Source organism: Suncus etruscus, chromosome 1 (assembly GCF_024139225.1).
Source record: "Suncus etruscus isolate mSunEtr1 chromosome 1, mSunEtr1.pri.cur, whole genome shotgun sequence".
Classification (NCBI taxonomy): domain Eukaryota; kingdom Metazoa; phylum Chordata; class Mammalia; order Eulipotyphla; family Soricidae; genus Suncus; species Suncus etruscus.
In genome coordinates this window covers 146,497,834-146,623,516 of record NC_064848.1, presented here as the reverse complement: position 1 = coordinate 146,623,516, position 125,683 = coordinate 146,497,834, and the positions used below count along the sequence as shown (strand labels likewise).

General features: G+C 36.2%; 1 protein-coding gene across 2 annotated transcripts; it reads left to right on the top strand.

Moving 5' to 3' along the window:
* The first annotated feature begins 4,035 nt into the window (after positions 1-4,035).
* Positions 4,036-108,729, top strand: PTN (pleiotrophin). Of its 2 annotated transcripts, none has more exons than XM_049775676.1 (5): positions 4,036-4,392; positions 80,247-80,362; positions 81,572-81,745; positions 83,436-83,597; positions 108,015-108,729. In XM_049775676.1, exons 2-5 carry the CDS (start codon positions 80,248-80,250, stop codon positions 108,065-108,067), a joined length of 504 nt encoding a protein of 167 aa, XP_049631633.1. In that variant the 5' UTR covers positions 4,036-4,392; position 80,247; the 3' UTR covers positions 108,068-108,729. The 2 variants fall into 2 exon arrangements, with proteins under 2 accessions (XP_049631633.1, XP_049631627.1); XM_049775670.1 differs by having other exon boundaries at positions 4,247-4,392; positions 108,012-108,729.
* Positions 108,730-125,683: the final 16,954 nt, after the last annotated feature.

Sequence of the window (125,683 nt, the reverse complement as noted above, 5' to 3'; positions counted from 1 at the left end):
TTCTAACAGTCCATCTCATTCTAAAGTAGAATACCTATAGTGGCACAAGGATGCTAATGCCTGATTATGATACTTACTTCTCTGATTTCTAAGTTCCCTCTGCCTTTGAATTTCTGCCACTAGAAACTCAAGTTTCTCTACTGTCTAGTAACCAGAGGACCTTTGCACTTACTAAATCTTTTGCCTGGAGTTTCCTTCCCAAATATCCATGATTCATGAAATGTGTGTGTGTGTGTGTGTGTGTGTGTGTGTGTGTGTGTGTGTGTGTATGTGTGTGTGTGTAACTTTTAAATTCAAATTTTATATTAGGGAGTCTTTTCCTCTCCAAATGACAATTTTTTCTTTCCTCACTTTTTTTGGGTACTTAACACATTTTATGAAAATGTAATTACTTTCTTCTCTTGTTTTCTTACATAGATTTAAAATCGATGAGAGTAGGAATTTTCATGCTTTCATTCACAACTCTATTCTCAAAAAATTAAGTGCTTGAAAAACGTTGGTTAAATAAATAAAAATAATTTGCAATTTAAACCAAAGATTCATGTCGATTCTGAAGAATGAAGTTTGAACCTAAAGTTGAGTATTTCACAGAGTATTGAAAAATATCTTCCTCTTAAATTTTGTTGTAAGTTTATTTGCATTTATTTATGACTAACTTCCATTCTGAATAATTTCATTTAAAATATAATTAATTTCTACTTCTCAATACTATACTCTTCTTAATATATATGTAAATATATATTTGTTTTGGACCTATACCTAATTATTCTCAGGACACTTGTTTCTGTACTCAGAATCACTTCTGGCAGAGTTCAGTGAACCATATGGATGCCAGGGATCAAGGCTGGGTTGGTTGCATGCAAGGCAGGTGCTCCAGTCACTATATTTTAAAATACAAAGGTCAGTTTTGTTGGTTAAAGGTTTCCAGTATGATTTGTTCTATTACAATTCATAGCAAATAATTTTTTTTGTGAGAGTGGGGATTTTCCTTGGCACTATAGAATGGTCAGCAATATCCATGGTCTCTTTTGACTTCTCATTATAGATGCCTATAATAGCTGCCTCCTCAAGCTATCTCTACTAAAATTATCTTCATCATTGACAAATGTTCACTTAATAGCAAAATTGCTTTTGGGAATCATTGATATAATTCTCACACATTCTTGTATGAACAAAAGCTTTTATTTTTGTTACAACTCATCTGAGAGAGGCGATATAGAGGATCTCATGCTTATTCTCTCAAGAACATAGGTAAGTATTAAAATAAAGTCAACTCTATTATCTAAACTGTCAGGCATGCATTACATATGTAGATGCAAGGATGCATTACATTTTTCAAAAGAACCAAAATTAATAACTTTTTGCTCGATGGACTGAAAATTCTATGGAATGCAATGACTGTAGGGAAATCTCTTTCAGTAAAGCACCAAAGAAAATTAATAATGATAATGATTTATGCTTTCTTCTGTAACTTATACAAGTGAAATCAGATTAAAGCCAGCATTGTTGGCTTTTCCTGGGACAATAGAATCCAGAAGGGAGCCAGGCAACTTTAAGTCTATGGGAAGACTTCCTCTGACTATTTGCAAATAGTAAGAAATTGTATCTATAGAAAGTGTTTGGTTACGCAGGCAGGTAAATTTCTACTTTTAAGAAAATGGATTAAGGGTATGGAGAGATGGTTACAGGGATTAATATTTATGTCTTGCATGTGATCAACCGCATTTTATTCTCTGATGGCACTCTGTATGATTCTTCAAGTACTGGGAGGTGTGGTTTTGGAGATCCCTGGCCCTCATACTCCAACTATTGATGGATGATGACCAAAAAGAAGTTGAGAACTACTGAGCTCCACTTAAGAGGCCTACCCTAATTTAAAAAAGCTTGGCTCACTCATTAATGTTGAAATAGCTCTCATTCCTCATTTGTCCCCAATTCACACTTTCACAGAACATTCATCTGGAATGTTATCAATGAAAAGGCCCAGGATCCTTAAGAAATACTCATACAGGGACTGGAGATATATTACTATGGATAGAGGTTCTTGCCTTGCACATAGTTGACCCAGATTTTATCGTTGACAGCTCATAATGTCCCCAGAGCCCCACCAGTAGTAATTTCTAAATTGAGAACCAGGTGTGGCTCCCAAACAGACAAAAGAAATACTTGTACAAAGTCTTACTTCTAATCTGAGGTCTTCAGTAGAATTCTAAATAAGTGTACATTTTAAGAGTCTTATATAAAACACAACATAAAGTAAAGGGAGTTATATTATATAGTCATATTTGAGGTGGGCACCATCAAATGATGAGTTGAAAGAAAGTCAAAGGAGAAGCAGAAAAATAGGAGAGGGCTGAGGAAGCATAGAAAACCTTTAGAACTTCAGTCATTCATCTGTTGTTGGGCATGTGAGTTGTTTCCAGATTCTGGATACACAATGGAATACTATGCAGCTGTCAGGCAAAATGTAGCCAGAAAACTTTCCTGTACATGGATGAACATGGAAACTATTATGCTGAGTGAAATGAGTCAGAGGGAGAGAGATAGAAGCAGAATAATCTTACTCATCTGTGAAATTTAAGAAAAATAAAAGATAGTATGGTAATAATACCTAGAGACAATAGACCTGAGGGCTGGAAGGACTGGCCTCTCACAGATTGGTGAGTGCAGTTAGAGAAATAACTACACCAACAACTATCATGATAATGTTAGTGAGTGAGAGAAATAGAATGCCTGTTTCAAACACAGGCAGGAGTGGGAGGGGGGAGAAGAAGGGAGATGGAGGCCATTGGTGGCTGGAAGGTTTTACTGGTAAAGGGGGGGAGGTTGTACTTTTTATGACTGAAACCCAACTTCGAACATGTTTATAATAATGGTGTTTAAGTAAATATATTAATTAAAAATTAAAATAAGAGAATTTCAGAACTGACTGCTTCAAAACACTCTAGTCTAGTTGATCTGTTTCACACTTTCATTTTTTCAAACATCCTAAAATGTTTAAGTAAAAAATAAAAGGAGGAGGAAGCAGGAAAGGGGGGTTTTCAGATAGAACAAGATCCTCATATTTTATCCAATGTTTAATCCTGGCTAGTGTGTACTAAATGGAAGCCAGATTCCTAGAAGACAAAATGTCCGCTATATTGTATTACACACACCTGTATGCTAACCCCATACCCAACCTATTGTTCCAAATACAAAACTTTTCTGGTCTATAGGGAATGTGGATGAAACATGTAGATCCTCTCTTTAATCTTGTATTTGATTCATGCTTCCTATTTTTTAATTAACTCAACACCTTTATGTAAAGTACCACATAAATAATCAACTATGTGTTATTCAAGGAAGTCTATAAAGCAATTAACCTGAGCCTCTCTGGTCCTTCACTGGCCAAAATGAAAGTTCCAGAAAACCAGGAAATCCAGCCTCTGAGTTCTGAAAATACCCCAGAGTTTAAGCTACTTGCTTATTCCCCTGAATTTTTGGGTGTCGCAGAATTGATTTACATATCACTAAGTAGGTCACTGAAAGTCCCAAAGACCGTTAAAAAAATAAGAAGGAAAAGAAAACCCTAAAGCAGAGTGATATTTAATTGGGAACTTCCAGACATCTGCCACTATTCATGACAAGTACAGGACCATTCTGCTTCGGTGTGACAGCTTCTAGCAGGGTGGGGGTGACAGTTGATGTGATTGCAGGAGTTGGGAGAGTGAATTTGGGAGGGGCAGGGGGTGACAAGGCAGATTTGGGTGTCTGGAATGTGTCATCTCCAATATAGTTTTTAGAAAAAAATTCTCCAGATGACAAGTACAACTGAGATGGACTTGCACCGGGGGTTTCCAATGTCTTGCTTGATGAAGAAAAAAAGGTCATGCGTAAAGTTGAGAACCAAAAAGGTTGCCTTGGGCCAGTGTCCGAGCTGCAAAGAAAAAAAAGTGTGAGGCCATTCAGGGCCTCTAGGTTGAAACCCGGGTGCAGGCTTTAGCGGGGAGAGACGCCCCTCGAGTATTCTGCTTTTAATAATCTTCCCAATCAGCTCGCAGGGAAAGGCGCGCTCAGCCTGCGTCTGCTGCCTGCCCTGCTCCCCTCATCCCTCCCTTTCTCCTCTTCCCTTCCGATCCCTCCCAGCCAGCGCGTAATTGAGACGAAGGCAGGACCAGGTTCCCCGCCTTCCAGTCCGAAAATCCCGCCAAGGGAACCGCAGAGCAGGAGGACCAGCCAAAGTGGAGAGAGGGGGAGAAAGGGACTGCCGGTGAATCACAATCCAGGAGAGCGGGCGCAGCCGCCGCAGCTCCATCAGCCAGCAGCTACTCGCGTACCTGGACCCGGAGACGCAAACCTTGTCCCTTGGCCACCAAGGCAGCCCGTGCGCAACGACCACCTTTGCAACTCCAAGTAAGTGCCAAGGGAACGCGCCTTTGGCTAGGTGTTTTCCCGCGCCGTCTCCTGGCTTGCGCTGCCACTTTCAGGGTGCCTAGCTGCTGCTGATGGTGGGAAGAGTGGGAGAGTCTAGCGAGGTGCCCTTTGCAGAGCCCGAGGCTTTTTGAAGCGACTTTGCTCAACAGGCACCAAGGTAGATCTGGGGGGAGTCAGTTTTGGAGGGAGTGAAGGTGCCCAGAGATGGGTGTGAGAGGATGGAAGGAATCTTTTGTGATGGCAGTCGAGCCAGCATTTTGACTGTACACTGTTTTACCTGGAGAACATGCTCTTTGTGAAAATCTGATTTAGCCAAGGAAATGTGTGTGTGTGTGTGTGTGTGTGTGTGTGTGTGTGTGTGTGTGTGTATTAAGGCACCCCCCCCGCCCCCAGCCAACAATGCTCTTTCCCATCCTTTATCTGCTTCTCCCGTGGCCTCAGGGCTTGCCAACACATGATTCTTTGCAGGCATTTTTAGGTGAGACTTCGTGGGAGCTTCCCCCCCAATGCCAGCCAGCACTCACAGCATCTTTCAGAGCGCAGCCCCAGAAAGGTGCTAAGAATGATTGCTGCAAAGTTTTAAAGACACACCTTGAACTCCAGCTCTCTTTTGCAGGCAGATTTGAGCTACTCTGCTCATCACATTTGAACTTTTTTTTTCCAACCACTTCAGACAAATTTATTACTAATTTTCCAGATTCTTCTTCTTCTTTTCTTTTTTTGGTTTTTGGGCCACACCCGGCGGTGCTCAGGGGTTACTCCTGGCTGTCTGCTCAGAAACAGCTCCTGGCAGGCACAGGGGACCATATGGGACACTGGGATTCGAACCAACCACCTTAGGTCCTGGATCGGCTGCTTGCAAGGCAAACACCGCTGTGCTATCTCTCCAGCCCCACAGATTCTTCATTTTTGAGGTCACACGAGACAGGACTTGAACATGGATGGGTTGGTGTTAGACAAGATTCTTGGTTTCTAAGTGGATGTTTCTAGTAAGTTACCAGAATAGTTTTTAAAGAGAGGTGTGTATTCAAAAGTGCCCCTCTTTAACTCAAAAAACAATATACTTCCTCTTTCCTTAGCAAACTGGTTTTGTGTGTGTGTGTGTGTGTATGCATGTACAAACACCTAAATCCTAAATTGCACTGCTGCTTTCCCTGAGCACACACAGAAACACAAGATGATCACACTTTTCTATCTTTTCTTTTATTACTTCTACCCTGCTTCTGTTAACAACTGCTTTGTAAGTTTAGGGATACATTAAAAACAAAAAAACAAACAAACAAAAAACAAGTGTGGGAGAAAATACTGAGGAGAGTGGAGAAGAAACAATGTCACAGATTTTTAAGCATCTTTAATTTTAGAAGGCATCTTGTGAACAGCTTGAGAAAGGGATGTGTGTGTGTGTGTGTGTGTGTGTGTGTGTGTGTGTGTGTGTGTGTGTTGGTATTAGAGGAAGGATCAGAGAGGAGATTCAGCAACTACCGAGAGTGCTTTTGGACTACTAACACAATGAAGTAATTTTATGATTCTATGTTAACGTGGACTTGATGAAACAGCAGTGCTCCTCTAGCCCCTTCATCATTCATGCCTGAATTGTTAGGTGTGTGCATTAAAAGGTACATTCATGCCTGAATTGGTAGGTGCGTGCATTAAAAGGTATTAGCAGTGGAACAAAAGGGAAGTCTCCCAGCACAGAAAAGAAAGCTTTTATTTTCCACTTTTAGAATGTTCTTTTTTTTTTTTAAAGTATATTGTGCATTTTAAGGGGCAAATTATTTAGAGCACATACACACATTTAAATCCAGTTAAATTCAAGGGAAATCAGGCTGAGAATAGATATTATCTTTCTTTTCCCTTTTGGGACATGAGTTATTTCAGAATTCAAATATTTGTATTTTTTTTGTTTAAACTAAAGGTTGGGGAATGAAAAATTATTTTACTTAAAACAAACCTGATGTCATTCCTCTGCTTAAAAAAAATACTTCAGTGTATCTGTACTGAAATTGCACTTTAGTTTTTTAGAAGGTGATCGTTCATCTCCTATGGTTCCCTAGACCTTTTTAAGGTTCCCCCTAATTTAGTGAATGGCCTCTGTAAGAAACGCCCACCTGCAGCTATATATAACTGCACTAGAGGCTGAATTCCAGCTGCCTCTTGGAAACACAAATGGATTCTATTCTCAATGCTCAAGCTGTGAGAAGAACAGAACTAGTGCTGATATGTGACTTTTTATCTTCTGAATTTTAAATGATATTCTCTAAAAGAATAGTAGATTTATAGTATATATATATTACCATATAATGCTATGTCCTATGTTTCATATAGTTTCCTAATCATCTTCCCTAATTTTGGAGTCAAAATTTTACTAATTTGTTGAAATTGCTGGACTTCATGTGAAAATATCTTTTGGGGGACATCAAGAACTACTCAAGTGAGTAGAGTGCCTGTAACCAACCTGGGTTTAATTTGCAGTGCGCCATATGTTCCCCTGAGCTCTGCTAAGATCTCTGAGTTCAGAGCCAGGAGTTAAAGTCCTGAGCACCACTGGGTGTGGTTTAAAACTCAAAAGCAAACAACATATGTTGCTGAGGCTGGGGTAGAGGGTTTGGGTTGAGGGAAGGTGAGAGATGATAAATAATTTAGGACAGAGATGGGGGATTTTTGGCATTTTGGTGGTGGCCATCTTGTACAACAAAAGCACAAATGCTAACAATATGGTAACCGTGTTACTTCAACTACAATAAAATAAAATTATATAAAAGTATGTTGAGTACTCACGTTTTTAGTGGACTTTAAAAAACACTCCAGTAAATGTAAATTGGTTTGAATTTTCACAGAATCTGCTTATTGAAAAAAAAAAATCCTAGAGAAATAAGATTTCTGGGGTCGGGAAGGTGGCGCTAGAGGTAAGGTGTCTGCCTTACAAGCGCTAGCATAGGACAGATCGCGGTTCGATCCCCCGGCGTCCCATATGGTCTCCCCAAGCCAGGGGCGATTTCTGAGCTCATAGCCAGGAGTAACCCCTGAGCGTCAAACGGGTGTGGCCCAAAAACCAAAAAAAAAAAAAAAAAAAAAAAAAAGAAATAAGATTTCTTACCTAGCTTCATACTTTTCTAATTACAAAAAGAAGTCTAGAAATTGTTTTTAAATTAACTTTTTTCTTTGAAGAAACTCTAGGATTGCCTATAAATTATGTGCTCCAGAAAATTCTGATTATATCCTCTGTTCCTATTTCTACTGATTCCTATTCAAAATTTTCTCAGGAGGCTGGATTATTAATTGTTTAAAATAAGACAGTAAGCATCAAAAAGATAGTATGACGGGTAGAGCACTTGCCTTGCATGTGCTTAACTTAGGTTTAATCCCCATGACCACATATGATTCTCCTCCCAGACCCACCTGGAGTGATACAGAGCTGGGATAAGCTCTGACCACAGTGGGGATGGAATCCCAAGTAAATATCTACTTGAAAAAGTGGTATGACCTAATGGTAGACCAAAGGTAGACATCGGACATTAGAATGTAAGTTCCAGTGGGTCAAACTCTTATGCTTTTAAATATGGTGGAACAGTGATGGGGGCTTGTCGTCATGTCTCTCCTGAAGGTAGTCTCCAAATGAAGAGCATCTACATTGATCAGAGTGCATAGATATTCTACTTCCAAGAGCATTACAGCTCAGTTAAAATTTAGTCTGCCCTCTCAGGTAGAGCCAGAGCACTTTAGCTACCCTGTTCCATTGCTTGGATACAGTTGGTCTCTACACAAAATTGTTTCTGCTGCTGTTCAAATGAACAATTAGAAGAACTTTTGTCTTTTTACACAAGACTCTTCTAGTGTCCTGGGGTAAATTCTCTTCAGACATGGTTCTTCTCTTTATGAGCTGGGCCAGCTGTGTCCACACAGAGTTAATTGGCTTGAGTGGAAAAGTTGTTCCCTGCTCTTGATATTTACAGCCAATCCAAGTTTCCATCCTCTGAGCCATTTTTCCAGACACCTCCTACTGGGGTCTTGTTTGTGAAATAGTTTGCCACGTGTCAAATTATCTTTCTAAATTGCCAAATGCATCAAGCCTATGTCCCTCCTAATTTGTTTATTTGGTAAATAAGTAGTTAATATTTTTATGGTAATGTTATATCATAAGTGGGCATTATGATTTGGTAATATGGTGGAGATCAGATATGACCCCCAATCATTATTTTAAAATCATACATCTTAAAGCATGTAGTTGATAATTCACACTTGAACTATTTTGAGAAATAAATTTATTCTTTACACTATGTTTTATTTTGGATCAGTTCTTCACAGTTGGTTTAGATTAAGGCTCATTAAAAAAAATAAAAGTCAGCATGTGAGTTTCCTAAAAAAAAAAAAAAAAATTCTTCGATTTTTATGCTTCACACTTAGAATGTCCCCCCCCATTAATCTTGAAAGAAGTGAGTCATTGTAAATGACACAGATTCTTAATTCTAAGAATCTGTCTCAGCAAAATCCAAAACATCTTGTTAAATCACATTCGGGACTGTGTCTTTAATCATTTGTTTCACTTCTTCCAACTTTGTAATACTGTGTAAGTGTAACTGACCCATTGTTCTCCTCTGGCTCTCCTTTCTTTCTTTGCCTTCACTTTCTGTTCAGCAAGTTTGGTTCCTTGTCCTTCCTCAAATCTGTGATAGTATGTATGTGCACTAACATACATATGTATCAGGAATGGTTGCATGTATCTTGAAAAACTTAAAAGAGTTGCCTTGTTAGCTGAACATAGACATTTTTCTGGTTCACTCAGTGTATTTCTAGGATTAATGTGCTATCAACTCTATTATACTTTTTCTCCCCCTTAGAGAGCTGAGTTTCCTTATAGCTACATTTCATTTAACCTTTTGTCTTTGACTAATAATGTTGACTTTTTTTCTCCTCTCAGCTTAAACTTCAGTATAAGAGTAGGGCTAGGATTATTCTTCTTCATCATTCCTGGATGGAATCTCAGAGTGCAGTATTTCTTCTGATGGGGAGGTCTAGCAAGATCATATGAGCAATACTTACTAAATATATAAACTAGATTTCTAAGTCTGTATTAGACAAGGTCATATAGTGACGAACATAACAGAGGCTCCAAACAGTAGCTTCTATCTCAGTTTTACAACTTCAGTTTCTGCATAGAAAGGGGTGATATTGGAAATATATTTACAGAAGATCTTAAACAATGGAAATCTATTAAACCTTCACAAATCTTTAAAAAAGGGGAGGCACTTTAAAAATCATGGTCATGTCCTCAAACTTATGTTTTCTTTTGCACTTCATCCTTCTCATTAACAGAGGTATTTCCTATTAACACCAATTTTTATTATTATTTTATTGATATTACTGCATATTTTTTTCAATTTCCTTGGCTACTCTCAACTTTTTATTCTTTTCCATCTAAATTTTGAGATGTAAATATTTACTCCCAGATACTTTATTTTCTTTCTCTCTCCATTATTTTTTACACCTTCTCCCTCTCTTCTTTCTCAAAGGCAATAGTATTTGCCATGAACTTCTTTTAATTCTAGTTTATGGAGCAAATTCTCAACTCCATCTTCTACCAAATTAATTTCACATTTAATTAATTGAATACTAAGCACAATCTTGTATGTGGGAAGAGACTGAAGTAAAAGACTACATGTTTTAGTCTTATCTTGAACAGTTTATTTTAATTTAATATCAAGTGTTGTGATCGGGAATGCCAGTATATCTTCACACAACAAGTCTTTTCAATGTCTGTGAGATTAATAGTTAATACAATATAATTGTCATACAAAGTAGAGTAAGATATACAAATATAAGTTTATTCCAAAAGAGTTCCAGTCCAATAGCATTTTAAAAAATATTTAATTTAAACACTATGGTTACAAAGTTTTTCAAGATTAAGTTTCTGTCATACAATATACACACCCTTCTCCAGTACCCATTTTCCACCACCAATGTCCTCAGTTTTCATACACCCACTCCACTGCCTGCCTCTGGGGCAGATGTATTTCTTCCCTTTCTTTCCCTTTCTTTTTTAAAATTTGTAGGCACTACTTTGAACACTGGTTTGTACTACTGTTAATGAAGGGGTACTAAAGGCATATCACTTTATCTCTATTCACTACCCAGTTCCTGTCCAGAGTGATAAATAGCATTTTTAATGAGAGAATCAGAAAGTGTAACTCAGCAAGTTTATTTTACATGTTAATAATATTTACTTCAAAAGTCTTACTATTTTTCATACTTATAGTGTTTTATTTTTTTTTTTGGGCCACATCCGGGGACGCTCAGGGGTTACTCCTGGCTATGAGCTCAGAAGTCGCTCCTGGCTTGGGGGACCATATGGGACGCCGGGGGATTGAACCGCGGTCCGTCCTAGGCTAGCACAGGCAAGGCAGGCACCTTACCTCTAGTGCCACCGCCTGGCCCATATAGTGTTTTATTTGGAAACAAATGAAATTCTTTTTTGGGGGGGGGAGGGGGCACACCTGGTGTCGCTCAGGGGTTACTCCTGGCTCTGTATTCAGAAATTGCTCCTGGCAGAGTCAGGGCAGAGGACCATATGGGATGCTGGGAATCAAACCCAGGTCTGTCCTGGATCAGCTGCGTGCCAAGCCCCAAAACCAACAGATATTATTCCTCTAGACAGTGTTAAAATGAAACTTGCTATCACTTTTCAATGGCTTTCTATTTTACAAGACATCAGCATTAAACCTAAACAGTAAACTTTTACTATTGTGATTCTTTAGCATTACTATCCACTTTTACACTGTCCATGGAGTATATTTTATTTCTTTTTTTTGGTGGGGGTCACACCTGGCACTCAGAAATCACTCCTGCAATGCCAGGAATTGAACCAAGGTCCATCCTGTGTTGGCCACATGCAAGGTAAATGTCCTACCACTGAGCTATTGCTCTGGCGCCATAGAGTATATTTTAAAGACAGAGACTCTCTCAATTAATCTCTCATTCATCTAGACTACCCCAGATAGGACCATGGATATTGTCACTGAATTTAAATTCAATGAATTAAAATTTAACTAACGAACTCTGTTTGCCATATGCTCTGCCTCTCCAACTTCAGGACATCTTGATCATATTCTTTCTACTCTGTCCTCCTAAGCATCATAAATTTTTGATTTATTCCCATGTATCACTTCCCAGATTTTGAGCCTCTAAAATAAACTCTCCATTTCTTTCTTCTTTACCTCTTTTCCTCCCAGTATTTGGGGTGTTTTTCTAACCACTGTATACCTTGTACATTTTAAATCCTCAAATATGATTCATAACTACCTTCACAAAGAAAAAGAAAACACTAATTTGCTTGCCTAATAAGTCATCTGACATCACTAATCATAAATTTTCATAATTTCAATTAGTAATATTTTTATATTTTACTCATATTTTCATTACAGTTCTACTTAAACTTAGCCAATTTCTTTTGTTAAATTTACATGGAAACTTAAGTTTGGAATTAAGATAGCCCCAAAATGTCAAATAGATACTAAGGCAATAGTTCTAAAATTTCTAGTTGTGGTACTTTTTTATTTAAAATATATTACCTCTTTTTTTTTTGACTATTGAATTTTATGCTCAGTTACCTTTCACATCAGAACTAAGCTCTAACATGTAAGACTATAAAAATCTAGGGCAGTAGTTCCCTGTCTACAATTTTCTCAGAACAAGTAAAGTTATATCTTAATATCCATATGCCTGCAGTTCATACTCCGAGATGCTGGTTTTAAAAATCAGAGTCAAGGAACTTGGATATATAGCAGTCTATCTGGATTAGGTGATGCATTAAAAACATTCACTCTTGCACTGTATTATTGAGGTTTAAGTCAAAGAAATTGATGTATAAATCATAGCTACATTTCTTGCAATCTCTGTGACACCACAAAATTTCATGTTATTCAATTTCCAGTTCTCTAAAGGAAGGAATCTGGCAGTTACCTAAAATTAATATGAATGTTAATTAAGAGATTGAACATGATGAACAGAATCCAGATTCTGATTGTTCTTAGAAACAGATGAGTATGAGAAGATGTAGATCACAATGATAGCTCAGTCTATAAAAAATATCCCTGACCTGGGGCTGGAGAGATAACATGGAGGCAAGGTGTTTGCCTTGCCTACAAAAGGATTGTGGTTCGAATCGCAGCATCCCTAATGGTCCCCCGAGCGCTGCTGGGTGTGAACCAAACAAAACAAAACAAAACAAAACAAAACCCCCCAAAAACAAAAATAGCCCTGACCTGCCCTCACTACTTTTATTTTTCATGCAAATAGTAATCATGGGGAGTGTATCTTTCTTGAAATGCTTCTCCCCTCCACAGTCTTGTTTCTAGATAAAAATCAATAGCTCTATTCTTCTGATGAGAAACACACAAAACATGTGATCAATGATCAAAGTCTGGGAGGCTTGACAACACAGGTTTCCAAGTCACCAAGCTTATTCTGGCCTTGGCCCTTTTTCTAGTGTCTAGAATGTTTTGCACATGGATAGACATTCCTATCCAAGGTATGGATTGCTAACATTGCTGATGCCCTAACTATTCCCTTCCTCATCTTTACTACAACCATGGAGACATCAGCTCAGAAGAAGTCAAGTTTGGATTCTCAAACTCACATTCATTTCATTTCTGTCTTTCTGTTGAATTGTTAAGTATGTCATTGAATCTTCTGGAATCTCAGGTGTTTTAGTTGTAAAGGTGGTGATAATAATGAGGGTGATGATGATGATGATGATGATGATGATGATGATGATGATGATAATTGATTTGTTTATTTCACAGGCTGGTGACAAAAATTGTACCAATATATCATTTATGATGATACAGTGTTAGACTACACAGGATCTATTAATAATACATAAGTCAGTTTTGGTTTTGTTTGTCCTCAGTTCTGTGCTTATCATTGTTATTTTCTTAGGACATCTAGAGATTGACTAAGATGACTGAAGGTAAGTTGAACTCAAGAGATGTGTGGGAGGCGTGATGGTCAGGAAATCTGAGTCACAGTGGTGTCAAAGATGGCTAGAAAGATTTAAGAACTTAGGGGCCACAGAGGTAGCGCAAGTGGTAAGGCGTCTGCCTTGCGTGTGCTAGTTTAGGATGAATCGTCGTTCGATCCCCTGGTGTCCCATATGGTCCCCCAAGTCAGAAGAGATTTCTGAGTGCATAGCCAGGAGTAACCACTGAGGGTCACCAGGTGTGCCGAAAAACCAAAACCAAACAAAAACAAAACAAAAAACAAAAAAAACTCAACTAATGAATTACTGTAGCAAATATATTATCAATCATTCCAAGTTAGAATGGTTATGTGCTATTAGAAAGGCTAGGAGCCAATTTTTAAAATTGGCTTCTTTCTTATTAAGTAACTTTAGCTTTTTATCATGCACTAGTAACAATTCATTAACTTTAGACATCTACTATACTTACAAGTCACTAGAAATATTGCGAAAATGTAGATTCTGATTGCGTATAAGTAGGCAGCAGACTCTCAGAATAGACATTTATATGATAACATATATCATATATGTTATTTACATATGTCTTACTTGGTGGAGCCAAGTCATTTTAGCAAACTTGAGAGAGCATGAGAGAAATCAGAACTTTCTAGTTATGACATCCTCAATCAAAATTGTGAGAAACAGTGGAAATAATGCTTTTTACTTTATGTAAAAGCTCTCCGCACCCACATTTTCATGTCCAAATACTATTTACCATGTTTATTTGTCAGAGAAATATTCAGACCTTTCCTGATTTGCTAATGATTTTCTATGTAGTTCCTTAAGATTAAATAATTTCTGGGGCCTTTGAGGTAGCGCTAGAGGTAAGGTGTCTGCCTTGCAAGTGCTAGCCAAGGAAGGACCACCGTTTGATCCCCCGGCGTCCCATATGGTCCCCCCCAAGCCAGGGGCAATTTCTGAGCATTTAGCCAGGAATAACCCCCGAGCATCAAACGGGTGTGGCCCCCCAAAACAAAAAAACAAAAAAATAAAAAATAATTACTAGGTGTGTGTGTGCGTGCGTGTGTGTGTGTGTGTGTGTGTGTGTGTGTGTGTGTGTGTGTGCACGCGTGCGTGCGTGCATGCTCTGGGGGCCAGATCAATAATACATCAGATAGGGCATTTATTTTCCTCATATGCAGCCAACCCAGGTTCTATCCCTGATATTTCATATGGTCTCCTGAGCCTTCCAGGAGTAATTTCTAAGCACAGATCCAGGAACAACCTCCAAAACAAATAAAGAGTAAATTAGTGTATCTACAGGCCTTTGACTAGAAGGGGTGTAAATTATTAAAATATTAACTTAAGATTAGTTTAAAATATTTATTCTTAATGTGTTATGTTACTTTTTCTGTATATTGCTATAGTTTTTTTCTTTTGGGGGGAACACCCTGCTAAGTACTCAATAGTTACTCCTAGTTCTGCACTCAGGAATTACTCCTGGCAAGATCAAGGACCATAAAGAATTTCTGGGGTTCAAACCCAGGTTGGCCACATGCAATGCAAATGTCCTACCTACTGTATGTACTATTGTTCTGGTCCATGTACTCTCTTTTTTAGGGTTTAATATCTAAGAAGTCACCCATAGTCCATACTACATACTCTCACACTATAATGGAAAGAGATCGGGTGTTATGTAACTGTAGTCCTTTATTGGGCTGCCCAGAATAGTCAAGAATTTTTGCTTCAGTGTCTAGATTTAGGTAAAAAAAAAAAAGATCTTCCCTTGGATCAGAACAATTATTTTAATAATGGACTTCATTATTTGCTGACAATATGACAATTCTAACTGAACCATGAGAATATTTCTCTCAAGGTCAGAGAATTGTATTTGAAGTTATAACAAATAGTGACCTTCATTTATGAGCATAAGAATATCAGGGCAATTGCATTAAGCCTATGTCTCCTGACCAAACAGAGCTAGTATAAAACAAGTATTGGATCGTTAGCTTTAATTTAAAAATACCCCACAGTTTTGAAGAATATGATAAAAAACCAATTCATTTTTATAAAACTGCTTTAGAATTTTATATTTTTGAGTCAAACCTAGATATGATCAGGGACATTTTTTATCAGGGGTCACTCCTGGCAGTTCTCAGGAGACCATATGATTCCAGGTATCATATCGTAAGCTCCAAACCATCAAATTATTTTTCCATCCTGAATCAATTTAATTAAAAAATATTACCAAAAAAGTATTTTTATTTGTAAAGCATTTCTTTAGATATGATTCAGTGTATTTAAATGAGAAGGCATAAACCTAATTTTTTTATATTAGGTTTTATACAAAAACAGTCATATTTTGGCTTTTGCATTTAAATCTACTTGATTCTTCAATCTCGAAATAATAAAATAAAACTTTTTTTTTCTCTTTTTTTGGGGGGGGAGATGAGGAGATTTAAACTACATCTAATTGTATTCAGAACTCTATTAGGACTCTGTCCTCAGAGATCATTAATGGTCTCTATCATTAATTGGGGGACCAGAAGTTGTGTCTGGGATCAATTCCTGGTCAGCTATATGTAAGGCAAGAACCCTACTTGCTGTACTAGCTCTCCAGCCTGCTGTTTATTTTCTTGTTCATAGATACATTAAGGCATGCAATTAATGATTCTACTAATACACAGAATCTTAAGTATACCACAATATTTGTCAGATCTTTTGAATAGTTGATTTTTATTTATTATGCAAAACAGTATTTGAATATACTTGTTATTATGAAAACATCAATTACAAATGAAGAAACACATTCTTTTTCTCCTTCTAGAAAAATATAGAAAAATCTAGTAGAAGATGCGCAAATTTTTTAAGATGATATTTAGTATAATACTCTCCAGATCCATCCACCTGGCAGTAATGACATGACTTTGACTTATAACCAAGTAGTATTCCATTATGTATATACACCTGTGTATATTTATTCACTCTGTTATTGGAAATTTGGATGGTTTCCTGATTTTAGCTATTCTGAAGAGTGCTACAGTGAACATAGGATTACAAATATCTTATAAACAGAGTTGTGGGTCTCTTGAGGTAAATGACAAGAAGTGGAAATGGTGGATCTTATAGAAACTTAATTCCTAGATTTTAAATGAGTGTCCATGTTGTTTTCCAAGAATATTGAACCAGTTAACATTCCCACCACAAAGTAATTAGGATCCCTTTCCCTTCACTTCTATGTCATCACTGGTTGTTTTTGCTGTTTGTGATGTGTGCCAGTCACACTGGTATAACATGATATCTCATTGTTGTTTTGAATTGCATTTCCCTAATAAGTGGAACAGAGATTTTTTTTCTTATATGTTCGTTTTGTCCATCTGAATGTCTTTTTTGAAAACATTTTTGTTCATCTCTTCTCCCTATTTTTCTCTGAGGCTAGAAGTGATTTTTATTGTAAAATTCAATCAGTGCTTTATATATCCTGGATGTTAACCTTTTTTTAGATGAGAGATAGACAAATATTTTCTCTCGTTCCATTAGATGTCTTTGTATTCTGTTCATTGTTTCCTTTGCAATCCAAGAAGTTTCTTAGTTTGATGCAATTCATAAGTTTATTTTTGCTTCTGTTTGCTTGGTCAATGGCAAGGAATCATTAACGATTCCTCATGAAGGGTTTAAGTGGCAATACAAATGTTTTTTTTAAGTCAACATTATGATAGGTGCCATATAATTTGTAATAGCTTTATGTAGGTTGACATATGCATTTGATCTTAAGAATTGGGCCTTTTGGACTGGAAACCCAATTAATTTAGCTTGATGTGAGTGTCTGTGCCTCATAAAATAGCTTTGTAAATAAATATTATGGTCTATTATAAAGAAGTTGGAGATTAAAAAGTACAAGCAAATATAATGCTAAGAAACAAGTGAAAACCCTTTGTTCCAGCAAAGGATGTACTGTTTAGATGGGAACAAATAATCATGTGGAATTTTGTGTGGCAATGGATGGTCAAGCTGAATAAACATTGTTTTTCATTCTTACCCTGAGGATACTTACATATGCATATCTAGTGGTAAAAGTCTCCCCAGGGATGGGACAGCTGCCTGATCCTACCCAAGTTACAACCTGACTCATTTAGCAGATGCCAGGAGCCTCAGGGTCCCTCTGAATGGCTCTAGGGTTTCGAGAAGTGGACCTTCAACACTGCAGGTGGAACAACTGCTGACACAGCAAACCCTTTTGAAGCTGGACACTCCAGGACTTGGAGTCCATTGGGGAATTATTTATTTGCTGTGTTGTTACTTGGAAAGTCTCAGAGTGTACAAATTGGCCCCACTTTAAAGTAAAGCAGATCAAATTCGGTTTTGACAAATACATTTCTGATTAAAGAGGAGGAAGAAAGTCAAATGCTTTTCCTATCGGTGCTGTTCCCACCAACCTGAGCTTGAAGGGGTTTTTAACCTATTTAAATAGTGGTTTTAATGTGATGGTTGGTGATCACAGAGTTTGCCTTCTGATATGTGCTTGTGGGAGATTTAAAGATGGACTTCAAGGCACTGTTAAATGAATTTGGTTTGGAGAAAGAGATCAAAAGCAATTCAGCAGGAATAAGTGGGTAGGGATGGATTTTGATCAATTTCTCTTTAACTAAATCCATGTTTCCTAAAGCAGGTTAAATGGGTAGGTTTATAATATATCTTGTAATGAGGTCTTCTTGCAAGAGGTTAAAATGAAAGCCATTAACTTCAAAAGCAGCAGAATGCAAAAGGAAAAGAAAAAGAAGTGGCCTTAAACCAAAGTTGTGGGAAAATGTAAAAAAAAAAAAAAAAAAAAAAAAATCAAGAGACAGAGCTCCACTCTGGGGGAAAGGGATTTTGGAAAGAAAAATAAAGTGTTGCAAAGTTTCACTGGGAAACTACCTACTTTCAGTCTTTTGAGGGTTTTTTTTTTTTTGGCTCGTGTGGAATTTATTAAGGGAGTTCTACAAGGATGGGTTTGTCTTGTTTGTTTTCCAAATTTCCTGGGATTCTACTGATATAATAAAGAAAGCCATGGAATCAATGTAACTCTAGGAACCCAACTCAGTCCCTTCTTTTTTTTTTTTTCTCAAAAGTAATTGAAGACAAAGCAGTAGCAATTCTTCCAGGGCATGTTCTGAGCAATCCTGAATGTTGATTTGCTAGATAGATAATCTTGTCTTGGGGGCCTATTGTTCATCTAGCTCTCCACCTCTACTGCTTTGTCATCATCCTTATATTGCCTACCATTGGTTGGAGAGCAAGCAAGACACAATGACTTAGAAGCAAAGCTTTACAGATCTAAGCCCCACAAAATAGCCTTTAGGCCCAAGACTAAGTATCACACATCCCAATTGGCTTCCTAGTTTATTTTTCAAATTTAATATTTTTTGGCAGGTGATTTTTGGAATGTTTAAATTCAGAAAGAAGGGACTGGATGTATGGTACAAAGGTTAAGATGGTTGCTTAGCATGCAATCAATACTGGGTCAACTCCTAGAATTACATATAGTCATCCCCACTTCTGCGTCTAACACATTGCCAAGAATAAATATTGAATACAGAGCAGAAGTAGCTCCTGACCACCTCTGGGTACAGCTCAAACTTCCAACCCTTATCCCACCGCCTAAATCTGAAACAGCCCAAATTTCTACTAGCTTCTTCACCATCCCAGGTGAGATTTGCCTCTGGCTGACATCAGTGGGCCTATTCTCAACCAGGAAGTAGATCCCCTCCCTAGTGGGTGGGTCCCAGCAATCTAAGCACAAGTAAAGATCAATATCCTAGCTCCTTCCTGACCTTCTCCATCATCCCAGGACCAGGAGATAAAAAAATAACAAGAGAGAGCAATCTCCAGCTTAATCCCTCAGCATTTTCTGGGAGTGGGGGTTGGCAGGGGGTGACTCACCCCTCCAGCACATAAAGCTCAATGAATGAAAACAATATCATGGAAGACATAAACAACACCAGTAAGTATCCAATGATTTTAGTGACATTATGATAAAGATTTAATTAATTAAAAATATGAGAGATGTGATAAAAAGTAACTATTAGTCAGAAATTGACAGAAATGAAGAACATGGTAGATGATATTAAAAAGTCAATAGAAACTCTGAATGACAGAATAACAGAAGCTGAACAAAGGGTAAAGGAGCCCCAAGATGAGAAGGAAACTACTAGGAAATAGCAGAAGGTGGAAAATAGTCTGAAAAGAAATAAACAATCATCAGAAAAATATGGAACGAAATAAAAGGATCAATATAAGAACAATAAAAGTCCCTGAAGAGCAGGAAGATAAATGTGATGAGTAAACAATAGTTCAATCATTGATAAGAACTTGCCAGAGTTGAGAATTACAGACACCAAAATTCAGAGGCTAAACTGTTCCATTGAAAAATAGACCCTATTAGGACACATTTTAGATAATAATATATACCACCAAAATGACAAAATTCAAAGATATAGATAGAATATTGAAATCTGTAAGATCAAAATAGAAACTTTCATACAAATGAAATTTCATAAGATGTACATCAGATCTATCAAGTGAGACTTTACTAGTCAGAGGATATGGACAAATATAGTACAAAAATTCAATGAAATGAACACCTCACCAAGAATGCTCTGACTATACAGAACTTCATGGACAAGAATCAGCTCAGGAAATTCATGGCTTTGAAACCAGTTTTGCAAGAAATATGAAAGAGCTCCTTTCAAGAACAGGAGAAACCCTCCAATTAGATGACACTGAGTATGATACTAATGGTACATGTGGTTGTCTTGTACTAAATTAAGAAAGGTTAAAAACACATGACAATTAATCATCACAAATGGACTTTTTTTGTTTGTTTGTTTGTTTGTTTTTGGGCCACACCTGGTGTTGCTCAGGGGTTACTCCTGGCTGTCTGCTCAGAAATAGCTCCTGGCAGGCATGGGGGACCATATGGGACACCAGGATTCGAACCAACCACCTTTGGTCCTGGATCGGCTGCTTGCAAGGCAAACACCGCTGTGCTATCTCTCCGGGCCCCACAAATGGACTTTTACTGTTTTATTTTTTGATGATTCTACTTGTTATTCCTTTAAATTTTATTGCAAAGTAATATAAGATAAATTTGTTATATGCCTGCCAATGGTCAAATTTGGGCTTGGGAGGAAAGGGAACATTAATGGTTGGATTGAATTGGAATATTGTATGCCTGAAATCAATAAATATTTTTGTAAATCACAGTGACCTAATAAACATTCCAGAAGAAAAATCTGAAACAATTTAGGAATGGGCATCCTGATTTAAAAATGTAAATTATTTTTTAAAATAAAAATTGTCTTCCTTGTCTTCCTCCTAGCATAAATTCACCCTTCTCTTAGATGATTTCCAAATTCATACCTAGGTTTATCATTACCCATTGGGAACAAACTGAAAACAAGTTCTCAACCAGAGAAGGTTAACCCACTTCTTCTCAGGTGATTTCAAGGTTTCTTTGAGAAGGAAGATCAGTATTAGAAGGTTCTTGTTGTCCAAATGAATGAATTTCTTTGCTAATCTAAGATGACAGAAATTGTTTATCTCCATTCTGACTGGAATATAAACAAAACCACCCCAACTTCCCCTTGAGCATGCTAATATATGTGTATGTTATTACCTTTCACTCTGCAGAGAGAGACTTGCATGTCCTTAAGACCTGAAGAGAGGCCAAGTATTGGAAGAGGTGAAATGATTGGTGGTGAAACACAGATAGATGAATAAGGCCTTAAGAACTTCAGTAACAACATATCCCCAGTTCTATCTCCTGCAGACCATATGGTCAGTCAGCACTGCAGGAATTATCCCTGAGTGTAGAGGTGGACTAAGCCTGAAGCATTTGCTAAAAACCAAAAAAGAAAAAGAATGATAAAAAGAAACATAGATACATTTACTCAGATATCCCCAAATCGTGGGAATGAAGAAATGGTGGGACTGAGATAAAGTTGGCTTTTATTAAAATGAAGATGAGGGAGTCTCTGGAAAGGAACATGCTGGTCAGTTGGAAGGATCATAAAAGAAAAGATAAGATATAGTTGAAATACTAGAAAGGATAAGATATACAATGTTTACTAGTATTCCTAGAAGTAACCTTGTAGATACAAGAATGCTTTAGCACATAACTACATGGAAGGACAATCTTCTCACATAGAAGTGTATCAATATCTGATTTTTATATTAAAATGAGGTCATCGTATCATATCTTGTCACACTGACATTCATATTTACTCCAATATTACTGGATAATTGTTTCTAATTCTTATGCCAGTTTGCCCATTAATAGCTAGCTCTTAGATGTTTAATTTATGTGCATTATTGCATAGACTTAGAACCACTTTTTTTTTACAGTTTCCACTCAATCCTCTCCTCCACTAGTCCTGGCAGATTTAAAATTAACTTGTTCCTTTAACCAAAATTGGTGATAAAACCAACTGTTTGGGTTTTTTTTTTTTGGTTATCTTTGAGATTTTTCTTTTATGCTCTAATCTTCAACCTTAAAGGATATTTCTCTTCTCATTGTTCAAACAGCAATTCTTAACTCTAACTGTTTCTATTGAAATTTCTTTGCATGCTTCATTCAGTGGTATTCCTAGTCCTGTTGATACCTGTTTTTCTGAGGAAAAGTGGTAAGAACTCACAATTTAAGATTTGCTATGTATTATTAGGTGTTGTTTCTAGAAATACTTGACTCAGTATTTATTAACAGCTATTCTTGGTGTTAAGGTTCTTGCTTTCTCTATAGTTTCCTTTCTTCTTTTCTGTTCACAATTTGTCAATATTAACAATTGAATCTAATATGTATTAAGATTTTTCTGTATGCTTTAAATTCAGAAGTATGTTAATTGTACCACATAACCCAATGAGATCATTGTAAAATGAGGAATATGGGTCTCTCACTGTTAAGTATCTTGTTCAAGGTCACAGGCAAGTAGATAGTAGAAATATAATTGTAATGCAAATATTTCAAACCATTAAAGTTCTTCAATCGTTTGCTCTTTATTTCTTTTTTCATCTCTCTGGTAGATAACAACTAAGATACTTTGGTTCTACATTTCATTATCCCCATGATTACAGGTATGGTCTAGTATTGTGCTTTTTATATCTGTCTCTTTAGAGTTAGGGAAATATACAATTTCAGGTAAAGAATCCTGTCATTGGACTTTTTATATTAAAAAAAAGCAATATATAAAAAAGCAATCTTTTGATTGCTTATTGTTGTATAGTTTTTGTTTCTCAGTTATTTTCTGGAGCATCATTTGACTGCCTGGTAGTTCAACTGTCCATTCTAGGCAGTTGGGTGAGGAGTGTGAAGGCAGAGGCATATCTGGGAGATTCTGTCGCTCTTTCCAGCCCCACCATCACCTGACTAAATTGTTTGTTGGATTGCTATGTTCCAGCCCTAAGGGAGGCCACAATGGTTTGTTTGTTTGTGTATGAGAGACTCTGGCTTTGATTAGCAGCTAGCTGCAGTGCAGCTGAACATACAATAGGGACCAAAGGATGGGAAAAAAATCCTGCTACAGTTTCCCATTGGAAAGCATTCACTCTCAAGCATGGGCATCCAACAGGGGGGCACAGAGGGACAGAGGCTGGGAAAGGTTAGGTGATGGATTCTCCATGCCCCACAGCAGTCACTCCTTTAACTAAAGTGTCAGGGACTCTGTCCCTGGAAGTGTCTTTATGATTATGGTTTATGGAGACTAATGTTGCTGTGATTTGAGAGTGGCAAAGCCTGGAAGTCTGAAAAGCATGAAGTGGCCCCACAATAGTAAGGGCGATTGGTAAAATAAAGAAAAGAAATGTGCTTACTTTAAAGGGCTAGTCACATACGTGCACACACAAAAGAAAGGTCATTTGATGGCATGAAAAACTTGTTGATCAATGAAGTGAAAGAAGTAGGGACATTTTAAGTCCTAATTTTGGCAAAGTTTATATTTGATAGTAATGATACATTGATAGTGAAGTTTTATTTCTTCTTGTGAAATTAGTAAATCTTTTATTTTTTTTTTGGAAATACCCATCTACTGGGAACTGAATAGCAGAATAAAAAAATTTGTTTGTCTGAGGTTGGAAGCCTTTATCAGGGGTTTTCAAACTATGGCCCGCGGGCCACATATTGTATTTATTCCCATTTTGTTTCTTCACTTCTAAATAAGATATATGTAGCGTGCATAGAAATTTGTTCATAATTTTTGTTTTTACTATAATCTGGCCCTCCAACAGTCTGAAGGACAGTAAACTGGCCCCCTGTTTAAAAAGTTTGAGGACCCCTGCAGGGACTCCGCCCATTTTCAACGTGTATTTGACTTCTTTTTTTTCCTCTTATTTTGTACCCCAATCTATTGCTTTTCTTTCCTTCAAACAAAACCACATACCTCGATATATCTAGCTTTGCCTCTTAAATAGAGGGGGAAACAAGGAAGGGGTCCAGGACCAAACAGATATATGATTACTAATAGTAAGCCAGACAAAGAGGGGTCCATGTACTCTAGCAGCCCAGGGGGTGATGGTGAGGTATATGGGTTGTAGAAAGGGAACTGAAATGAGGGGAGGACATATTTGGTGATGGGTATTCCCCTGATTCAATGTTAATATGTACCTAAAATACTACTGTGAAAGATATGTAAGCCATTATGAAAAAAAATTTGTGTTTTAATCAGAAACTTCGTTTGACTTACATGTATTATGAGATTATATTAATTCTATTTTATGTTATGTTACTATATTATGTTATGTTTACATCATTATGTTAATCAATTTTGTCTCTTGAATAAATTCTTACAATAAAAAAATTAAAAAAAATTCTGTTTGAAGTAAAGATTCTTCCTACTTTCTTAGATGACTATAGCTTAAATTATCAAGTGATTATTTTATTTTATTTTTATTTATTTTTTTGGTTTTCGGCCATACCTGGCAGCGCTCAGCGGTTACTCCTGTCTCTATGCTCAGAAATCTCTCCTAGCAGGCATGTGGGGGGGCTATATGGGATGCCAGAGATTGAACCCAGGTCCATCCCGGGTTGGGTGCGTGCAAGACAAAAGCCCTACCACTGTGCTATTGCTTTTGGCCCTGATTTAGGATTTTAATCAATAAAATATTTGTTTAAGGCACTCACTTTTGCAAAAATATGCTATCTACTATTCTAGTCTATAGGAACTCTATGTGAATCTTCCCAGAAAGAGAAATGGGGGCATTCAGCAGAGAAAAAGCAGTTCCATTAAATTACCTACAGAAGGAAAGACTTCTGGATCTGGTCTGAAGTGACACAAGTGACTACATGAAGGGTGTTGTATTTTTAAAGACTGATATTTCTTTTTTTTTAATAAATATTTTTATTTTGACCAAAGTGGATTACAAATCATTCACAGTAAAATTTTAGGTATATAGTGACATTGAATCAGGGGCATTCCCACCACCAATGTTGTCCTCGCCTCCCTAGTTCCCAGCATGCATCCTATATCATCCTCTTTTGCTCCAGGGCTGCTAGTGTAAGTGGTCCCCTTTGTGTGTCTAGCTTGTAGATTGGGCATTGATCCTGTTGTCGTTGGCTTTGGATTTGGTACCTAAGTCTGATCATTTTTTATTTCTTCTCAATGTTTATAAGATTGTTTGGTCTTGGTAACCTCCATTATTTCCCCCCTCAGTTTGAGAGGCAGAACAAGATGGTTCAAGTTATGTGGTTCTGTTTGAAGAAAAGAAGAAAAAAAAACAAAGAAAGAAAGAAAGAAAAAAAGGGGACAAAAATCAAACAAGAAAAAATGGAAGGAGTCCTTCTTGAGGCTATAAATATCTGTTTAAGAGAAGAAGGGAAAAAGGAAAAAAAAAAACCATAGCAACAATACTAAAAAACAAGAAAATCAAACTCAAACTCGAAAAGCACCACAGCAATAAATACAACAACCAAACAATAACCACGGTCCCGAAATAAAAACACATTTCTTAAGGCAGATAGTCAGGGGAATTGTTCCAGGAAGAATTGAAGAAAGAATTAAAGGGTGTTTTAAAAACAATATGGGGGCAAGTGGACCCAATTTGTTCAGAATAAGTCAGAGGGAAAAAAAAGAGTTATATCATTAGAGAAAGACCTTTAAAGTGAAGCTAACTTTCTTAAATTCTCTTCTTATGTAGTAGCAAAAGAGTTCTAAACACTAGAAATATGATACAACTTTGTCCTCAAGCAAGATAGTGGTTTTAGGGTAAGAAGTGATTATTTTCAGAGACATAACAAAGTAAAGGTGCAGAGAATCAATTAGATTTTAAAAGGCATATGTTTTTGCTTTTCGGGGTCATATCCAGCAGTGCTCAGGGATTACTTCCTGGGTCTGTGCTTAGGAATCAAACCTGGAGGTGCTTGGAGAATCATGTGGGATGCCCAGGATCAAACCCAGATAGACCAAGAGTAAGGCAAATGCCCTCATGCTTTGCTATTATAATGTCCCCTCTAAAAAGACAATTTTTTTTTGGAGGGGGGAGTCACACCTGGCAGCGCTCAGGAATTACTCCTGGCTCTACGCTCAAAAATTGCTCCTGGCAGGCTCCAGGGACCATATGGGATGCCAGGATTTGAACCACAGTCCTTCTGCATGCAAGGCAAATGCCGTACCTCCATGCTATCTCTTCGGCCCCCCCAAAAGACAATTCTTTTTAATTGTTTGTTTTTGGGTCACACCTGGTAGCGCTCAGGGGTTACTCCTGGCTCTATGCTCAGAAATCACTCCTGGCAGGCTCGGGGGACCATATGGGATGCCGGGATTCAAACCACTGACCTTCTGTATGCAAGGCAAACGCCTTACCTCCATGCTATCTCTCTGGTCCCCAAAAGGGCAATTTTTAATGTCCATCATACCTCCTGCCCCCTGCTCTTTTCAAATCTTAGAAATTCCTCTTCACTCTACAGCACTTTGCTTCCATTTTATATCCTCTGTGAAAGTCTTTATTTCTCTAGTTAAAACCAACGCTTACTTCGTTTTCTGTTTCACAGTTTTCTTTGTGTTTTCCTTAATAGTTTTTCCATCATTAAAAATATAGACCAATGGGGCCGGAGCTGTGGCACAGTGGTAGGACGTTTGCCTTGCATGCTGCTGACCTAGGACGAACCTCAGTTTGATCCTCTGGTGTCCCATTTGGTCCCCCAAACCAGGTACGATTTTTGAGTGCAAAACCAGAAGTAATCCCTGAGCATCACCAGGTGTGCGCACGTCCCAAAGAAAATAAAAGAAATAAAAATATAGACCAGGGACTGTACATCAGGCTCTGTGTTAAATAGCATGATGATAGAAGGGAATACAACCCAGCTTCTGTCCCCAAGTCTTACAGATTAGTTGTACACTACACCCCAAACTTAGAGTTAGTGCAATGATCTAGATTTGCACTTCAAAGAGAGAAATATAAGGAAGAAGAAAGGAATTCTAGGCAGTCAGTAATGTGAATTCTGGCAACTTACTTAGTGGAGAACAGTTACTTTAAATGACTCTCCCTGTAAGTACAGACTTTTAAGCAATGTTTTGCATCAAACAAATGAATTGATGACTATTGAAATAAGTAAAAACATACTTTTTGGTAAAAGAAGGTAGTTAAAAGGGATCTTTCTGGAGACATTGTATGGGGAAAAAAGCTATCTAATGTCTCGGTATTTGTATAGGTGAATATGTAAAGGTTGTGTTATTAAATACAAGAAAGATAGTACAGTGGGAAAGAACCTGGGTAATGTACTTGCCTTGTATACTGCCTACTCATGTTTAATTCCTGGCACTGCATATGCTCTCCCAAGCACTGGTAGAAGTGATCCTTGAGTAATAAAGCCAGAATTATGTCCTATACAACATGGATATGGGCCCAAACCACTGTTATTTTTTTAATGTTATAATTAAAAAAATAAAATGGGGATGTTTAAGTTGATCAGTTTGGTGAAATTCTAATGTCTTTGATAGAACTCTGGGGAAAGCTGAATCGAGGAATAAGGGAGTATTCTGGAATCGTAGAGAAAAAAATTTCCCATAAAAAGGCAGGGGCTGGAGCCAGGCCTTTCTAGTGAATCTCTGAACCTGCTGCTCAGGGAGACCATGGAATGTGCATGATCTCAAGCTAGTAGCACTTAATTACTGGTGACCAGCTACCAATTAAATTCCAAATTCCCAGACTCTTTATTGTACTTCCAGGAAAACTTGCAGCTTACTTTTGCTCCAATAAGGTAAGGCCATGTTAACAATTTTATTTTTTGAAGAACATTACTTATTACCTTTTACTTAAGGGTTCTTTGGAAACCTGGTATTCAACTTTTTTTTTTTTTATAAAACTGTCACAAGATGTCAACATTTCACAGAAATGCCTTTGAAGTGAAAGCTTCCAAATGCAGGCCACTAGCCTGTGCAACTATCTCTGTTGGTTTTAGATGAGCATGGATTCACCCACACTGAGATGTCTGCACTTTCCTTGAAATGACTTATTAGCCTCATGCAGATGAATGATCTTTGGCCATGCATATGTGAAGTCAAGGCTTCTGCAGAAGGGGTATAAGGACTTATTCATTAAAGTCAATACCAGAGTGACAGTGAAAATTGGATTGTGAGGGTTTCATAAATATGCACTGAACTATGTGGAGAAAAACAAAATGCTGGGACACTCACAAGGAGAAAGTGTTATTTTGTTGTGAGAGTATTTGGCAATTTGTTGTTTCACTGCTGTCTCTTTCTCCTTATATATCCACCCCTTGCTGGGATATGCAAGTGCTCCCTTTTCCAGTATTTTCTTTATGCAACTCCAGGGATCTTTCTTCATCGTGAGAGCAAAGTGAAGGAAAAATGGATCATTTTTATTTTCTTCTTCAAAAATTATTTGTTCAGCATTGCTAAAAGAAAACAAGTTTAGGAAGTCAAATGTTCAATCAACAATTCAATTGTGAATCAGAAGAGGCAGAAAGTACCCCGGGGATAAAGATGAGAAAATATTTCCATAGAAAGCCATTTAGCCCAAGATATATGATACTTAATATTGTCTAGGATTTTCTATAATAAAGCTAACAGCTCATATCCAGTTAATATTATTTGCAATTTACTTTCATATATATGATCTCACTTTATCTTCAAAACAATTGAATGAAGTCAGTTTTAATATTTTTACTCTGTATATCAAGAGTTGGAAAGGTTGGATGATAGTTGTTTTATCTATCTCATAGATTATTTGAGATAGTTTTCATAATTTCCAGTATTTTGTAAAACATTTAAAGATAGCATTTTGTAAGATAGTTAAAGAAAATAAATTTAGAACATTCGAAGTAGAGCCAGTAGTATGCACTCTCTTTTGTAGAAATTGTGTGATTTAAGACATTGGGTTACATAGCTATAGCATTGTTTCTCAAAGAATAGTACACCTGCATTAAATTGAATGGAGCTAGAGTCTTAAAGCATATCATTCTCCAGATATAGATTCAGAAACTGTAAATAAGAGTTTAGGAATATTACATTTTAATCTAGACACAGAACTAATTTAATATTAAAGGTTGAAACTGAACACACATGCATGCTTGTATGGATATGCATATGTGTACATATGTAACTTATTTATTTTGGTTTTTGGGTCTCACCAGGCGGTGCTCAGGGATTACTACTGGCTCAGTGCTCGGAAATTTCTCCTGGTAGGCTTGGGCACCATATGGGATGCTCGGATTAGAAACACCATCCATCTTGGGTTGGCTGCATGCAAGGCAAATGCCCTACCACTGTGCTATCTCTCTGGACCATATATGTAAAATTTTTACCATCTATCTACTAAGAATAATCTACTCTAACGCTAGTTTTCAGTTAGAAATGATTAGAAGGGGCCGGGCGGTGGCGCTGGAGGTAAGGTGCCTGCCTTGCCTGCGCTAGCCTAGGACGGACCGCGGTTCGATCCCCCGGCGTCCCATATGGTCCCCCAAGAAGCCAGGAGCAACTTCTGAGCGCATAGCCAGGAGTAACCCCTGAGCATCACAGGGTGTGGCCCAAAAACCAAAAAAAAAAAGAAATGATTAGAAATAGATTCTGGGTTCTAAAACAGACTCTCAAAATTGGGAATTTTTTAATAATATCACTTGAAAGTTGTAGACTTTGATATTTTTAACTGAAAATAAGATACAGGAACAGAAAGATTTCTTAATTAATGAATGATTTTGCTAACTTTTGGTGTCCCTAGTCTTTTCAAATTTCTCCCCAAAGAACACTTTCTTCTTGCGCTAAAATCAGTGGTTCTGACTATAACTCCCTTAAAATATATAATACCATGCCCTAAAAGTATAACAGAAATCTAAATTTTTAAGAACTAGCTGAAACATATTAAATGAGGATATTTTAATAGCATTTATAAATAGATGATTCTTACTCATGATAAAGTTTGGGAACTGTTGGTTTAGTTCTATATTATCATGGCAAGTAATGCAAATACATAACTTGCACAGCTATAATTTTTTGTTTTACTAAACCTATGCTATGATTGGAAATCCATTACTGTCAATTTTCAGAAAGAGATTAAGAATAGTATAATTTGTTTTTAATACATGCTGTCTAAGGGTAAAAAATCCAACTCTGCATGTTTATGAAGTAGCATCTTAAAATTAAAGGACATATGAAATGCATTTAGAGGTCATATGAAAACTTAGTAGAGAAACAAAATTTTCAATTACAGGCAGTTTTTGCTTTTTATGGCTCTTATAGACATGAATTTTGGTTACCGTGGTAGAGTTAATTAACACCAGTCCCCACATAACATGGTTCAAATTTAGTGTATACACTCCAAGTTATTGCATAAAGTACACACTTCACTGCCAGCTACTCAGTCCATAAATCCTTACATCAATAACAGATGTGCTTTCTAATCAGCGACCAATCATACCACTTCCTTGATATTCTGTCTGTAATTGTTCACCCTGCATCTGTTTTCCATTGTCTGCATAGACAGCAAGGCATGTAGTTTTCTTGTTTCCCAGTATGAACCTACAGGACGTTTTTCAAAACCAAGTAATTGAAAGAAGAAATTGGCCCACAGCAATTTAAAATTCAGGCAAGAAACGAGAAATAATTTAAGATTGGGAATGCAATGAACATACAGCCTAAATGGAGTTAGGAGAATTCAGGGAAGGTGGGACTATTGACACTATTACCACTGAAAGGTTCTGCTAAAGTAAACAAAGATGTTGATTAAGACCTTAACTTAGTGAACAGGTAATAAGAAGAGGGGGGAGATGTTCAGATGTTCCTGAGGGATTGATACAAATTTCTCTTCAATGAATTTGTAGGCTGTAAGATATAGAAAACGTGAATAAAATATGAATCTAGAAAGTTGGTTGACGACGTAAAAAAACATAGAAAAGGTGCTCCTAATTCCATACAATTAAAAGAAAGTTGCGGAGAGTATTTTTATTAATTAGCACACCTATAACTTAAAGAGTTTTAAAAATAGGTTTGAAATTTAAGGAGCCATTTTAGTTTGGCACTTGATTATTAAGTTGCTTTGTGTGTTTTAGCTTATATGATCATTTTGTGATTCTTGTGGAGCTGTGATAAGTGAGAACTCTAAGTATTTATCTACTTATCCTCTGATGATTAAGCATATGGGATACTACATTTTAGATTTTGAAAAGGAGAGGAATGACTATATGAAAGTATTTATTCATGTGTTTATTAATCAAATATAATAGAGGGCCATATGCTTTTTTCTAAAACCTGTTTTTTCTAAAACAGGTGAGAATACAAAAGATAACTGCTTTGATTTATATTTTAACTCAATAAATGAAGAACCAAGTATAACTAATTTCTATAAATAATAAGGTATGTTATAAAAGATAAAAGGGTAAATAGAATAATAAAAGAGAAAAAAGAGATTAACAAGAATATACTATGATTTGAGGGAAAGAGAAAGAATTTGGGAAAAGAGGGTATCAGGAAAGGTCTATTGAATTCTCACCAGATAGGTACAAGAATCACAGAGCTGCTTTGCTTGTTTCATGGGGTACCTGTGCTCAAATTCAGCATTTTCTTGAGCACAAAAACAATTCGAATGAGGAAAGCGTACTAGCTGCCAGATCATTGCTTTTACATTTCCTATAACAGAGCCAGGGTACTCTGAATGGGACAGCTATGGACACAAGTGCATGGTGGAATGCTCATTACAGAGCCCCACAACAGACAGATCACTTCAAATCAGATGTTCAGGTTGTAAAAGATGAAGTCAGAGTCCTTACACAGAAGGCTCGCCAATCCCTGCTGATTCTGCAAGATGAATGACTGCCACCTCAGGATGACTGTAGATCTAGGAATAGCAAAGGCCCCTGCAGGAATCATTAACAATGAGCTAACTGCAGGACCTGAGAACCCAGTGTGTTGCTTTGTGTAAGGCTATACAATGGACACATTGATGTTAGAAAAGTAAGAAAGTGGATAATGCGAACTTGGGAAGAAAAAAAAAGAACCCACAATGTTATAAGACTTTACCGATTTTTCATTATTTAGCTTCATATTTGAGCTTCATATTTCTTTCAGATTGTGGCCTTACATTTACTTCTCACAAGGCATTTAGGTATTTATATGGGATTGATCCTGGTTCCATAGAGCACCATAATGACCTCTGAGCACTGGTGGGAACAACCCCCAAACAGAGCTGTACGTAGCCCCTGAGCACTGAGTGTGATCTCAAAGGACTCCTGAATAAAATCATCAATCAATCAATCAATCAATCAATCAATCAATGCTTCCTAGAGACTTTTCTTCTTTATTATCCCTTCCTACCATAGTTTGAGATGAAGCAAAAGGGCCCATAAACTTTACAATGATATGTACATATTATGCATCATTGTGTATAGCAGCACAGTAGGTAAGGGAGTTAATAAACACTCCTAATTTTACATTAAAATATTCTGCTTTTGTATCCGTCTTCGAGCCAAAGTGATAGTACAGCAGGTAGGATGTTTTCCTTGTATGTAGCCAACCCAGCATTCTATATGGTCCCATACTAGGCATTCCTGAATGCAGAACAAAGCATCAATGGGTGTGGCCCCCAAACTAAAAAATTTCTGCTTTAAAGAAAGATTATTTTCCACATGTGGCTCTTATGCTTCCTGTCTGGTACATGGTGAGTGAATGTAAGCTGTGGGGGAAAGTATTAAGTATATTTGTGGATAAATCAGGTTAAAGATGAGTTGGAAAATAAAATACTTCTGTTCTTTCATGGTGTAACATCAACACCATCATCATCATTGTCATCAATATCCTCATTTATAAACTTAGGAACTCACTTGTCATCATTTAAAGATGTATGCATGTCTCATTCGAAAGAGTTTAAGATATTTTTGTATTTTGGTTGGGTTTTCTTTTGGGTCATACTTTCAATGCTCGAGGCTTACTCCTGGCTCTACAATCAGGGACCACTCTTGGTGGAGCTCAGAGGACCACATAGGGTTGCCTTGTTGCCAGGCAAGTATCCTGCCACTGTACTATCTCTTTGGCCACAGTTTAGGATCTTTTGAACATACCTATAGTATGTCAGGGAATTTCAGAATTTTAAAGAGGACGGAATTTATTTCTCGTTCTTTGTAAAATTGTGGAAACACTGTGATGAGCTGTGGACTTATATTAATAAAATACATATCTTGGAGACATTTCAAAGAGAGCAGTGGCATTGAATATAGACAAAAAATATTACCCAGGCCATCTTAATACTGACTTTAGCTTTGTGATATCAGTATACTCCTACCCTTCACTTAGAAAGATATCTCATTAGAAAGGGTCCCAACACAGCTGGTAAGAGATGGGAGGTAAACCACTCACCTACTTTTCACACAGGACCAAGTGCACTTCTACCACAGAACACTGTCTAGCACTCAGTCATGTTTTCTGAGGTCTTTGCAGTTTGTCCTGCTCCTAAGTGCTGGTTTGAATACATTTCAATGACTAGAGACTGTCTGAGATCTCATATTCTGATCAAATGAAAACCAAAACTCTACAGGGGGTGAAAATCTGAGTTTTCCATTTCAATTACTGCAAAGGAAGCTGAACTACACCTCCCCACCCCCAAAAGAACTGAACTCTGCTGGAGAATTGCTGCCTTGGCAAATGACAAAAGACCTCTTTGCCTTTAGTGCAGTATCCTGCTTTCCTGTTAGGTTTTAAGGAAATACTCTGAAAAGGCACTTTTAGATTACTGGCATCATAGTCCTGCATTCTGGGGGAGAGTTAAGCTTCCTGAGGAAAAAAATGAAAGGGAGTAAAAACTAATCTTTGTAGCCTCTAATTTTTTATAATCCAGGAATTCTGATAGATTATTTATGTTCAATAACTTTACTTAATCATCACGATATTTCCTGAAGGTATAGAAATTAATTAATCGCCTTTTACAAGTGGGAAAGTTGATGCTGAGCCATATTGAGTAAATATTGCAGGTTAGCAAGTGATATCTGAAAGCAAAGATGTGTCTTACTTCAGAACTCAAGTCAAGAGCCTTGATGCATTATTAGTGGAGAACCATAACTAATAAGAACCATAATTAATAACTAAATAACCATAACTAGCCATAACTAGTAAGGTGTAGGATAGAAGGTACCACAAAGAGAATTAAGGATCAGAGGATTGTTCCTTTAGTCATGTGAAAGGGAAAGATATGAATGTAGCCACTCCAAAGCTGGAGAACAAACATGAAAACTATGCTGCTGAGAATTAAATTGGGTAACTGATTGCACTTGAATCATTATTCTTCTTACAAAAATAGGAAGCTGAGTGTCATAGTGGGCTCAGACTCTTACTTTCTTGTTCTCAAGTGGTCAAGATGGAAAACAAGGGATAGAAAAATCATATGGCTTACTTCCTTCAGATTATTTATGAATTCCTTCTTTGAGAGGAAAATTACTTCTGAGGGAAGAAAAAGAAGGGGAATAAAGGCTAGGAATCTACCCAATTATCGGAAGGGTTCCCTAAAGAAGGATCCCAGAGAAAAGTGGAAGCCTTTCCCTTTTTATATATTTTTTAAAAGAGGAAAGTTGAGTGGGCAAGCATTTCTTGTTATGTTTCAAGAATGTGGGTCATTACAATGTGGGTTGTAGAGCAGATTCTAAGTTGATTCTTTTCTGCTGTTTTGCCCTTTACGTTATCTAGCAAGACTGCCATCCAAGTTACCAGGCGCCACCCAGGCTATCCTTGTGATATTCCATATCATTAATTTTCTTTCTTCCAGGCCTTATTCCTAATATCTCCCTGCCTGTTTTCTTTTGTCCCTATCAGTAGAAAGTGTTAAGATTTCTCGAGGGCCCGGAGAGATAGCACAGCGGCGTTTGCCTTGCAAGCAGCCGATCCAGGACCAAAGGTGGTTGGTTCGAATCCCAGTGTCCCATATGGTCCCCTGTGCCTGCCAGGAGCTATTTCTGAGTAGACAGCCAGGAGTAAGCCTGAGCACCGCCGGGTGTGACCCCCCAAGCAAAAAAAAAAGATTTCTCAAAATCATCAGTCAGAAATGAATAAAGTCTAGATTTAAATGTGAGTTGTCTGATTCTGAAATTCACATTTTCCCCTAACCCATAGGGCTGAGGCCACAAATTTATTCCTTACCCATTCAGCACACATTCATTTTTGTTTCTGCAACAACATTTAAACTCAGAGACCAACCAGATGTTGATTAAAAATTCAGAATGCATTTATTTCCCATGATCCATATAACTTAGCTTGGTCGAGGATGAAGGGGGGATGTTGGAGCCAAGGATGAAAGGGAGGTGGTACACTGGTAAAGAGTATGGTTTGGAATTATGTACATAATATGAAACCATCATTAATAGTATTTGATCCTAGGTGGCTTTGACTGGAAGTGGTTCTTTGCCATTCAATTTCTCCTTGTGAAGAAATGTTCAAGTCCATAGTACTCAATATATCTTCTTTACACCCTCCAGCTGACCTACCCATCATTCATCTCCCAGGCTACTTATTAATATCTTTTAATTAAACCACAGTGAAATAATCAAACTTGTTTATGATTGAATTTCAGCCCTACAATGTTGAATCACCTATCCTACTTATTCATCTTCACTGTGCTTTACATGCTTTGTGACACTCTTGATAAAAGATTGTGAATTATTTTAGGAAGCCTACTTATTTATTATTTTGGTTAGAATAGTGTTAATGTTTACACTTTTGGTGTAAAAACTTACATCATGGCTATCACCACCAAAGAGCCAAAGACCCCCCCATCACTGTCCTTATGTCATGTCTAATTCACTTTTTCTTTCTTTCTCTTCAACATGTTGGTTGTATGTCTCTCCACCACCCCCTCAGAAACCTAAATTCTGTTGTCAAAATTCAAGGGATTGTTTTTATTAGATAGTATCCATTTCAATATTTTGTTTCTTTACATACCATGCATCTATGAGTTCACTTGGTATTTGTCCTCTCATAGCAATTTAGTTCACTTACGTTAATGCCCTCCTGTTCTATCTAAGTTGTAGGGTAAAGGAAGATTTCATCTTTCTCCATAGTTGAGTAGTGTTCAATTGTTCTATTGTGTATATATATTATTACTGTCTGTCTTCTCATCTGTCATCGGATGCTTGGATTGTTTCCCAATTTTGGCATTTGTAAATAACATTGAATATGTATTTATTTTTAATATAGCAAATAGCCTATTTATGTATTGAATTATATTCACGTAATTATATTACTGTATGCAATTAAGATATTCTTAGGAATTCCCAATAAAATCCAGAAACATAATGGAGAAATACATGACCAAGCCTCAATGCATGTGGGAAGGGAACATTTAGATGATTCTATGATGGGTGAAAAGGAATTCAGAAGACCTCACCTTTATAATATTGCACCTTTATAATATTCTTGATACTCAAATTTAACTCCCAATAGCCACTTAAATAACAAGGGAAGAAATCAAAAAATTACCTTGATTCTACTGCCACCACCCTTCTGCCCCAAGGGGAGACTATCAAAGACAAAATGACAAAAAAAAAAAAATTCAAATCTCCAGGTCAGGGAAGAGGAAAGGGCCCAGAAACTGAATCTATTTTCCCAGCTCTGTGATCTGGGTTTGGCTGATTCTCCTGCCTCTCTTTTCATCAACCTGACATACTAAGTGATGGATTCACTTATCCAGCCTCAAAAAAGCCCTAGGTAACTAATGTGATTTCTGATTAAGATTGTCTTGCATGTGTGGAAATAAGAAAAAAAAAAGGTAGGAGGGAAAAGAGAAAGAGAGAGGGAAGATAGACCACCAACCTAAGTGGAATCCCATGTCCCACCGAGAGGCAGGCTTGGGGACAGACAAAGCAGTTAATTGTGAGCAGTTACACTGAGGGGCCTGGGAAAGTGCAGCACAGAGGGGTGACTGTGACCCATTTGGCACAGACATTTCTGGGCCTTGCATATTTCAACCTCCTCCATGATTCAACACCTGGGTTACCTCATGAGTGCAAACCCTGTTCTTGGAGATTTATGATGTTTACCCAATCTGGCAGCTGACTCATTTGTAGGAAAGGTAATGCTTTGGGAACCCTTTCTGCAACCCAATACTCTCAGGAGGTCCTGAGTACCCCCAGTTTATTGTTTTTGCTGAATTGCTCAGCTGGTTTAGACAGCTAAGAGAGAGCTTTCCACTCTCCTAGGTTGGGTGGTGGTGGGCTCTTGATCCTCTGGTATCTGACATTGATCATTTTTTGAAAGGAATCCCCTCTGCTGTGAAAGACAGAGAACCTTTTGTTAATGAGAGATGACTCGGGCCTGTCTTTATAAGTTTTTCTTCCATTGCATCACTTGACACATCGTCATGAAAAATGCCTCTGACTCTCCCCGGACTCCTAATTGGTTGTCCTTATGTGGTTTTTCTTGTTGTCCTTGGTTTTTCTTATGTGGTCTGTGCTAGCTCCTCAAAATGAAAATCCCAGGGATAAAAATAATAGCCACGGACTAGCATCTCATCCCAGTTGACAATAGCTAAAATGTTAATCAAATATAGGAGAACAGTGAGTTGAACATAAGCTCAAGCTTAGAGTCTCAAGATTTTCTTTCTAGCAAGCTTCCCAAGCACATCTGAGAACTCCTCTTTAAGAATAGGTATGTTAGTTATTAGGACAGCAGTTCAGAATCAGTTACCTTTTGAACAAGGGACTTAGAGTTTATTTTATTCAGAAGTTTAATTATGTCATTCAACAGGCTAGGAAAAAATCAGATAAATTATTGTATCTGTTTTATAGATTAGAATTGTGGACTTGGTTTTAATTGACAGAAAAATTATGATACCTCCAACAAATGAACCTACAATTCTAGAGTGGTATTTTCTTTGTCCTTTTGGGACAAACTTACCTCACTGTCTTTACAAACTATTCCTGACCCCGTGCCCAGGAGAAACCCTTGACTGTAATTAGGGGACAGTATGTAGTGCTGGGGATTGAATCAGAGTTGGTATCAAGGTTCTTAACTCCTGTATAATTTCTCCAGTCCCATTATATTTTATTTTAAATATAAAAATGCCAAAACAAAGACCTAGACTTGCTATAGATTATATAATAAGTTAGCTTATGTAGTTAGGTAACACAGATAGGGGTACTTTTATCTTCCAACACCAAACTTACCCTTCTCTATGCTGTCCTATGGTATGAGAACCAAGCTATAGAAACGGTTCTCTTTCATCAGCAGGTTTCAAGTTTGATTATTAGTAATAGTTGCTTGAGGAAAAGTTGGTATTTCCCTCAGAAAATGAAGAGAAGGGTTTTGTCTAACTTCAGTTCTATTACAAGTTTACAAATTTTAAAAACTCAGTTTTTCACTCCCTCACCGACACATGAGAAAACTGATGACTTCAAAATCAGCGGTCAAACATACAATTCCATGCTCTGCTTAGCTTCAATCCATGTCAGGCCATTACAGAGGCTGTGAGAGGTGAAAGACTCTTCTGAGATTGCCACGCAGTTTATGTCTTCTGAAAAGAATTTGAATAGGTCATTTCTTCTATAGTCACTCCATAGTACTCAAAATAATCTAGCCACACCACAGTCTTTTTATTATTGTGTTTTGGGGTCACATCTGGCAGTGTTTAGGGTTACTTCTGGCTTTGCATTCAGGCATCATTCCTGGCAGGGCTTTTGAGACCATATCAAGGGATAGAGATTGAAGCTGAGTCGACTTTATGCAGGGAAGTACACTTTACTATCCATCATAATTCTGTTTGTTTGTTTTGGGGGGTGGTCACACCCAGCAGGGCTCAGGGATTACTCCTGGATCTAAGCTCAGAAATCACTCCTAGCAGACTCGCAGGACCATATGGGGTGTCAGGATTCGAACCACCTTCCTTCTGCATGCAACGCAAATTCGCCTACCTTCATGCTATCTCCTGGCCCTCCATCATAATTCTTAATGGTCATCATCACTGCCATATTGGCTGGACTGATTTTGATATCACTGCAGTATATGAGATTATTATCCTGCTCTCTGTTGACCTGGCTATCATCACTATGTTCAAAATCAGGGACACAACCAAACCAAATTTAAATCCCATATCCCTGGGTCTGGATCCTAATCTCAAGCCTGCTCTCAATTTCTATGTTAATCAGAAACAGCCAAGAAATAAACCACAATGAGTATTTTACCAGAGTGAATGAATAGTAATTATCAGATAGTCATGTATTTTTATTAATTGGTTTATTGAACATAAAATACTAAGGAATCATGGAGCATCACATCAAGGATATTTTGAGTTAAGGAGTTGATGATCTAAGAACAAGTACGTGGGACTAGATTGATAGCCCAGTGGGTAGGGTGCTTGTTTTGGATAGACCAATCTGGATTCAATATTCCATATGGTTCCAAGAGCTCCACCAGTAACAACATCAGGTGTTGTCTGAGTGCAACACCAGGAATAATTCCTGAGAATTACTAGCTGTGGCTCAAAAACAATAACAAAACTAAAAAGGTCAGGTACAAAGTATTTTATATATTTGCATCTGTAATTTACTTGATTTTTTAAGTTACTAATTTCTTATAGTATATTTCCTTTTCACTTACATCTGCAATGCCCACTTAAATCTGCAATGCCCACTTAAATCTGCAATGCCCACTTATTATCATGCTGTATCTTATGCATATTTATTTCCAGTTAACAATATGTGTCACAACAGTGTGTGTGTAACTCTTTATCATGGTATCTTGGGGAAAAAGTTGATAAAAAAACACCAGCAATGAAGAATAATGAGCTATGAATGTTGCCTGCTTTGATTAATGGAGTATTCAGTATAGAATCTGCCTTAGGATTCTATCTTTGTGGGTGTTGTTCCATTTTCTAAAAACTTTGGCTTTGTTGTATGTTAAAGCACTTCTTCAGTAACTCCAAAATTGATGTTGTGAGTTTTCCTTCCAGTTCTCACTTGTCAACAGTAACTAATTTCAGAGGCTGAGTAATCAACCCATATTTAACTCCACCTGGTAAAACTGTACATCAGTAGTCCTCAAACTTTTTTAAACAGGGGACCAGTTCACTGTCCCTCAGACCATCGGTAAGCTGGACTATAGTTTAAAGAAAACTATGAACAATAGTGGACCACAGGCAGTGGTTTGAGGAACTCCGTCCAAGACTGAGAGAAGTTGAGAGACAGAGGAAAGGAGGGGAGTAGTATAATGTGGCACACATTCCATACACATGTACAGCTGGTTCTAGACGAGTTGACTACTAAGCAGGACAAGCACCAGTGACAAGCCAGATAAATGTACTTAATGGGCCATAGCTTGAGGACCCTGCTAGAAACCCAGTGCTGAGAAGATATCTTGAGACTGAGGGAATAGGTTCTAAAGCTAATTAAATGAAATTTCTCTACACAACAATGAGGGAATCTTAAAGGTCTTACTGGAGATAGGAAAGACCTTCCCTTATACTTTGTCAGAATAGTTACACATTTGTAAATTGAAGTTAAGAAACCTTAAGTGAAATTCATTTCAACCTTTGTCTTTATAAAAGTTGGCTAAAGGGGCGGGAGTGGTGGTGTAAGCCGTAAGGCGTATGCTTTGCTTGCGCCTGGGGTTCCCATATCGTCCCCCAAGCCAGGAGCGATTTCTGAGCGCATGGCCAGGAGTGGCCCCTGAGCATCACTGGATGTGACTGAAAAACCAAAAACAAACAAACAAAAAGTTGGCTAAAGATAGAATTTGGTCAAAAAAGTTCTGTGTCAGTAGTTACCTTCAGATCTCTAAATCTGGCTAGTTTTTTTTTTCTTCCTTTTTTCACTCAGGTGTTACTTCTGACTGCACCAGAAATCACTCCTGGCAGGCTTGAGGGACCATATGGAATGCCAGGGATTGAACCCAGTTGATTACATGCAAGGCAAACACCCTACTTGCTGTGTTATCCCATAGGTTCCAGTATCTAGTTAGTTTTAACAGTGAAGCTTAATTAGATATCAATGGGAGAGCTAAAGAGAGATATTCTGGACAAAACTTCTGGCGAAAAAAAAACTAAAGAAGCATCTAAAGAAGTTGCTATTGCCATAACCAGAAAATGTTAATTCTGGAAGCTGCTACTCCAAATGCTAAGGTCCACTTCATATATGTAACAATCATAAAAAGGAATCTTTATTCCTGCTGAATCATGAGACCATTCACAGAACTATCATTTCCAGTAAAGGAATTTGTTCTGACCCAGTTTTTACCCAAACACTGGATCTCCCACAATTGTCTTGATTCCCTCAAGTCTTCGATCCTCAAGTCTCTAGTAAGTGCAACTAAGTGAAAGTCCCTTACTTATCTGCAAAATACTTTTAAAATAGGCTAGGAAGTAAAGTTGAAATATTTTATTTTGTTGGGTTTTTCTTTTTGCTTTCTATGTTCTGCTTGCTTAAAGGAGTTGTCTGGATGTTGGGAAAAAAATCAAACATGGCACAGACTTGGATATAGGGAAGTCTGCTGATGCTGAAAGATATCATTGGGGGGGGGGCAGAGAGATAGCATGGAGGTAAGGCGTTTGCCTCTTATGCAGAAGGTTATCGGTTCGAATCCCGGCGCCCCATATGGTCCCCCGTGCCTGCCAGAAGCAATTTCTGAGCCTGGAGCCGGGAATAATCCCTGAGCACTGCCAGGTGTGACCCAAAAACCAAGATATCATTAGGGATACATCTTGGTGAGATGTGAGAACAATTGGGAGATTCTGGAGTTTAGCATGATGAACAATGGACAGGGAGCTATAGAAGAGAAGAAACATTTTGTAAATACATTATAATAAAATGACATATTACATTTTGTAATTAGTGATTTTTATTATGCTCAGTATTTTTCTCTTAATTCTTATAGAAATATGTTTTTATGTCAGTTAAATTCTTCATTTTGTAGTGCATGTTTTATACATTTGCTTTATAGTAAACTCTTTTGCTCTTGGGGGTATTTTGGGTCATACCATTAGTACTCAGTCACTGTTCCTGGCTCTGTTCTCAAAAACGACCTCTGGTAGTGTTCAGGGGACCAATCTGTGATGAAAGGATAACATACAAGGGTCATGGTTAACATAGCTGCATTCAAGGCAAGTGTCTCACCTCCTTCCTATCCTATCTCTAGCCTTTGAAATAAGCTATTTTAAGCTAAAGACTTACTCCATTTCAAATTCACCATTTAAAAAATCTTTAGATAGATAGATCATTCGATGTCTATCTCTCTCCCTCTGTATTATAAATAACTTCGTAAACAATGGCATTTAAAGTAATTTTTAAAAATATAATAAAAATAAATTAAAAAACAAAAACCTTTATTTGAAAAATTACTCCAGATCTCCCTTCATTGTTTTGATCTTTTCTTGAGTCTTTAAATGTTGAAAAATCTTATCAGCATGAATTATTTCTAAATTTCATGAAAAATGTCAGAGAAATTAGGGAGTGGTTAAAAACATGAGCAGGGGGCTAGAGAGATAGTACAATACATTTAGCATTTTTTGTAGGCAGGAATCTTGGGTTTGATTCCTAGTACCAAATAGTTCTTCAAGTATCAAGTGTGACTTTTAAGCACACAGAGACATGAGTAGCCCCCAAATACTACCAGATGTGATCCAAGAGTCAAAATAAAATGAATAGCAATACTACAAGGTAGGTGTGCTAACTGATTAAAAATAATTTTGTCTCAAAAATGTGAAGATTAAAATGAAACATACAGTGAAGGAAACAAATGACAGAATAAATTTTCCCCAACCACCCACAAAGTTTACCACCACAGAGCATTTTTTCATTTATAATTTCATTTCTCATTTCTAATTTGATTTGCTCTCATTTCTAATTTAATTCTAATCTAATTTCTCTCTCCTTAACCCTGGTTTCTGTGACTGGTAGCAGTGTAAGGAAAGTTCTACTGAACTGTTCTAACAAATATACACTGCACAGATGTTCCAAAAAGAAATAGATGGATGTGTTTGGTTGCCTCAATGCTGCATCCTTAATTACCATATCTTTCTCTCTGTAAGATGCACGTGACCATAGTTTTTAGATGCTCTCCTCCTCTGCACTCACATTTCAGCTCCAGGTGACATTCACTCCATAAGATGCACTTTTGAGGGAAAAAGTGCGTCTCATGATATGAAACTTACTGTAATATTCATTTTAACTGGAGACTACTTTTTACTATCTTATTTAAAAATTGTATCTTAAGAAAAAGATAATCATTAATATCCTTTCCTCCAAATCATATTGTTGCATATTGGCAACATCAAGTGGGCTTTATAAATTTCTTAGAGCTCTAGAATTGCACCTGTCTCTTCCAACTAGCTCTATTTACTTTAGCCTAATATGACTGATTCTATAAACAGACTTCCTAAAAGCACTTTATCCTGTTCCCAGAGAAATTGCATGTAACTTGCTCTTTCCTTAGATCTAGGATTCATTTCAGATGGGACTCTATCTTCTTTTTCTTCTTTCGTATGTTCATTTTAATCCCTAGAATCAGTCAACATCTCTAGTTTATACGTAACTTTTGATGGAGCCTACCTGGTGGTAAAATATTAATTGTAGACAATTAGTGCAATCCAGTAAAAACAGAGTTAGCTAATAGATTCAAACTTTCTCTAGACTTTCCTTACAAATCTTAGAATGAAATTGAACTTCTGAAGTATTTACAGAAAGTCAATATGCATGGGCCCGAAGAGATAGCACAGCGGTGTTTGCCTTGCAAGCAGCCGATCCAGGACCTAAGGTGGTTGGTTCGAATCCCGGTGTCCCATATGGTCCCCCATGCCTGCCAGGAGCTATTTCTGAGCAGACAGCCAGGAGTAACCCCTGAGCACCTCCGGGTGTAGCCCAAAAACCAAAAAAAGAAAAAAATAAGAAAGTCAATATGCTGGAGAAATATAGTGAGATAGATCTTAGAATAAAATCATCTTATGCTTAGTCATCTTCTAAGATTTTACTTCTCATTCATTTTACACTATAGACTGTGATCATGACCATATTTGATTGCTCTTGGGATATTTTATTGTGGTAACTTTAATACAAAATTGTATTAACAAGTTCTGAACCTCAAATTATAGAAAGATAATAATATAGATGACTGATCTTTTTAGAGATTTCAATTGTCCATAGTCAACTTATTTCAGAATCCAATTACTATTGTTAAGGTATATACGTGTATATAAATCAGGCCAAATTTAATACATATTTCTAAAATGTACTGATATAAATTTGCACTGATTTTCCCCTCCTTGTAAATCCAATTCTGCTATGCTCTTCTTTTGAGCTGTCAGACAAAATCATAATGTAACCCCCTAGAGAGAGTTATAGTAGACCATATGAAAAGTGAGAAAAATTTATGACTTTTGGGTAACAATCAATTTGGGAGCCTCTGTGTCACAAGGGATTTAGGCTTGCAAGTTATAACAAGAAACAATGAGTTGGTCTAGTAAGACACAGTTCCAACTCCTCTTAAAATAGATTTATTGACTCTAAGAAAAGCAAGTCAGAAGTAGCAAGATTGATAAGTTGGTGGGCCCTTTGGTAAGATCGTTCAAGGTAAACAATCTTGAGGTCAAATGAGACAGAAACTATGATAGTTTAGAGTTTAATGATTACATAAACAGATAAAGTAGTTTCTTACTTCTAAGGGATACAGTTAATTTTATAATGTTCTTTCATTATAGACCCTGACATCTTGCATGTACCATAGGTAGAAGTAGAAACAGAGATATTAAAAGTTTTTTGACCTCAACTCTTCTTTGATTTGGTGACTTTGGAAAAATGATACAACATCCCTTTCTCTTGGCCCACTGTCATGTGATTGTATCACCTAATAAATGATTTTATGTTGAAGCATATGATAAACTTTAATCTCCAAATTCTAAACTGGTTTAATTGCAGGAAAAGTTAAGCTCAATGACTTAAATGTTTATATACAAGTAACTATCCAAAAAGGAGAAACTTATACAAGAATCTGAAGAATATAGTATGACTAAAAGGTGAAATATAGGTCTGAATTTCAGGAGTACCATCAATCATGTGCATAATTGTATGATTTCAAATGAGATATGCCAACCTATCTTTTTTTTAGCTTCTGAACTCAGAGGTAGATCAAATAGTGTCTGTAATGTGTTTTGATTCTGTTTCACTAAGATTGTCATGTCTATGTATTTATATGAGGCAAGAATAAATTTTAATTAGAGATGATGGTCAGAAATAAGAATTTGCAAAAATGGACTTTAGGAAAGAAAATTCAAGTGAGTAAATTAACCCTTTGTTCAGTTTATTAGTTAACATGTAATTCAATTCAGAAATTGACCTTTTCATTTACATATTTATCTAATTTACTGTAAACATGCATTGAGAAGTCATGAGTTCTAAGTATGAGGTTTGAGAAGCCAATTAACTTTCCTTTCCTGTCCAAAAATGTAACAGGTGTTGTCAAGAATTAAATGGTTTTCAATGCTGTATCATAGTGACCCAACACAAGGAAATATCCATAAATTGGTACAAGAAGAGGTATTACATTATATGTGTACCTGTACTGGAGAGAGTACAAGTACTAGAAGGCTTGCCTTACATATTGCCCCAACTTGGGTTCAATCTCTGGCATCTCACATGGTCTTCCAAATGAGGAGTGGCTCCCCAAATTAAATGGATAAATTTCATGTATGCTGAATCTATCCACTCTGAAAATAAACGACCAACATCCCTCAAATGTAACTTAATAGTCAAAGTACTAACATTTATACCATTGATATTTGTATTAACCTTAGTTTTTAAAATAGGCATTGGCTGTACATGGCATATATAGAAAATCAGTATTATAGATTAAGAGGTACTAGACTTCTATAAAAAATTATTTCCATATGTAGACTTGAAGCACTTGGAAAGCCAAATGACTCCATGTTGGTAAGTGACAAATCCATAACTAAAGTTTTATAAATATGTTTCTTTTTTGTGCCATTTTTATTTATGGCTATCTATGAAAAAAATAAGTTTCTTATGATGATAACCTAACACAAATGTAATCTTTCTAAAACATAACTCAAATTTTATTTTGAGGATGTCTATACCTATCTGAACAACTCGGAAATTTTCATATTTAGTGGTGCAAAATAAAGATAAATTGATCCTGGCAAAGAGATACATTCATCGTCCATTTCCAAATCTGCCAGAAGATTGAAAACTCAGCATTTTTTGTTATTCTTGGTCCAAATTTTTCTTTTCTATAAAAAAGTTGTGAGTGAAGCTGTGTAACCATTGGCTTTGGCATTTATTCAAAGGGTTTCTTTCATTTTGCAGAAGACCTCATTTATTCCAAGCTCTCTCTACTCCCTGGGGGTTGGAAACTCAGCCAGGGCAAATGATTTATATAATTAGTCTTTCGTGAGTATAGATGGCCTCTTACTCCGGCATGAACTGAGATGAATTTGAGGAAAAACACCCTTTCTTTATCCTCCCTTTACCCACCCTTTAATATTAATTCTCATTTGTAATCTGATTTACCAAGGAAAGCAATGATTCCACAATCCAGTGTGATCTCACCCTGTCAGGACTTTCAGCTAGAGAGACTAGGAGCCCTTCAATTTCATAATAATGAAGATATAATGAGGGGATCTTTGGTATTACTCTCACCCAAATCCCCATTTAGACTCCTTGACTGCAAAAACAAAGGCTAGTGTTTCAGGAAGGGCAGATTTAGGCTAGATCAGCCAGAGAAATCAGCTTTGGCTCACAGGTCCAGGACCTAATGAGAATCTGGCAGAGACTCAAAAGGAATTGAATCCACTTTGCCTCTCCGTTCTAATCCCCACTTCAGAGCTTTTCATGAGAATCTATAGAATTGTAAGTGGAAGAAGTGAGGAACAGAGCAGGGAGAGAAGATGATGAGAGGATTTGCTCAGGTTAATTATCATCCTTCTAAATGTAGCAACCACAGGATCTCGAATGGTCTCTTCAAGAAGGGATTTTTCCATAGATATCTTTATGTCCTTTCTTCTAGTTCTCAGAGATGTTCAAGGTTCCAGTTTTGACCTTTATAAATATACAAACTTGGTGCTTGCCTGTAAGCTTTCTACTTGCTAATCATAGATCATGTAAATTTTACATGCTGCCTCTTACTTCTGAGTCACAATGACTCTGACAGTGTTAGAAAAATGTACAGAGTCAGCAAAGTGTCACTAGAGGTGGGAAAAAGGGGGATGTTGCTCACAGATACGTAGGGCCAATGCGATATTTTCTGGTAAAATCATTTTAAAATTTTATTTGATTCCATTTGAAAGTAGTTAGAATGTATCAGTGAGGAAGTAATTGGTTCCTGAAAAAATAATCCCTCTCCAACTCTGATGCAAGTGATAGTCTCTTGACCAAAAAAAGATGTGAAAGGTCATAAAACATCTTTTCCATTTCTTTGAAACTAATAATACAGCAATTGCTTTGATTCATCTCAAATAAAAACATTTGAAGAGCAAACATATATTATTATATACACATGATTAGAAAACAATGATTTCTTATGAAAAAAATATAATTATTATATAATATTGAACTCAAAATAATGAATTTTATTTTGAAAAGAGACAGAATTCAGTGCTGATGTTTGTTCTATATCTGAGTCTTATAATGAGAAGCACTTATAATGTAAATAACTCTTCTGAGTTATTTACAAGTAGGTTGAGTATGACTCTATTGGTCAGTCTGATTTGGTTCACTTTTTTATGCTGTGGTTTAGTTCTGGGCACATTAAATTGCTCAGAAAAACGTGTTAAAATAAAGATTGATTATGGAGCTGAAAGTCTAGAACACATGCTGTGAACCTTTTCTCTGGGAATTCTTAATGCTGCAGCAGCTCAAACAAAATAGAAAAGAATGCCTCTATGAATAATCTGGACCATACATCTCTTGCAACTTGCTTTTTGATACGGAAAAACTTTTCCACCAGATGTACATGGAATATCATGGGCGGTCTCTTAACAGGCTTCCTATTTCCTTATCTCTCAAATAGTGGTACCATCTCAGCAGGGAGATATGGAAAAGACAGAGACATGCACATTTCCAAGTAGCTTCTGTTAATTTTTCTTTTGGTGCATGCTTTTGTTTTAAAAAGCTTAGTACAAGCAACAGGCATTCTCTGTTAAAAATATGTGACCCCTGCTAGAAAGCTCAGTTTGAGGAAATATGCAAAACAACACAGTTTTCCATTTTCTGAGTTTTCTTTATTATTACTCACTGGTGCAAACCATACATATTGCCTTACTCCTTTCTCTTTCATTGCCTGGCATACCTCCCCTTTTGCACTCTCCATTTCTTAGCTAGCTTTCCAGCCAATAGAGCTTTCTTCTTTACCTCTTATTATTGATGAATGAGGTTCATTCATCATTTTCTCTTTTTGGGGGGTGGGGGTAGTGGGGTGGTCTTTGAATAGCTATAGACTCTGCCTGCTCCCATTTTTTCCACTTGGTTATGCAGTTCCTTGGAGACAGAAAATGGAGGAGAGCAGCATGGTTGGAGGCACCAGAGTCAAAGGTCAAGAGTGGCCACCTTTTGAGTGAAAGCCTCTAATTTCCACTGAGGATAACATATTATAACCCAAAGTAACAGTGCAAGTATTTGACTGTCAGAAGATTTGAAGAAAAGGGAGGGTGGAGAATAAAGGAGGGAAAGATCAGAAAGAAGGGGAGGAACACAAACTCTGGGGTCAGTTGACATTGTTGTACTGTTTTTAAAGATAATGTCTGGTGACTTCATAGGAGAGCTGTTATACTTTGAAGTATTCTGTATATCTTTTCAAGGAATGAACTTATAGCAGAAGATTACAGGCTTTCAACTTAGAGACAAACTTATGTAAAACCATTCAAGTACATTACAACTATTGTATAATATCAAAATAATGAGGAGAAGGATTGTATTTCATGCTTATTTTACTCACTTCTTAGAGAGCTTGCAAAGTTAGCACTCAAGAGGCATTTTGTGTCCCATTATGCCTGTATTGCATAAGCAGTTGCTTATTTTAGTATCTCAGTGATTTTATTTGTTATATATGCACTTAAAAGGTTTTAAAGTCTTATGAGTAAAATGTGATAACTTCTAGAGAAGTTGTTTGTTGAAATCTGCTTTTCTACCCTTTCATGTGTGTTGTTTTAATGCTATGAGTGTTAATGAGCAGTGGATTAACAATAAAGTTGTTTTCTCAATATTAAGGACTTTTTAAGAACTTGGTTTCTGTTCTATTCATCTTTTTAGCCATTATACAAATATCAACAGTATTAAATAATCATGTATAAAAATATCCAATAAAGGGTTTTTCAAAAATTTCAGCTATCTTAAACACAAAGATATCACTTGATTTATATAAAACAAGATTTTATGTTAATACAATATAAATAGTGTACAAAATTTGTATTAGCACAAATATCAATACAAATTGAAAATATAGTGAGAAAAGTTTTCACGCAGTTAAACATTAAGTTACCTTTGGTGAAATATAGCTTTCCAAATACTACAGTAATAATTGGAAGAAATACTCAAATTATGATTTCAGCTAAATATACATATACAAAAATATAAATATATAAATGATATATAACAGTATAAATATAACAATATAAAATATGTTCCATAGAGCAATTATTTTAAAATTCGGAAACTTATTAAAATCTAATGGGGAACTTAACAATTTTTTTGAGTTTTATAGCTGATGATTTTGATGTATCACTTGCTTCACAAACTAATGTCACTGAGAAGTGAAAGTCAAGAGACAAAGTAAAGTCTTGCAAATAATCTTTCCAATTCTGAAATACTTAGTACTCAGTTCCATATAGGACAACTTTTCATTATAATACACAGAGAGACACACACTGAGATAAAACTAAGCTATTTCCATGTCTGATGCAGCTGGCCCATAGAAACAAGTGCCTTATTGATATGGTTACAATAAAACTATGCAGCAAATAAACATGAACCTCAGTCCTTTCTGTTTGAGGTCATGCAAGTAATAGCTGTTGTTTCATGAATAAACCTAATTGCACAAGTTAACATTGAAAGTAGAGAGAAAAGAATTGGACTGATACATTTTTGGAGATATCTGCACAACCATGACAACCTTTATACATTGCATATTCAACCATTACCTGGAGAGTAAGAGGAGATAACTCTATTAAAATGTCTTGAAATAATAAAGGAATTAGATAAGTGCTGGTGATCACAACTACATTCCTTTTAACAAAATTTCATGATAATGACAGCAACCATAATAGTAGATACCCCCTTAGAAATTCAACAATGCCAATTTGGAGGTGGTAGTGAGACAGTACAGCATGTAGGGTACTTGCTTTGCAGGATGGCTGACCTACTTTTAATCCATAACACCCTCCTCCTCCATATTATCCTAAAGTAGCAATAATAGTGATTCCTGAATGCAAAGCCAGAAAAGGCCCAATCACAGACCTGTGCATCCCCCACAACATATCAAATGTCAAGTTTGGGTGACATTCCAAGAAGTGATTTGAGGAAGATGATATTGGTACAACTCTTTGTGATGTTGATTTTTGGTAGTGGTAAATGGAATTCCTTTGCATTCATCTCTGATTTTTATCCTTTATCTTATCAATTTTCCTTAATTTTTCCACTGAATTTCACCTTAATTTTTATAAAAAAAAATATAAGCCGATTCTTTCCATTTTGCCAATTGTTAGTCTCTATTTCAATGCTGATAGCATTAAAACGTTTTGTAACTAAGTGCCAATATTCTGTATTATTTTTTCTTTGTTTCCTAAAAACTGGGTCAACTGCTTCATGACATTTAGCTTCCCTGAGCATTAAGTTCTACCTCTGGGTGATGGAGTCAATACATATTACACTGCCTGCTTCACAAATGATCAGGGTCAAGGAAATATAAATCATATTTTTTAAACTATGATATAAATGTGTGAACATATTAGACTGCTTTTCTACATTTCATGTACTATTCTTAAATTTCTGGAGAAATTTAGTTTTATGTAGAATACTTCTTATAACATTTATTTCTGAAAATATATTCAGATATTATTTTTTACAATTAAGAATTAGCAAAAATCACAAATTACTAGATATTATAAGAGTAATATGTTAAGATTGACGTTATTAGCCTGGGTTTTTGACAATGAAAATATAAGCAGTTTTAGGTAGGTGGATTATCTCAACTTTGTTAGGTCTTTATCTTTAAAGGTTTTAGGTATGCATTTAAGCTACAAATTTAATGAAATGAATAAAATCAAACAACTATGTTATTGAGTTCAAAGAACAAGAGAATTGTTTTCACATTTTTGTTTTATTTACTTTTAATCTGTGATCCTAGAATTCTGTTTATTCTGCATCAGTCAGTGAATTCACTGGTATTTTTTGAGAATCCAAAATTTTAAGTTAGTTCCCATGGTATTCTGCACTGAGTAGGTTTCTTTTACAATTCCCTTGCCTTTATATGTTAAATTCTCAGGGCACTTCAAATCCTGGGGAGAAATACTAGAGACTTCTAATCTGATTTGACTAATACACTAATTAATTTATCTCTTTCATTATTATGTAAGCTACATCACCTTCAAGGAGTATGCCAGCTCCACAACTCTTTCTTTCTTGGTGGGTTTGTGGTGCATATGGTCTTTAAGAACCTTTAGTTAAGGTTTTTGAAGGGCCAAATTATTTCCTTATCTTTAGTGCTCCTTATACCACCAATGCCATCTCAGTTACTTAGGCTCCTTGCTTCTTATTCTCTCACCTTGTCAATCTTTATCTGTAGGAGCACTTTGATTTAACTGAAGTCCTTAAATTGCCCTGGTTCATTTCTTTCTCAGACATATACAGCAATTCTTCAGTTTTTGCTTAATAAGTGCACCACATATCAATGTTGATTTCAGAAGCCCCATTTCATACTCTACAATATCTGGTAGGTGTTTTCCTCTCATGTACCTGGTCCAAACACCTTGGTTGACTATTCTATAGCATCTTTGCGGAGACTATTTGCACAACATTGAATGTGAAGAATGAGTAAACATGCAGTTTAAAACAGAAGAAAATAGTAAATTATCACAAGGTTGGTAAGAAGAAATAAGACAAACTTGGAATTATATTGAGTTCAATCTTTAAGACTGAATGTCAGTAGGCATGGGGGTGCTATGCTTTAGGAATTCTATTCTTTAGCAAGACGAACTAGGATTAAGTCATGGAAAAATCAAGTTCTGGGATGATAATCTGAGACACAGAAGAGATATATTTATATTATTATTATTATAAAGCTTTCTCCCAAAGTCCTACCTATCATTCAGTAAGAGGAGATTGAATAAGTTTGTTAAGTAGGCTTTTTTAGTCTTTGTGTCTCTTTGTCTCTGTCATCAGGTTAGTAAATAATGCTATTATCTAAGTCTTATTATATCTGAGTCATTTTCCATACCCCATCTCTGACACTCATGAGTTATGTCTTTGCCCTTTCCTGTTTTCATTTGGGGGGGGGCACACCTAGTGACGCTCTGGGGTTACTCCTGGCTATGCGTTCAGAAATTGGTCCTGGCTGAGAGGACCATATGGGACACCGGGGGATCGAACCGCAGTCCGTTCTAGGCTAGCGCGGGCAAACGCCTTACCCCTTGGGCTACAGTACCAGCCCCCTCCTGTTTCCATTTGCCCTAGAATAAAGTGGTTTACTTTCTACTTTTCTCTACTGGGCTCTAATCATCTTTGGGCAGGCACTATGCCATGTTTTGCTATTAGTCTCCAGTCTCTAGCACTGTGGTAATATAGTGCAAAGTGATATTATTGTGATATTTATTCTGATAATTATTCATAATAACAAATCTGTGAAGAAACAAGAGAAAAAATGGTTATGCTCATTTGAAATAGCTGAGGTAATTTTTAACTCTTTAGATAACTTGTCTGGGATTAACCAGTTGTGTATAAGAAGCTAAGGTTATCTGATGATCCTTAAATTCTGTGTCAAGTGGGATAAAACATCTGATAATTTATATAATTTATATTTATATAACTTAACACAATATTAACAGTCTTTATATGTGTGTAAGGTCATGCAATATATGGGTTATGCAGGCATATTTATTTTTTTTGTATTCATCATCTACAAAGAGAATTCAAGTTTAAAGTGAAAAGTAGTAAATTCAAATTTTAATTAGAGAAGATTTTTTTTTGCTTACTTTTCTATTTTTTTGGTGGGGCACATCCCCTGGTCCTGAGGGGTTACTCTTGACTCCCTGCTCAGAAATCACTCCTGATAGGCTCGAAGAATCATATGGGATACTGGGGATTGAGCCAGTGCCAGCTGCATGCAAGGCAAACATCCTGCCCTTTGTGTCATGGATCCGGCATCCTGAGAAGACATTTTCTAAATCTTAATGCTAAACCTGCTGAAGGGGACTTTGAGGATTTAGCTCCTATGGTAGAAATTAAAGCGTCCCTTCCCTTTTAAAGTAGAATACCCTTTCACTTGAGACTGCTAGGAGACTCATATTCCCTATGGTAGAAATTAAAGCGTCCCTTCCCTTTTAAAGTAGAATACCCTTTCACTTGGAGACTGCTCTTATTCTAGGGCCAGGAGAGGGTCATTGGCAAGAGTGACTAGATGACTTCTTTAGGGATGGTTCTCAGGCAGAAAATAAAAATAAAAGTAAGGTAGAAATAGAAGATAATCTCTCTAAATTCAAAGGATGTTAGATCTTTCATAGCAGAACAAACTTGTCAGGAATATTAACACTTTCTGCTTCTTCTCTTGGGTGATAGCTAGCTACCCGGAAAAGTGGGTGGTTGCATCATGTGTGTTCATCACAATGTAGCTAGATGCCCTTCAGATGGAAGCCACTTGACCCTTAGCCACTTGGCACTGGATGGCACAGCTTCTCCTCTTTTGTTTCAAGCACTATTCCTTATAATATTTGTCAAAAACCTTTGATATTTTTAAACCTAAGAAATGAAGTAAATGGTCATCTGATGCAACTACCGTAAAGAATGAAGGAGGTAGGTGCATATAATAATTTAATATTAAAATAGAAGCTAAACAGAAAAACAATAACAATTGGGAATTGAATTTAGAGAAACGAAGTACTTTGCTCTTAGCACTTATGAGAATTTTACAGAGTTCCTCATAAGCTTGTCAATTTCTCCTGGCTCTTTTGGAATGGGTTATCAGCTTAAAACTGGCAAAAATAAAATAAAATAAAAATAAAATAAAGTAAAATAAAATAAAATAAAGCAAGAGTCTCAAAATTCTTGATTGAGCTCAGTGCAGTTAACCAGGCCTGAAATCATACCATTTCTTTAAATCCCTGGATATATTACAGCTCTTTCTTGATTTCTTTTTTTCACACACAAGCAAGGTTCTGGATAAGAAATCAAAACAGAGCTAGCTCTTTTGAAATTCCTGGCAGTGTACCTTAAACCCTGTGGAGAGGAGATGGCATGAGCAAAGTGGGTTGAAAGAGCTGGATTCTTCCTGCTATTTTAAGCAGAAAGGCAGGAAATAGTCCCACTTTACAATAATTATGAGCAAAAGGGTTAGGAAGTAAGCAGGGCTTCTATGAAAACAATATGTTTTCAATACAGTCTGCTGAGCCACCAAAGTGTACACAGAATTCTGACTTGATTTTACTGCCTCAGCAATCCCCCCTCCAATGGGCATACATTTATTAATATTAATTATAGCAAAAGGTGCACAATTCTTTAATTCCCAACATTTGCTGAGGAGTTGTTGGGTTATATTTACTCCTTACTCTTTTTTTTTTTTTTTTTTGGTTTTTGGGCCACACCCGGTGACGCTCAGGGGTTACTCCTGGCTATGTGCTCAGAAGTCGCTCCTGGCTTGGGGGACCATATGGGACGCCGGGGGATCGAACCGTGGTCCGTCCTAGGGTAGCGCAGGTAAGGCAGGCACCTTACCTTTAGCGCCACCGCCTGGCCCCTACTCCTTACTCTTAACTAATGAATTACTCCTGCTATGCTTGGGGGACCATATGTGTTGACTACATAAAAGTCAAATGCCCTACCTACTGTATTATCATTCCAGCCCCAAATCACCAACAGTTATGAACTGAAAATGTTGGGTGAAATCAAAAACTTTTAAAAATTGCATTAAAGAATACTATATTAAATGGCTGGGAAACTTCTTCCTTTGTAAGTACCTTCTCAGAGATTTGCTCAGCTTTTGGTAAGTTTAATATCTCGCTTAATTGAGAAAATGGAAATCTAAAGCAAATTTACCTAGCTAACAAATACAAATCTGAAATGCATTCAATCAAAACTTAATCAAAATTTGGATTAACACAAATCTCAGGATCCTAGAAAAGTCAAGGTTAGAAACAGTAATATTTTTATATCTAAGAATTATTTTTTATGTCTGTGGATTTATGGCTTATTTATTCTTCCTAATCTTTGACTTAGCAATTTCAGATTGGAAATTTTAATAGCTACTTGTAACTGTTCTTTTTGCTAACATTTCATGTGAGCTACCTCTGTTATAAGGTCAATAGGAAATGGATTCAAGTCTTGAGGACTTGTGATAGAATGAAGAAAGAACAGATAGGAAATGCCCTATATCCATGTCATCATTTCTGCCCATCACAAGAAATTGCATTTCCTGAATATCTTCTTGATTTAACTTACCAGCTCTTTGGGAAATTTGCTCCTTTAATGTCCCTATCTAATGTTCAATATTCTAATAATGTTTACAGAAAGTACATTCTTGGTGGCTGAAGTAATAATACAATGCCTTGAATGCAACTGGCCCTGATTCATTGTTCAGTACTCATATGGTCCCCCATGCACCACCAGGAGCGATGCCTGAGCAAAGAGCCAGGAGTAAGCCCTGAATACAGGCTGGATGTAGCTCAAAAGTCAAAAGAAAAAATAAAACTCAAACAAAATGGAAAACAAACAAAAACACAACCACAGAGCAGATTCCTTTAGCATCAGACTTTGGCCAATACAGACACTGTCAAGAGATAAGAGAGAGGGAAAAAATGGTCTAAACTATTGACTTCTCACTCTTTCTGGCTCATTTGTGAGTTTTTGGAGGTTGAGCCTCATGAAATTGTCCTCTAACAATGATCTCTTCTATTTTCTACCTCAGACCCAAAGGTGGCAAAATCCTGTTGTTTTTTGTTCACCTCAGTATGTTCCAACCTTCTTCCCTAGATTCACTGAGCTCTATTGTTATCATTTTAAATAATAAATCCATTAAACTCAAATTCAAGAAATCCATTTGATCATGTCATAGTGTTGAGCTAAAACTATCTTCTGCTGTCTTTTTGTAAATTTTACTCTATTCAGACAGATTTTTGTTTGTTTGTTTGTTTTTTATTTTGGGCCACTCCTGGTGACGCTCAGGGGTTGCTCTTGGTTATGTGCTCAGAAATTGCCCTCAGCTTGGGGAACAATATGGGCACCAGGGATCGAAGGGGATTGAACCGCAGTCCATCCTGGGTCAGCCGCATGCAAGGCAAATGTCCTACCACTGTGCCATCGCTCTAGCCATCTATTCAGACAGTGTGACTACAATCTTAAAATAATGCTTTTAATCCTTTTCTTACCATGGCCCCCATGGGATTTTGTTTCTTCCTGTGGTTTCCTTTATTACAGGCTGGCCTCCTACTCTTATATCATGTCTTTCTTATTGATTGCTCCCTTCATGTCATTTATCTAATTTTCACTGTTGCCCCCTTGGGCTATCTTGTGGGTCCTTAGGAGGCCAGATGTCCCCTAGTTGAGAAACAATGCTTTACATATACCCTGGGGCTTTCCCATTGTCACATGTGAAAGTGTCCATGTATTTCTACCACATGCTAAATCTATACCAAATATAACCATGTTCACCTCATCAGCCACTCCTGAGGAAATGATGTTACGGATTGATTATTGGAGGAAAAATGATGTCATATTTTATAATTATATTAAAAAGTTATTGCTTAACATTTAACAGTTCAGAACTTATGGGAATTCCTATGGGTAAAAGCCTCTTCTCAGTTTTTAATCATTTCCCCAAGCTGTTAACTTCTTGTCATGCAAGTTTGAAATGTATTTTCTGAATCTTTGATGCAGTCAGGTAAGCTCAAAACAGCTTGCTTTTCTGCACTAGGGCAAGCTTCTACAAAACTGCAACATGCACAACCTTAGAAGGACCTCTGTGGTCATCATATCTAACTGTGCAGAGTCTGATGAAGACCAGGAATGTTAAGATCAGCAAAGACAGCCTGGAAAATAATTATGACTCTCTCTCACACATGTAATTATAGGCTAAGTGGTGTGGTGCGTGATATTGCTAAGTCAGAAATTATACAAAGTGCCCTTTGTTTCAACAAGCTTATACTTATGTAGTGTGAAATCAGAACACTACTTCCCACCTTTAGCTACTTCAGGAACACTCAACAATATCAATAGAGTACTTTCAAAAAGTAGTAATCTTTTATATAAATAAATAAATAAATTGAATCACCATGAGATACATAGTTACAAAGTTGTTTATGATTGAATCTCAGTCAAAAAATATGCAACATCCTTCACCAGTGCATATTTCCGACCACAGGTTTCCCCAGTTTCTCTCCTGCCCACCCCACACCCTCTCCCCTGCTGACTTGGTGGCAGAGAGAAAAATAAGTAGCCTTTTAATATATACTAAAGACACTAGGGCTGAAGCAATAGCTCAGTGGTAGGGCATTTGCCTTGCAAGTGGCTGATCCAGAATGGATCCTTGTTTGATCCCTAGCATCCCATATGATCCCCTGAGCCTGCCAGGAGTGATTTCTGAGTGCACAGCCAGGAATAATCTCTTAGAGCTGCCCTGTGTGGCCCCTAAAAATAAATAAAATAAAGTCACTTCATTAAAAAGGCAAGTGTCAAAATGATTTTATGCCTGAAAATTGATACAGATTTGAGCTCCAACACCAGACTCTCTTGTTTTATATGTCTCCATCCTATTTCTTAACTTGTCTTCCTTCATCAACCTTACTATTTAAACATTAATACTTAAATATAACTCTTTAAGTTTTTATTATATTTAGGGTTTTCTAATTATTATGGTATATTACTCGTCTGTATTTTAAAATGTTTATAAATTGCTATGGAAGTTTTTATTATGGTTAATTATTGAAATAATGATAACAGTGCTTTAATTTATAGTTTATCTGGAGGTAGTTCACATCTGGAGGTATTTTTGGATCTGGAGAAGTAGGATGGTGGGTAGGATACTTGTCTTCTATGCAGCCAACCCAGGTTCAATCCTCCGCATCCTATATGAACCCCTAAGCATTGCCAGGAGTTACTCTTGAGTGTATCCCTGAGCACTACTGGATGTGGTCCCAACACCCCACCCCAATCTAGTTTCTTGCTCATTACATTTCAGATAGAAATTCTATCTGAAAGAGAGAAAACAGAGTATTTTTATGTTCATACTTAAAGAGAGAATTCTACAATATCTCATGATTGGTACTTGATTTTCTGTAAAAAGAACTCGGAGATTTTTAATAATAGCTTCTTTGCATAGTGCTTATTTGCATAGGACTGGAATCACATTAAACTGTTACAGAAGTTACAAGGGATCCTCAAACAGAAAGGAAAAGAGGAAGAATGAAAGTAGTTGATAGTTCAAATTACCTTGTTTGCTGTTGCCTTGCTTCCTGATGGACAAAGAAAGCTATACTTATGCTCATCTAATTTGCAAAGAATTAGAATGCAAAGCCTCTGTACAAAGAAGTGCAGGCCTGTCCTAACTCGATGTGACTTACACCTATACTTAATCTCTTATATGAAAAATATATAAGTGAAATAAAATTTAAGAATATATATTTTTCTTATTTTATTATTATAATAATAATTTTTGTTTTGACCAAAGTGAATTACAAATCTTTCACAGTTATATTTTAGGTACGTATTGACATTGAATCAGGGGAATTCCCACCACTGAAGCTGTTTTCCCTCCGCCACCGTTACCTGCATACATCCTATATCCCCCTCCCTTACCCCACCAAATTTTAAAGCTTAATTGGAACAAAATATTACCCTTTCACCATCTAGTGCACATAAAAACATGAAAAAGGAACTCCATGTTCTTTCCTTCAGCTCATGTGATTCACACATTAGTGCTCACCTGGGACTGGTGGCTGTCTTTTTGAATAACAAAGTTCTGGAGAACAAGAAAGGCACCTTTGCTAGATGTCATTGTTAGGGAGGGGCATTCTAGCCCATGCATCTGTCCTAGATACTAACAATAATATGGCCTCAGAGGTTAATGCTTTGGGACTTTCAAAGTATTAATGTGAAGAGCCAACCAAGAATGAAAGTAAAGATCCATTAGCACTGACTAGACTTGAAGAGCTATGAAATGAGGCACAAATGAGCTTGTTTTTACCTATTGCTCTATTTTTAATTATACAGTAATATGAACAACTTTTGAATAAATGTATAAAATAGAGTTAAATAAATGAGCCCTATTTGGTACATTTTTATGTTTGTTCATAAAACTGACTCAATTTCCAACCTAAATCATCAGATGGATGACAGAGGGCACATTATTTGTTTATTGGCCAAATTCTTTGGGAATCTGAGTTTCTTTTAAAAATTAGGAATCACTGAGTTGGAATGAAAACACAATGGTTTGGATAGCACTTGCCTTGTTTACCTTGCTGACCTAGGTTAGATTCCTGGAAGCCCATTAGTTTTCCTCAAGACTACTAATAATGATCCCTGAGTACAGAGCCAAGAGTAAGGTCTGAACACTGCTGGGAGTGGCCCTAAAACAAAACAAATGAACAAAAATATTAGAAATGACCTTAGTAAGAAACAGCAGAGATATTTGACATTCACACCTAATCTTAACCTTACTTAGCTTATAAAGCAATTGCTACTAATTTCATCACCAGTATAGACAATTTAGCTAATGCAAAAAAAGCATAGATTTCTGTTTACCCTCAGTCCTTCTCCCTAATGTACCACCAGGGCACATCTCTGAAGTCACTAAGAGGAAAAGTTAAAAACCCAGTAAAGAATGGGCTTTTCAGTAACAGCAATTTGGCCTGTTTTCTGGTGACTGGGGCAGATGGCAGAGAAACTTGTGAACAGGCCAACTCTGTTGATGGGGCTTGAGATGTCCTGGTGGGGAGCAAGTGATCCTAATTTGGCTTCTGACTAAATACTTGACTGCCAAATAAACCAGTCAAACTAAATTCAGAAAAGGAAACTTAAGTGGTTAGTTAGGACCAGGATTGTGTGATACACCGATGTAATGTGATGCAAAATTGAACCCTGCCCAAGGCCACTGGGGCCAGTCAAGCCTGGTGGGTAAAATATGCATTCAGGGTCCCTCCACCTTTGGCTTGTGTTCACAAGAGGTCATCATGAAAAGCAATTGTGCAAGATTAGCTTCCATGTCATCAGCAGTTCTCAGTAGGCCCTTTGCAGTCACACTCAACCTTCCAAAGGGAAAGCCTATTTGGCTAAATTCTAAAGTATAATAATGGTAATAAATTATTTTTTAAAATAAATTTCAGTTAAGGGCCAAAATATGAAAATCTATAGTAATAATATTGGTCTAAACGTGAGCAAGTATTATTTCTTTCTAGGAAGGAAAATGAAAGCTGACAAAATTTAAGGAAACTAGTTACATATACAAAAATAAATTAAGATTAAGATAAAATACTTTGTTAACATTCCTATTTCTTTTGGGCAACATACTAAAACTTTTGTGTAAGTTAAAAAAATAGACATTTTATCATTTCATCTGAAAATGCCAAGATAATATATATATATTTAAAATCGTAACCACTATTCTGTTGTCACATCTCATAAAAATAACATGTAAGATTGATTGCTCTGTCTTTTCTTAAATATGATCTTATCTATTTCCATGACAAATCATTCTATTTGAAAAGCAAGGTCAGCACAGCGATTTCTCAGCTTCTAGTGTGGTTCATGGAAGAATTGCTCAAAGATTCCCTTCCCAAGATGAAAGACTTTTATCTTCTCTGAGCACCCTACTCAACTAATACTACCATTGTTGGCTTACACCCCAATTTAGTCAATTGCACAATGAATGACTTGTGAAGAAATTTAAGGCACAAAACTTTGTCAGTTGCACAATGAATGACTTGTGTAGGAACTTAAGGGTCTTGATTGTTTTTGTTCTTTTTTCTGCAGCAAATAGTTTTACCTTTTGAGAGGTAGTAGAATGTTTATGCCATATCAACATAAATTCCAGTTTCTTGTTTTTAGTTTCATGATTTAGTTTCCTATTTTTAAAAAAAAATTTTTTTTTTTTTTGCAGGGGCATTAGAGATGGGGAAGGCTCCAAACAGTGTACAGGAGCCCAGGGATCCCAATGATTCTTAGCCAAGAAGGCAGGCAGTTCAGTGTGAAGCTATAAATTGTGGTGTTACTTTGACCCTACAGTGATAGTGTCAGATTCCAGGATGACACTGGGTGATGCTGGGGGTCAAATCAGGGTCAGCCACTTGCAAGGCTTGTGCCCTACCCATTGTACTATATCTCTAACTCCTCTTTGTTGGCTGTTTTTCTGTTTAAACAAGTTTTATTGGCTACCTTCATCACAAAACCTTGTTTATGCTAACTCATCAATAGGACCTGGAACTAATAGGATTTTTCTAAGTGGTGAGATGTGGAAGAGCTAGTTGAAGCTAATTGTTTACTTCATGGGACTTTGCTTCCTGAATACCTTTCTTTAATGTGTGGACAAGTTTTGCAAGTTGGTGGAAAAACGAAAAAAAAAAATTGATATCCAAACTATGGCTGAACTTGGTATGAATTACACAACCATTAAAAGCAGACTTTAAAATGCCAAAGAGGTTATAAGGTTATAAGGGTTAAAGTGTTTGCCTTGCATGTAGTCAATCCAGGTCTGAAAGCTAGCACTATATGCATGATCTCTTGAACACTGCTAGGACTGATCTCTAAGCGTAAATCCAATACCAAGTTTTGAACACCACTGGTTATAACTCCCAATCAAACAAAAATTCATAAAATAATGATATGAAATAATTTAATAAATAAATATTTGTATTTTTAGGATTTTTCGGCATTAATCACCTAAATGTGGATATCGAGGTGCAGATGGTTTACAAAGGCCTATGACCAGCTACATTACTGAAAATCAAGAGTGATCTATTAAAAATTCCACTGATTCAATGTTAATATGTATCTAAAATACTACTGTGAAAGATATGTAAGCCATTATGATCAAAATAAAAATTAAAAAAATGACAAACTTAATATTATGAGGTTTATTTAGATAATTTTTCCTCCATGTATTATAATTCCAAGATATTTATGAGTAATTCTTTCACTCTCCCTAAATTGTGTGATAGTTTTGATTAAGTTATTTCATGAAATAAAAATGACTTGAATGCTATTTTTGGTGATAAGAAGCGTAATATAAACAATATTCTAATGAGAATTTTAGAATTAAAAAATTTAAAAAAATTAAAATATCCAACATTCCCTTCTGTTGAAAGTTTGGAATATTCTGTGAATATGTACATTTCTAAATTTAAATTAAGCTTAAATTCATTTTTGAATTTTGGGCCACTTTAAGCAATGCTCAAGAATTATTCGTGCTTAGGGGTCCATATGCCAGCTCTGGGGATTGAACTATATGCTATATGCAAGGCAAGTGTCTTAATCTCTAAGGTAGCTATTCAGCCTATATGCAGTATTTTTTCTTTAAAAAATGGGGCCGGAGTGGTGGCGTAAACGGTGAGGTGTCTGCCTTGCCCGCGCTAGTTAGGATTTCCCAGCGTTCCATATGGTCCGTCAAGCCAGGAGTGATTTCTGAGCTCATAGCTCGGAGTAACCCCTGAGCATCACTGGGTATAACCTAAAAACAAATAAAAGGGGGGGAGGTATATGAGTGGAATCAGTGCCTTCTCATGTGATTAATATTTATCACAACTTTTCATGTGTCTAATAATAAATAAACTTTCAATAGATAAAAAATTTCTACTTTACAATGATTTAGTGAATTTCATTTGGATATTAAACAGTTTTCATTATTGGGGGCTGGAGACATAGTACAGTGGCTTGGGTGTTTACCTTGAATGTGACACACCGGGATCTATCACTGGCATTCCATATGGTCTCTGAGAACTTCCAGTAGTAATTCCTAAGTGCAGATCTTGGGAGTGACCCCTGAACATCACCAGGTATGACCCCAAAACAAGAACAAAAACAAGGTTTTTATTATTGGATCAGAAACATAAACCAATACAGGGTTTAATGCTTGCCTTGTATGATTTTTGAACCTGATTCAATTCCTGGCATCACTTTTGGACTACCCCACTCCCCAACCCCAAGCACTGCCCGAGTGAATTCTAAGCACAGAGCTACAAGTTCGCCCTGAGCACCTGTGAGTGTAGCCTGAAAATCCCTAAGCAAAATAAAACAAAAGTTTTCATTATCATAAAGTAAATCTCCCAAAATAACATAGCAAAAATGATGTTATTATCCTAATTATTCATTTTTAAGCAGGGTTTGAACTTTGGTAAAATCAACTTGAAATTTTTTTAGACATTAAATATTTTAAACACATATCTTATAAAGAAATGTTTACAAACTTTTATAAGTTAAAATGTCCACTTTGTGTGAAGGATAGAAAAGTTTAATGTGATGGTGGTGGTGGTGGTGGGGAAGACAATCACTCCAATACAAAATAGTTATTTTATTTTTGAGGTAAGGGAAACCTAGTTTTTTGGTTTTGTCAAAATATTTTGTTTACTCTCTCGCTCTCTTTCCTCTATGCTTCCAAATAAAACTTTATATATATATATATATATATATATATATATATATATATATATATATATATATATACATATATACAAATGTGATTTTGACCTAGGTCACATTTCCAAAATGATTTCTATTCATAAAATAAAAATGTGATTTTTGAGGGCTGAAGAGATTGAGGGTTGGGCACTTATCTTATATATGAAAACCCTGGTTTGATCCCTGGCATTATATGTGGTTGCCTAGAGTACCATCAGGAACGATCCCTAGGCTAGATAAAACTAGGTGTAAGCCTTCCCCTTAAAAAAAGAAAAAAAAAAGTAACTTTGATAAGACTTTAGCAATTTACCCCCTGTCCTTCCAGATTCCAGTGTTTGGTCTTGAGTCAGTCTTTAAACATTTATTTCTGGCATGGTCAAGAAGGATGGCAATTATTATCACTTGTCTATTCTAGTAAATGCTAATAAATGCAAAAATGAATGTAAAATGCATTTAATATTGTAAATCAATTCTCTTATTCTAATTTCTTTTTTTTTTTATACGTTTACATGATTAGATACCCAGAAGAATTTAATGGACCCATGATTTTCTTGTATATCTTTTTATTCTAAAAATGCTTTCTTGTAAACACGTTTGTAGAAAATTGATTATTTACAGACAAGTTCATTTCAGTTTAACCAGACCAATTACTGACAATTGCATCACAGATCAATCTTATTCTTGTTTTTTTTTTTTGGTGGGGGGGCACACCCAGCAGCTCTCAAGGGCTACTCCTGGCTCCATGCTCAGAAATCACTCCTGGCTGGCTCAGGGGACCATATGAGATGCCGGGATTTGAACCACTGTCCTTCTGCATTCGATGCAAACGCCTAACTTCCATGCTATCTATCCGCCCTCCAATCTTATTCTATAAACAAATATATTTCATTTCTTCTTTTCAATTGCCAGGTGACAAATTACTATGATTTGTGACTTACAATATCCATTGATTAGCTCTGGGTTATTAAGCAAAAACACTGAGCAAAGGGCAATGGGTTGGATATTTTTGTTCAGGATCTTAAAGGGAAAATATCAAGGTATAGATTGTTCAGCATTCTGTTCCCTGACCCTGCGGAGGCTTTGAGAAGAATCTCTTTCTTTCCCAATGTTTTGGGTTATGAGCCATCTTCATTTTGTTACATCTGTGGATGAACACCCTTATCTTGGAAGCCTGTCAGTTCCTAGAGGCCATCATTTTTCTTTTCACAAGTCCTCTTCATTTCAAAGGCATTTTGAGAATGTCCTGTGTGCTACATCTTTCTCACTCTTCATTTATCACTAGGTCAAATGAAGACCACAATTTAGTGGTTTCCTGTCATTAGGTCAGACCCACCCAGATAATCTCCCTATATTTAAGATGACCTGAAGGGTGACCTTAATTCCATCTGTAAAATCCCTTTACAAAGCTCAGGTTAGTACTTGCTTGAATAACTAGAAGAAATTATGTGTACTTTAGCATCTAGGAATTTTAGAGACCCCCATATCCTGGGAAGTCGAGGCTTTTCTCTTTTATTCATTTGTTTAGCTATTCACATTAAAAAAAAAGACAAAATAAAGTAAAACAAAAACAACCATACAAGGCAAAAAGCTTTGCTTAGTTCAATTTTTAATGAAATTTAAGTTACATTATTTTATTAAGACTAATAATAAACTCCTCTTGGTCAAGTTATAAGAGAAGATAAAAATCAGTTCAACAAAACATAAATCTTTTTTCCTGAGCCCTGTATGACTTGTGCTACATACTCAACGCTGCTTCATTCTGCTTTTTTCTTCATTCCTATAACATTGTGATCGTACTATTTGTTTTACAAGATCTTTGTAACTAGGACAGAGTTTGTGCAAATGCACACTAAATTTTAGTGCAATTTCTGCATATTGAGCTACAATAAATAGTGCTCCATTGCTGTTTCTGTGGGGAGAAAAAAAACGAAGAGTGCAGATTTATATACTTTTTCTTGTTTTGACAATTTTTATTAATCCACAATTCTGAAGAAGCACTGATTCTTCCTCTTTAAGATTTTTATTGAAATTGATATCTCATGATATAATTTACATATATGATATAGAGTCAAATATGTTTTTGTATGTATAAATATGGATTTATCTTGACGAATAATAAATAAAAACATTCTAAAATCTAATAAAACTCTTTTCTCGGGGCCGGGAAGGTGGCGCTAGAGGTAAGGTGTCTGCCTTGCAAGCGCTAGCGTAGGACGAACCGCGGTTCTATCCCCCTGCATCCCATATGGTCCCTCCAAGCCAGAGGCGATTTCTGAGCGCATAGCCAGGAGTAACCCTGAGCATCAAACAGGTGTGGCCCAAAAACCAAAGAAAAAAACTCTTTTCTCTCAACAAATGCTTCTTTTTATCAAAATAGATGGTAAATGTATGTGTGGTTTCCATTAGAGAACTCTGGCATGTGGGCAAATAACCTTCCTTAAAAGGTTAAACAATAATCACAAATCACATGTGACATTTAAAGAACAGGAAAGGAAGGAATAAAGATTAGAATGAAGCCAGTTGAGCAAAGTCCTGATTACTTTGTTCTAGAAAATATTTGGCCCAAAAAAATGAGTGTAAAACCAATTCATAATTCTTTCATTAATTTTTGAAAACCAATAAAACTCAACAGTTCAATCATTTGGGAAAATTGCTCTATTAGAACAATAGGTTGCTTCCTGAGTCAAGTTTGCTTATTAAACAAGATTCACTTTGTTATCAAGATTCACTTTGTGATTTTCATGTAACTAAACTATTGTGTTATGACTTTACTTAAACATAGTCGATTGCTTCCCTTGAAAGATTCAACTTTAATCACTTTTTAGCAGGCCTCGAAATTATCTAATACCTTCTGGATTTTATCTTTTTGAAATACTAAATCAAAGTTGTATTCTTTCTGTAGTAGACTGAGAAAATTAGCTTTGCTGAGACAAAAGTTTTCTAGTCTCCTGAAGTCTTCCCCTATTAACAATGCACTTTTTATAAGCGTGTGAAAATTTTCTGAAATAAATGAAGCCTTCGAATAAATTTCCTGGTACCTGTGGAAATCACTACAAACATACTAAAACTGCGCACAGACCAAATGGACCTTTTATAAGCATGTGAAAAAATTTTGAAACAAATGAAGTCTTCTAATAGATTTCTTGGTACCTGTGGAAGTCACTGCAAACATACTAAAAGTGCACACTGTGTAAGTTTTGGATTGACTGAGCCATTTTGTCTTGAGAGTAAAGTAGTTTTATTTATGATTTCATAAAAATCTTCAAGTTTTAGTTTAGGTGAGGGATGAATCATATATTGATTGTTTTTTTTTATCTCCAAGGAATGCTGTGTATTACAGTACTCAATACATTTTATTGCTAAAGTAGGTACTGATGGATCAATTTATTTATTTATTAAAAATCACTTTATTTTAATACCATGGTTTACAAGGTTATTCAAAATATAGTTTTTTCCCTACCCACAATTACGAAGTTGTTCATGTTTGGGTTTCAGTCATATAGTGCACAACCCTCTTCACTAGTACATATTTCATGCCACCAATGTCCCCAGTTTCTTTTCCTCTCCTTCCCCCACCACTTCCCTATTTGCTCTGTGGTAGAAAATTTTCATTTGGGGCTGGAGTGGTAGCACAGAGGTAGGGTGTTTGCCTTGCATGTGGCTAACCCAGGACGAACTCGAGTTTGATCCCTGGCATTCCATATGGTCTTCAGAGCCAGGAACGATGTCTGAGCCCAAAACCAGAAGTAACTCCCGAGTGCTGCTGAGTGTGGGTGAAAAAAAAAGAAAAGAAAAGAAAATTTCTTTTCTCTCCTTTTTTCCTTTTAAACTCTGTGGTTTGCACTATTGTTACTGAAGAAGTTTCGTGCATATCATTTGATCTCCTTTCAATACCCAGTTCTTGTTAAGAGTGATCATTTTCAACTATCATTGTATAAGCAGTCTTTAAGGATCAATTTAAAGTCACTCCCCTTTCTAAAACTCTGGGGAAAAAAAAGATGTATTTGGTTTGTATTTAGATCACATTCAAAATGGCTCTAAGCAGAAAGGTACTGCTTATCAACCACCCCTCCTCAGATACATCTGTTTTGATATTCTTTTAGACTTGATATAGAAACTAGGTTGGGAATTTATAAGTCTATTTTCACAAATCCTATGGAAACAACATTATTTAATAGATGTACTACAGAAACTAGACAGAGTACAGTGTGTGGGACACTTACGTAGAATGCTTCTCACCAAAGTTTGATCCTGGCACCTCACATGGTCCCCTGATCCCCATCAGGAGTGATCCCTGAGCACAGAGCCACCAATCTTCCCCTGAGCACAGCAGGCTTGAGTCTATCTATCCACTGCCACCAAAAAAAAAAAAAAAAAAAAAGAAAGAAAAAAGAAAAGAAAGGAAAGGAAAGACAAAACACACTAGAACAACCAACTACAAGTAGAATATACAGAATGAAAAGTGAATTTGTTCTTTAGTTATACTGTGAAATGCTGAGAGAGCAGATAGAAAATTTAATTGCAAAGCAGCAAATATTACACCATTTAAGAAACAAACCTCATTTATTCAGTATACTAACCACTTTGTGAGCAATCAGAGTTGGTATCTGATGATTTATTATCCCCAAAGAAAACTGAGACCTAGTATATATCAAGTGGAATAATTAATTAGGGTTTCATTCAAGTTATTTTTTCTTTTTTTATTTTTTATTTAACCAACTTTATTACATACATGATTGTATTTGGGTTTCAGTCATGTAGAGAACACCACCCATCACCAGTGCAACATTCCCATCACCAATGTCCCAAATCTCCCTCCTCCCCACCCAACCCCTGCCTGTACTCTAGACAGGCTTTCTATTTCCCTCGTACATTCTCATTATTTGGATAGTTCAAATCGTAGTTATTTCTCTAACTAAACTCATTCCTGTTTGTGGTGAGCTTCATGAGGTGAGCTGTAACTTCCAGTTATTTTCTCTTTTGTGTCTGAAAGTTATTGCAAGAATGTCTTTCATTTTTCTTAAAACCCAGAGATGAGTGAGACCATTCTGCGTCTTTCTTTCTCTCTCTGACTTATTTCACTCAGCATAATAGTTTCCATGTACATCCATGTATAGGAAAATTTCATGACTTCATCTCTCCTGACAGCTGCATAATATTTCATTGTGTATATGTACCACAGTTTCTTTAACCATTCATCTATTGAAGGGTATCTTGGCTGTTTCCAGAGTCTTGCTATGGCAAATAGTGCTGCAATGAATATAGGTGTAAAGAAGGGATTTTTATATTGTATTTTTGTGTTCCTCGGGTATATTCTTAGGAGTGGTATAGCTGGGTCGCATGGGAGCTCGATTTCCAGTTTTTGGAGGAATCTCCATATTGCTTTCCATAAAGGTTGAACTAGACGGCATTCCCACTAGCAGTTCCTTTCTTTCCACATCCCCTGTTTATTCTCATTCTTTGTGATGTGTGCCAATCTCTGGGGTGTGAGTTAGTACCTCATAGTTGTTTTGATTTGCATCTCCCTGATGATTAGTGGTGTGGAGCATTTTTTTCATGTGTCTTTTGGCCACTTGTATTTCTTCTTCGTCAAAGTATCTGACCATTTCTTCTCCCCATTTTTTTTTATGGGATTAGATGTTTTTTTCTTGTAAATTTCTGTCAGTGCCTTGTATATTTTGGAGATTAGCCCCTTATCTGATGGGTATTGGGTGAATAGTTTCTCCCACTCAGTGGGGGCCTCTTGTATCCTGGGCGCTGTTTCTTTTGAGGTGCAGAAGCTTCTCAGTTTAATATACCCCATCTGTTAATTTCTGCTTTCACTTGCTTGGAGAGAAGTTATTTTTTCTGATGTTGCTAGCTACTAGCTAGTGGTTTGGGATAAGTTTCATAATCAATTAAATCTTCAATTTCATAGCCTATTAACTGCAGATTAACTATGCCTATGCTTATTTCACAGTGATTTTAAGAAATTGAACAAGATAGAATCATCATTTGGGGGAGCTGAAAAGTAGTTAATGGTTAGTTAGTCTAATTAGTAATTCAAAAAGAACACTTTAAAGAAAATTATTGAGTAATATTCATATCTAGTATTTTAAAGATCAGATCTTTTAGTATTTAATGAATTCCAAACAATTGATACATATATTGTGGTCTATTTTCTTGATTTTTTTCTCATACACTGACATAATTTTGCCTGCTTATACTTAATCATAAATGTATTAAATCTAAATGAATGGTTAAAAAACAAAATCTGTATGGTTTTAAGAAAATTATACGGTCTTGCTTAGCAAGTAATTTAAATCTACTTAAAATGTTGCAAATTTTGCAACAAAGTAATCTCTAATCTGTGTGCTGTTTTTTGCTTTTATAGTCATCTGAGACATAATCAGAGTTAATATTTTTATGTTTTCTATCCTGTTTCCAGGAATTCAACCTAATTCCTCTCTGAGGAAAAAAGGTAAAATTGACAGTGACAAGATTCCAGTATAATATATGAAGAACTGTATATTAATTTTAACTTCTCATAAATGGGCTTCACTGATCTGCTCATTAGCCTTGTTTATTCACCCACATGTGTCTTTGTTCATTTTTGGAGGGGATCACACCCAGCGATGCTCAGGAATTACTCCTGGCTCTGATCTCAGAAATTACTCTTGGGGCCGGGAGAGATAGCACAGCGGTGTTTTCCTTGCAAGCAACCGATCCAGGACCAAACGTGTTTGGTTCGAATCCGGGTGTCCTATATGGTCCCCCGTGCCTGCCAGGAGCTATTTCTGAGCAGACAGCCAGGAGTAACCCGTGAGCACCGCCAGTGTGGCCCAAAAACCAAAAAAAAAAAAAAAAGAAAAAAATTACTTTTGACAGGCTTGGAGGACCATATGGGATGCCTGGGATAGAATCCAGGTCAGCCGCATGCAAGGCAAACACCCTACCTGCTGTGCTATCGCTCCCTCCCACCCCAGTATATATTAATTTTTGATTCAGTTCTTGAAATATGTGAATTTATGAGAATTAATTTATTACTTGTTAAATAAATGTTTCAGGTACATTCAAATGTAGAAATTTACAGTTATCTTCAACTTTATTTTATCTATTCTTTTACTTATTTTAGTTGTGGTAAAATTTAATTAATTTATAGTCAATGTACTCCACTGAGGCTGTTATTGTGCTTTTAAGATAATTCCTGATATACTGGAATTTTAAGTATCCTGTATCCTTAACTAGAAACCAATTTAATTGCAATTATTTTAATATTTTTAACCAAATGGAAAGAGTTAAGGAATGATCTCCTATGAATTTTTGTAAATACCTTTTTAGATTTATTTTTCAGGGATGTTGTTATCTAATAGAATATCTACCTTATAGTGTTGTCTGACTTGAAATTTTAGGTATGTTTATAGATATGTTTCAAACTTTTCTGAAAGTTTAAATATGCTAAGGTCATAAGATCACTCTTAGTCACTTTCTCACACAATGAAATGTTTATTGGTAATGACTAAACCAATTCAATCCATAGGTTAATTATTTCTGGAAAGAAGGGGTTCAATAAGCAAAGCTCAAATGCTTTGCTCCCAAAAGGGAAGAAAATGATTTGCCAAAGTTTCTTTTCTTTTCTTTTTTTTTTTTTTTTTTTTTGGTTTTTGGGCCACACCCGGCAGTGCTCAGGGGTTACTCCTGGCTGTCTGCTCAGAAATAGCTCCTGGCAGGCACGGGAGACCATATGGGACACCGGGATTTGAACCAACCACCTTTGGTCCTGGATCGGCTGCTTGCAAGGCAAACACCGCTGTGCTATCTCTCCGGGCCCTGCCAAAGTTTCTATTTTATTGGACCATGCAGAACTACCAAATATGAAGGGGAAAGCAGTGATTGAATCCCATATACCATGGAGACTTTTTTCCACATTGACCTACCAATACTGAGCATATTAAGTCACTAGGTAAATGTAGAGTGGAGTGGAATGCATGCTATGAGATTGATGATGGAAAATAAGTAAAACTAATCATAAAAGCAGAAAAGGACAGTGAACTGTACAGAGACTAGAAATAAACAGAATCATAATCCATGATATTATGTGCTTCTCACTTCCAATAAATTCTAGCTCCTTCTGCATGTATTTAACTAGTGGTCAACTTTTCATCATTGCTAAAAGTATGGAAAGAATGAAGCAGAAAGAATGAATGCTAATAGGGTACTGTTACCAAGATATAAGATCACTTGAAGATTTAAACTATAAGGCCATCTCATGTAATATTCTAGTTTTAGATGTCACTAGGTCCCTAATGAAGTGAGTTTGCCAGGTTTCTAACAAGATTTTTCCTTTACCCAAAGCAACACTCTGCATAGTCAATTAAGTCTTTCCTTGATTTCTTTTCTTGTCTTTTTTTCTCTTCTTTATTTTTGAGTCAATGAGCCCAGTTCTAAATGAAAGCTGGAGTTGTATGAACTGAATCAGCTGGAAATAGTAGCTGAAAGGCGTGCAAATGAAAGCTGGCAAGTTTCAGTTCTTCCGTTCTTGAAGGAGAGGCTAACTTCAATCCAAATGGCTTCCTGGGCAATTGTGTGATTATTGTAGGGTTTTGTTCCTGGGATGGAACCAGGCATTAATAATCTAGTTGTTGCAAGTTAAACCAAGAAATTGCACATCACATTTTTACCTTGCAGTGGCTTAGCAGCCGTTGGTACACTTTCTAATAGTGTGGGAACCATGGAAGAAGCTTTTACATCACATGGCAGGGCAGTGTGATGTGTAGAGGGTAGCCTTCAGCTTCTCTGAGCTTTTCAAACATAGCATAGGGTGGAAAACTACAGTCAGAGAACTCGGAAGTTCTGGAAGTCAGGCATCATGAACTACTTGGTTTATCTACATTAAGAGGGAGGACTTCTGATATCTTCACAGGCCATTCAATGTTGGGGGATATACAATTATTTGTAGTTTTGCTATGTAAAATTGCCTTCTGATAATTCATTTATAGTTTGGTGTGGAGTGTAATCAGGAATTTCTGATTACAAAGTAATCTCAAAGAGTAAGATATCAACTCTATCGATGAATTCTAAAAATGTTAGTTGTATTAGTGTGAAATATTGCATTTTATAAATCTGACTTAAAGTTTTGGTTTGCAACCATTATTAAAATTTTATTTCAAGTTCTTTTCTGTTTTCTTGTTTTAAACAACTTTTAATATCTCAAATTTATTTTAAGATATCCCACTAAAACCCTAAGGGTCAGGTTTATCAAAAACTCTATTGTGGATCTTGTAAAACAACTAAGAATTAGCAATATTAGTTCCTGACAGACGCTGTATTATTATTTTTCTGCTCAGATTCCTTCCATCATTAATCAGTAATTAAATGATCTCATTTCTCTTATTATGAGTTAAAGATCTTTCTCTCTTGTGTGTTGTGTATGTATGTGTGTGTTTCTCATTCTTGTTAATGAAAATTACCCCCCAAACCCCTAGGCTCTTATTTCTTGACATTAGCCATTGTCTTGTTCCCTTCCCAGTCTCACTGTCTCCCTCAGCAGCCATTGATCCTTAACTCTTAAGACAGTTGGTTCTCAAGGCCTTTCATTATGTCACAATGAATATTTATTAGGTTCTTAGGCTAACATAATAACTTGGCAAATAACACAGGATGTTGGCATGTTGACTGACCAAGAGACAATTCTTAAACTAATGTCTCCATGATTGTTTCTGAAACGATATTTCCCTTTTTTTTTTTTTTAGCTTACACTGATGTTATTAGGGTCTTTTCACTAATTTTTACTTTGATGTCTATGCAATTTAATCTTCATCAAATATTTTGAAGCATCTTATTTCCTAAGGTTCATGGTTTGACTCTTGCTTGTGGCTGATTTCTCTATTCAAATTCACTGGTACAAAAACATGAATTCTTACAACTTGCTTAGCTCTTCAATTCTTCATCTCTTGTGCTCTCCTGGAAATTCCAAGTCCTGTAACTTATGTAAACAGCCTGTGTTGACTCTGCTTTAACTTTTACCTTCAGATCAGAGATCTTTTTGGGTGCCTAACTAGTATTCAAGTTGAATGTCCTCTGGTACACACCTCAGATTTAAACAGAACTTTCTTGCCTTTCCTTAACTTTAGTTACTTAACTTTCTTAAAACTTCATGGCTGATCTGAAAAGTACAAATAGTAGAAGACTGGGAATAATCCCATGTATTGAGAATAAAATCACATTTAACATATACCAGAGACTTAGAATATGGTCTTTTGACTCTAACCTAGAATGAGTTATGTATGAAACTGTATTTGAATCTATATTTTGTACATTGCTACCTATCTTTGAATGAACATCAAAATCTGGGAGATACCTTAGTGTTTTCCTTTCATAAAATATTTCAGTTAACAGGATAATTCAATAAATAATCTTTCTTATTTCTTTTATTTTTCTCCCTTTTCTCTACCCCCTTTCCAATTGTTAGCTTTGCTCACTAGTTATGATTCATTTGGTTTTATATTATTTGTTGGAGTTGGTTAATTTTAAAAAGATTTTTCTGTATATATACATTAGGAAAATTAGGTTATAAGTTCCTTGTCAGTTTTTGGTATCAAGTCAAGTTCAATTTTCTGAATATTTTTCTACTTGTATCTCATTATTAGACTTTTTTTTTAATTTAGGGTCCTTTAATTCTATTAATGAGAAAATCATGTTTGGTGAAACTATATTATGTCATATACTTTACTCCCTGGCTGCTTTTAAGGTTTTTTTGTTTTGTTTGCTTATTTAGTTTTTATGGTTTAAATATGACTGCCTACATGAAACTTGCAATAAATCGTAGTTGGGAATGCAGGGTTTCTCTTTGTGAATTGACATTTCAATAGTTTTTAAAGATATTTAATTATTTTATTCAGTTTCTTTTTGTGTCACATTCTTTCTCTTGTCATCCAAGATCACTGGAAATAAAACAAAATGTTTATTACTGCCCCTCATGACACTGAAATATTGTTCTTTATTAAAAAATTTATTTCTTAGTCTAGATCATTTCTATTGATCTATTTCAAACTCAAAGGCTTTTTTTTTCTTTTTGTAGTTTTAATTTTTCTTCTCAGATTCCCATTTTTAGAAATAATTAAATATGTATCACTTCAAGTATTTCCTCATGCCTCTTAGCAATATTTTTCTTTTGCTTCCCTCTATACTATCCATATTTTATAACTAAAGAAACATAGTTAATTTTTTGTTGCTTTATATTGTGTTATATTCTAGGAGCCAGAGCAATAGCTCAATAGGCTGAATATATGCTTTACATAAAGAAGGCCCAGGATTTGATTTTGGTATTACATGATCCCCTGGATACCTTTAGGGATAATTTCTGTGCACTAAGCCGAGAATAATCCCTGAGCACTACCTAAGGATTCCCCAACAAACAAAAGTAGTGTTTAGTTCTCTTATCTATATTTTAATTGAGTTTTTGTTTTTATTAAGTTGATGTACCATTACTGTGCCATTACTAAAATTAGTTAGTACTTCTAGTAGCTTTTTGAGTGTGAGGAGCAGGCAGATGATTCCATTAAATTGAAATGGATACACAGTCCTTGAAATTTGGGTATGAAACCGAGGAAGCTAATAGCTGTCTGGTATAACGAAGATTTATTGGGTTAAAACTTTCTGCGACTTTTTTTTCTGTCAAAAGTAGCCATGAGACCTTTTCTGGATTTATGTACAGGTTGGATGTACATCAATCAACACAGAGGGCCTCAAAAATTCTCACTTTCAAGGTAAGCACTTCTATGAGGTGCTCATCCTTTGTGATAAATAAAGAAGATATACTTTTCTGATCTAGTGCTCAGTGTTGTTCTGAGATATATCTGCCTCTCTCAGCCACGCTATATTAATTTTTTGCAGTCATCCCCCACAAAGACATACTCATGAGGGGCAGTGTTCTCTTCGTTTACCTCATGGTATATCAGTGAACACTGAATTGTGCATGCAGTTTTGTTAATTACATTTTAATTGAATCACTTAATCTGAACAAAGTCATCAGTAATTAGAAATGTCAGTTGAACACAATAGTTAATAAAGATATACTGAGTTGTTTTGAAGAATATGAATGTTAGATAATCATCTTAATGGAAACACATTTTCATCTGAAGCTAGGACCTAGTATTTTATTTGTGTTTTGGGGGTAATACTTGGTGCTTGAGTTGGGGTGAACTACTCCCAGCTAAGAGCTGAGGGATTACTCTGTGCTTAGAGAACTATGTGACGCCAGGGTAAGCACAGAACTACAGCATGTAAACTCCAGCATGTACTCCAATCATTTGAGTCATCTCTCCAATTCTTAGATCCACCTATATGTAATGTGGTTTCTTAGCTAGCTAAACTGAAAGTATATGAATATATGTTTTCAATCAACATGAGCATCTATCCCTGGGATGCCGGGGATTGAACCCTGGGTTCACTGCTTGCAAGGCAAATGCCCTACCCACTGTTCTATCTCTTTGGCCCCTTGAGACATTTTTATTTTAAACAAAAAGTGATGTATACCTCACTATCTTAGTTTTAGTAACACATACATAATGGTATGAGTTTTAGAAGATCAAATATAATCTATGTTTCTTTATCTTGCATATAGTAGGTACTCACTAAATATTCATGGATAGTACTCACTAAATATTCATGGATAATAGTTTTTATTTCAAAGTGCTGCCTGCTATGGTGCCAGTTTATAGAATATTTTCTTTATTTTTGTGTGTGGGGTGTTGGGTCATATCTAGCAGTGCTCAGGGATTACTTCTGGCTCTGCACTCAAGATTCACTTCTGAATGTCTTGAGGAACCATATGGGATGCTGGGGACTGAACAAAGGTCAGCTGCATGTAAGGCAAGTGTCTTTATTTGCTCTATTATTACTCCAGCCCCATAGCTTATTTATACAATATTATCTTCTTTTACTATGAACTGGGTAGTTTCATCCAAATGGGTTTTTTGATGTCTCACTCGAAACTTTATTATATTCCATGTCTTCCGGTGGAAGTGATTTCTATTCCGAATTGGCTTATATAATCAAAATCAGTGTTTCCCAAAGTGGGGGATACAGGTCCCCAGCAGGAGACATTAGAACAATCTAGGGAGTGGTAGTAGCTCTGGTACAATGTGGTAATGGGGTGGGATTTCTGTTTGTATTATGGAATTCTTAAAGGTAGATTTCTAGGTTGGAGAGTGCTGAGTGAATGTTTTCTGAAAGAGGCCAAATAAATATGAGAATTCCTGATGAAAATGTCTTCAAGGTTGGTATGATTGATTGTCTTTGTAAAACTGCCTCTGAAGTGCTTTCTAGAAGACACTCAGCCATCATCTTCCTCTAAGAACTACACAAGCTCCCTTTAACAAAAAGCACTTACTATGTGTCTGAAAGGTTTTGGGTATGTAATATCATCATATTGGATCTTCAAGATAACTATGAGACTTCAAAAGCCCTTAGTTTTTATGATTTTAAATTAAAAAAATTGAGGGGATATATGTGCTCAGGGCTTACTTCTAACTAAAAATTCAGGAGTCATTCCTGGTGGGCTCTAGGGGGACCATTTGAAGTGGAGGGAATTAGCTCAGGTTGGTGGTCATAGCGCAAGTGCCTTGCCTATGGGACTACCATTCTGGTTTCAAGTGCTTAGTCTCCATGGGAGAAGGATACTGAGGAGAGCATACTGAGAATCACTATTCCTCCCAGATAGCAGAATCAGGAGTAACCCCTAATCTGACCAGTGTATCACCCCGAAAAAAATTATAATTAGTGTCAACTGACTGCTCCTCCTCAAACTATATTAAATCACTTATAATGATTAAGAATATTTGATTCTGTGATTAAAATATTTAGAAACATACCTACTAGTTATAGTTCCAAACAGAATTTCTAGCACTGAGTGATATTGTTTGCCTTACAGAGAACTTCAGGAAAATTAAACCTTTGGCCTGTTACTAAATCTGCATTTTAAGAAGTTGGCATACAATTAAAAAGGGGACTAAACATAGTTTATTTCCCTTATACTTAATGGCATATTATATTTCTTACAGAGCATGGAAAACTTTTATTCGTCAATGTTATACTTTATTAAGCACATGTATCTATCCTATCTGAGAATACAACTTAAAGCATACAAAGGTGTCTCAAACCATTTAACTAAATTAATGTGCTAATTTTTGGAGAAAGGAAGTTTAAGGATATTTTAGAATTATCTAAAATTATTTTTCTAAAACAAACTGGGAATCTTGATCTGTAACAAAACTATTACTCATGCAGAGAAATAGAATTCTAGCATGTAAACTAGGAGAGTGATAAATATGTTGTCCATAATATTCTATCAATTATCATTGAACACAATGCTTGTTGATATTAGGAAAAGTTCAAACCAAATACTATGGAATTCTGGAGAAAGAACAAATGTAACAGTCTGACTAAGCATCTATATCCAGCCACCAATTTTCTTCTGAATAGAGAAATGTTGACTTGCATTGTGAATTTGCAATCACCAACATCTAGATTCTACTAAGTAGATGATCTGATTTTTATAAAGCATGAAATTCAAGAAAAAGAAAGATATGGAGAACAGTGCTAAAAAACAAAAGTAATTTAAAAGATGTGTAAAAAAGACATGTTTTAAATTTTTGACATGTATAAGGAAGTATAAATAAATAAACTCCTCAAGAAATGCAAAGAGATGATTACTATAAAACTTAAATTTGGAGGACTGTGATTTGTATGGGAAACAGTCCTTTGGATGTAACTGGAAATGATACTTCACTAACCTGTAAAATTGTTTTGGGTAAATTTATTATCTTGCATTGTATCTTGTGACAAATAGGTAGAAAAGGAGTTTAGGCTAGAATGTTAAAATACATCTTTAAGGTCAAATACAAGATGCAGAAGCATTGCAAATCATTTACTGATTATTCTTGTAGGTATGATCGTCTATGATATGTAGGTATGATCTTGGTTGTTTTTATGCTGACTTTTTAGTGAATAATTTACTTTGTGATATAGACAAATGGTTGAAAATAAATCATTTTAACACAATTTCTAATATTTATAATAATCACATTTAGTGATATTTAACTGTAGCAAAATATGTACTGTGCAGTCACTATATTCTGGGTCTTATAGCAGGTGTTTCTTGTGGGGGTACAGAAGGTTAAATACATTTGGAAAGTAAGATTTTTCCTATTTTATACAATATACAACCTAAATGGTATCAATATATTTCATTATTTAAACTTCTACTAATCAATCAATATTAAACATAGCAGCAATGTCTAGCCAAGCCACATGGCTTTTGTTTGGTCACACTTGAATTTTTGTATAATTTTAAACATTACTTTCTAAATTTCTATTAATTTAAAAAAACTTGATACATTTTTTTTCTATCAGGAAGCATCTAAGTTATCAAAGTAATAGGGTTCAGAAAAGTTTCAAGCAAAGAGGAGAATAGAAATGGTGAAGAAAGATACCCCACCACCAATTCAAATTTGTTACTGATTCCTATTTGACAGGCGAATTTTTGTACATCATTGTGCATTTTCCTTTGAACCTTTAAAATATGTGAAATATGCCATTTACTTCAGATTCATGATTGTTCATAAATCAATTTTAGAGACAGAATATACAACCCTTCTACTGACTCTCCAACTTTTCATCACAATTTGACTCCTTGTTCTTCTACTACATTCACATCTTATAATGTAAGAGAGCTTGATTAATAGACAAATTTATACCCAATAAAAATCCAGTTTACAGATGTTTTAGAGCAGGGGTCTCAAACTCAATTTACCTGGAGGCCACAGGAGGCAAAGTCGGGGTGATCCTTGAGTGCAAAGTCAATAGTAAGCCTGAACATTGGGGGCTGTGACCCAAACAACAAAAACAAAACAAAACAAATAAAGATTCCTCTAGGGCAGGGCCACAAAATGTTGTATGGAGGGCTGCAAACAGCCCGCGGGCTGCGAGTTTGAGACCCCTGTTTTAGAGGGTGCTAAGATTCAAACTCCTGATCTCAGACATGTGAAGCACATGATCTTTCACTGAGTATACACACCCCTGGGTGCTCAAAAATGCCAGTGTCATAATTGGGAAATTCCTGGGTGGGAATTTTGCCCTTGAGAATAAATCTAAGTTAACATTTCTGAAATTAATTATTATAATATTATACATATGCTTAAATGGACAATCCATTAATTGTACCCATTTAAATAATTTATGGGCATTATAACACCATGCTTTTATTAGAAATTACCTGAATTTATAGGTGAAAGAGTTATTGACACGATGAGCAAAAGTATGTTTAAAATTTACTATAAAAATCTGCTTCTGTGTGCCATCCACAGTTTCTCACTTTTATAATCCATGACTTATCAAGTGTCTGCGAATGAATATTACATGGAAAGTTGTATTTTGCCTACAAATACAAGACTGGTTGCAGAATATTTCAAGTGGCAGCTGGAGAAAAAGCAGCTAGACTTCTGTACTTCAAAGTAATTGGAGAAACATTTCCTAAAATTTAATATTCTAGGAAAGGAAAATAGAGCTCCACATTAAGAAACTAATTGATTTCTCCTGTCCAACTTAGGTTGACACATATTTTGTTTTTCTGTTTATTTCTAGAATGCAGTACCAACAGTACCAACAGCAGCGTCGGAAATTTGCAGTTGCCTTTTTGGCATTCATTTTCATTTTGGCAGTTGTGGACACAGCAGAGGCAGGGAAAAAAGAGAAACCAGGTAAGGGATAGTTTTAAAGGGAAGATTAAAAATTTGTTTAATTTCCATCTGAGCAAACACCTGGTTTTTAATAAGCCTTCCCTCTCTCCCTCTCTCCTTCCCTTTCTTCCTTTCTCCCTCCTTCCTTCCCTTCCTTCCTTCCTTCCTTCCTTCCTTCCTTCCTTCCTTCCTTCCTTCCTTCCTTCCTTCCTTCCTTCCTCCCTCCTCCCTCCTCCCTCCCTCCCTCCCTCCCTCCTCCTCCCTCCCTCCTTCCCTTCCTCCGTTCCTTCCTTCCTTCCTTCCTTCCTTCCTTCCTTCCTTCCTTCCTTCTCCCTTCCCTCCTTCCCTCCCTTCCCTTCCCTTCCTTCCCTTCCTTCCCTCCCCCCTTCCCTCCCTCCCTCCCTTCCTTCCTTCCTTCCTCCCTCCTTCCCTCCCTCCCTCCCTTCCTTCCTTCCTCCCTCCCTCCCTCCTTACTTCCTTCCTTCCTTCCTTCCCTCCCCTCCTTCCTTCCTCCCTCCCTCCCTCCTTCCTCCCTTCCTTCCTTCCTTCCCTCCCTCCTCCCTCCCTCCCTCCTCCCTCCCTCCCTCCTTCCTCCCTTCCTTCCTCCTTCCTTCCTCCCTCCCTCCCTCCTCCCTCCCTCCCTCCTTCCTCCTTCCTTCCTTCCTTCCTCCTCCTTCCCTCCCTCCCTCCCTCCCTCCTTCCTCCCTTCCTTCCTTCCTTCCTCCCTCCCTCCCTCCTCCCTCCCTCCCTCCTTCCCCTTCCTCCTTCCTCCTTCCTTCCTCCTTCCCTCCTCCTCCTTCCCTTCCTTCCTTCCTTCCTTCCTCTTCCTTCCTTCCTTCCTCCTTCCCTCCTCCCTCCCTTCCTCCTCCCTCCCTCCCTTCCTTCCTTCCTTCCTTCCTTCCTTCCTTCCTTCCTTCCTTCCTTCCTTCCTTCCTTCCTTCCTTCCTTCCTTCCTTCCTCCCTTTCTTCCTCCCTTCTTTCCTTACTTTCTCCCTCCCTCCCTCTCTTTCTCGCTCCCACTCTCCCTCCTTTCCTCCCTTCCTCCCTCCTTTCCTACCTTTCTTCCTTCCTACCTACCTTCCTTTCTTCCTTCTTTCTTTCCTCTTTTGGTTATCCATTGATTTAATTATTTCTGATGACCTTTGCTATTTTCTTTCTGGACACCGAAAACAGATAAAAACTGCTATGAGGTCCTCAACAATAAACTAAAAAAAATGTCTTTCCTTCCAGAGAAGAAAGTGAAGAAGTCTGATTGTGGCGAATGGCAGTGGAGTGTATGTGTGCCTACCAGTGGAGATTGTGGACTGGGCACTCGAGAGGGTACCCGTACTGGAGCTGAGTGCAAGCAAACCATGAAGACTCAGAGATGTAAGATCCCATGCAACTGGAAAAAGCAGTTTGGAGGTAGGTTCAATCTCATTTTCCCTATTGATTTCACCTACAATGAAAGAAAAATGGGGCTCCTATATATAACCCCTTGAGTTATATTCCTTGCCTTATCATTTATTTGCTTATATGCATTTATTTTATTAAACACAGGATGGCAAGGTATCTTGCCAAGTAAATCCAGGGTTTCTTAGTTTCAGCACTATCTAAATTTTGGGTCAGGTAGATTTTATTTATTGAAGAATGTCCCTGTGTATTGTAAGTCACTTAAAAACTGTCCTGAATTTTCTACCTTGTTTTCAGTAGCTTTGCCCATATTCACCTCCCAAAGAAGTCTCCAGAGATTTCTTTGTATTCCCAGAGGTGAAAGCAGTTGCTGGTTGAGCACTGCTACCTTACAATTGGAACATGAACTATGCCTCTAGTCCTCCGTGTGGGCTCTTGGATCTGTCTTCTCTCTCTTTTTCTTCTTTGGTTTATATCTAAATACTTTTTTTGTTTGTTTGTTTTTGGGCCATGCCCGGCAGCCCTCAGGGATTATCTCTGGCTCTACTCTTAGAAATTACTCCTGGCAGGCTGGGGTGGGAGGTTTGTTATATGAGATGCCTACCCACTGTTATCTCTAAATTATTTTTAATTTTTTCTGATTTTCAATTTAGCCCTATCCTCCAGGTCTCATTTTGGTGCTTTTAGCTCTCTCTCTCTCTCTCTCTCTCTCTCTCTCTCTCTCTCTCTCTCTCTCTCTCTCTCTCTCTCTCTCTCTCTCTCTCTTCTCTCTCTCTCTTCTCTCCTCTCTCCTCCTCCTCCTCTCTCTCTCCTCTCTTTCTCTCTCTCATTACCTTCCTACCTGCCACAATGGCTTATAAATTTACCAGAACCCTAGGAAAAGCAGAGTCTTATTGCAGACTTTTCTTTACTCATTACTGCCAAGTCAAGCCTGACTTTTACCTTCTTTCTGTCATTGTTGTGGTTTTTATTTTTGTGTTTGTGTGGGCATAATTGGTGGCACTCAGGGATTACTCCTGGCTCTGCTCTCAGAAATCATTCTTGGCAGGCTCTGGTATCATATTGGATGCCAGAATCCAACCCAGGTCCATCCTGGGTCAGTTGTGTGCAAGGCAAATGCTTCACCTCTGTGCCATCTCTCTGGTCCTCTGTCATTCTTATTTTTTTATTTTTATTTTGGTCCACACCAAAATGCTCAGGGGTTACTACAGGCTTTGTACTCAGAAATCTCTCCTGGCTTGGGCGACTATATGGGATGCGGGGGGATTAAACCGAGTTTAGTCCTGGGTCAGCGATGTGCAAGGCAAACGCCCTACCACTGCGCCTTTGCTCTGGCCCCATTGTTATGTTTGAGCCACACTTAGTGATACTTAGGGCTTACTTCTGGTTTTGTGCTCAGTGTCATTTTTTGGTAGGCTGGAGTACCATATGGATTGCTGGTAATTGAACCCAGGTCAGTGGCATGCAAGACAATGTCTCTACCTGCTGTATTATCTCCCAGGCCCATACCTTATCTTTTAACAGGAGAAGATAACTTTTAGTATCTCCAACTTTAAATCCACTATAAAGTCATCTATCAACATATATGAACTCTGAGTTCAATTTTCTACTGTGTCAAAACAAAGCCCACAAAAATGTGTCTTTACTTATATGGCATTTGAAGTGATTCAAAGGTTTCTGTTTTGCCTTCCCTTTCCTTTAGCGGAGTGCAAATACCAGTTCCAGGCCTGGGGAGAATGTGATCTGAATACCGCCTTGAAGACCAGAACTGGGAATCTGAAGCGAGCTCTCCACAATGCCGACTGCCAGAAGACAGTTACTATCTCCAAGCCGTGTGGCAAGATGACTAAGCCCAAACCTCAAGGTAGCATCTTGTCCTCATACCAAATTTTCTATGCAAATTCTATTAGATCTGGACTGTAATTTATGTGTGATAGTTCAAATTTTGCTGTACTAAGTATTAGGTGAATGACCGCAAATGGGATTGAACAAGCAACTATCTAAAGCATCATTGCAAACCAGCAGTCCCTGAATTCAAATTCAAATCCTTTTGCAATAAAGCTTGATCTTTCCAGCATAAATAAACCACTTAGCAAAATAGGTCAGTTGAAACAATTTTTGTTGTTGATTTTTGTTTGTTTTTGGGCCACACCTGGCAGCGCTCCGGGGTTACTCCTGGCTCTGCATTCAGAAATCACACCTGGCAGGGCCTGAGCAGTGGCACAGGGCATAAGGCATCTGCCTTGCATGTGCTAGCCTAGGATGGGCTGTGGTTTGATCCCCCGGCATCTCGTATAGTACCCCAAGCCCGGAGCGATTTCTAAGTGCACAGCCAGGAGTAACCCCTGAGGGTCACCGGGTGTGGCCCAAAAACCAACCCCTCCACACACACACAAAAGAAAAAATCACTCCTGGCAAACTCGGGAGACCATATAGGATGCTGGGATCAAACCTGTATTGGCCACGTGCAAGGCCAACACCCTCTCCACTGTGCTCTCTCTCTGGCCCCAAAGCAGTTCTTGTATATTAGATTTAAACCTTCAACTGTAGCACATTCTGAAGATCCTGAGGTAGATAATTTTAAACCAAATCTGCCCAATTATTTGACATAAGCAGTTTCATTCAGTCAACTAAAATATTTTATATTTCCCCTTTCAATTCTACCATAAAATATTATAGTTCCTCATTTTTTACATTTGATTCAGAGACTTTTTTTAAAAGTTAATTTTAAAGCTTACCAGCTACATTTACAGCTTATAAACTGTAAAATATTTGGTAGAGCTATTTTTCTATTTCCAGAAATTCAGACTGCCTACATGCTAGAGAATGTGCATCAAAGGTGCAACAAGTATCATGTTGATGGTGATTTCATTCAAATAAAATCACAGCTGAATGAAGACGCAAAGCTATTCAACTCATATATTATGAATATATTATATTCCCCGAATAAAAATTTAATTATATCCACTCTAATTAATATGTTAAATTCCTAACTTCTAATTTCTCATTATATCACTATATTTGGAGAATTGATATTTTTAGAGAAATAAATAAAATTGAATGAAGCCACATATGTGGGCTTTAATTCATGTGACCGCTGTACTTATAAAAATGAGATCAGGGGACAGAGAAACAGTACAGTATGTAGCATTCGTGCCTCCCTTCGAGGAGTGATCTTTGAGCACAGAATCAGAAATAAGTCCCGAACCAGGAGCTATTTCTGAGTGCAGAGTCAGCAGTAACCCCTGAGCGCAGTCAGGTGTAGCCCAAAAAACAAAAAAAAAAAGTAAAATAAAAATAAGATGATGACACAGACACTAATGGATCCCCATGTGAAAAAGATGGAGAAAACATTGATGTGCAGTCCCAGGAGTAGGCCCCAGAAAAAACCAACCTTACCTACTTCTTGATTTGGACTTCAAGCCTCATAAACACTTATGCCAGGGACCAGCATTTAGTAAACAGGGTTGAAGCAGATGTGCTGCAGAGGATTAAGAGATGAGACTGAGTAAGAGAAAAATGTGGGGTCAGTGGGTTCACAGCCTCATGGGTTGAGAGTCCTGATTTTCCTTCACATTTGTTATTTATTGCTTTGAACCAGGAAAAATAGAAGAGGAGCAGTTATGTTGTTCAATAAAGAACATATTTATTGTAACCTAGGCACAGTACTCAGCATATATATACAAATATCTTTACTTTGGGCTTTTCTTGGGGCTCTGTCCTCAGACAAGGGAGGATAAAATAGAGGATTAACAGGACTTTTGTCTTAGTGGCATCCACGAACTACCAGGTCCCCAAATTTCTGTCCATTCTACCTGTTTCTTCATTCTGTCTAGTTTAACCCTTTGTTCTCAAACACATCTAGACTATAAATTTTTTTGGTTTGTTTAAACACCCACACAATGCTATTCTGAAATAAAATACTTTCCAGTCTTCTGCTTATTATGAATCCCAAATAGATCTTAAAGATGAATACTGGCTAGATTAACTACAAGGAGAAGTATAGAAAAATGAACACAAGACCATAGGTAATGAAAACAAACAAAAAATACTCAAATACCACAGAAATTGAGCATGATCGATTGATCTAATCTCACAGGTTAAAAATCCAGTGGAATTCTCTGTGGAAAGAGTTCCCCTAAATACAGGATGGCCGGATGCAGACTGATTGGTACTTGCAGATGAAAATTCTAGGATTTGGGCTGCTTTCTCCAGATTTTTGAAATCTCTGATGGCGGTTTTGTCATGTTTGCTTTGTTTTGTGGGCCATACCTGGTAGTGGTCAGGGCTTATTTCTGGCTTTGTGCTTAGTGATCATGCCTGGGTCTCAAGGAACCATTTAAGGTGTCAGATGAAATCTATTGCCCTCATACAAGGCACGTGCTCTCCCTATTGTATTATCTCTCAGCCCCCTCTGCTGGTGGCATTTGGGAGACATGATGTGGAACTGAGGTCAGTATACTGCGTGTACTAGCTCTACAAAAATTCCTTGTCCAGACACAACTGCACAGATCTAATGAAAACAAACGGCCACATCTAGGCAGTCAAACCTTTACCAAGCCAGAAGAGCACAGAGTTATATTTTTCAAATCAATTTGTTGCTAATCCAGCCAAAGAATAAAAACATTCAGCATAGAGAACGGATCAGAAATTCTGGGAATCTGCATTCTAGAGTAGTGGTTCTTCACTTGAGCTGCAAGTTAAAATTTTTATGGGAGAATTATCAACCCTGCTACCCATTCTTAACCATGTAAATCAGCACTGGCAGTTTAACTTCCCATTGCTGCTCTAGAATGAAATTTTTGAGAAAGAGTACACTGATAAATCTATCTATCCATCCATCTTTCTGTCTGCTTCTACCTATCCATCTATTATCCAGCCATCTATCTGTCTGCCTATCTATCATATATCTATCTATCCATCTATCCATTCATCATCCATCCATCCACCTGTCTGTCTGCCTATCTATAATCCATTCATCTGTCTGCTATCATCAATCCGTCCATCCATCTATCCATCCATCATCCATTTGTCTGTCTCCCTATCATTCATTCATATATCCATCATCCATCCACCTGCCTGTCTATCTGCCTATCTACCATCCATCCATCCATCCATCCATTCATCCATCCATCATCAATCCATCTATCTGTCTGTCTGCCTATCATCCATCCATCCAGCCATGCAGCCATTCATCTATCTGCCTCTTTATCATATATCAGTCTATCAAGCCATCCATCTGTTTGCCTATCTATCATCAATCCATCCATCCATCCATCCAATTATCCATCCATCCATTATTCATTCATCTATCTGTCTGTTTGCCTATCTATGATCTATCTGCACACACATATATACATATAAGCACATGTTCATTGTGAACATGCACACAACATGCACATACATTGCTCATTACTCTCGCTCTCTCCTGCAGGCCTGAGTCTATGTGCCTTAATGGATGTGGTGTAAAATTGGCAAAGTCAATGTGTGTGGGATGGGGGAAGTACTGGATAATTATGGAAAATATTGAAAAGTTTAAAATAAATAGGGCACAAAGAAAATACAGTTGAGAAAGATTCACATTGAATAGGAACTCTCTTATGGTTCAGACTTAGAAAACAGTGGCAAAATATTTCAAGTAGGCAGTCTGCAATTATTTAAAACTATGTTTTTATTGAAGTGACATCACTATAGAACATTATAAAGTTTCAGACAGGCATCATTATGTCAGCTTTATAAACCTAAGCATATAATTAACTTAAATGGTATTTTGATTAATTAAAATTATTTTACAAGTTCATAATAATTTAAATTATTTTTAGAATTTTATGCTAAAGCCAATCATCCCTTTTATAGACCATCAAATTGCAACTTTCCATGTTATTAGTCTATAGAATTCCTTTCTTAAAACCATCCAATTTTCCTCCTCTCAACAATGAAGGACTCTAAGAATGTCATTTAGCATCACTCACTTGTGAAAAGAAAATTTCTAGCTGTTCATATAAGGAGCTGCATCCGATTGAACATTTTCTTAGTATAACTCACATGATTTCAGTGTATTAATATTATAATTTTATAATATAGATATCTAAACTTAAGTTAGTCAGTTTTTATTATCAATAAGAAATAAATTGTTTTCTTTAGTGCTGTTTCTTTTTTCAGTCCTTAGGTGTTTTATTTTTATGTTTATTATCATATATAAGTTTTTTTTATATTCACAAGTAACTATTATTTTAAAGGAAACAAAGGCATACTGATTAATTTATTTGCCCATGATAAATAAATTGTCTCTGATAAATGACAGTCAATATTTGGGCAACTCTACATTCGAGTTCTTTTTTGTATCCTGTTGATACCTATGTGAGTCACATGTGACTCATGTGAGTACATTGTTAGCTTTTGAAATAAAGGATAACCTTTGTAAGGTATAGAAATGGCAGACAGGATAGTTTAATGGAAAATGATATTTTTTAGTGCATTATTTTTAAAATCTACAAGCCATCTACTACAGTGTGTTTCAAGAGGACTGACCCCACTCTTGTTCTTTAAGGTCTCCTTGTGCTTAGTACTTAATGAATATGCTTTTATGAGGTTAGGGCGTTTTAGCCACATCCAGCAGTGTATTATATGTATTAGATTAAATACATATAATCTTGATGTAACAAAGAAATGACTAATTCTGCTCTGTGTTCATCAGTGATCCCTGGTGATTCTCTGAGTTCCAAGGACAATATATGGTACTTGGATTTTGAAGAGGGGTCAGAGCTATGCTAGGTAAAACACCTTACCTCCTGTAGTACCTCTCTGGAAAAATACTTTAAAAGTTTTGCGCTTGGATGGGGTTTGGCAGGCCTCCGCCATGCCAAAGGTCTTCTTACCAGGCCTGGGGGGGGGGGGGTGCGCGACTTGGGTGATCCCAGCACCCCTCTACCGCCTTGCTCCAGAGCTCCAGGGCTTCCCCTGGGCCACATGCCTGGGCAAGCCAGCGAGGTGGGTCCCTTGGAGGAGCTTGAAGGTTCCCCTAGGCTTAACTTGTGGGTACTAAGAGCTGCTTGGTTGCACTGAAGCAGTCACTGGTAATTTTTTACCAGTCTATATGTTTAAAACCACGTGAGGGCTAGAGCCCCGCAAACACAATATTGATTAATAGTACTCCCTATCCTTGAATTATGTTTTTGTGTATGCAGAATGTCCATTTTGTTATCTGCCCTGTCACATACCCCTACAAAAGCTCATTTTTTCTTTAACTCTCTCACCCCTTACCATCATCACTCCACATTTACCCTTTTTACCTTCAGTACTGCAGAGTCCTCAGTCACAGACCAAAGTGGTCTACTGGAGTTAACACCACCCCCAACTAGTTAAAAAGGCATAAAATGAATATGTATGTCTTTTCAACATTTTATGTGTGTTTTCTTTGACAACTATAGCTCTTGCTGAATATTTTCTTATACAGTGACGATTTTCTTCATTTTTTATCTTTTTGTTTTGTTTTGCTTTGTTTTTGTTGTTTGCTTTTTGTTTTGCTTTGTTTTGGGGCCACACCTGGCGGTGCTCAGGAGTTACTCCTGGCTGTCTGCTCAGAAATAGCTCCTGGCAGGCACAGGGGACCATATGGGACACCGAGATTCGAACCAACCACCTTAGATCCTGGATCGGCTGCTTGCAAGGCAAACACCACTGTGCTATCTCTCCGGGCCCTCATTTTTTATCTTTTTCTGTCTTTGTGAACTGTTCGATAGGGATTTTGGTGAAAGAGTCCCTCAGTTTAATGCTTATGTTTGAACCAAGTCACGGGTATTGTTGGACGTGTTCTTATGCCCCCATTATCACCGATAACGCCATGTGACTTTATTTCTTGTTTGCATAGGCACATTAAAAAAGGAAAATACTATACATACAAATAAGTTCTTATCTAATAGAGGTGGGAACACACAAATTTTGTAGGCAATGGGACCTTACACCCTGAACATTGACATAATGACCTGGCACAGGCCTCAGAAGAATGGGCATTCTCCATTCACCCCTGATCTAGAGAAGCCATCTACAAAACATCCAAGATTGTCTATAACATCACCTGAAAGCAATCCTCTGCCAGGGAAGACCCTACCACTGCTCTGACATCAACCTACTCAAAAGAGACTTCCCTTAACACTGAGAAGACTTAACAATAACAACGACCTGCTTACTGAACAAGGCTTTCTGCATTGCCCTTTAATTGTGAGGTGAAACTAGAGGATGCTCCACACTAGCCTGATTTTAATGCAGGATATGCAGATTCCAGGATCGTTAATACAGAAACTTGATGCCAACAATTTGAGACTGTGTGGAAAATAAAACTGTATTGGCACTACAGACAATGACTTGAATTGAACAAACTAGTTTGCCTGGAGCCTAGAGTTGATCTTATGCCAGGAAACTTCAGGGATAGGGTCTCCTTGTATTTAGGCCAAGGCTTTTCCTTTCCATGTCCCCCATATTTTGGTGGGCCTATGCAAACAATATTTGCCACTCTACACCATTTTTACTGTGCTCCTTTGACTCTAAACTAAACTAAAAAAGATTTTTGGGGTGCTTAGCGTTATTGTTGGAACTCTTAATAGATATTTGACACTTCATTTCGTAGGGGTGGACTGTTTCACCTTCTTTTTCTCCTTCGTCTCTCAAACCGATGGCGAGAGCCTCTAAAAGAATTCTGCTTATTCCCGGCGTATTAGACTTTTACCCCAGTTTATTATTTTTCTCCTCTTCAAACAAAACCACATAACTTGAACTAGCTAGTCCTGCCCCCCAATTAGAGGGGGAAATAAAGGAGGCATCAGGACCAAACAGGTGTAAGACTACGAAGTAATAGGATAGGTACAGAGGGGACCATATATTCTAGCAGCCCTGGGGGTGAGGGAAGAGGATATGGAAGGTAGGACAAAAACGGAGGAGTAGGGAAGACAAACCGGTGATGGGAATCCCCCCCGATTTTATGTAAATATGTACCTAAAATATTATTGTCAACAATATGTAAGCCACTATGATCAAAATAAAAATTATGTTAAAAAACACTTAAACTTTTTATATTAACTTAAACTAATATGCATGTGCATGAAAATGTAAAAAAAAACTATGCCTTCAATGTTTAAAGAGTCACATAAATTTCATGGCTTTAGATTGCTTTGTGTACTGCTAAGAAATGTTATAATGTACTACAATCTGGGGACTTGTGGACAAAGTAATTATACATGAGTTCTGTTTTATTTTTCTTAATATTCTTTGACTGTAAGTTAAAAATTAAGGCATTAGCAAGGGGATTTCTTCTGAGAACTCTTTATAGATGATTGTCCTTCCACTGTAACTTTACCTTGTCCTCTTTCTTTGCATCATTGTTCTTATAATTAAAAATTAAAAAAAAAAGTTTTGTGCTTGGAGCCACATTGTATTCAGTTCATACTTCTGGCTCTATACTCAAGAATCACTCCTGGTAGTGCTCAGGAATTTGAATGAGGATCAGCAAGGCAAGCACCATTAACTCCTACCCTAACTCTCTGACTCTAAATGAAAATCCTTAAAATAAGTGGAAGAGAGGTTTCATCACCAAATCCTTCAAAAATCAGTGGAGGCTGTAGTAGAGCAATCATTTAAATTTTCATATATTACATAATTATACACTATTTCAGGAACAAGTAAGCCATTGGTGATGCCTTCTTTTTTAACTCAGGACCCTTACAATAGACATACATAGGAACTCATTGATTTGGAATCTGACACTCTGCTAAATTTAAACACTCTGCATAAATTTAATTTAATCTTCAAAGCAAATCCATTCAGTGCACTTTATTTATTGTGCTTTGTATATGAGAAAATACAGTTTTAGAGAAGTTAAGCAACTTGCCAAAAGTTTTACAGTTAGTAAATGACAGAACAAAGATCTTATTTCAAAGTCAGAATGATATTGAAGATCTCCTAGCTGCCTCTGACTTGTATAAACTCACAGGCTCTGACCTTAATAAATAAACTTCTGTGCTTAAAGTCATTAAATGGAAAAGCTTCAGAGAACCCAGCTTATCATCTGATATAATCTTTATATAACAAAGAAATAAAAATACAACTAGAGAAAACCAGTACTTAATCAAATCCATCTTGTTTACTAGCACAATTTCTTCCAGAATTAATTCTTTTTTTTTTTTTTTGCTTGATGCTCAGGGTTATTCCTGTGATACTCAGGGGTTTACTCATGGCTATACGCTCAGAAACAGAGTTTGAAGCATTTGATGAAAAGGATAATATTGGGTGCTGGTGTGTGCTAATCACTCTCACCTCTGTTTCTTGCCATTATTATCCTTTTCATCAAATGCTTCAAACTCTTCAAACTCAAATGCTTGATCTGTTTATTTCTGTTTTGTTATATTTTGAGTTTGCTTTAGAGAAGGTAATATTCCTCTTTATCTTGGTTTCTAGCCTCCTTTGTTTTGGGAAATGACAGTGGGTTAATTTTCACTATAAAACATTTCTTGGGCCCGGAGAGATAGCACAGTGGCGTTTGCCTTGCAAACGGCCGATCCAGGACCAAAGGTGGTTGGTTCGAATCCCGGTGTCCCATATGGTCCCCCGTGCCTGCCAGGAGCTATTTCTGAGCAGACAGCCAGGAGTAACCCCTGAGCAATGCCGGGTGTGACCCCAAAAAAAAAACCAAAAAAAAAAAAACATTTCTTATTTTTTACAATGAAGCAATGGATGTTGACAAGACTGTGACTGCTTGCCATCAAATTAATATATTGGGAAAATAATTGATACTTTATTATTATCACTGCTAATAATAGTAATATAAGGATTTATTTGTGGAGAATGAGCAATTAATTTTAGTGTTGCTATTTTGTTCTTGGAAATTCCTGAGTACCCCCCTTGCTTTGGTTAAAAATTGCTTAAAATTCATCATACTCTACTAATATTGCCCTCTTGATTTATAAAAGCTTTTGCATCGGAGCCTCCCTTAAACTGAAGCATTTAATTATCTTGTGATATATTATATATCCCAAAGAGACAATATGGGTATTCTTATGAACATCATAATAAATGTAATTATTTACTTATATTTTCACAAAATAAGAATGAAAAAGAATTAAATGAGAAAATTAATATTCCTGCGAATGAGGGTTAAGATCGTTTGGGTGAAGGTCATTCTTAATTAAAATATTGTAACTGGAATTTGTTTATTTTTCAGAATCTAGCAGAAATAAATTAGTGTAAAATTGTATAAAATTTTTAAAATGTCAATATCTTATGAAAACAGATTAAGTAGTTAAATTTTTTTTCTCTCATAAAGCTCTGTGTCAGGCAGGATTTTAAAGATGCCTCCAGATCTTCTCTAACTAGTTAACGAAAAAGGAATTTATTTAAGGATATTAAATAGTTTACAGAATCTCTAAGGGGACCAGAGACTGTCTTGGCAGCTACATTCTAAGAATAACGCTGTAATGTCTAATGATACCACACACAGCTGATGCAAAAGCAATCCTCCTGCTGAAATTATCCTTTTGCACAGTGTATATAATGCTAAGAATTAAAGACTGGGAATGACAACATTCTGTCTCCCCAGGCCCAGACACTTCCACCTCCTCTCTTGCTAGAATATTTAATCTCCCCAAATTTGGCCTACTCCCCCCTCCCCTGGTTGCTCACATCTAGATCCAATTCTAATTTAAACACGACTGCTTACTGGAAACAAGGTCACATATAAAATCCTGTTGCTAAGAAGTCTGGAAATGTGTTTTTAACTTTTCAAATGCACTGGGTTTTGTAGACATATATAGCAAGCCAAGTAGGCAGGGCCCATATGTGTGGTAGTCTTGGCCTACAGGCACTCTTCTGTAGATGAGTAATTATAACTAAAGTTTACTGCCCAAGCCAAGGTTTGGGTAGAAGGCCCTCCTATGAGTAGGCATTTTTCTTGCAGGCCTTGGTGATATGTCATAATGATCATCTGGGAGCATTTTCAAGTCTTGGGTGATTGTTCATATTAAGATAATTAATTTTTGAAATAAGAAGCAAATATGACACTGTAAGTTAATGTATTCAGGTCAGCCTCTGAGCTTGCTTGACAGAAGGACTTTTAAGTACAACAGGCAGAAATGAATGCCTGAGGACAAATGTTTACCAGTGACCCCGGGAACTGGTTTAATTCTTCCTCTTGTCTAGTCCCCACAACTGTCTCCCTCTACTGTTACCAAATACTTTTATACTTTTCCTGTTCATGATACCTTCAATTCTTCTTATTTCTTTGCAGGTATTCCTAAATGTTTTTGTTATCTTGCTGATGCTTCTTTTTACTTTTTCCTTTCTTTCTCTCTTCCTCTTTCTTTCTTTCTTTCTTTCTTTCTTTCTTTCTTTCTTTCTTTCTTTCTTTCTTTCTTTCTTTCTTTCTTTCTTTCTTTCTTTCTTTCTTTCTTTCTTTCTTTCTTTCTTTCTTTCTTCTTTCTTTCTTCTTCTTCTTTCTTTCTTTCTTTCTTTCTTTCTTTCTTTCTTTCTTTCTTTCTTTCTTTTCTTCTTTCTTTCTTTTCTTCTTTCTTTCTTCTCTTTCTTTCTTTCTTTCTTTCTTTTCTCTTTCTTTCTTTCTTCTTTCTTTCTTTTCTTTTTCTTTCTTTCTTTCTTCTTTCTTTCTTCTTTCTTCTTTCTTTCTTCTTTCTTTCTTCTTTCTTTCTTTCTTTCTTTCTTTCTTTCTTTTCTTTCTTTCTTTCTTTTCTTTCTTTCTTCTCTTTCTTTCTTTCTTTCTTCTTTCTTTCTTTCTTTCTTTCTTTCTTTCTTTCTTTCTTTCTTTCTTTCTTTCTTTCTTTCTTTTTCGCTTTCTTTCTTTCTCTCTTTCTCTCTTTTTTCTTTCTTTGTCTTTTCCTTGGTCTTTTCTTTCTCTCTTTCTCTCTTCTTTTTTATTCTTTCTTTTTCCCTTCTTTCTTTTTTCTTAAAATTATTAAACATCTCTCTTTTCTCTCATTTCTCTTTATTTTTAAATAATATCTGGATCTTTCTCTAGCTCTAAGGTTTGACAATCCATTTCTAAAGATCAAAAGAATAGTAACTTTTTAAGTGGAAGGCTCTACTGTGTGCAGAAGACAGCATTTGGCAGCTGATTATTAAATGAAAAAGGGGGTTCAAGAAAAGTGATATTCTCAGTATTTTCCATTCTCTCTCCACTAAATAGATTCTTTTGTTAGTTCTCCTAAGATATATTTCCAGCAGTTCTTTTTACTTTTGGGGTTCTGACATCCTTAGGAATGAGCTTGGAAGCATTCTATGGAGAGACTCTGGTAAACTGTGAGACATTTAACTGAGAGAGGTGAAGGGACAGATTCCCACTGTAGGTTAGTTCAGGATGGGTTTCCTTTCCTCTTCTCCCACCAGGGTGGGCATTGTTGTTACTTGCACCCTTGACCAGAAAATGGTAAAGCTGTGGGAATTCTTTTCATCATCAGAGAGAAACCTTTTTCTAATTAAGTCTCAAGGATTTTATTTCCTTTTCATTTTACTTTTATTTTCTTTTTCCTTTTTTTGTTTTTATTTCCTTTTTATTTTCCTATTTTATTTCCTTTTCATTCTATTTTTGGCAATTTTTCAGCCTCTGTATTTAATTTGCTATCCACAATACTATTCTTGAACTGAAGATATTTCATTCTGCTCCCTTTAGAATTATAAGTATTTTTCCAGGGAGGTGATAGCTCAAAGGACTCGGCTTGGCATGAATGCCCTGGTTCGATCCCCAGCAATGCAAGGTTTCCTGAACACCACAAATTAGATTGCTTGTAGCCTCCAGCAATGACTGGGTTTAAACAGATTGCATTATCTATAATCAAATCTGCTTTGGTTTTTGTAACTTATGGTTCATAATGAATATTTTATAGCAAGCTGTAGAAATGAAATGAAAGAATATATGTATACACTTGTTCAATAAATGTGCATTTAATTTTGAAGGTGGTGCATGTCAAACCTGGTGATGCCAAGGTTTCCTTCACCATTGCAACTTTCCCACCACCAATGCCTCCCATCACCCTCCTTCCCGTCCCCTGCCTGTATTCCAGACAGGCATTCTATTTCTCTCACTCACTACCATTGTCATGAGAGTTGTTAATGTAGTTATTTCTCTAACTGCATTCACCACTCTTTTTGGTAGACTTCATGTCATGGGCTGGTCCTTCCAGCCCTCACCTCTATTGTCTCTGGGTATTAGTACCATACTGTCTTTTGTTTTTCTTAAATCCTAGAGATAAGTGAGACTATTCTGTGTCTATCTCTCTCCTCTGACTTATTTCACTCAGCATAATATTTTCCATGTCTATTCATGTATAGGATAATTCATGACTTTATTTTTCCTGATGGTTGCATTTTAGATTTTTTTCTTCCAATAGTTTTTAAAAGGCTTATTCCCTCAGCCCATTATCAGGAAAAGAAATGTGGTGATTATAGTACAATAATAATAGTTATTATTTATTTAGAGCTTAGTATGTTTTGACTCTATTTGGTAAATTGCCTTTATATTGTGCACTGAATATTCATAAAATATCTTAAAAGAGTTACTGTGATCATCCACACAGTTGTTATGTGAGGAAACAAGTTAGATGTTTGGAATAAGGTCTGAAGACAATAACCAAAGGGGTCATGACTTAACTACAGAGCACTCTTACTTTATTTAGATCTGTGCCATAAAACATGGCTACATCCTCTGTGTCTATTCAGTGTAAGTAGATCAATAAAGTTCTGATTGAAGAAAACCAGTGAATGGCAAGCCATGTACATTTCCTAAAGTTTTATTTTTTAACTTCACTATGCACCAGCAATGGATCATACTTGAATAACTGACGTTAATGACATTAACTGAGTCTCCTTCCCTAAATATTACTTCTAGGGGTAATAGGGTAACCACTGGTAACATCAATAAGTAAATGATGTTGGACATGATATTGTTGGACATGCAATATACTGGTTAAATAGACTTAAAATAATACAGAACCAAACCAAATGTTGAGCCAACAGGGCTTATGTGACTTAGAGTATTTGGCCTTGAAGACTGAGAAAGAGTTAGCAAGATTAGTGTTCTAACTAAAACAAGGTGAAGATCAAAGTCCTGAAAGCCAAAACAAAAATCAACTTTGTTAAAATTAAAGTGTTCTAACTTGCCAGAATTTCTTTCACAAGCAAGAAATCTCTTTCTCTTCAAAAGCTTGTTCCACCACTAATACATATAATCCTTTATCTACTCTTAGTTTAGAGTAAACTCAAATAAACTCTATCACTAAACTCCTATTCCACTAAACTCCTTGAGGACAGAAACTTATCTAATATATTCTTTGAAGTGACAACTGCATCTCCAAAAGAGGATCTCAATGGATAGTAGTTTTTGAATGAATGATGAGTGGATGATATCTCCAAAAACTTATCCCAAACTAGCTAGCTAGGCACATCACATTTTTTTCTTTAGTTTCAATCTGAGCAAATAAGTTACTACTTAGGCATAATATGCTTATCTGGAAGGGGAGTTACCAGATCTTTTACAACCAAACTTAGTAACTGATTTGTTGTTCTAATTTCCTGGAAATGTATAAAAAAATAAGAACTATAAATATTTGTGGAGTTTACTTTTTTATCGCCTTTGTCCCTTGGTAAATTCCATTTACAGAAGCTCATTAGCTGTATACATACATAAAATACATACATACATACAAACATACATACATACATACATAAAAGAGCTATATAATAACTAGCAGTAAGGAAGGTTGAATAATAGAACAATGTTCATACTGATTAGTTACTGGGTTAAGGGACCTTCATTTTTCCCTAAGAAGCTTTCTAACCTCCCATGGTTTGAGAATTTCTTCTCCTCAGTAAAGCAACTGGGAGAGAGACTGAGGGGACCTGTTGCCTATGCCTGTTTCCCTTCTCTTCTGTTTCCTGAAACTCTCCTGAGAAGGCCAAGAAAAACCCAGCAGAAACTGTCTCCTAGAAGCACCCAAGCAAAAAGGCCAAGAAAGACCAAGTAAAAACCAGCTACCAGAGGCAAACCAGCAGAAAAGTAGCTCCTTTGGGAAGGCAGGAGGGGCCTGGTCCCTGCTGTGATCATAGCAACTGGAAGAGAAACTGAGGGGACCTGTCATGTTTGCCTTTTTCTCTTCTCTTCTGTCTTCTGAAACTCTCCTGAGAAGACTAAGAAAGACCCAGCAAAAACTGTCTACTAGAGGCTCCAGAAGAGCATGGCTGCTCTGCTTTGCGGCTGTGCGCTCTTTCTAACTAATGAACCCCACCATAATCTGCAGGGGAAAAAAATCACATTACAAGTGTGACAATGGGGAAACCTTTCAGGCTAACACCATGCACAGAGAATGAAGATGATAGCTCTGATGACTCCCCCCCAAAAAATACCAACCATATGATTAATCTCTCAGATAAGGAGTTTAGAATAGAAATATGGAGAATCCTCATAGAAATCAAAGAAAACATAGCTCTAGCTGAACAGAACACAAATATAGAAATCAGAAAATTCCAAACTGAAATAACAGGTCTGAAATACATGGTAGCTGAACTGAAAACCTCAATGGAAAGCCTCTCCAACAGGATAACAGCAGCCGAGGACAGAATCAGTGAACTGGAAGAATGAAATGTAGAACACTCCATATAGCAGAAGAGATTGGAAAAGAACCTTACGGCAAATGATCAGACAATGGAAAAAGCACTCAAAGAATGTGAACAAATGAGAATTTCTTTTCCTCATTGTAACTATCATTAAAAGTGTTTTTTTTAACATATTGTACATTTGTGGTTGACAGTTATTATTATTGATCCTTAGTTGTCTCACAGCAACCCCCAAAAGTATTCTTCACAATTTGTAAACAAGAACACTAAAGTCCCAACTTGAACAAGGTCATTAAACCAGTGAAATTTGAACCTACAGTCAAAACCGTCTATTTCTAGATTTTATTTACATCGATGTCTTCCAAAAGAAACACTCCATAAGAGAGTTCTTTAAGTCTTCTCAAAAATAAACAATTTTGAATTTTTTCCAATGATAATTTCAAATGATCACTATAGATATGTTTGCAGTGATTTATAAGTGAGTCATGTCATTTTGGGCTAAAACTAGTATTTGCATGATAATTGCAATGGAAGCAAATAACAACTTTAAATGCTACATTTCTCAAGCTGGTGTCCTTTGAGGACTGAATTCTTGGGAAGAAAGACATATCAGTGCAGTGCCCCCTGTTATACCCAGAGATACTCTAGTTCAGAATTAGAGTTGCTTTTACATCACTGTGAGAGTAATTGATTGTTACTGGGATACTGTAGGTTGGATCCGAGACCCCTTTTCCTGGCAACAAGAAGCAGAGGCAATAAGAGGCAGTCAGAGGGACATTCCCACTTGTCAGTGCCTCTGGTCAGCTTTGCTGTGAAGCTAAGCTCTCCAGGAACCTCTAGGGAAATTGAAGTGGGCTGGCTGTTGCTCAGTACATAGACAAAGAAAAGAAAAAGCATAACTTTTTCTGAAGGAGCAAAAAAAGTGCTTGTTTAAGAGCTCATCTGACATCCAAAGAGAAAGAAGCAGTAGCTGAAAATGTTCTTGATGTCCTACTTTTGGGGCACATAAGGCCAAGGCCCCAAACAGTTTACTGCATGGTAGCACATAGAGAGTCCTTGTTATTTGCAAAATACTTTTTAAAAATTTATTTTCATTTTACGGAACAGAGTAAAGCATATCTTCAGATCTTGACTTGATTTGTAACAAACTAGACTTGTATGGAAATGTAGAGAGGTCCAAAAAATTTTCTTTAGATTTAGTTTGCTATTGCTGTAGACAGCTTGGAGATGGGAGGAAAGGAATGTTTAAAATGGGCAGGAGAAATCACAGTGGGGAAATTTAGCTTACTTGCTTGATACTGAAGGATGAAGATAGGATGTGGTGTAGGGGGGAGGGGTTGGGAAACTAAAGCAGAAGGCTTTTCTGAAATAGAGTGGACTCCTACATGTCATAGTACCAAAGTCATTCATATAAATGATGTAAATTAAAATGACTAAAGTTATGGGTGATGAAATATAACTATAACATTTTGCATTTATACTGAGTATGAATGCTTTGAAACATAAAGAATGGGCATGTAAAAATCTATCTTACTGATGTGTTTGATAGGAGGGTTTGTTATAAGGAATACCCAGACTGGATGGCCCAATGAATGCATTTTCGCACAGGTATGCAGGAATAGATAGAACCAAGGTTTTTGTGAGGTTGACTTCTTCAACCCTAAAGAAAATTAAGAAAGTGTAGTATATTTAGGCCCTTTTTCAGAGTTCATAGATACTTATCTTCTCCCTTCTTTGCATGTGTTTGCTCAAATTTCCTTTCTTTGTTCAAATTTCCTTTATTTTAGGGATACCAGTTAGAATTTGCTTTGGAACTCCCTCAGGCTTATTTTATCACACTTTCACCTTAACAATACTAACTCCAGACATTTCAGATTCTGAGAATTTAGATATCTTTATAAATTTTTGAGAGAGACACAATTAAGTCATAACTGTGTATAGTGTACTTTACTTTTGAATTCTCCAGAAAAAATCCATTTAGTGTTAAATAAAGAATTATTTGTGAGATTACAAGTCAATTTTTTAGAGTTCTGGTTTTTTATTATTTTTATAACTAATAATTTTCTAGTAGCATAATATCAGATAGAATAATAGAAAATATAAGTGCTGAATGAGAGCTAATTATTGTTTTTAATAATATATTTTACTTCTGATAAAATTATAAAATATTTGAATATATAATAACAGCACAAATTTTCAGGCTCTGTCCTAATTAATGTTGAAAGAATATAAATGCTTTTAAGGATTTATATTACATTAAAAATGCTCTTTCTTTTTGGGAGGGAGCATGGAAAAAATCAGTCTAATCTTAAGAATAAGTCTATGGGGATTGAAGAGATAATTCAAGAGGTAAGTGCATGTGAAGGAGAGCTGGGTTTTGATTTTTAGCACATCATCGTCTCTTAAGTGGTACAAGGAATAATCCCTAAGCCATATTCCTAAATATCCCTGGAGAACCTTGGGATTGAATAAAAGGTCAGATGCTTCTACTGAATCAAAGAAACTGAAACATGAATTTACCATTTAGTGGCTTACTGTATTGATGCAGGAGGATTAGAAGAGGGAGCTACACATACATTTAAGTATATTATTCTATCCCAACATTTAAGAGTTATTTCAAGTTACTTTGAAAGACATAGAGTAAGGATCACCAAGTCTAATTCTATTATTTAAAACCAACCACTTATGCACATATATTCATAAATCTCTAATATAAGTATCTAAGAAATGATGCTATTGCACCAAAATATGGGTTTAAGCATACCAATATTCAGAAAGTTGCTTTCAAAAATATGCATTCTTTAGAATTTCATAAGTTTAATATATATTCACATCTGTTCAATGCTATTAGCAATTAATGTTTTGTTAAAGATAAAAATAACATTTAGTAACTATATTTTATGCAAAAATGCAGACACAGCCTTTGCTTTTCTTTTATGAGAAAATTTTGCTGCTTTATTTTTCTCTCCTGTTTCTCAGGACACATTAATATTCAGTTATTTTCACATTTTCAAATAAACAAGTAGGTGTAACTTAATACAAAACAAGAATGTAGGTACAGACATTGCAGTAAAAATAGGAATTTGAGTTGTAGCACACTTCCTCCACATGCATTTGATTTGATTCTTGGTCCTTCTCTTTCACAAACAAGCAAGCATTTTAATAGGGGTATAAATTGATAATTTGTCTACCTGGTTTTTACATGCATAAAGTCTTATGAAGGCTAAGCACCAAGATACCCAGGACTCTATTGCATGAAGGAAGTGATCCAGTAGATATTGTACTTGTTTTCACTGGAGAAAAAGGAAGCAGAAATTATTTTAAAAAAATGATAGAGAAGATCCTTGGGTAAAGGATAGAGGGTGAGGCTCACTGAAAGTGGGTGAGCAGTTTTGGAAAAGATCTGACATATATAGAGATTTTTATTAATATTTCTGTGCATAGCAGTTGAAATAATTTTCTCATCTGCTTCATAACATTGCACATATATCACTTACTAGTGCTGAACTTTCTATTTGAGGAGTTGTGTTAAATCACCTCTAAAATAAGTGGGCACAAAACATTGACTCCTCAAAGGGTCCAGACATGTTTTCATTTTGTCTAGACACAAAATATTGTGCAATATTCTCTTCACGTATATTTGTTTTAGAATACAAACAGGGGTAGAAGTTGAAAGAGTGGCAGGTATTGTTATGAAGTAGACAGTTGATTGTCAAAAAAAAAGGGGAGAGGAGTGAAGTAAAGAACAGATATGGAGGTATAAATTATGAGTACATACTTGGCATTGAGATATAGTTGGGCACAAGCATGAATGAATATACATATGCATGTATGTGTTTGCAAATGTGTGTTGTACTCCATAATATCAATCCTAAAAATCAATGTTCATAAAAGAAAATGAAGGGAGTCATGTAAGAGTAAGAGAAAAGCAAAACAAAACTTTAAACATTAGACTAAGTCATAGATCAGAATTATTGCGGGGCCATAGAGATAGTGCAGGGTTAAGACACTTGTATAAGTTCTAAGGCACTTCCTGAATAGAGCAAGAGAGATTAGATATTTCCATGTGGCATGCACAGCACATTTCTCAGCATGGGTGGGCTCTTTTAACTAGGCTCAGAGATCATTACATAGATTCTACTAATATAAAGGCTTTTGTATATATTTTCATTGTAGCAATATCACTGATGACGATCTTTTTCCTTCAATGGAATCTTATGATTTATTGAAAAAGTTTCCCAAGTTTGTGGTTAGTGGTCCTATGCCAGGCTGTTCCTCAGAAGTTGGCACTTCTGACCCCTGCACCTCAATGTCTGTTACCAAGTGTCCCAGCCTCCTCATAGATAAAGTCTCCCTCTGATGAGGTGCAAATCATTTTCTCATCAAGAGTTCTTCCCATTGGGTTAATGATTCAAAACCTTTCTTTAAAAAAAAGGTAATAGGCTGATTTTCATTTCTTAAAATAGAAGGTGTTTTCAATTATTTTATCTGTTGTATTCCTTTATATATTTTCTGTACAACATAGCATGCCATTTTTTAAAAGGATGTAATCAAAGCAAAAATTAAAAAAAATCAAGGTTATAGGATGTTGGGCCATACCACTGGTGTTCAGGTTTATTCTTGGTTCTCTGCTACGGGATAACTCATTGTGGGGCTGAGGGTACCAGATGTAGTACCAGAATCCGAATGGCTCAGGGGGATCCAACCTGAGTCAGCTGTTTACTAGTCAGTGCCTTATCTTCTGCATTACATTTTCATTCCTAGCAAAATAGATATTTTGCTCAAAAGATGTGATAAGCCTATTTTGGAATTCTCATTCCTCTGTCCTATGTAAGCTTCACTCCCGAAAGTCTTTGAAAAAATTTTAAATTGATGTCCTCTCAAGGGCTATTCCCTATGCTATTTCTCTCAGACTTAATAATATTAAAAATGGTAGAGCATGTTTACTTGTCCCACAGAGGCAATAATCCTATTTCTGAAAGGGACTCTGATTAGATGGAGAAGAGACAATATAGGCTGTTTGCTTATTTGCCTTCTGAGCACAAGTTTGCTAGTATAGCATCTCATATAAGTTGCTGATGTGAAATTAGTGTGTGAAAGTAGCACTTTTTTTTTTCAAAAAATAAATTTGGCAATACACACATTTAGAGCTAATCTAAAATTAGCCTATCCTTTGAACGAGTAGGCCCTTTCCCAATAATCTATAAATCAAAACAAAATACAATAATTTAATATGTAAAATAATTTATTTACTTATCATTTTCAATAATTGAAAAAAACAAACCAGCTGACCCAATGAAAAAAGAAGGATGTCGCAGATGGTGTAAAAGAATGGTCAAGTTTCAAAGTTTATGCCATGGCTCATGGCATAATGGATAAACATTATCAATATTACATATGTTATCATATGTATATGTAATATAACCTTTTTTGGGGGGCCCACACCCGGTGATGCTCAGAGGTTACTCTTAGCTCTGAGCTCAGAAATTGCTCCTGGCAGGCTCAGGCAACCATATGAGATGCCAGAATCGAACCCAAGTCTGTCCCAGGTCAGCTGCATGCAACGCAAATGCCTACCATTTGCTATCACTCTGGTCCCTATTAATATGTTCTTAATTCATAGTATTGCATTTAATCATGAAGAGAAAGCAGAAATAGAATCTACCAAAAATCATCAGTTCTATAATATAAACCTATGACTAATTTTTGTTAACATATGTATTTTTAATTTTTATGTAACTGTAATTTGTAAAGCTGAAAAAATAACTAGAATTTCATAAAGAAGAATTATATAACTCTAAGATGAGAAACTATCTTCCTTTTAGAATATATCCATGAGAGACATTCTTTTTCTCCTTAGGAATTCATTCTTTCTGTGGACATTTTATAATGTTACTGTAAAAACAGAAAGAGAAATAGGCTTTGAAATAATAAAATAACTACCCAATAAAAATAGTCACTATAACCCATGGCCTTTGATAAAAATACAGGCTTTTATATGCTTATACTTTTTAAAAGACTCCCATAAAAGGAAATATTAAAATTGCACCTAGTGATTAAAGCAGAATTTTATGATCTTAATACTGGGAAGCATTCGTTGTGGAACTGACATTGAAGCTAAGATCTTAAAGATGAATAGCTATTGTTTAATCAAAATTCAGATGGGGGATGTAAACACTCAGATAAGAGAACATAGCTTGTACAGGTTGAAGTGCAAATAAACAAGGAAAATTTAGGAAGGTGGATGTATAGTAAGTTATTGAAGCATATGTTCTTTCTTTGCCCTAGATTTATTTATTTTACTAAAAGGTGTTCTAATGTGTTAAGCATTGAGAAATTGGCTAAGTATATCATACTGAAGAGAAGTTATTATTTTACAGCTTATACATATATTGATGGAAATTGTGGTGCTAGAGTTAAATGCTTCCAAAAAGGGAAATAAAGAAAAAGATTATTATTTTTGGGGGGTGGGGGGACCACAACTGTTGGTGCTCAGGGATTATTCCTGGCTCTGCACTCAGAAATGACTTCTGGCAGGCTCTGGGGACTATATGGGATGCCGGGGATTGAACCCGTGTCTGTCCAGGGCCAGCCACATGCAAGGCAAATGCCCTACTGCTGTACTGTTGCTCCAGTCCCACAAAAAGGATTCTAATTCAAATCAAGGATGAACAAACCAGAAGTCTTGTTGAGACTAACATTTGATGGACAGTAGATTTTGTGAAAAATGTCGATGGTGATGGAACAGGACAAATATAGGATGGGAAAAGATTGTGCTTGAAGAACATATCTTCAGAGCCTTAAATAAAGATAATTGATTTGAATGATGTCCAAGATAAAATAATATATAACTATTCCACCAGACAGTTAATACATATGTGATAAATAATAAAAGAGTACTGTGTTATATGGAAAGATCTCTCTGATTTTCCTGCAAGGTCACCATGGAACTTGCGGAATTATGGACTCTTCTGGTTACTTGTTTTTAAATAAGTACATAGAGTTGTTTAACCATGATTACAGATTATGGTCTAAAATGATAGATTCCATAATACTATTTTAAAATTCTTATGTAGAGAGCAAAGGTTTAAAAGTTATTCATAAGTTTCTGAGGTCACAATGACAAAAGATGACAAAGATCACTTTGTATGCCAGTGAAATAAAGTCATCAAAAATTGGTTTTGATTGAAGACAGTATCATCAATGCATTTTTTCTTTATTCTCAAAACTTTGAACATTTAATTATGGTAGAAATAAAAATATCTTTAGGCATTTTCAAACTCTTCCTCCTCTGCATTGGTTGTCAGTGAAGAATATTTATTTTCCTACTTAGATTTAACTCCAAGTGAACTTTAGGATTTCAAAGTCATTTCCAGAAGATTTTCCAGTTATGTCAGAACACTAAGTGATTGCCACTGTGGAGATTAAATGGCACTATGTTGACTTCTTGGTATTTAGCAAATTGTTAATTATGAACATAAATAAATGTCAGACTTAGGTAACAGAGTGAGAATGTGTTTTTGTTATTACCAAGGAGAGGTCCCCAAACCTAATGTGTTACCCAATATAAGCTAGGTCAAATAGTCTAGAATATTAAAAAATAACTTAGCTTCATTAAATAAACTTATATAAATACTTGATTAGTATGTCATTCATTCATTTTATAATTAATTAAAATATGTAAGTTAAATATGCAAATTATTGCCCCAAACAGCCAGTCTACTGCTGTACTATAAGTTTATAAATCGTGGAAGCATTTTAGCATGGGATTTGTGAAATGAGACAGGGAAAACAAGACATATATTTCAATTGACACCTCAGATTATTACACAGTGATATCTTAATACACAACTATTGCTTATGATACCAATAAAAATCTAAGAATTATTAAATGTTGAGAAACTGGGCCCGGAGAGATAGCACAGCGGTGTTTGCCGCAGCAAGCAGCCGATCCAGAACCAAAGGTGGTTGGTTCGAATCCCGGTGTCCCATATGGTCCCCCGTGCCTGCCAGGAGCTATTTCTGAGCAGACAGCCAGGAGTAACCCCTGAGCACTGCCGGGTGTGACCCAAAAACCAAAAAAAAAAAAAAAAAAATGTTGAGAAACTGACTATTTAAAAATGAAACAAAACCTTTGTTGACTCTACAGAAAACTTTGAATGTGGAAGTTCTGGTCTTTTTATATAAAACAAAAAACTTAATTGACAAATGAAAATAATGAAGGATGAAATCTTTTAAGAATAGAAAGAAGAAAAACTAAAAAGAGAAAAACTAGAAATGAACAAAAACATATTATTATGAGCACAAATTTATAAAAGTTTAAACAGTTCCTGATCTGATTGAATAGAAGTTTAGAATAAATTCTTTGCATGTATTTCCTTACTTAAGATACTTAAAAACTTTGAAACTTATCTCAAAAGTTGATGAGGATGAGAATGGTAAAGATTCAAGCTCTGTCTAAATATGGGCTGATATTTGTACAATATTTGTATTGGTTATCAAACTCTATCTCATCACAAGCATTATGGACCTTGGTCACAAGCTCTATGATCTAACAAAGTTGTAATTTTTGTTATTTATTGTTTCTTTTCTGGTACCTTTCTCAATGCACTTAATGTCCTGTCCTGTACATATGTCTTGAAAATGTTAAAGAATAATAACTACATAAAAATTAATTCCACATTTTAGTCATTATCACAATTGATAATTGTTATCCTTCTATAGAATCTATGCAGTTGTATCATGTGCATAAAGTCCTCATCTCTAATAAAGAGATTCTTTTCATATATCCACACACAAAAGAGAATTCTGAGACAAGAATACATGAATTAGCTTTCCCAGTGTCATACAATAATTTACTGGTGAAACCAATAGTTAAACTCTATCAATCTAACCAAAGAAACTGTACATAGATCTCTGCCAAAATATGGTTCAAAAGTGTCTTAAAACCCTTATTAATATCTATTAACATTGCTGGAATAAAAGTTGACATGGCTTATTTTGCTGTCCATTACATCATACTTTTAAAAAGGAAGATGTTGAGATGAAGGTATAACATACATATGAGACTTTGATTTTATGCCATATGGTTGTACATATTCAATTAGTGTATTTGGTTCATCAAAAACTAGGAATCTCTACAGGTACAAAGCTCCTTCTGGCTCAAAACTAGACCCTGAAATATAGGTAGCTGGTAAAATATTTATGAGCAGAAGCAAACTTTGAAATTGTTTATTAGAAAAAATACTGATAAACAGTTTTATGCAAATGGCTAAGTAAAGCTTTTGTAATTCTCCATTGATTAGTGACATGGCTTAACCTCTCAGCAAAGCACTGAGCCTTTATTTTCAAGTAGGATATTTAGACAATATTTTGTATATCATACTCAAGTAACCGATTGGATGGCAGGTATTTATAGATGTTTACACAGAGGCAGGTCATTTTTAGGCAAGATGTATTGCTTCTGTTTATTTTTATAGGCACTATTCCTGCAAAAATATTCCCATTCATACATATATACCTTTGTACATAGATATATGCTCTTTTGTGCCTCTTGCCACCCCTTTCCTATTGACTTGTTTAATTCTGGGCCATTTGTAAAAAGCAAAGTGGCTTCCTCCCCTCCATTGTATATTACTAATATGATCTTTGTTTTTTACCTTTTGAATCACAGCAGAATCCAAGAAGAAGAAAAAGGAAGGCAAGAAACAGGAGAAAATGCTGGACTAAAAGATTCCATCTTCTGTGGAACAGGAAAGGACATCAGTTAACCATTGCATTTATACCTACTGTAGGCTTTTTATTCAAAATTATCAGTAGTTTAAGTACATAATAGGCAGAAACAAATAAAGTTTTTTTTGTAGTAGCATTTTTTTTAAATGTATACCATAGTACCAGTAGGGTCTTATAATAAAGGACTGTAATCCTATCTAGAATGTTGACTTATAGTACATGATAAATGATAGAAAATTGAGGTAAGTTTTTTAAAGTTATGTGATATTTTACATTTAAAATCTTTTTTTTTCTACATTTCTTTCTTTGGCAGCAATTTAAATGTTATGACTATGTAAACTACTTCTCTTGTTACGTAATTTTTTTCACCTACACTTTTTTTTCCAATTGAAAAATATCTACTAAACAAATCAGCAATAAAATATAATCATCTTATTTGAGGAAAATGTTCTTTACTGTCAATAGATTTTTAAAAATTGGTCAATAAAATGGGCAGAGGTTGAGCAAACCTTCCTTAACTGTTGACATTTTTAAGAAAAGGATTAAAAATTGGAATTATTTTACTTTGACAGAAGAATTTGTTTTCTTGATAAAATTATTTTTCCATCTGAGAATAAAACACAATAGGAAAATAAATCATGGTGATGCTGAAAAAATAAGCTTTTGTGTGCAATGATTTGATAATATAACCTTTCCTCTTTTGTCCATTACACTCCCCCCATAAATCCAGTAGCAGTGAGTGTTTATCATAAATCACTTAAGGAATAAGTGTAAAAGGTGTTATTAAATGAAGATATAGATGATATAGTTATGGAAATCAAGCTGTCTATATCTACATCTATTTTAATAGCCTATCAGTATTAATTAGGATAATTGTAATGGTTTGGTAATAGGTCCAACATTTGAATAGAATTTGACAGAACAGAAAAATATTCTTCTTACATAAAATATGTTCAAATTTAAAATGTAAATTAGATCAGGATATTAGAAAAATTGGTAGTTGTGATTTACTTCTTTTTATTTTATTGAGCTATAAATATTTTGAGAGAGCCACACCAGTTGGTGCTCAGGGATTATTCCTGCCTCTGCACTCATAAACCACTCCTCACAGGCTCAAGGGACCATATGGGATGCTGGAGATCAAACTTACATCTGTCACATGTGAGGCAAATGCCCTACCTGCTGTGCTATCACTCTGGCCCCTGTTATTTACTTCTTAAGCTAAGTTTCATTATACTATTAACTACCATATGAGTACCTACCAAAGACCTTTTGTAGAACATCCTTATGTACTGGGCTCTAGACAGTCTTTAAGTAAATAAGTTTATACTTCATCATTCAGGTAAATAATATCTCAAATATAAATTTAGATTTGAATGAAAGTATTTTGAACTAACTACCTTTAAAGTGATACCTATCTATTGGTATGAGATCATTTTCAAAAACTGATTATTTCGGGCCTGACAGATAGCATAGAGGTAGGGTGTTTGCCTTGCACAGGTGGTGGTTCAACTCCTGGCATCCCATATGATCCCCCTGAGCCTGCCAGAGGTGATTTCTGAGCATAGAGCCAGGAGTAAACCCTGAGTGCCGCTAAGAGTGACCCAAAAAATGATTATTTAAACATACCCTGAATTAAAATAAAGTAGTCTAAAAAGGCAGTCCAAATGCCTTCAAAGTTATACCAATTTTGTCATTTATTCCACTTGAATTAGGAATATTGATGGTGTCCTTATTACCCTGTTTAGTCAAAATCTACAGCAGAGAGAAGAAATGAGCTTTTGAGTGTGCAGACTGAACATTTTGTGGACAAGGCTTAATAAAATCTTAACAAAAACAAAGTCAATTGTGGATGCAGCAATTTCTAACCAGCTCTTGATGGGAAGTACTCATGGGTTTGGAGAGAGGAGCCAAAGAAAAGCACTATATTGAAAAGGTAAATGGATAGTAGAGTTCCAAAAGGTGAGGAAAGGTAAAGTCTTTCGCAAATTGCATTAGCCTTTCATCTAATTTTGTTTCTCCTCCATCATTTATCCTCCAAAAAACTGCTCATAAGGTAGTAATTAACCAAACTGATAAACTAAAGAAAAATCTCCCAGTAAAAAATTAGTTCTATACATAATTAGGGTGATTCTTCACTCACAAAGCATGGTAGAAAGCTGAAGGGCCAGGCTTCTCTGGTATGTCAAGTATGATTCAGAGCAAACAATAAAACAAATATTTGATTCTCTAAGAGTTGGCACACTAATATCTAAAGCAAGGATACACACATATTTCCTTTAAATCTTAAGAAGTATCCTATGGGGGCTGGAGCAATAGCACAGTGGTAGGGTGTTTGCCTTACATGTAACTGACCCACGGTGGACTTGGGTTTGATCCCTGGTGTCCTAAGCCAGGAGCAATTTCTGAACGCATAGCCAGGAATAATCCCTAAACATCCTCCAAAAAACTGGGTGTGATCCAAACCCAAAAATAAATAAATAAATAAAAATAAAGAAATATCCTGCTACAATCTTTTTAATTTAAACATCTCTCTAATCTCAGTAACTATTGAAAATAAATGTCTAAGGAGAAGCTTCCCAAATAATTGATTTGAAAAATAATTAGAAAAAATAGTTCATTCTCATGTATTGTGTGAGTGGCTCAGAAAACTATTAACATATTGCAAATTTTATTAAGTTATTAATTGTAAGGCCTTCAAAAGGGAAAATAAAATAAAAATTAATCAGCTTAGTCTTCTTAAACGAAATTCTGATGATGGCAAATATCCCAATAAGAGAGCACAGAAAAGCCATCATGCTTCTACCCCTCCCTGTTGTCTCGTTCCATCTCAGGTTCATCTGCTGAGAGAGGGATTTTCTGGTCCCTTATATTGAATGCAGCCAATGCTACATCCAAAGTTTTCCTCCAAGCTGCTTCTGCCTTCCACTACTGGTCCTGACCTTCATGCTGTCTCTCAACCCATCTAAAATTTGTCTGCTGAGAGAGGGTCTTTCTTGTCCCTTCTATCAACCCACCTCTTCCCAAATTGCTTGAAGTGTGTCTGTGTGAAGATATTTTAAGTTGTAGGAAATATTACCAAGCATATTTGACCTTGCATTTATTTCTTTTAGAAAACACACAACTGAAAACTCAGTTGAACAAACGAATGACTTAGTTAGCAATATTTCTATCATACTCAGATAACATGTGTGTTTAGGAAAAAAACAATTCAACAGACCACTCTCTTAAACAACCTGAAACTCCAGTATTCCAACCCACTAAATGAAAAGACAATGGAGAAACTGAGGAAGGCAACTACAGTTAGGGATATGGAGAGAAACCCTGGCAAATTTCCAACCCCACCAAAATGCCTGATCCTTATAGATGAGGACCTAAAATCAACACTTAATGTTTAGCAACAGAAATCAAGAAGTCACTAGCCTGAGAAATGAAGCAATCTATAGATGAACAATTTAACTGACTCAAAGAATTCTTTAAGAAGATGAAAGAATCCATAGAAATGGAATTGAATGAAATAAAAATTATATTAGCAAGCCATAGTAGTAGAATTACACAGGTGAAGAATCACATAGATGTTCTTGAAGACAAATTACAAGCCATCATTGAAAAAAACAAGCCAAAAAGAAAGGAGAGACAAAACAATGGAAGAAAATGTAAGGTACTTAATGAATTAAAACAAGAAATAATCTCCAAATTATAGGAATACCAGAAGGAAAGGAAAGGGGGAAAGGAAAAGAACAAGTAGTGAGTGAAATAATAGCAGAGAACTTTCCCACTCTCTGGAAAGAGGTTTCTGGATAAATTCAGGAGGCAAAGGAGTGCCAAAAAAAATTAGACCCTAACAGAAGAACACCAAGACATAGTAATCCAAATAGAGAGAAAAAAAATCAAAGAAAGAGATGGATATTTTTAAAGCAGTAAGAATTCATCTAATTTTGTTTCTCCTCCATCATTTCCCCCCAAAACTGCTCATAAGGCAGTAATTAACCAAACTGGTAAACCAAAGAAAAATCTCCCAGTGAAAAATTAGTTCTATACATAATTAGGGTGTTTCTTCACTCAGAGCATGGCAGAAAGCTGAAGAGCCAGGCTTAAGTATAAAGTAAAGAACATAAGAATTAAACCAGATTAACCATTTGAAGTAACCCAGGCAAGAAAAAGATGAGTGACATATTCAAATACTGAATAAAAGAAACTTTCAACCTAGAGTATACTACAAGGAAACCTCTCATTTATAAGGAAGGGAGGGATTAAAAACATTTTCAGTCAAAAAACAACTCACAACATTTGTGCTCACCAAACTGACTCTAAATTGACTACTCAAGATCAATAACATTAACCAAACATCCAATTGTAACAGCAACAACTTTACACAATATAATGGCAAAACAGCCCTTTCTGTTAATGGTTTACTTAAATGTCAATGAACTAAACTCCCATCAAAAGGCACAAAGAAGGCAGAGCAATAGCATAGTGGATAGAGTGTTTACTTTGTATGAAGGCTGACCCATGTCCTTATCTGAGAGGCTAAATATGTGGTTAGTACTTTTCCAGTATGGAGCTATAGTCTTCATTCTCTAAGCATGGTGAAGACCTGCATTGTTTCCTCATTGCTGCAGTTGTACTGTGATGTTTCCTTTGTCACTTCTAGAAGGCTCAGGTTATCTTACAGGATGCAGGGGATCAAACCCAGGTTGGCCATGGAATGAACTGAATGTGCCACAGATAAAAATCAAGAGGATCTGAGAGTAGAAATAAAAAAACTTCAAACTGAAATAAAAGGGCTGAAACGGTAGGCAAAATGAAAACCTAACTGGAAAGCCTATCCAATGGAGGGACTGTGGCTGAAGAACAGAGTCATTGAGTTCGAAGATGAGATGCATAACAACTCTATAAAATAAAAGAGGTTGGGAAATCGGCTTCAAAACAAATGGTCAGACAATGGAAAAAAAGTCCTCAAAGAATGTGAACAGAGGAAAATAGAAGTCTTCAATAAACTCAACAGAAACAACATAAAAATCATTGTAGTCCCAGAGATGTAAGGACTCAACAGAAACAACATAAAAATCATTGTAGTCCCAGAGACGTAAGGAAATACAACCCCTTGAAGCATCAATCAAGGACATCATTGTAGAGAAAAACCCTACAGGTAAAGAGTGCATACAAACAAATTCTTCATGCTTGAAGAGTATTAGCCAAAAGAGATCCAAATAAAAGCACCTCAAGACACATTCTACTCACAATGATGAACCCCATATATGAGCATAGAATACTGAAAGCAGCAAGATAGAAAAGGGAAATTATATTCAAAGTAGCACTCGGAAGATTTAATGCAGACTTGTCACTAAAAACTTTCAAGGGCCAAAGGTAGTGGTGGAAGATAGTGACAAAACTCAACAAAATGAATGCATTGACAAGAGTACTTCAGTCACCAGGACTTACATTCATGTTTGAAGAAAGGATACACAGCTTCACAGATAAACAGTTTAGACATTTTACAGACTCAAAACCAGCCTTAAAGATGAATTTAAAGATCTAATTTAAGATAAGACAGGCCACAAGACACACCAAACTTCTACTAAAAAGAGGACACTAAACTAAATGTCAATGAACTAAATGCACCAGTTAAGAAACACAGAGTGGCAAAATGAATCAAAAAGCCGAATACAACAGTTGAAGCCAAAATCTATGGGACATAGTAAAAGCAGTAATTACGGAGAAACTCATATCAATACAGGCTTACATAAGGAAAGGAGAAAAAGACAAAATCAATTACCTAAAGCCACACCTTAAATATCTGGAAAACCAACAGCAAAGGAACAAAAACACAAACAGAAAAAATACATACTAAAAAGCAGAATGATAGCACAGCATGTACAAGATTTGGCTTGCATGTGCCAATTTGGGTGAAAACAAACAAAAACAAAAACAGTAGAAATCAACAATATAGAAACAAGAAAAACAATACAAAGAATTGATCAAAATTAGGAGCTTATTTTTTATTTTTTTATTTTTTTGGTTTTTCAGGCCACACCTGTTTGATGCTCAGGGGTTACTCCTGGCTAAGCGCTCAGAAATTGCCCCTGGCTTTGGGGGACCATATGGGACACTGGGGGATCGAACCGCGGTCGCGATCTTTCCTTGGCTAGCGCTTACCTCTAGCGCCACCTCGCCGGCCCCAGGAGCTTATTTTTGAAAGAATAAACAAGATAGACAAACTGTTGACGAGATTCACAAGGAAAAAAAAGGAAAATGCTAAAATAAATCAGATTAGAAATGAAAATAGAGAGATTCCAACAGAACCCCAAGACATCTTGAGACCTTATTAAGAACAACTGTACTCTGTTAAGCTAGAGAACCTAGAAGAAATGAGCAGAGTTTTGAAAAAATATGATCTCCCAAAAATGTAGGAGGAGGAAGTAGATAGCCTATATAGGCCAAATACTGAAACAGTATTTAAGAAACTTGCCAAGAATAAAAGTCCAGGACCAGATAAGTTTATGGGTGGGGTTATCAAACATTCAGAGAAGAATTATTATCATTAATCCTTAGACTATTCCAAAATATTGAAGATATGGGAATCCTCCCTACTACTTTTTATGAAGCTAACATCACACTCATTCCCAAAGCTGACAGAGACACTACAAGAACAAAAACTACAGACCAATCTCACTGATGAACATTGAGAAAATATCCTTAATAAATCTTAGCAAGTCAAATCCAACAATACCATTAAAAAGTTATAAATTATGAGCAAGTGGGTTTCATCCCAGGAATGTAAGGTTGGCTTAATATTTACAAATCAATAAAAATAATATATCACATCATTAGGTATCAAAAGGTAAAATAAAAATCACATAATCATTTCAATTGATTCAAAGAAAGCCCTTGACAAAATTCAACACCCATTCATGATTAGAACCCTCAGAAAAATACATGTGGAAGGAAACTTCTTCAAGATAGTAACAGCTATCTATAAAAAGCCTATAGACAACATTATTCCTAATGGTGAAAAACTGAAACATTTCCACTAAGATCAAGTATTAGGTAAGGATGTGCACTGTCTCCACTCATTCAACATAGTATTAGAAATCCTAGTAATAACAATAAAGCATGAGAACAAAATCCAAATTGAAAGGAGGATGTCAAAATATCTCTATTTGCAGATGGCATGATAATATATGTCGAAGATCCTAAATAGTCTACAAAAAACTCCTAGAGATAATAAATCAATACAGCAAAGTGGTCAGCTACAAAGTCAATACACAAAAGACAGTTACATTCCTTTATATAATAACTACTCAGAGGAGAAAGAGATAAAAGAATCTATCCCATTTAAAATGTGTCCAAAACTATCAATTTCCTAGAAATCAATTAACAACAGAGGTAAGAGACCTATACCACAAAAACTTCAAAACTAGGAATCAACCTAACAACAGAAGTGAGAGACCTATTCAACAAAAACTTCAAAACAGTTCAGAAAGAAATTGATGAAGACCTAAAGAAATGGAAGAACATTCCATGCTAATGAATTAGAAGAATAAATATAATAGAAGTGATCATTTTACCTAAACTACTATATAGATTCAATGAAAACCCTATTCAAATTCAGACAACTTTTTTCAAAAACTTATAAAATTTGTATGGAACCATAAAAGACCTAGGATAGCCAAATTCATATTGAAAAATAAGAATCCGGGAGATACCTCATTACCTAGTTTGAAGCTCGATTACAAAGCCATACTGATTAAAACAGCATGGTATTGAAACAAAGACAGACTTTCAGACCAATGGGTCAGAATAAACTATTCAGTGGCAAACCCTCAAGAATATGGGAAACTAAACTTTAACAAAGGAGTCAAAAACTTGAAATAGAATAAAGACAGTCTCTTCATCTCTTCAACAAATGGTGTTGGATCAATTGAATAATAATGTGTAAGAAATTAAAGATCGGTCCATATCTTACACCTTACATAAAAATCAATTCAAAGTGGATTATAGATCTTGAGAGTAGACCCAATATATAAATCCATAAAGTTTAAGGAATTGAGGAATTCATAGGCAGAATACTCCAAGACTTGGAGCTTTAGGAAGTCTTTGATGATAGGACACCAAAGGCAAGGACTATTGCATCAAATATGAACAAATAACTACATCAAACTAAAAGGTATCTGTATGGCAAAAGAAATGGGCTAAAATTTGAAAACAGCTAAATGAGAAAAAAAATTTTGCACTGAACACATCAGATAAAGGTTTAATATTTAGGATTACAAAGTATTCCTAAGGGTTAACTCCACAAAACCTAAAAACCCCATAAAAATTGGGAGAGGAAATGAACAGATACTTCTTTGAGGAATACCAACTGATGACCAACAGACACATGAAAAAAATGCTTATCATCATTATCCAAATGAAGACAGCAATGATATATTACACCAGTGAGGATGGCAAAAATAATGGGAACGATCTCCTTTGGTGGTGCTGTGGTGAGACAGGAACACTTATCTATGGCTGGTGGAAATGCTGCCTTGTCCAACCCCTTTGGAAAACAGTAAGGAGGGTTCTCAATAAACTCAAAATTGAGCTGCTATACAACCCAACCCAACAATCTGTCTATTTCCGGGACAGAAAAACATTCATCCAAAATGATATATGCACACTGCTATTTATTGCAACACTCAGTACAATAACCAATACTTAGAATCAATCTAGATATCCAACAATAGATGAGTGGATCATGAAGATGTGGTACATATATACAATATTCATAGCTAATACATAGCTGTAAGGAATGATGCAATTTGCAGCTATATGAATAGAACTAGAAGTAATGAAGTAAGCCAGAAAAAACATAAATACAGAATGATATATCTTATAGGTAGTATTTAAAATAGACTGCATAAAGAAACATAATGGTCTAAATGGGAGTTGTCTCAAAAACCCTTGTCCCCAGAGTATAGTGAGGAAAGAAACTAAATGGAAGAGAAGAAACGCAAATATGAAAGGATGGGTGCCAGGGTCAAGTAGTCATAGGTGCAATTGGTAGTGTTACTAAAGGACAGAACTAAATATCCATGCCAAAGGCAACAGCAAAGCCAAGTTCGCTATCTACAGATGACTGATGGTGACAATCATGAAAGGGCAGAACATATCCTGGGTCCAATAAAAAAAAACCTAGTCCAGAGTTCAACCTATGATCTGTACAACAACCAAGATCTCTAACTCCAGAGGTATGACTGAGACAACTGCAACTGAACGGGTCTCCTGGAAGCATAATGACAGATGCCATTCCATGCTTCATCTTAGGTTCAGCACAACCACCCAAACCACGGTACACTGATTAAAACGACAATGAAGGAGCTGAACTTCTAGAGCCATAAAAAAAAAAAAAGACTTCTTCATAAACTCCATTCCTTGACCTGTACAGATACCAAGATCTCCAGATACAGAGGTCTGATTTTATCATTCATGACGGAGCAGATGTCTTCCATACACCACAGAAGGATCCAGGGGAGAGTTAAATGAACACACATGGAGTCTGTAGTTAATCCCATGACAACATGCTTCAAGAGCTGAGAAACCCTGTATCACTTAGACCAAGGGAATTCCCTTTATAATTTCCCCAATATTTACTGTGCCTATGCAGAAGGAAAGGAAAGGGAAAAAAAAGGAAAAGAAACCAGCACAAATTTTAGTTTTGTATTTTTTTTTTTGCTTTTGCTTTTTTGGTTTCATTATTATCGTTGTTTTTCTTCTTTTGTACTCTGTTTTGACGTTTTTTTCAGAAGTGTGATTAATATGTGGAGCGTGTGTCTAGTGCTGTAGTGCTCATTGGAGTTCTTGTTTGATTTTTCTTTTTTGTATTGTTGTGGTGATCCTCATCCTCTTCCCCTTTTTTCTCTCAAAACTGATGTTTAGATCCTCAAGAAGGACTCTGCCCAGTTTTGGCCTGTGGCATTTTACCCCATCCTATTTATTTTCTTTTTCTTTTTTTATTCTTTTTTTTGCAAACAGAACCACATAACTGGAACCATCTTGCTCTGCCCTCAAATTGAGAGGGAAATAACAGAGGGTACCAAGTCCAAATAACTGTATGATCATTAAATAGTAATAAAATGATCAGACTTTATCACCAAATCCAAAGCCAACAACAACAGAATCGATACCCAACCTACAACAAGCTAGATACAGAGGGGATCACTTATACTAGCAGCCTGAGGGGGTGGGGGGTGTTAAGGGAGAGGGGTATCAGATGAATACTGGGAATGTGGGAGAGGGAGGTCAACTTCAGTGGTGGGAATTCCCCTGATTCAATGTTAATATGTACCTAAAATATTACTATGAAAGATATGTAATTCACTTTGATCAAAAATAAAATATAAAAAAAGAAAAAAAACCCTCAAACTTTAACCATCTAAATTTAAAAAAGGGCCCCTGTTATTCTCTGGCAGGCAGGGAGGCAGGGGAGTGTGGTGTGGAAATGCACTTGGAAAACACTGGTGGAGGGAAGGTAAATACTGATGGTGGAATTCATTGTATGTTCTGAAACCCAATTATGAAGATGTTGTAAATCACAACGTGCTAAATAAAATAAAAAAACAAGTTACTAAAACTTTTTGTGATCAAGTCTGCCTTCTCACCTGAATGAAGGTGTCCTCTGTATTTGTAGTAGAATCATTTCTTATTTTTAATATATTCTGTCACCTTCATAATGTAAGAGGGTAGAAATGCTACCACAGTAACTTTGTATAAAGATATGTGAATATTATGTACTCACATATTCTGCAATGGCGACCTAAACCTGTGTTAACTCTGTAGGAGGGAACTGAAAACTGAATTTCAGGCTGATATTATCTAGTAAAAATTACTATCCCATTGTATAGGTGGCGGTAGTAGAAGTATAACACAAAACAAAACAAAACAAAACAAAACAAAACAAAAAAGATAAAGAAGGAATGACATTTGTGAGTCTTTGTGGGACTCTAAGGATCTTTATTTATTTTCCCCTTTTAAATAATATCTTTCTTTAAGCACCATTATTACAAACATGTTTGTAGTTGGGTTTCAGTTACAGAAAAGAACACCCTCTTCACAAGAGCAACATTCCCACCACCAATGTTCCCCATCTCCCACCTCCCTCACCCCCTGCTTATATTCAATACAGGCATTCTATTTCCCTCACTCACTACCATTGTCATGATAGTTGTCAGTGCAATTATTTCTCTAACTGAACTCACCACTCTTTGTGGTAAGTTTCATTTAGTGGGCCAGTAAGGATCCTTATTTAAAGAGCGAAGGACTCTTAAGAAAATGACTTTTTACAGAATGAGGCAGACATATTTTGTTTCCATAATATATACTTCATGGTACCAGTGTGAGATTTGAATGTCACCAGAAGGAATAAAGTTCCCCACTGTGGATTATGTGAAATAGGGCACAGAAGGTTAACAGCCTTCAGAAAGGGTTATATCACTTCTCTCACAACCCACCAGGTCACCAAGGGAAATGCCTGTAGAGTACAAACTTTATATCTCACCAGCTCTACAAGGCAGTCATTAAATTGCACCTGGATTTCCACTTGTTTTGCCCAGTGTAGGAAATGACCCTTGCTATCTGTTTTATTAAGGCAGCTTCAAACCAGGTTTGAGCTAGGATTTGCTCTTTGCAGGAAAGACAAAGTCAAGTACTCAATCTTACCCAGGCTTTCCCAAGTTCTCTGCCTTCCCCTGCGGGAAAGAATTTCAAGAACAAATGAATAATAATAATTAATAAAGCTTGTTTTGAGAAATACGGAGGAAATATATGTTCATGAGAAAATACCAATGAAGAAATACTGGAAAAAAACCTCATAAAGTGAATGTAAGGAAATAAAACTCATCTCAGGCAGAGGAGACGGAAAATAAATACTCATCTCAGCAGAGATGTGCTGTAAGATAAAAAAGCATGCATCCCAGAGGGAGATGTGGACATAAAGTACTTTTCTTCTGCCAAGTTAGTTATAAAGATTTCCCAACTACCACCTCCCACCCCTGCCCCCTCTGGCCAAAATTCCATTTATTGCTTCTGTGGTTGCCAAGGGGTGGGTAGAGTTTGAAGCTGCTAATGATCTTTCTTTTTGGATATACTTAAAGTGACCTTTATTCCAGAAACTCCCAAGGAGTCCAAACTGTGCTCCTGACAAGGAGTGCTGCATCTCAATGGTTTTCCCTATTTCTCTGGAGTCTGTGTATCAGGTCTTCATGCTTTTACTTTAAGATTATTTTCCAGATAATATTTTTATCCTAATATATATTTATCCCCCCCCCCCCCCCCCCCCCCCTCGGCCCCCACCGTCTCCAGCTCTGTCTGCAGCTCCATTATTATGAGAATTCTTATTTAAACGGGAAATGGCTAAGCCCACAAAATGACCATTTTCAGTGATCTCTTCTATCTCTTCTGAGTCACTCCTAAGCAGTGCTCAGAATCCAAATGGGTGCCAGGGAGGGATTTGGGTGTCTGTCGTTTATAAGGCGAGTGCCTAAAACCCTGTATTATCACTCAGGATCCATAATATGAGTCTTACTTGATAATTTTATGACTTCTCTTAATGAAAGACCGAGGTAGGGTAAACATGCATTAGATGGCACTACAGAGAAATTGCCTTTTATAACTAGAATTATTTTCAAATGTTTATAAATTAATTTGAGAGTACAAAACTAATTACTAAGTTTAAACATAATTTACTTGATAAAGTTCCCAATATATATTAGAACTTTATCTTTAGTTGTGGGATTTTCTAAGGAAGTGAAGCAAAGTGCTTTTCCTAGAAAGATTCTCAAAAAATTATAAGGTAGATTGAGAGCCTTTTCTGTGGAAAATCAGAGCATTTAATTTCATCTTGATTTATTTTCTGCGCTAACTTTTAATTAAATTAATTTAACTTTTAAAGTTTTTTTTTTAAACATCAATCAGAAGTGAGAATGGAGAGGAATGATTTTTCAGAATGTCTCATGTAAATTCAAAGTTTAGACTCTTCTTTGGAGTCAAATAGACTCACTGACTATGAGATTATTTCTGAGCTACAAAACTCTGCGCATGTATTTTCCCTGTATTACATTTTCCCCTTGAATGCTTCCATTTCATCCCTAAACTGTTACAATCCAAACAGATAGAATGTGAAAGGACATTTTTATTGCTTTCTGGAAATTTTAGTCACGGAGAGTGAACTGTTTCAGGTCTGTCAGAGATGTATTTCAATATACTTTTCAAAGAAAATATGGAGTCTTTGAATATAGTTAAAGGGGACAGGAGCAATAGTACAACAGGTGGGACAATTGCCTACCCAGTTCAACCCCTAGCACCCCCTATAGTTCACAGAGGATACCAGGAGAGATTCTTGGATGCAGTGTCAGAAGTCAGTCTTGAGAAAAGATGGCGTGTGGCTACCAAACCAAATAAACCCGAATCAACTAATACATTAATTACAGAGAAATTTAATCTTTGTGTTTGATGTGTTTGCTTGGGGGGATTTCGGTCACACCCTGGCTGCACTCAGTGGTTACTCCTGGCCCTGAGCTCAAAAATCGATACTGGCAGTCTCAGGGGATCATATGGGATTTCTGGGAATCAAACCTGGGTCTGTCCTGGGTTGGCCGAGTGCAAGGCAAAACGCCCTCCAGCTGTGCTATCTCTCTGGCCCCCAGAGAATGAAATTTAAGTTAATCAAGGCAATGCCTACCTCAAATTTATATAGACATATTCCCTGAGTAATATAAAGATAAGGAATATTTGAACTGAGCAAAGCATATTTAAACCTTAGAAAACCCACCAATTTCTTACTGTTTCTTTCCTTACTGTTTCATCTGTCTTTTAAGCAGGGCACCGAAAGTAATGTAAAATGTTCAACATTTTAAAAGATCATAAGTAAAATATTTTAAAAAATACTTTAACACTGCAGATCTACATTTTTTAACTTCAAAAGTCAAAAAAATACGTATTAGATATCCCTATCTGGTTTCTGTACAGTTAATTTACTAAAGGAAAACATTAAGATGCAAACTATGTTTTCTGTCTTTATGCATATATTCATTACAACAATCATATTGCCAGAAGTTTGCCTAATGAAGCCATATATCTAGATGAATGTCATGTATTTTCTTTTGTTTTAAAATGTGCATGGGAGTCACACACTTTACATTAGAGAATTCATTAGAAATAAAAACATGGAAAATCTTCACCTCCTGACCTTAAACTTCTGGGAATGGATCATGCCTTAGAGACTCTGCAGACATGATTCACATTTGTCTCCACTTGCTCTTAGTGGGATACAAGATTACATAAAATGAATTAATCACAGACTTTTTAACCATCTATCGTTTCATCATCTACTCCACAAAACCAAAATGAAGAAATTCTCAAGTTTATGAGATTCTAGGAAAATGACATAAACACCCTTATTTACTCTAAGGGACAAACAGATTGAGATGTTTATAAAAAAGAATTTTAGGTTTCCAAAATTGTATGCTTTCACAGAAAGTCATAGCTCATAACTAAAAATTTGAGCAATTTATTTAGAAAGTAATTTAATCTACTGTCTTGTAACAGAAATGAAAGAAAAGTAACTATAAATACTTGATATAGTCAGGAGCATGGAAGATACCTATAATTGCTCTAATCAAGTATTTTTGAGATCTCAGAATCTTTTCCTCTATATTATGCTAAAAGATATCTAGACATCTAAGAGAATTTTTTTGTGGCAGCATTTGGATTAAGATCATATTAATTAAACTAAAAATATTCACCAATTCATATTTTATGGTCAGTGGGGCCCTTATAAATGTAACTCTATTTTAAATTAGTTAGGTTAATCTATGCTAGAATTCTCATTTATTAAGTCTAATCATATATTTCCCCTTTTAGGTTAGATTATGTATTTTACTCAATAGACCTGATTGATCTAAATTCATTTGTAAATAAATACATTTATTCATTTGTCATGTTTTTTAAATATTCACAGTAGTTCTAGGGACATCCTCCATTTTTTTTTCATTGAATTTATTCTTGTTCTTGCACTACAATGAATAGTTTTGGTTAATAACTATACATCTCTGTATAAGAACTAGTTAGTGGCTTACAACATTAAGTTAACTAGTTAGTGGCTTAATCTATTGTTCTACCAGTGGTTTGACTGGGTATGTGTGGCTTTGTTCTTGTTATACTATGTGTTGTTAACTTGAGATACTAGGAATCTAACAAATGGGGCATGGGACTGGCTCATTTATTTATTTTGCCCATGTAGTCTTAGGGCTTCCTTCTTTCTCCATGGCACTCTTTCTTTTCTGCTGAATAACTAGCCTGTTTTATAAGATTTTTCCAAAGCCACAAAGCCAACTCAAGGTTTTAAGCTGGGAATTGGACAGTCTTCACTTCTGCAACTTCCCATTAGAAAGTTTAAAATGATGCAGAGAGATGTGAGAGAGTCTAGAAGAGTAGTAGGTCAAGTAGTCCCTACCCAATGGAGTGGGTTGCAGGGGGCCAGATTTGTGAATAAAGAACACAAAAAAGCTAAATAGGTAGTTGATGATGGTAAGGGCAATGAAAAAGATAATGAAAGGCAACATATGGCATTAGGGAAATGTCAACAATACATGGACTCAGAAGACATCTAGGAAAAGCAATTTTAGAACAGTAGCCAAAATGAAGGAAGTGATGAACTAGTCACTTGATTATCTGAAGGTCGAACTTATAAGTAGAGGGAGTGAAAATGCTTAGAGAGAGGGGATTCTATATTATTCCAAGAACAGCAAGAAAGCTGGGGATGAAGTAAGCAAAGGTAAAATGAGAATGGAATGGTCTTTCAGAGTAATGGGATAAGATCAGGTAAGAACTAACACGTTTGGACACCAGAGGAATACTTTAATTTCTTCTGTGAGAGACACTATTTCTTCAATCAAAAGAGGAAAGATGGAATGTTGGGAAGGGCTTTCATGACTTAGGTCTCTGAAGAAAACGAAGGTTTTTCAAATTCTTATCAATATAAAAAATGGAACATTCATAACATCCCCTTTATCTCCTTTGTTTTTAATTGAGATGTGTATTTAAGATCTAAATTAATCTCATCTAATTTAGAGTCTGATTAGGTTTGAACTTGACTTTAATTAATCTCAGCATTTGCTATACTGTAAGAGATCAAGGGGTCATAGTAATAAGATTCTGGATTTTAGACCATGTCTTCAAAGTAACCATTTATTCAACAGAGTTCACAATTCATTGATGTAATTTTTATTAATGTCTATTACAAGAACCACTAGTTCCAAGTAAGTCCCACCCTTTCATGACCTATGCAGCCCAGTTATAGCCAAATTTGCATTCTCCTAACATACTTAGGACTCATATTTTGTCAATCTTTTGTCATTTGAATATTAATGATAGTTCCACAACTTTTCATGGCTATGTGTGCTGGATAATTATATCTATAATACTTCATAATCTCTGAAGACTGCACTCTTTTTCTTCCCAACAATCTTTCCTATGCTTTTTATACTCATTTCTGCAGTTTCTAGCATCCTTTATTTGCAAGCAATAAAAATTACTATTCTTAAACAGAAATGTGTGTGCATACACACAAGATACCGTATTTTCTGGCGTATAAGACGACGGGGCATATAAGACGACCCCCTAATTTTGCAGTTAAAACATAGGTTTAGGCCCTATATTTGCTGTATCAGACAGAACGTTCCTGTGCTGATGTGCTGATGTGTTCCTGTGCTCATGTACCACAGTGAGCCAATCACAACAAGCAAAGGCTCAAAGGTTATACTGTAATAGGACTTCCTCACTGACTCTGGCCTATTCTGAGCAGGCTTTTTACAGTTGTAGATTCGGGTCCAGAACATTGTCTAATTTGCATGCATAAAAAGCCTGCTTGGATTGGCTGAGTTAGAGAGGCGGTCCGAGCAGCCTCTACAGTGATTGGTGCAGGATCAAGATGGAAAATTCGTTTTGTGGCAATGTTCAGACAATTTCGTTTAGCCGCACATTGAAACATTTTTTGGGATATACGCTGGCGTTATAAGATGACCCCTGATTTTCGGATTGACTTTTTTTTGTTTCAAAATGTCGTCTTATACGCGGGAAAATACGGGTAATCTTTCATATAAACAATTGAGTGTCTCAAATAATTGAAAAGGTAGTAGTGGCAAATATTTTGAGCTTCTGAGCAACTCAAGATTTTCATACAACTTACTTCTCATCACTTTGTTTGCATCCTTGTGTTGTCAAGACATTTCTCCTGGGACAAATACTCTGATTTGTCTAATTTGAGCACATAAAATTCCTGTTTGTAAAGTCTCTGGTTTTCATATTGACAACTCACCAGATTTATAGGGAAATGGCCCCACATTCTTCCAAGAAGTCCATGTTTGTCATAAATAAAAAGGAAGCTATAGAAATTTAAGTGGTAACTTGAACATATTTTGATTTATAGTCAGTGAGCCAACAAAGGACTTTCATCCAACCTGATTTCTCTCACACTGACATTGCTTTCCAGGTGTAAGAATTTGGATCAGATTATAAAACTCAAAACAAAACCTCCCAACTTATTATACTTGTGACCCTCCTTATCTGTTCATT

What these genes read in the sequence shown, in the direction of transcription:
- PTN (XM_049775670.1), top strand. Translation starts at nt 80,248, where the DNA reads ATGCAGTACCAACAGTACCAACAGCAGCGTCGGAAATTTGCAGTTGCC. An exon ending in AGGGAAAAAAGAGAAACCAG is followed by an intron (nt 80,363 to 81,571) that starts GTAAGGGATAGT and finishes CTTTCCTTCCAG; the next exon opens with AGAAGAAAGTGAAGAAGTCT. An exon ending in GACTAAGCCCAAACCTCAAG is followed by an intron (nt 83,598 to 108,011) that starts GTAGCATCTTGT and finishes TTTGAATCACAG; the next exon opens with CAGAATCCAAGAAGAAGAAA.